We start from the raw sequence: 133,655 nt of genomic DNA on the forward strand, positions 1-133,655 counted from the left end.
GGATCGCGCCCTGGGCCAAAGGCAGGCGCCAAACCGCTGCGCCACCCAGGGATCCCGAGGCAGACCTTTTTTATGGTGTGTGATCCACCCTAGTCCAACCCGCCTAGCAGGATGACTTCCGAATCGGGGTCGTTTTGCTGGTGAAAAGCCTCTATCCTCACCAGAAGTTTGATTGGACATTGACAAAAATAAATTTTTGCAGTATTTAGAGCTGCTGTAGCTGTTCCTTAACACAAAATAGGATGAATCAGTAGTGTGTTAGCTGTCTTTCAGGTTGGTGGCAGTCAGAACATGTGTAAAATTCTCTACCTGGTCTGTAGCTGTAACTGTGATGTACAGGCAAAGCAAAAATTTTAAACTTATGAAAACAAATAATGCAATGATACTAGGATATACACTTTTGTATTTTTATTCTTATATAAGGTTATTTGCCGGCTGTTGTTGGCCTCTAGTTCAGTCTGTGTTATTTAAAATCTAATATATGAATTATTTGGATTGAATTCATGTTTGGGGCCACGTTGTTGTATGTATTGATGTACAGCCTTGAATGTGAATAATTATTGTAAACTATATTTTACAACTTTTTTTTCTGGCTTTATTATATAAATTTTCTATTCGGTCAATGATTTAATCATATAATTTAATGAATCTGTTTTCTTCTCTTTTTTTCAAATATTTGTGCTTTAGATGTAGTTCCTGGATGATGAATTTTCCACGTATGCTCGGTAGTCTTGTAATAAAGAGCATGTAGAGTGTAGACGCTGGCTGGCGCGGCTCTTCTTTGCCCCGGGGCGCGGGGTCGGGCGCGGCCGCCACCTGAACTCCGGGCCCGGAACCCAGCGTCCGAGCGCCGCACGTGCGGGGAGGGCGGAGGGGCGAGGCCGGCGAACCCCCGCCCAGCGCTACGCTCGGCTCCGGCCGGAAGGGGGCTCGGGCGGCCGCCTTTCCGGACCGGAACTTCCGCCTGCCGCGTGACACTAGGGCGGGCGCTTTACGAGGGCGGACCCGTGGGCGGGACGGAGCTCGGAGGACGGTATTAAAGGCCGGACGCTTCCGGTGGAGGGGAGCTGTGGCGGGGCTTGCTGGGATCATGGCGGAGAATCACTGCGAGCTGCTGCCGCCGGCCCCGGGCGGCCTCGGGGCGGGGCTGGGGGCCGGCCTGTGCCGCCGCTGCAGCGCGGGGCTCGGCGCCCTGGCCCAGCGCCCCGGCGGCGTGTCCAAGTGGGTCCGACTCAACGTCGGCGGCACCTACTTCCTCACCACCCGGCAGACGCTGTGCCGGGACCCGAAATCCTTCCTGTACCGTTTGTGCCAGGCCGACCCCGACCTGGACTCGGACAAGGTGAGGGCCGCCCGCCTGCGCGTCCCGGGCCGGGGAAGCGGCTGGCGCCCGAACTCGAGGGCGCCGTCGGGCTGAGCGCCGCGGCCGCCGACCTGGGGGCGCCGCCTCCTCCTCCTCCTCCCCCTCCTCACCCTCCTGCTCCCCGGCCCCAGGTCCGAGCGGGCTCCGCAGCCCCGGCCCCCGACCCCCCCGTGAGGGCGCCTCCTCCCCCTCCCCCCCCCCCGCGGCCCCGGGTCCTGGCGGGCTGGGCAGCCCCAGAGCCCCGGCCCCCGGCCTAGGGGCGCCGCCTCCCCCTCCCCCCCCGCCCGGGGCCCCGGGTCCTTGGGGGCCGCTCAGCCCCTGAGTCCCCGCACTTCTCGTTTGCTCGCGTTCCCCACGTCCGACCTCGCGGGGGGGGGGGGGCGACGCGGTGACCTGCGTTCCCCGGTGACTTGCATTTGGAGAGTTGGCGCCCTGTCGTGCCCGCAGGGCAGTGCTGCTGAGCAAAGGGTGCGTGTGCGAAGGGGCAGCGAGGAGCGACGAGGCGGGAGAGCTCGTTGGGGAAGCGACCCCACCGCCCTCCCGACCGGTCGGCGTGCAGGTCGCCTCTTGAGTGACTGAGTGCTCGTGACTGTGGTCGGATCCTCACGGACACGGTCTGGATTATCATCACCTTTGTAAGGCTGGCGTGGCGGAGGAGGAGCTGGTGGGGATCCGTCCGGATTGAAACTCCGGCGGGGCTCTGCTGCGAGAGTACGTGTTCCCTGTATTTATCCCAGGCAGTTCGCAACCTTCTAACTTTCCTGGGGCTTCTCAGTTGAGCGTACATAATTGCACTTGGCGATGCTCCGTTCCAGCTCAGCGCTTGCCAGGCGTGCAAGTCAGTCTTCCCAGAAAGATTCCTCTCCCTCTCCAGGTTCGGGAAGGCCACTTAGACCATCCTTGGTGTGGCATGCATGATCTTAGGATCGGGTCGCCAGAGCTCCTGAGGTGCCCCAACACCAGGGTCTCCGCTCACCCTTGAGCTCTCCACTCTTGGGGGACTGACCTCCCAGAACATGGCATCCTCTCCAGGGCAGAAGTAGGCTTTTGTTTGCCCTGATTCTCCCATTGTAGCAGACGGGTATGTTTTACTGTTGGTTTGTTTTAAAACACTGGGCCACAGTGCTTCGTTCACTTGGATTTCTACTCAGGAGATCCTGCTTTGTATGTTGAATCAGATTTTAAATTGTCCTTGTCCATTGGGTTTATTTATTTATTTATTTTGACGCAAAGTCACAAACAGTTTATTCAAAGCCAGTTACCTCTACCTTGCATGGTTAAGGCAGTTCATCCCTTTATCTAACTGCCTCAAAACGACTTAAAACTCTGCTCTACCGCAGTAACAGTCCTTTGGGGGAGGTGATTAACCCACCAGAACGCACATGTGATGGTTGCCTTTTGTCGCCGTCGTCCTGTGCTTACCCACATTTGAGTTCCAAATTGTCAGAGTGAAATTTAGAACGTGAATGTAACGCAGCAGATACAGTTTCTGTCTCGTAAGATAGTTGATAGTAAGTGTTAGGTTTTGTAACAGGCAACAGGAATTTACCAGAAATAGTAATGCGAGTTCACATGGATCATGGGAGGGGAGAATGCTTTACTTCAGATGAGAAACAGCTTGTGAGATACTGGATCCTTCTCGGTCCCCCACCACCACCACCACCACCAATTCTGATGAAAGAACATCCCAGAGGTTCACTCCTAGATAATTAGATCCTGAGTAAGAAACCGGAGGCTGAGGGTGGAGGGGAAGGGGTGTTTGGAGGAGTGGGACGCCAGTGATTACATGATGGAAGAGAAACAGGATGTTGATTCACTTGTGAAAACCTCGAAGCCCTTACTGCATAGTTAAAATGAATGAAAGCATACCTGGCAGCTGTCCCTAGGGCTGGACATCAGCACAGACCTGGTGCAGGGTTCCTGCTGGGCACTTGACCCGTGTTCATTGAGCACCTGGGCTGCAGCAAGCTGGTGCTTGGATAAGGTTTGGGTGGGGACATTCAAAGGGGAGATGGGAACCTTGCAGGAACCTGCTGGGTTGGGACTCACTGGGAGAATGCCTGGAATTTGCTCTTAAACACCACATAAACCTCTGGGAGAGGTGGAGTTGATGGGACCTTTTCTGAAGAAGGCGACAGACAGGTTGTTGGGGAGAATGGGGAGCAGGGCTGCCACTGGGCTTGAGCCTGTGACCAACTCTGGGCTCCAAATCCTTACCCTTTGGTCTCAGTGCTGACTCCGGCCCACTCCGGCCCGCTGGCAGTTCTCTATAGACTGGCCAAGTGTGAATTCTCACTTCCTCCTGGGGCTTCCTCCAGCGGGGCTGTGTCTGGGGTATTCATTTCAAGCAGCTGCCCCTCTGCTGTCTGGGTCATCTTTCTCCCAGGTTCTTGTAAAGGGCGGGCCAGGTATGATCCTCCTTCCCGGAAGTGCTTTGTGAATACTTGCTGTGTGATTCATTTGGGTTAAGTCTCTTGGTAGTCCACGCTACCTGGCCCATTAGGCATTGTTGAAAACAGGTTAGCGTTTGTTCAGAGCTGAATCAGCTCCTGTTTCAGTGTGGAGATGCTTTAGGAGTTAAAAGGGAAACAGGAAATACTGCTACTTGGTGGTTGGAAACCACTGGGATTAAGTAGGATTTGAGGTAGGTTCAGTCTCTGTCACTGGGCCAGGCCCAGAGAAAACCTGAGCTTTTGTCCTTTGACGGGGCCAGGAGGCTTCGGGTTGCAGACGCTGTGGCATCAGATGGGTCTTTGAGGGTTGGGGTGACCACAGTGTTTCTGATGACATGTCACTTGCAGCTTTTGCCTGTGCTCACTCCGGGTGTACTTGGTGTTGGCAAGAGTTTCAGGATTGGGAAGATAGTGGAAGAGATTTTACAGACAGGGCCAAGTGATGAGGGATGTGGGTGGAAGTACAAACTTTTAAGTCACTTGGCAAAAGAAGTGGGGATTCCTTAGAGTGGAAAGAGCAGATATGTTCTGTATAACTAAATTGGAGGCGAGAGGCTAACTTCCCGAATTCTTTAGAGCATCCCAGGCTCCCATGAGCGCCAGGTCGTCCCGTCTGAGGCTCTGAGTGGGCGTCCCGAGACTGGGCGCATTTCATTTCACACTTTGGTCAAGGATGTGGCTCTGAGCATGTTCCTAGCCCTGACCGCATGCCGTGGTTGGTCTGAGACCCGAGTGGAGGGAGGGGCCCCTGCCCTCCCCTGGCACAGCAGGTGCTGCTGGCTGAGCCCACGCTGCGTCTTCACAGAACACCTAACTGGACGGCCCTGGGACCTGAACCAGCCAGTGAGTCCAGGTCAGAAAGTCCTGGGAAGGGACTTGCCTTGAGTGTGAAGAACTTGCTTTGGGACGTCAGACACAGGCCCTGGGCTGTGTCCATCAGCCCCCCCCAGGCCCATCAGCCATCTGAGGGCAGCCAGAGAGGAAATGGTTGTCACTGCAAAGCACTTCCTCTTTCTGCCCACTGCATAGTGACTAGGCTTCGTTCAGAGCAGTGGTCAGAAAACTGTTGTCCGCCTGCCTGATTTTGCAAATTGGGTTTTATGGGAACCCTGAGGTGCTTGCTTGTTCCCAGGGTGTCTGGCCACTTTCACCTGTGAGGGGATGCTTGGAGGTCCTTTAAAGGAGCTGGCTCTGCACCGAGGGAGGTGTGTGCATGGCCAGGGTGCTCTCACCCGGTCTTAGTTGGGCCGCTCTCCCTGGACTGCAGAGCACCAGAGACATCCGGTCTGGCGCTGGTGTGCCATGGGTCCTGGGGAGATGGAGTGTCTCCTCTGGTGGCAGAGTTAGACTAAGACTCGGGCCTGACTTCGACCCCACTTACGTCGCTGTGCGACTTGAGGGTGAGTCGGTGTGCCGCTCCGAGCCGTAGTCACGGAGGAGCTGTGGAAGTTTCGGACCCCGTGCCCTGTGCTGGGTCCTTGCAGCAAACAGATGACTCGTGGCCGTTTCTCCTTTACTTTGTACTTTGTTTTTATTTTATTTTTATTTTTTAAGATTTTATTTATTCATGAGCAACACAGAGAGAGAGGCAGAGACACAGGCAGAGGGAGAAGCAGGCTCCATGCAGGGAGCCCGACATGGGACTCGATCCCAGGTCTCCAGGATCACTCCCCAGGCTGCCCTGTACTTTGTTTTTAAAACGAACGCTTTCTCTCCCCTTCAGAATTTGTTCTTGCTACTGTACGTTTCTGCACATAGTCTCTGAGTCACCGCAAACCCTGGTACCTGTGGGTCGCTCCTGTGCTCAGCCAGCTGGGAAGGGCGTCGTGTCTCCCCTGCTTCCCTGGCGGCCGCGCTCCACCCAGAGCTCCTGGCTGATCTCAGGACGGGGCCCAAGGGCGGCTTCCCAATTCCAGAGACTGGAGCATGTGCTTCCTGGGCAGCCACCGTGTTTTCTTATAAGAAACTTGAGGTCTTTGAGCCTGGAGAACACAGCTTCAGGATTCTGGTACCATCCGCCCACATGTTTGGAAGAGGCTCAAGGCATCCTGTGCACAAGTGTCTCTTCCCATCGTCCACATTCTGGGGGGTTCTAGTTTCCTCAGCAGTGGGGCTTCTAGAATCTTTGGTTTTGCACGTCCGGCTTGGGTGACGGCAGTTCTGCAGGTGATGAGCTGGGCCAGCTCCGGCAGATAGGCCAAAGTAGGTAAGGGAGAGGCAGGCAGCGCGAGGCGCCGGCCACGCCTAGCCACTGCAGTGGGCAGGAGGGAGGGCGGAGGTTGGGTGAGGGAGCGGAGGAGCCATGCCAGAAAGGGAGGGTAAACTCTGCACCGGATCTGCCAGCAGGGCAAGGGTTAGGAAGAGAGCAGAGGCCACCTGGGAGCCAACAGGGCGATGGCTGTGGGGACAGCTGGCAGGGAGGGTTCGAGCGCCTCACGGGAGCCGGGGGCTAAGCGTAAACCTCTGGCAAGGCGCCCCTGCTTCAGAGTGTCAGGCTGCCAGCGTGGAGTGGTTGTCGCCCTGGGGCCCGGGGACTCCAGGCTTGAGGAGACTTCCCCTCCGAGGCAGTGGAGGAGGGGCACTGCAGCCAGGGACCTTGGGTCATCCCTGTGTGGAGCTTCTGCCCCAACCGACCATGGTTCCCACCTGTTTCCGTCTCTAGTTGAGTCTTTCATGGCAGCAGTTTTATATTATTATTTTTTTTAGCAGTTTTATATTAAATACACACTCACGCCACCAAAATAAGTAATGTGACATCTGTGGAGGATTTACGTGCAGGTGTTCTGTAGCTGGAATATGTCTAGGGAGGGGAGCACCTGAGAAATCCCGGCAGATGGACGGTGCCCTGCCTTGCAACATAAATGTTCATAGCAGCTGTGAGCTGGATGGCTAGCCCTTGGGCTGGCAGGTCCGCTCAGCACCTCCCCAGGACTGTCCCTTTGCCCCAGGGTGACCCAGCACCTGCTGCGGTGTGTGCACAGTTGACGTGGTGTCTCCTCTCAGTGCCCCTGGCTCCTGCCAGACTGAATGGGTCACTCTGAACCACCCCTGTGTAGTCCTGACTCTCTGGGTCTCCACCTCATCATTTGGAATCGTTGACGTCTCATCCTCTTCTGGATGGAGGGTTTGACAAACTAGAAAACAAAACAAACGAGAATAGAGACTGAAGGTTTTGTGCAGGAATTTGAAATAGTCATTTAAAATGGGTAGCTTTAGAGTAAAAGCTAAGTATTTCTTATTAGATTCATTGCAGTTGCTTGTGTGCAAAGAATTCTGTGCATCTGCATTTAGCTTTTAACGGGGCAATTTAACAGAATTCTATCTCCCATTTAACTCAGGACACTCAGCCCTCTTCATTGGCAGTCTCCAGTGGCTGTGCTGCTTCTCCTGCACTGGAGTGGTGCGGTGTCCCATTTTCCGACATGTTCGTGGAGGCCGTGAAGGTGATGTAATGGGGCCAAGTGCAGACGCTCCATAGAGAGCTCTCACGCCAACAGAGTTCTTTTCCATTTAGAATCTTGGTGAGAGTCTGACATCCCTGATCCTCACTCCTCATCACCGTTTCCAGGACCCTGTGGTTGGGCTGAGGGAGCGGCTGGCCCTGAGGGACGAGCAGCCCCCACTTTATCCACAGTGCTTTGCTGGGCAGTGCATTCAATCCTGCCTTAAATGTGCGGGTCAGGTTTTACTTCTGGGCGCAGAGTGGGCAAGGAGAAGTCAGCCTTGGGGCTCGTTACTTGAGTGGTACAGTTATGAGTCTGCCCCTTGCAGAGCTTTACTTCCTACCCAGGGGTATGGGCTAAGGATGCTGGGTGGGCTCAGAAAGGAATGGACGGAGCGGGGCGTGGAGCTCTCTTGGTGGTTTCAAATCAGCCTCATCCACTCTGCCACCTCCGTGTCGGGGCTGCAGGTTAGGTGTCTCCTGGGAGAGCATGTGATGTGGGCTTGGCCCTCCCTTTGCCCACTGGCTCCTTTCGGAAAATGACTGTGCAATCAGGGCTCGTCGCCAGGGTGTGATCTGTGTGGTCCGGCAGCCTCCCCGCCTGGGGCCCATGGCCCAGTAGCTCAGCCAGGAAGGTGGGTCCCAGTTGGGGTGGGATCCAGGCGGCCTGGGCATCACTGGGCCGCCCTGCTCCCCGTGGGCGCACTGGCAGCTGTGGGCAGCTGGCCCCTGTTGCATACTCCAGCTTCCCTGGAGCTCCCCGGCCAGCTTCCCTGTTAAGCCCTTTAAGGTAGGTGTATATTTTTAAAGCCAGCACTTCACAAGTAGGTCAAACGCTAATTCAGTGAGAAGTGGGGAAGGTTAATAGAGGGAAATGATTTGTCGAGAAAGCAGTCTTAATTCTGGCTCTTTTACAAACAACACAACAGCAAAGCTTGCCATTCCACAAATGTAGCACACGCTTGTTCTATGAATTGAGGACAGGACAGAAAGAGGAGACAAGGGACCTGCGAGTCTTGCCACCAGTCCCCTGCTGCCTGTTGTGTGACCAGACCGGGCTCCTGCCTGCGCGTGCTGGTGCAGTGGAGCTGGCGAGGCCCGCGTGGAGAGTCAGCGGCCGTGCCCCCACCACTCCCCAATTTCCAGTGTAGGTGTTGCCAAGATGCTTTTCTCTAGGCTTTTTGCGTAAGCGAACCTAAGACTTCTATTCCGAAGTGAGGTTCCAGGGCTGCATTTCCAGAAGCATAAGAGGTTCTGAGGCCCCTCACACCTCTGTGGGCACGCCCACCACAGTGTTGAAGGTACCTATCTGCAGCCAGCCCTCAGCTGCGCTCGCCAGCGCTAGAGCATGCTGTGCACGCTCAGGTGCTCAGACACGTAGTGTTTATGGAGGTCTTGCCTACATGTGTCTAAGAGTCAGTCTGTGATCATCTAGGCAGTTGCCCAAGATAAAGCCTGGTGGAGTTTTGGGGTCTTGGTGTAGGGCCCCCACACTGCCTGTGGGAATTGAAACCCCCTCTGACGAGCCCAGTTCAGAGTACTGCGTCCTGACGCTGCTGCCTGGCCCCACCTGATCTTGGAATCCTTCTGCTCCGAACAAATCCCCAAGAAGAAACTGGTTCAGGGAGCCCTGGCGGGACTCCATGGGAGAAACCACTTTTGAGTTTCCGTAAGTGCTGCTCCTTGGTGGCAGGGCTGGGCAAGCTGGCTCGTCACTGGCAGGGGGTGGCACAGTCTCCCACGCAAGGCCACTCAGTGAACCCACCATTCTGGGTCCAGGCAGGTGGGCCTCCAGGCAGCCTCAGGAGGAGAGCTCTGTGCTTCCCTTCAGGGCGGGCATGTTGGAGGCGGCGTGAAAACGGCCTCTGGGCTGAGTGTACCACCTCATAACCTGCCCTGTACCAGGGCAGGCGCTGGAGCTCAGGTTTGTTCCGCAAGGGGGGAGCACAGTGTGATGATGGTCCCTTTGAGTTCATAGTCTGGGCCCACTGGGATAGGGAGGCCCCCTGGGATGCCCTGAAGGTGGCACAAGCCCTCTCTCCATCTGATCTTGACCTTTTGCCAGCTTGCCAGTGTCAAGGTGGCAGTGCACTGATGAGTCATTTCTGAGCCTGGTGATGTGCAAATGTCAAGCCCTGGGCTCTTTTCATACCTGGGGGTGGGGTGGGGACGGGCCCCGGACTTCATGTTGTGGCAACACCATCCCTTTCTTACCAGGCCTTGGTCCCTTCTGGCTACTTTTTGCCAGTAGAGAGACCGGTAGAGCATCCTTCCAAAAGCTGGTCCATGGGTCCTTGGCCTTGCTTGGGGAATAGTAGGGGTCCAGACGGACAGAAGGCAGGGGTCCATGGGGCAGTGTCTGACTTAGATGGTGGGTAGAACACGAGGATGAACTCGGGAGGTCTCTGTGCAGTGGGGACACCGCCTTGGGGGACAGAAGCCCACAGGGGAGCAGGCCGTGGCCTGTCCTGGCAGGAGACTGGGCTGAGTGCTCAGGTCCTGCCTGCTGAGCAGCAAGGCTCCAGGTCCCAGTGCCCTAACTGATGATGTAAGAAGAGCAGGGAGCCCTTGGAACCTCCAGGCTCTGCACCCACAGTCCAGGAGGTGATGCTCCTGGGTGAGAAGTCAGGTCCTAACGCGGGTGTTGCTTTGCCATCAGGATGCGCTCTGGCTCCCTGTGTCGGGTGTCTGTAGGCACAGCACACCCAGGAGTTTCAGATACTCCCACCACCACGCTCGCCCCACAGAGATGCTGACACCGTCCTGCGGGGTCTCAGCTGGTCATGCTCCTGCTGAGGCCCAGGAGCCCCTGCAGCCGCTTTCGGACAGGGAGGCCACATCAGCTGTTCCACTGACTTACGGGATTACCCTGTTGACTCAAAGGGAGGCCTCCCTGGGGCCACAGGGATTGGACGTGGGCTTGCCGGAGGAGCAGGATTCGCCACGGGCAGCGGCAGAGAGGGAGATGGTGGCGGGGTCCCTGGTTGCAGGGCAGCCCCGCTGGAAGGTGGCCTGGGCCAGACCCGCCCAGCAGACCCAGGGCAGACGCGCGGTGCCCCTAGTGTGGTCGGCTCCTAGACGGCCATGGCTCCCCTTCGCTGGTGGTACCCCCACTGCTGTGCGCAGGTCAGCATGTCCACGTCCTTCGGCCAAGCTGTGCTGGGAACTTGCTGGCAACTGAGCAGAGGGCCCTGACCCTCCGGGAGGAACCAGGGCCACCCAGTGTGGGTGAGGTGCCTTCTGAAGGTCTGTTTCGTAGACGCTGCCCATGGGGTGTGGCTCCTTTTGGTCAGCGATCCCTGAGGGACCCCGGGGCCACCTTGCCGTGGAGGTCAGGCCTCTCCATACAGTCGCTCTTCTGTGTGCTTCGGACGCACCACCCCCACCCCAGGATGAGAAGGCCCTGCTGCGGGGCCCGGGGAGAGAGTCTGTGTTCACTTACTCGTGTTAGTTCACGTGCATGGAGGCTAAACCGTCCCTCAGCCATGTTTGCAGCTAAGGAGAGGACCCTACACAGTCCCCTTGCTGCTGAGTAAATAAAGGGAGGTTGACTTGGCCTAGACCCGAGACTGCCAATAGCCAGAGGCCCCCAGAACCCCCTCCCTGCAGAGCCCCAGCGCAGGCTGACCATGGCTTAAGGGACACACACGACCCCTGTGCCTCCTCACCCCCTCCGTGTGGCCTCGTGTCACACGTGCAGATCCTTGCCTTCCCATTCAGGACTCACAGGGTTTTGTTCTTTGTAGGATGAAACTGGTGCCTATTTAATCGACAGAGACCCCACATACTTTGGACCTGTGCTGAACTACCTAAGACACGGGAAGCTGGTCATTAACAAAGACCTCGCAGAGGAAGGTGAGTTAGGAACGGGGGTCCCAGTGGACAGGTTGGTCACTTAAGACAACAGACCCCTCAGCCCGAGCTGGCTAAGGAGCAGGCCTTGCACATCCTCCCCTGCAGAAATCCCACGTGCCTGCGTCCCCTCACTGCTTCAAGGCTGCCTTTCACACATGCCCCCCGGGGCAGCAGGCGCTTGTCTCCAGGAGGGGAGGCTGCTGGCTGGGGTGGTCTATCAGGACTGCTGTCACCAGGGGGACAGGTCACCTGGGCTGTGAACCGCTTCAGGAGCCTAGTTAGCGAGGCTGCTGGGGCCGGGGCTCCTGCCACGGAAGGCTGCTCGCTTTCACGGCTGCTTTGGTTCAGGCAGTCTCGGACACACCTGCCAGGGGAATCTCGGTGCTCCCTGGTCTCGGTGTGCTCTCCTTCCAAGGCACCACCGTACCCTCACCTCTGAGCTCTGCCTGTTCTCAAGCCTTCCAGTGCTCAGAGCAGCCAGTAGGGAGCTCAGCAGTCAGGGAGGCCCTGGGCGGTCCAGGCGCTTCCATCCAGCGTGGGCTCTGGCTCCTGCAGGGACTGGGGTCCTATAGCAGCCACCGGGACTGAAGTGGGCTCGCTCCTTGCCACTTCCTGGTGTGCTTCTCTACTGGGCCTCCAGACCCAAGCCTGCATCTTGCAAAGGGGCCTTCTGCATGCACGTGCGCTCACATTTGGGACGGCTTCCTCCGTGCTGTTTGTGGAGCCCTTTAGTTCTAGACTAAACTTCACAGCCCGGTCCTGGGACAGCTTGCTCAGAGGCAGGTGCTTTCTGGGGACAGGCCCCTGCCACCCTGCCTCATCACCTGCCTCCTGACCAACCTCAATATCATGCTTTTGGAAGGGCCCATGGTGGCCACCAGCGCAGTGTGTGGATGGTCCTGGTGCCCACTTGCAAGGCCTCTCAGTCCCCACCCACAGGTCTGAGGCAATGGCCGACAGGATGGCACCAGGTTGGCGTTTCATCACTGACATGGCCACACGCCATCCTGAGAAGTGACATTGTAGGTACAGCTGCTCACCCCCAGGCGCCCCCTCTGACTGTGCTGCCTGGACACCTGGTTAGGGCGCAGCCCAAGCTGCTGGGGCTGCTGGCGTGGGGACACGGCATAGAGTGAGGTCTGGCCAGGGTGCCCAGCACGGCCCTTCCGGAACCCCTGGCAGGGGTCCTGGGACTGGAGAGTCCCTGAATAGGTGGAGCACACTTGGCAGCCTTGGGGAAGAAAGGCAGCCCTAAACTGGCAGGAGTCCTATAGCTGGGAGCCACGCTCTCAACCGCTCGGCTTCCAGTTGAATGGGGAAACCGAGGCACCAAATGATAGACCTGTACAAAGCTACCCACCAAGCCCAGGCCTCACGTGAGGGCAGCAGGTGGTCCGCAGGCTGTGGGGAGGTCTCCAAGTTCTGTCCAGGGGCATCCAGGGAAAAGCTGGGATAGATGCATGTGGGACTGTGTGCCCAGCCGGCCACCTGGAGTGGCACATGCCAGGAGTGTGTGCAGGAAACGTGCCTTCTGCCCTTAATCCTGGGGCACCCCACTCAGAGCCAACATGTCTGCACATGGGGCTGTGGGGTCCACGGTAGGATGCGAGCGAGACATTTATTTTTGGATCTGGTAAAAATTAGTTATTTTTCTCTATTCTAGGAGTGTTGGAGGAAGCGGAATTTTACAATATCACCTCACTAATAAAACTTGTAAAGGACAAAATTAGAGAACGAGACAGCAAAACCTCCCAGGTAAGACCAGTGACTAATAGGCCTGCCGCTTCCGAGGCCCACCACATAGGCACAGTTCGCTCCCCTCCCTTCCCGCTGACCAGAGCCAGCCTGTGCTGCTTCCCCTTCGTCCAGCTGTCCCGTCAGTGGCTAGCATGACCCAGCTGGGCAGAGCACCCATCTGAGTGCTGGGGGCAGGGGAGTCCCTCCTCAGGGCCTGGGCTGAGAGCACCAGTGTCATTCACTGTCACAAGTGAGGCTGTGACCATTACGGCATGAGCCACTGCCACCATGTCATGGTGACTCTTGTGCTATCATGGCCGCCGCTGCAGCCTGCCAGAGGAGCAGCTCTGCGAGGTCAGGCTTCTGGCGGGCAAGTCCCGAGGTGCTTTTAGCACCAGAGGCTGCGCCTGGAGCACAACTCGGTGGAGGTTGGTGGGTGGGCGCAGCAGGTGACACACCAGCTTTTCGGAAGTCATGCCGCCGTCCCCTCCTGGCTGCCTTTGCTTGCGGGCACAGTCTTCGCGTGCTCATGTCTAGCCCAGGGTGCTGTCAGGGTTTCAGGAGCATGACTCACTGAATTTTGCAATTTAGAAATAGAAACGTGTTTGGTGGCAGATGAGGAGTAGAAAATGTTTTTCCAAAGGCACCTCTTCGGCCTGTTTTGCTTTGTTGGATGATGGGCAGGGGGGTGTCACTCTGTGTGCCACGACCTGAGCCTGAGGGGTGTCATCCTCCCCTGCGTCATCTGCAGGGCTGTCCCCGGACTTGGCAGGGGGCATGCGGGGCCTGTCTCAGCTGCAGCTGTCGTCACACAGGTGCCGGTGAAGCATGTTTACCGTGTGCTGCAGTGTCAGGAGGAGGAGCTCACCCAGATGGTGTCTACCATGTCTGATGGCTGGAAGTTCGAGCAGGTGAGGCCCCACCCCTCCAGCAGGGTTGCCATGAGCCTGCTGCCTTCAGGGACTGGTAATGAGGTGTCGGAGGAGTTGTGCCCCATCCTGATTGGATTGGTCACAGATGTTGGGGGGGTGGAGTTGTGTTGGAGCCCACCCTTCTCTCTTGGTTACCCTTCCTCACCTGAGCCCGTACTTTGCGGGGACTGCTCTCTGTGCTTCCATCTGGTCTCTCCGTGTGTGTGGGATCAACAGCCTGAGCGCATCCCGGCCTGGCCCTGCCCTCCTGTCCCCTCACATCCCCTCCCATGCTGGCTGAGCAGATGGTGGCCTGGGCTCCTTTGTGCTGCAGTTGGCACAGATGCCCTTCCCAGCGGGGCTACTCTGTGGCCCCCCGGTCCCCTTCCTGCCCTCGGCTCTGGCGCAGCTGTGCCCTCCACTTTCCTGGCCTGACATGAGGATGTGGGAGTGCCCCTTCCTTTTGTGGAGCCCCTGCTCCCAGCCTGTACAGCTGCTGCCCACTGGCTGTGGGCCTGTGAGCATGTCCAGGATGCTTGCTGATTGCTAGTACCTTTTCAACAAACTTCTCACTGCTCCCAGCCCCCAGCCCCAGGTAGCACCTGCCCTGGTGGCCAGGGCCCCTCAGGCCTCTGAGTGTTGCTGGCTTCCATCCCACACAGGTTCTGGCCACGGTGAGCAGTCCTGCCCGGAGGGAGGGCGTGAAATTACAGGCTCACCCCAGGCTCCCTTCTAAAGGCCACACCTTTTCTGTGGGTCTTTTGGAACAGTGGATCACACTGTAGAGCATGCTTGGCATCCCCTTAAAATGTCACTAAGACAGCTGTGGTGTTTGCATCCTCCCTCCAATCGGGGGAGGGCAGCAGAGTGAGTGGCTGGTCCGGAGGGACGCACGTCCCGTCCCATGCCCCTCGTGTGCTCCCTCACTGTGCAGCCTGGAGAAGGGCTGGGGACACGGGAGCTGTAGGTACCAGTCGGGGTGTTGACCTGGGTCCCCCTCACTTGGAGCGAGCTTCCTCTGTAGCTCTCGCTGAGAGGGAGAATCTCCTGCGTAAGCCTCTGTCTTCCTATCTGTGCTCGGCCTGAGGCTTTGTCCTTAGCTCCTCTGGAAGATCCCAAGTCCGTCGCACAAGCCAGGTTCCTCTTGTCCCTGAGTCTTACCTGTTTTGCCTAGTTTGTCCCTGGAGGGTGTCTTCCCGGTTCTTGCCGGTGAAGCTCCAGAGCCAGTCCTGTTCGAGGAGAAATGCTCTACTTCCCAGAAGTAGGAGTTGGAACTGCTGTGGGTAAGAGCCCAGAACCCTAAGGGGTGTGGGCGCCAAGCGCAGGGCCCTCGATAAGACTCACGTGCCTTGTGAGAGAACGTCGTCTGCATGCAGACGGCCCTCTCCGTGGCTGCACACCCACAGCTCAGTCTGCACCCAGAGCCGCCCCTCTCCCGCCCGGGGTCCACAGGTGCCAGGGCACATCTCTCCAGGGATATCAGTGAACCCAGAACGACCTCCCAGAGAGGTGGGAGAACACGCCGGCCGCTGTGCTCTCCCGTCTCCGGCCACACAGGCGTGTTGCCCAGCACACTCTCCTTGCTCAGCCTTGCCTGCTGCCCCCACGCTGCCGCTCTGGTGCCCCTGCCCCTGGCGGCCTCCAGCGTGTGTGGCCAAGGAACGAGGGCCCTTCAAGGCACTTGTCAGCTCAGTAATTCTGCCCTGGGAAGCCTCACTAGTGTGAAGCTTCCTTTGGACTCATTTTGCATTTAAATGCGCATGAGCAGGCGGGTCAGCTGTGCGTGTCTGCCTGTCACATGCCTCCCACACAGCTGAGCCTGCGGAGAGTGGAAGACACAGCTCACCCGCGTCCATCTGTGAGATCCAGGCTCCCACACCCCGGCCCCTCCGGCCCCTCCGCCCCCCCCCCCACGCCAAGTGTGCCCTTCCAGGTTAATGGCCCTGCTGGGAGGAGGTCGGTCCTACCTTCCTCTCAGAAGGCCTGGTGGCTGCAGCAGGAACAGGCACAGCGTGTGGGAGCTCACCTTCCCGTGTGCCCAACCCGTGTGAAGGGATCGGCCCTACACTGAAGGCCGTGACGCCCCCCATCTGCTCTGAGCCAGCCGCCACTGCCCCCCCCCACCTCCCAGCACCAGGCCCCCACTCCTGTGGGCCCCACTGGAACCCCAAGAGAGCTGAGTGGCCCAGCCGAGATGGCCCATCGCATGCGTGGTGCACGTGTAGGGGTGGCCCGCACACGTGTGTGCCCTGTGTACACGTGTTTGGGATTTCATTTTCTGTGAGTTCATTAGAAACCTCGAGGCTGAACCCTGTTCTTTAATCTCCGCGGTGCCGGTTGGCGCTGGCGCAGGCTCGCGGGCTACAGTCCCCTGCTGGCGGGTGGGCTGGACACATGTGCAGCACTCATCCCCACGCCGTGCTCTTCTCTCCTCGCAGCTGGTCAGCATCGGCTCTTCCTACAACTACGGGAGCGAGGACCAGGCGGAGTTCCTCTGTGTGGTCTCCAAGGAGCTGCACAACTCCCCGTACGGCACGGCCAGTGAGCCCAGTGAGAAAGCCAAGGTGGGTGACCGCAGGCGGGTGGGCACTGGGCCTGCGGTGGGGCCCACGCACCTCATGCTCTTGTCTCTGGTCACAAGTTCTCGCCTGACGTATCAGAAGCAGAGCCTGGGAGGGAAGGAAGGACCTGTGGGTCCCATGGGCCCCATGGGCCGTCGGTGGGCAGAGCGCCATGGGTGATGGAGGGGTCTTTGAGCACAGGCCGCCCCTTGAGGCGAGCTTCTGGGGCTTCCGCAGCCCCCTGCCAACACCTTCAGGCAGGCAGAGCTGCTTCTGCAAGTTTGTCTTCTAAGTGATGCTTTGGTGTGCTGTTTTCCCAGGGACTGGGGACATCAGGGCTGGAGAGTGGGGGCCCCCCGCGTGGCACCTGCCTTAGCCGCATCCACCCTGGTCTTGAGAGTCTTGTTTGGTTTGTAAAAGGAGCAGATCCTGCAGATGATACGATTTTCAGACTCCTGGGAGCGTGGCCTCAGCAAGGCACCAGCACGGACTGATCCCTGTGTAAACGGCACCGGCTCCCTCTGGGTGTTGGCTCTTCCATCGCCCCAGGAGGGCAGGTGCAACCAGGGTGCGCGCAGGGACGGCCGTGCTGCTCGTTTTCGGGTTAGTCTCATGACAGAGCAGCAGCTGGCACGTCCTCTGGGGTCATTGATTCCAGATGCTTCTGCCCATGGCTGACTCCACCCGACAAGACTCCTGGGCCCTGGAGCCAGCTCTGTGGGGGTACCAAGGAAGGGGGTAGGGCTCTGTGGCGGGCACCCCGGGTGAAGGCTCAGGGCCACAGGGCACTTGAATGAGTGCAGGAAAAGACCAGAACCCAATGGATTTTAACTGATGTCATTAATTGGAGGCTCCTGATTCTTCCTCAGATTCTCAGCCCTCCCGGGTGGCCTCTAGTCAATGCCACTGGCCCAGAACTGCCCTGTGACCCTTTCAGGGCCTGTCTTAGAGGTGTCAGCTTAGGAACAGACAGCAGTGCCCCCACGTATGTTAGCCTTCCCGAGGTGGCCATCTTCACGGGGCTCATGGCAGCTTGTCCTCACAGCATGAAGGAGTCGGGTGTCTTCACGAGGGGGCGATTGTCCAGTACCCAGGATGTCCCCACCCTGGCCCGCAGCACCGTAGCTGCACACGTGGCGTTGAGGCCACTCCGCCTCCCACCTGGGTCAGGACCACATCGACAGTGCTGGGCCTGGGGATGTGCTGCCCATTGAGTCTTGGGTGACTGAGCCCCCGAGCCCCCAGCCTCATAAGGAGGCACATCTCTCTGAGCAGTTGCAGAATTCTGTAAGTTGTTCATTTTTAGAGACTTTGATGTTTGAACTTGAAAGGTTTTACTTTACCGGGGTGGCCTCCTGAGCTCACTTCCCTCCGGTGGCTTTTCTGCTGCAGAAAGGCTACGTCTGTGCTCTGAGGAAGCTCCAGGCACAACCACAAATCCCTTTGCTTTTGAAAATGTAGCCCTGTTTTTCTCTCCAAAAATACCTGGGTCTGAAGTGTGATAGCTGCTTTGGTTTCTAAATGAGGGCCATGCCGGGAGCTCCCCAGGAGGCCAAACATGGTCGGGGTCCCCGGAACACCATGGAAAACCATCAGGGCTGGATTAGGGGTTGTGACTGGGGACACCGTTTGCACCCTGGTTGTAGCAGTACTGCACCCGTGAGGGTGGCGAGTGTCAGCCTCCCGGCTCCGGACAGGCGTCATGCAGGGAGCTTAGTGATTAGTGAGGACAATGGTCCACATGAGGGTGGCTCGCTTCCACCGCCGGCCGCCAGCTCAGGGGCTTCCCAGACCCCTCTGCCCATCCGAGATTTGCTGGGAAGGCTTGCAGAACTCTCTGACTGAGGGGACCCTGGGGTGTGGTTTGTCGTCAGGAGTACAGAGAGCAAGGGCTCAGGTCCAGCAGGGCAAAGCATGGGGCGGAGGCCCGGAGACCTGTCAGGTGAGGGCTCCTCTGCGGGGTCTTGACAGGTGCTAGCACGCACAACATTGCCCACCAGGGATGTCACCCACCTCCGTGTCCAGGGATTTTACTGCTCTCGGTGACACAGACAAGATCGATTGATAACTGATCGATGACTGCCTGTTTGATCAGTTTCCTGTTCCCTGGCCAACTGACCTCACCCCTGTCACGTTCTTAGACTGTCCACTGTGGCCCGGAGGTCACTGCCTCTCTGGAGCCAGCAGTAAAGGCCACACCTCTTATTGGAGCAAGGTTCAGTTCCTCACTAGAAAGAGGGAGGGCAGAGTAGAACCCTGGGAGTGCCAGGCTCAGGAACGATTGGGTGCTTTTCTCTGTGGCATGTCTGCACGTGTGGGTTCAGGATCCAGGACCCCCGACACGAGGTTGGTCCGCCTGTGCAGAGGGCAGAGGGCGTTCCTGCCCCCGAGCACCCACACTTGCCACCACCTTGGGGAAACGGCCTCTGTGGGTGGGCTCCCCAGCCGCCACCCTGTCCCAGCCTGCACTGACAGTGCCCTCTCTTCTTCTCCCTTGCCGCATGCTGCGTGCCGAGCCAGAGTGACGACGAGGAGACGGGTCATGATGGGGATGACTCAGATTAAGTGTAAATGTCATGGTGAGCTCTGTCACCCTTGCATTCACCACTCACCTTAGCCTCCTTGACCCCAGCCCTTCCTCCGCTGCACTTTCCCATACCTGTAGTGGACAGAGAACCTTCTGCACTAGAAGCTGACTGTAGATCTCTGGTGGAGCCAGCTGTCTCGGGTGGGGCTATCGTCTGTTTCCTTTAGGATGTCCATGTGGGTGGCCTTGGGACCCAGGCTGGGGTGCACAAGAACCCCATGTGTCAGTCGCTGAAAGGACCTCATCGCTGTGGATGTCAGTGGGCAAGGACACAGGCCTACCCATCCTGTCACAATGCCACGGACTCAGGGCCACAGAGCCAGGGCTGTGCCTTAGGGGGGGACCTCAGTCCTGACACCAAAGCCTCAGGAGTGGGATGCTGATAGAGAGGAGTCTCTGACGATCTTCTTTCTGTTTGCCCTTCTTTCTGTTTGCCCTGTGATGAGGGGCTCCGCGAACACATCCTGGTCCCCAGCTGCTGTTCACATCCCTGCTGTGTCCCGTCCCTCTTCCCACTGTCCAGGTCCAGAGCCCGGCTGTGCTCACCATTAGCAAGGGCCACCTGTTCTGTGCCCTCATCTTGCACACGGGGAGTCGAGGCCCAGAGAGGACAGGTTGTAGGTGGGCAAGCCACACATCATCCATGGTGCTCCCCTGCTCCCTCCAGAGTCCTCCCTCCCTACCCCTGTCATGGACCAAGCCGTGCAGATTGGGGGCTCCTCAGCCTCTGCTCTGGGAGCTCAGGAAAGGCATGTGGCCAGCCAAGCCCTGAAAGGTTGACCATCCCGCTGTGAGAGGTCTGGACTGGAGATTGCAAAATAAGAGTGGCATTTACGTTTTCAGTTATCTTTTTGATGATTTATACAACGTTCTCAGTCTTGCCTCTTGATCCACCCGTCTTCAAGTATTTGTCACCTGGTTCTCCAGGAGTTTACCAAGCTTTGGTCTGGATGAGCACAGGCCAGGAGATAGGCAGAATGAGTCCCATCTGTTGCTTCAAACTTCCTAGTAGCCACGTTGAGAAAGTCAAAAGAAACTTGAATATAAGCTAACAGTATTGATTCAGTACATGGAGAACCTCCAAAATCATGGGGGTGTTTTGCTTTCGTCATTCAAGACTCCAACCCGGTATGTAGTTTGTGTCTGTGGCCCAGCTCTGCTGGGAGTGGTCACTCCTCGGGCTCAGCAGCCTCGTGCGCAGCAGGCACCAACCTGGCCCGGCTGGAAAGTGAGTGGTGCTAGCAGCCTGTGGTCAGAGCCCGGCTGCACCCTGGGGGAACCCGTGTGAGCACAGGGGAACCAACTTATGCAGAAGCCACATTGGTGGCCCCAACTCACTGGGCTGTGGGAGGGGAGGTGTGGGCTGGTCGTGGAGCAGCCCTGGGGCGGGCCCTGCCTTCGCACGATGACACGGTGCACCTGCCTGGGCATGTCAGGCTGTGCTACTCAAGGGACACAGCTGGTCCCTGTGGTCGGCTCAGGCCCCGCCTTGGGAGGCAGCCCGGGGAAGAGGCTTTCCCCGGCAGATGGGGTTGTGGCTGACACAGGCCCTAGGGGTGGTGTTCCATCCTCGTCAGGAGGTAGTTATTGGGGCTCACTCTGGTGGGCGGCATTCCAGTTGCTTGGGCTTCATCCTCTCCACTGTGGACTCAGAAACTCTCCTCAGCACGGTTTCCAGCTTGCCTTGCAAACAGCAGAGATGATGGGACTGGGGCCAGCACCGCAGGAACAGTGGGGACCTGCGAGGGCCGATGCAGTGCATGTGACCCTCCTGCATCAGCTCCCCTAGACCACATCCTTCTGACAGGGGTCTCCTGGACTTTTCCCTAAACCTAGGGGCCTGAGGAGGGATGTTCAATCTGGGGCGCTGCTTCTCCATCACAGATGAGGCTGCACCTTACAGGGAGTGAAGCGGGGTCCCAGGAGATGGGCGCAGTGGGCAGGAGAGCATGTCAGGCAGCTGTCCCGGAGCCCTCGGAGCCTTGGCGGGCACATCCAGGGGCTGGCAGGGGCGTGTAGGGCACCAGGGCGCAGGCTGGAGTGACCCTCAACAACCTGTGCCTTCCTGAGTGGTTCAGAACAAGTGCTTCATGGATATGAGTGCCCGGGGCCTCTGCTCCTGTGACCACGGTGTCCTGGGCAGCCACCCTGGCCTGGGAGCAGGAGGGCGAGGCCTCACTGGGAGGCAGGGAGTCTCTTTCTGGCCAGAGTGTCTCTGTGGACCTGGTCCTGGTGTGAGCAGCCTGGTACCTCCCAGGGCACAGTCCCACGCTGTGCGCATGTTGTTCAGAAACGGTGTCCCTAGAGCCCCATCTCTCTCAGCTCTGGCATTCAGGCAGAAGATGCCCCCTGGAGGCTCGCTTTCACATTGCCTCATACAGCACTGGCCTTGGCTGGGTTGAGCCAAGATGGGACTCGGGCCATTTCTCGTGGTTACCTAGTGCTTCGTAGCCATACTGCACATGTGGATTGAAACAGCAAGAGATGTGCGGACTCTAAAGCCCCCACCTGGGGACACAGTGGTCCCTTCCCCTCCACCTGGGCTGCGTGGGGTTCAGCTCTCTAGGGTTTGGCCAGTGCTCAGACCTCTAGAAGCCCCCAGCCTGGTTTGGGGGTGGACAGGATACACAGATTCTGGGGCTGAAGGAGGTTGGGGGCTCTGCTCTGTCCCTGAGATGCCGAGGGGGAGGGAGAAGGACAGGGCAGGCATGGTGGCCAAGAGGCCATGGACTCTGCAGGGGCTGGTGCCCTTGAGGCAGGGAGGCCAGCGCACCGAGGAGCACGATGTGAGCCCTGCAGGCTGAACCGGCGGGTGTGGAGGTGATGGGGTAGTTCTGGGAGCTCAAGTCTGTGGGTTGTGGGGCTTAGGCCGGGTCTGTGACGGGTGTGAAGAGGAACGGGTTGAGGTGGGGACCGCTGGTGCCCTGAGGGCGCTGGCTGTACACACGTCTGCAGCCCAGATCTATGTAGGCTGGAGCCTCGGGGGTGGTTGCCTCTCAGGTGAGCTGTTGAACCCCCAGGTGGGCTCTGTCACCCACAGAAGGCAAGCAAGGGCGGCCATCAGGGGAGCCGGCTGCCAGGGACCTCTGGGCGCTAAATAAGGAGCCATGACCCCCACCCGTGTCTCAGGCTGGCTGCTGTGGTGGGAGGTCTTGGGCTGGGATGGAGAGCTCAAGGGCAGGCTCCGCAGCAAGGGTCTGCGCCTGCTGGCTGGGCCGACTTCCAGCCTGTGCTTGGCCCCCTGAGCCACCTGCAGGCAGACTTAAGGTCTTGGGCCCTGCTTCCGGAGCAGGTGCTTTGCTTCAGGGCCTCGTGGCTCCCAGCTGGCCACAAGGTGCAGCCCCGTGCAGCACCCAGGTCCTCATTGTCTGTGTTTGGCATTTTCAGATTTTGCAAGAACGGGGTTCAAGGATGTGAGAAGCACAGTGTTGACAGCTGAAGAAACATTTTATCTTGTCCTAAGTTGCAACGATCTGCCATGTGGAGGAAGCTTGGCCGTGAGAAGAAACCTGCGTTTGACAATTTCTCTATAGAGATCTGGGTGTGGATCCTTTTTTGCCTCTGAGGTGGGCGGTGCAAGACGGGACCACCTGTCTGGGACCGGGCGTCCCCACTCGGAGCAGGCGTGCTGGCCAGGTGGGTGTCCCCCTGGGGGCCTCCGCTCGGTGTTCCCCATGCTGCATGGGCCCGAGGCGGGAAGCTTCCAGCCAACCCCTGTAATCACCGAAGATCATTTAAAGGACAGCGCTCTTGGTGCTAACATAACATAAACAGTCTGTGACGGAGCCTGGGCCTTGCTGGTAGGAAGTGGCTGCAGCGCCGTGGCCACAGGCTCTGGGTGCCCACTGGTCACCCACGTGCACCAGGCCCTGGTCCTCGGGTCAGGTAGTCCACTCTGCCTTCCCGGTGGAAGAGGTTGGCAGTTTCTTGCAGCCCCAGCGGGTGCCTCCTGAGAGAGGCGGCCCCCGCATGTTCACTACTTCCCGGGCCTCAGCCCCGAGGCCCGGCCTCCTTCAGAGCCAGGCTCCCCCTGCCTGACCATGTCGGGAACAGTCGAGGCTTCTCCACTTACATTTTACAGGCAAGAGAACTTTGCATCCCTTCTTCCCCAGTGTGGACAGACGACCCAGCGTTTGTACTTTTTAGAGATGCCTGAAAGTGTTGCTGCATTTTGGACTGATGCGTTAAGTCATTGAAGGGGAGGTAGATGCTTGTTGGGTTTGGCCCAGCCTCGGGCCTGGGGGGGAGCTGTTGCCCGTCAGTGCCTTTGTCTCGCCTGGGATGGAGGTCCTGGGATGGAGGTCGGGGCGGAGGCCTGTCCACCTGGCTCCCGGAGCTGAGACTCCCGGTCACCCTGAAAACCGGATGTTTACAATGCATCACAAATCTCTCCCTCTCGCCGGCTCGCTCGTCTTCTTTGTCTAACTATGCAGTTCTCTCTGGGGTTTGGGGTGTTTGAGACTCACACGACCTGCACGGGCTCTGCCCACAGGACATGATGTTGGACCTACTAGAATCCCTGTAAAAAGCGCTGCTCGCATGCTTTGAGGACAGACCTTTCCTAGCTGTCAGGGGGCTGCAGGCGGGCAGCTCTCCGCTTCCTTGCGGGGTCCACCGGGCGCTCTGACCGCCGCCGAGCGGGGCGGAGGCTCGGGCGTGCCTAGTTTCCAGGGCTTCCGGAGGCTTCTCGCCTGTGTCCTCTTCTTTGCCAATAACCTGATTAACCAAGTTCTCCGGCACCTGGGACTTACCTCCTCCTTCCTGTGAGGTCTATTGTCTCTTGTTAAATGTTTGGCTTCACATTCATCGCAGTCTTTCTGGAGGACACATTTGGGCCCGGCAACCATTCCCCCGGGGTGCCCGGGGTGGGGGCAGCCCCGCGTTGGCCTTGGGGTGAACCTGTGTGTGCTGTTGGCCACGTGGCGTCGTTTGATTTGTGATCTTGACATAATAGATAGGCTTGTGGTTTTTTAATTTAAAGATATTAAGACTTAATTCACTAAAATTTATTCTGAGGGGTATTTATACTTTTATACTTTTTTAGGTATCCGTATTTTATCAGCTTACAGTTTAATGCCTAAGTTTCCCCTGAAAATAGCAAATAAAATTGTGTATTTATGAATGAGAACAACTGTTAGTGTCTCAAAGCGCACAGAGAAGCCGCTGCTGCAGAAGCGCTGACGTGGGCTCGTGGTGGCCGTCCGCCTGCCTGTCTGGCGGCCATCTGCATGTCGGGCGCCCACGAGGGCCCGGGGAGCGCCAGGGCTGGCACAGCAGAGCGGCACACGCCCATCTCCCACCTCGGCCGTGCCAGCACCACCACCTCACCTACCTCTTTTGCTGGCATCCTGCCCCATCCCTGGGGACAAAGGAGATCGTCTTCTAGTGACATTGTGAGGCACTCATGGCTCGTCATGGCAAGGGTGCACACCTGTCTGTCCCACTCTGCTCCCCATGCTGGCTGCTCTTGGTGATCCTAAGGTGCAGGGCGCCACCCAAACCCCTAGTCTTCTCTGGTGACCATCCTGTTTGCCAGGGTCTCGGGCATTTGCCTTGCTGGCCCAGGCTGGGAGTGGGCTGCGGGGACGCTGAGCTCGTGCTCAGTGTACAGTCGGGGGCATGGGGAGAGGACTCCAAATTCTGCTTCAGACAGTTTGCTCTCTGCACAGACAGCAGTTGGCACCTTCTGGCTCTGCTCCCAACAGCAGATCTGAACCTGTCTCCTGTCCACGTGCAGGGCTGGATGGGAGCTGGCCACCCAGCCCAGGTCCCAAGACTGAGGGCCCTTCCTCTGGGTCTGCCGGGCGGGGAGGCCTCCAGCCGGCCTGCTGCAGGGGGGTGGGGAGGGCACAGCTCCCTGAGGGCAGGACAGAGGGAGGCGGGCACGTGGAGTGTGCAGGGCACACTTACAGGGCACCGCACAGGGACCAGCAGTCCCCCTGCTTCTCCCCCACCCCCCATGTTCACTTGTGTCCACCCAGCAGGTCTCTCTGGCCTCGTCCAGCCTCCCCAGAACTGGAGGCTATGGCCGGCAGGTGCGCCAGCGCCCGTCAGTCCACCCTGTGTTGTGGCTGTTTGTCTGTCCGCGGCAGCCTATGCCCTCCGGTGCTCAGAGCTCGCATGGTCTCTGGCTTGGCCGGGAGCAGACGCAGCAGCTCACTCCAGCCCCTGGTTGGGAGGAGGTCGGTCTTTGACTTTGGGGGCGTTCACCAGCACACACACCCCTTCCTCTCCTGCGTGTGTCCTGTCTGCCCTGCCTTCTGAGCACCTGACCTATGGGCGGCTGCATCAGGTGGGGGGCAGGAGGGTCCTTTGGCCTCAGACTCTGGCCTCCTGCACAGATGCTCCAGGGCCAGTCCTGTGACTCAGAGCCACGGCTAACCCCAGGAGGCACCTGGGCTGCTGGGCCCCAGGTGTGGGCTTCCCTGCTCAGCTGCAGCCCCTGGAAAGGTCGCCCCCTCCTCTTGATTCACCTGTGGGCTGCTATGCTTGTCCCCCTCCAGGTGGGCTTTGCATCGTGGGCCCCCAGCCTAGGTCGGTGGACAGTGTCCCAGTCTGTGTGCTATCTGAGGCGCAGCTTGGCAGCAATGTGTCCCCCCCAGCCAGGGTGGGAGAAGGGACTGTGACAGCAGGGCAGTTTCTCTCCTCAGCCCTTGTCCCAGCACACATTACTTCCTGTGTCAACTCCATGAAATAAACCTGCTCTCCTTTTAAATCCCTAGTCTCTGTGAGAGTGTTTTCTCCTCCACTCTCTTGAATATCTGCCCTGGGTCTGGGTGGGCCCGAGTTTGGGGAGCCCAGGGGATGGAAACTGTGCCTAGAGTCACATGCTGGCCACCGTCCCACACAGGAGCTCCCAGCCTAGCTCAGTGGGGTGTCCTGGCATCTGTGCCCGGAAGGACTCTGACCAGACCCCTGCCCTGTAGCAGAGGCAAGAGGATGGGGGTGGTGGGAGTCCTCGGCACCAGAAGGCTGGGACAGCTGATGAGAGGAGGCGGAGGTCGGGGGGGTGGCAAGTCCTCCTCCAAGGAAGCCTGGTCTTTGTCCAGTTCCCACAGTGGGTTTCATTTTGGCCTCTCAACACAGAGGCGGCAGGGGGTCTCCCTCTAGAGACCAGTTAATCTTGAAGCACCCCCCACCCCAGCCTGGGGCCTGAGGCTTTTTAACCCCCCAGAGGAGGGTGGGGGGTTCCACCCAGGCCAGCCCGTGTTCACAGAACTCGTCGTAGGGCTGCCTTCAGGACCCCTGCAGCCTAGTCCTTCTCCCACCCCCACCCCCACCTGCAGAGCTAGGGGCTGCTGATGGGTTCTAGCTCATTTCTGCGTTCTCGCCAGTCCTTGCACAAACCACTGAATACTCTGGCTAGTGTGTCCTGGACCCAAAACCCTGTGGAAGGAGGAGGGAAGTGGGTCCTGGCCTTGGCCTGGGCAGGGGGACCCTATCCTGCTGACCTCCACGGCCTAGGCTGGGGACTCGTGCTGGTGCCTGCTTCCCCAAAATTTCGGGGGTTCTGGCCTCCTGGGGTGTTGGGGCCGGTGGCCCAGTAGAGCTGTCCCTGGGCTGCTGCAGGGGGGGTCTGGAGCCTGGGAGGGAGGCGCGTGCAGGGGACCCTGGGGCAGGGTCCATGTCTCTGCCTGTCCCTGCCCTGCCCTTCGGTGAGTTCACCACCACCCAGTCACCCCTGGGAGGCAGGAGGGCCCAGTGCCTCCAGTTCCCCACAGTTCTGGACTCCCCCCTGGGAAGTCGAGACTGAGGGAGGGGGCGGAGGAAAAGATGCTGGGGACGGTGGGGGGACCCCAAGGCAGCGGGAACAGCCCTTGCTCCTCCCCTGGTGGTGGGACAGCACAGCCATGATGTTAGAGAAGTCTTGGGCTGAATCAGACACAGGCAGGGGTGGCCATGGTCTCCACTGGGCCCCCATTTTTCCCACTGGCATCTGGTGCTGCCCCCAGGGTGATACTCCTGATGAAGACCATGTTGGCAAAGATCCTGAGACAGGGAGGGGAGCAGGGAAGCCCCTGTGAGTGGATCTGGGGATGGGTGTCCAGTGCACCTGCTGCAGCTCCCTTCCCGCCCGGGAGCCTCAGCCCCCACCCAGCACCGCAGCAGCCCCCCCGCCCCGACCTCGTGTGCCTCCCCCCACCTCCCTGAGGCACCACAGGGCAGCCAGCTCTGAGGTCAGGTTTTTATTGGAGCATAAACATAAATAAAAAAACAACTGGGCATTTGACCAGAGAGGACGAGAGCGCTATTTACAAATGTACACCATGGGTCCCGGGGCTCAGAGGAGAGCCAGCAGGGCCGCGAGGACTGAGAGGAGCATGTGGGCCGCCAGGCAGGGCACAGAGTCCAGGAGGTGCTGCTGGACCCGGTGCCCCCGCTTCTGGCCACCCGACTCGGCCTGTTGGAATTGTAGGTTTGGGATGATGCGATGGATCCAGTCACGGTGGGAGGTGACCCGGATATAGACACCTGGGCGGTTCCGGCGGGCACAGCCCTCGCCCCAGCTGATGACTCCTGCCTGCAACCACAACTGGCCCACCAGGCATACCAGGGGTCCCCCCGAGTCGCCCTGTGGGAGAAGCAGGGGTGCGGTCAGAGCCCCCAGGCCTGGGAGCCAGCCGCTGCAGCACACGGGTATGCGCACACTCTGGTCCCCGGCCCTCCCCTCAGCTCCTCCGGGAAGGTCCCTGTCCAGGACCCTGAGCCTGGCACCTGCTGGCTGGTCCTTCCTTCTCTGGCGGGGGGAGCCCATTTCCCGGCACCCCCAGAACTGCCTGCCCTGATTCACCTTGGAGGGGCTTGTTCAAAGTTTCTGGCCACACTGGACCCCTGAACCGACTATCCAGCCTGGGTGGGGCCCAGGAGTCTGATTCCCAACTGCTGGAATGCTGGGCTCTGATGCGGCCCACGGCCCCGCCTGCAGGGGCCTTGTGGTCCCAGCCGGGCTGGCTCCCCCTCCACCTGGGCCCGGCCTGAACGTCAGGAGCCGGGCTCGGCCTCCCACGCCAGCCCCTACCTTGCAGGCGTCCTTCTTGCCCTCGGCAAAGCCGGCACACAGCATGTCATCCTTGATGGCTTTGGGCTGGAGGCCGGCCTCGGCGTCCTTGCTGTAGAGCAGGTTACACTTGGGCGTGTCGATGATGGGCACTGCGAGCTTCTGCAGGACCCGCGGGCTGGGCAGGCAGTCTGGGGGCGAGAGTCTGCAGCTCAGCGCTGTCTCAGGGAGGGCCACCGCTCTGCGGCCCACGCCTTGCCGTCCCCCGTCTGCTGCTTTCCCACCCACTCCACCCACGAGGAGAGATCCACGTGCACCAGTATCAGCAGAAAGCGCTGGTTTGGAGCAGCCCCCCCCACAGACAGTCCAAAGCCTTCTCCAGACCTGTCCCCCACTCTCTCATGGCGCCACCTCATTACCTTCCTCACTGGGGCTGCCCCAGCCGGTGACCCAGCAGCTCATGCCCGCCTCAAAGGCCACCGAAGGGTCAGGCACACACACGGGGAGAATGTAGTTGCTGAAGGTCACAGGCGCCTCCAGCTCCACCAGCGCCACGTCGGCGCTGGAAGCCATGCCCCGGTACAGGGGGTTGCTCTCCACCCGCTTCACGTGGGCGTACACGGCGTGTGGCCCTGGTCTCACCAGCTGCCGCGCCCCAAGCAGGACCTGGTACAGGGAGGTTTCGGAGGTGCTGGCGGGAAAGAGCAGAGCTGCTGTGAGACCGCCCCTCTCGGTGGGGGCCCAGCAGAGATCTGGGAGACGGAGGGGCGGGGGGTGTTTCTCTGCTACAGTGCCTGGGCGCTCTGCACACTATCTTCAAAACAGTAACGTCCAGGGGGAGAAGCTGAAGCCACTCCCCCTCCTGCCCGACACCCAGCTCTACGCTCTGCCAGCCAGGTGGTCTTGGGCAAGTCACCCCGCAAGTTCTCCATGACCCAGTGTCCTCCTCTGTCAAATGGGTGGGGCCAGTAACAGTCTCTAACTGAAGGGGTTGTAAGAGGGGCCACCCACAGGGTGCAGTCGGGGGCCAGCCCACCAGCCCTGGGCAAGTGACCCCCCCCCTCGGAGCCCACACTTCTGAATTTAAGACTGGAAGTCCTAAAAAATTGCAGCGCTGGGGGGAGGTGAGATCCGCACTCGAGAAGCCCTGAGGGTCCGAGGCCAGCCAGCTCCTGGTTCTGGAGCCTGGGGGCCTGGGTGACCTCAGACGGGGCCAAGAGGAGGAAGGGACATTCCGCGCCAGCCCAAAAGCTCCTCTGGAAGCGGAGGCCCAGGCAGAAGGGGCACGTCCTGGGCCCGAGGTGTGGAGGGGGCAAGGGAGAGGGCAGGCACCCCCCGAGGGGGCCCCCCCAGGGCCGGTGGCGCTGTCCGAGGTGCTGGGGGCCCGTGGGAGGAGGGGTGACTCACTTGGAGAAGCAGTGCGCTGCCGTGAGGACCCATCGCTCTGTGAGGAGGCTGCCCCCGCAGAAGTGGCTTCCGTTGCGCTGGATGCTGACCTGCCAGGGCCACTCACCCTCCAGGGCGTCCCGGCCGCCCACCATCCGGTTCAGCATCCTCGGGCGCCCGCACACTAGGGCCGAGGCCAGGAGGCGCTCACTCGGGGCCCTTGCGGCTCCCAACCCCGCACTCTAGCGTCTGGTTTCTCCCCAACCCTGGGTCCTCCCTATCCTTGACCAGCGCTGAGCCCTCGGGCAGGTCAGGGCTGCGGGTGCTGGGTCACAGGCACACCCCTCCGGCCTTGGGAACGTGCCCCTGCCCTTCACCTCTGACCCAGCGACGTCAGACCCGCCTGTCGGTCACGAGACACAGAGAGGGTGCCAGGGAGGCACGTCAGGGAGTTATCCCGGAGCCCGGCAAGCAGGCTCCCGGAGGGGCCCCTGCACGCAGGTGACCCCAAGGGGTCTGCACTGTTACAGCAGAATGGTCTCCAGTTGTCCTGAGCCTCCTGCAGCCACCACCCCCTGCCTCGTGGGGCTCCCGTGCCATCTGCACTGCGGGGCAGACTTCCCTCCGTCCCCCGTCTTGGCTCTAATGCTGCTGAGCCACAGCCGTTCCCTGTACCCCACCTCTGGCTTCTGGGTCTCACTCCGGGGGATGGTGAGCCTCTGGCCCGTCTTGCAGCCCTCAGACCAGCCCCCGCCTCTGTCCCCCCATCCAAGGGCCCTGGGTGCTTACCGTGTGATACCTCGGCTCCCTGAGCCCCTGGAGGTGAGAAAAAAAGGTGGTCAGCCAGCTTTGCCGAAGCCTGCCCACCGCTGGCCAGTGTAGGCCTTCCTCTGCTCCGCTCCCAGCCTCCTGAGGACACAAGGACGGTCCCCACAGGGACCCGGCAGGGAGGGCCTGGGGTGCATCTGCAGGGGAAGACTGCCCGCCGCACGGGAGCCCACTGTGGCCTGCCTCGGGGGCAGGACAGCTTCTCACCCCCCACCCCGTGCTCGTCTGGAAGCTCTGGGCCTGTTTGGGCGCTGTCCCCCAACCCTGGAACACGCTGGAGCTGGGATCCGGGAAGAGGCCCCAGAGCTGCTCACACATAGTCTGTTCTCCCTGGAGTCTCACGTAGGTGTCTGTGGTCCTGGGGTCGTGGGGAGAAGCCACCTCCCCCAGCTGAGGGGACAGGCAGCAGGGTCAGAGTAGGGCCCGTCACCCCGGGATCCATCTCGATGCAGACACAGGGCCTGCTCTTGGGCCTCACGAGAACCTCCGCCCCAGCCTCGACACCCCAGCCCAGGGCCAGCAGCACCTGCCGGTCTCCCCGTGCCCCCAGCGCTGTATCTGGGTCACCGGGGGTGAATCTGATCAGAGCTGGGGCGGCTCGGGACGGCTCCTCCCCACCTCAGCCTGACCCCTTTGGAGACCAGAGGGTGTGGCAAGTTCGCTCTTGGACCCCAAGTAACCCGTCCTACAGCGGGGAGAGGCTGCAGGGCAGGAAGCGGTTGGGCTAGCCCCCGGGGGTTTTTACAAGGACCCCTTTCCTCCCTGCTGGACCATGGAGCGGAGGAGGTGGACCCTGGAGGCTGAGCAGGCACAGGCAGGACTGGGCACTCTTCACAGTAGGGGTGCCAGGCGGAAGCGTGGGGGCAGAGTGCTGTCTTCTGGACGATTCTGCACTAACGTTCCCTCGGACTCCTCCCCTCCCTGTGGAGACTTTCCAGGGTCTTCTGGTGCCCCCCGCAGCCAGCCCCCTCCCCTCACACCCAGGATCTAGCACGCACCACAGTGGCCTGGTGGGCCCCTCCCCCACCTTTAGTCTGCAGAAGTCCTCAAAGCAGCTGAGTGCAGCTCTGCTTCTCATTCAGGCCGAGCCCTCTGACCCCTGAGCGCTCACTAATGACACCCCTCTACCTGGGGGCCCTTTCTTCCTGGACTCTGCTGGCCCAAATACTGTAGGTCCTAATCCAGATCAAGGCCTAAGTGAAATGCCACTTCCTCCGAGCAGCCCTCCTTGCTTCTGCTGTCTGTCTAGGAAGCCTGGCTCCTGCTCCTGAGCTCGCCATCCTCCCGCTGGGCCACACAGAGCTCTGCCCACCTTGCCGTGGAACTGATATCATAGTCTCATCTCACCCGCGGCCCACAGGGCTCCCCCCTTCCAGGGGGCCTGAGCCCAGGGATCCTGTAGAGGGACAAAAGAGCTGTGGGGGCGGGGCGGACTGGGGCGGGCACTGTGGAGCGCTAGGCTCTGCGGAGCGGGTGCCCTGTCCGGGGCTGGGTGAGCTGCCTCGTGTGGGCCCAGGGCCCCCATGCTCCTGCAGCTGGTCAGGACTCAGCTGGTGGGGGGAGACCCGAGGTTCTAGGAGGTGGGGGTGACGATGTTCTTGAAGGAGTCCACGACCCCTGCTCCTGGCTGTGAGCCAGAAGCAGGCAGTGACCGGGATTACTCACCCCGCTGGGAGCAGTGGCAGCTTACACCCCTGCTGGAGACGGGCTCCTCCCAAAAACCTCACTATCCTTGTGCCGGGAAGCCAGGGGGCAAGGGTTGGACGGCCCTGGGGAGCCCAGGAAGACTGGAACCCCCCCCCCCACTGAAGTGCTTCCCTGGTGTCCTCAGACCCCTGGTAGGAGGTCTGGAGCCCCAGCAGAGTCCAAGCCTGGGGTGACCTGGCCCAGCCCTGGGAGGTGACTTGAGGACAGGGAAGTGAGGTGGCACCAGGCCGGCCAGGCTAGCCCAGGAATGCGGGAGGGTTTCCCTGGCAGGGAGCAGCACAGCCTGTGGGAAGGGGCCTGGCAGGTGGGGTTCCCCGGCTGCCACCTGCCCACCCTGAGCCAGGACCGGGAGAAGGGAAGGGGACACAGGCTTGCTCCTCCCCACACACCCTCCCTGTCTGGTGGGAGCAGGAACCTGCTGCACCCGCAGCTCCCCACTCCCAGGTGAGCCTCCCCTGGCCCAACAGAGGGTGACCCAAGGCTTCGGAGCCCAGGGGCCCCAAGTTCAGATCCTGTACATTGCAGCCCGTGTCTGTATCTGGGGACAGGAAGAGACTGAGGTAGGAGGAAGCAGAAGCCCCAAGCCCAGAGCTTGGCCCCTGAGCGCCAAAGATGAGGTAGGAGTCAGGGGAAGGAGAGCCCCCCATGCTTCTGCCTGAGTCCTGGATCCTGCGCCCCCAGCCCCGTCCTGCCTTCTGCGGGTCACAGCCCCAGGAGTGAACCTCAGAGCCTTCCCACCTGCTCCGCAGGGCCGTGGGGCAGGAAAGGGAGCCTGTGCGGCAGCTAAAGGCCTGTCCAGGGAGTGGGGAATTTGGCTGGAGGTCCGGGCAGGTCAGAGGGCACCCCTCTGCGCGGAGGGGGACCGGCTTTCTGCATTGTCCAGTACTCACCAAACCCCAGCAGCAGCAGGAGCAGGGCCAGGGCTGGCAGGCGCCGCATGGTCTCAGCCTGGCTGGGGCACCGGGCAGGGGGCAGTGAGCGGGAGGCCCGTGAGCACCAGCTCCAGGCACACGGCTCCATGAAGTGGGGTTTTATGCTGGAGGTGAGTGTCGGCTGGGCTATGCCACCCGACCTGTCGGCCCGGCCTGCCCAGGTCCTCTCAGCCGGAAGGAGGTGCCCCAGAACCCAAACTTCTCCGTGACCTGTCCCTGAACCCCGAGGCACCAGATCCCTCACCCCAAAATACTGACAGGTCGTGGGGCCGGCTGTGCCTGCCCCATTTGGGTGCATGTGGCCTGGGATTCCCCGAGTCCTGACCAGACATCCCCCCACCCCGCTGGCCCCAGGCCCCGCCTAAGCCGACTGCAGCCTGCCCGCCGGACCCTCCGTTTCATTCATTCGTTCACTGGTTCATTCATTGATTTATTGAGCATCCACTCCTACGCGGGCATCGGTGGACAGCTCGGTGCGCCCCGCGGCTTAGCTGCTAAGGGCAGGAAAGGTCCAGCGCCCCCTCCCGGGGCTACACCCTCCTCCCGCGCGGCGGGCGGGGGGCTTCCCGGCATCCGCGGGCCGGGCCGGCGGGCGGGGCGGAAGCGGGTTCTGGGAAGGCCGGGCCGGGAGGAGCGTCCGGGGCGCCCCTGCCTTGGGCGCGGCCGGCCGGGCTCCTGGACGTGCGGCCGCGGCGGAAGCGGCTCCGGAGGAAGTTATTTGGGGCACGGGGCTGACGTCAGAGCCGGGCTCGGGGCGGGGTGCGGTGGGCGCCGGGCGGCAGGCCGCGTCTGCCTCAGTTTCCCCGCCTGCGGTGCGGGGGGCGGTGCGCGGACCGGGAGCGGGTGCGGGGAGCGCTGGGTGTGCTGCGGCCCCGCCCCCACCCCCCAGGCCCCGGCCCGTCCGCGGGGCGCCGCTGGTCGGCGCGGGCCTGCCCCCTGGTGGCCGCGGGCTGCGGGGCGCATGGTCTCTCCCCGGGACCCCCCCCTCCCCGCGGAGGGTGCGGGCCGTCGCCCCCCTGCTCATCCCCCCACCCCCCCGGCGCTCGGCTTCCTGAGTACACGCGGTGCCCACACTTCCAGCCGCAGCCCCCGGCGTGGAGGCGGCCACGAGGCACACTTTAAAGGGAAAAACGGGATCCCTGGGTGGCTCAGCGGTTCAGCGCCTGCCTTTGGCCCAGGGTGTGATCCTGGGGACCCGGGATCGAGTCCCATGTCGGGCTCCCTGCGTGGAGCCTGCTTCTCCCTCCGCCTGTGTCTCTGCCTCTCTCTCTCTCTTTCATGAATAAACAAAATCTTTTAAAAAAATAAAGGGAAAAACGTCTAAAGTGTGGAAAGTGTTTCCAAATGAGAACCAATCTGACTAATAGGCTTTGCTGAGAAGTAGATGCAAATATAAGCCGCGGCGGGAGGGGCCAGAGCTCGCTCGGGGTCAGCAGGTGGAGCAGGAATGCGGTCTGGCGGGCGCAGCTCCTCCTCCCGGTGGCGGGCGGGCTGCCGGCGGCGGGCGGCGGGGCTCAGCGGGGCTCGGCTTCTTCGGCTCTTCCCCGACTCCGTGACTTCACTGTGGCCAGGATGTTCCAAGAGGAAAATCCGAAATACAGGAGAAGCATTAAAGTGTTAATGGGCCACGTTACATGTATAGTTGCAAACACAAGAAACCAAACAAAATAAAAACTGGTCTGGCAAGGAGAATTCAGTAGTACGATAATGATGAAAACGTTTTAACTTTTGTAACAACAGCAGCAGCCACATCCTCCAACTCCCAAAAGAAAAGGCAGCAGAATGTTCAGCAGCGACAAGCTGGGCGCGTGTCTGTCATTAGGTGGATTTCCTTCAAAAGCAGGCGGATGGGAAACCGGCCTCGATTCATGGAACAGGAGGGATGTTCAGAGGACCTTTGGTGAGCTGATGGGACCCAGTCCATGGGAGCTTTCTGTGATGCTCCAGTTGAAGGAAGAGAGGCAGGACCCAAGGTGGTGCTGACGGTGGTCCTGCTCATGCCCAGGACGCTCTGCCTCTCCCAGCAGTGCCGCCACCTTCCCAAGTCCCCAGGATGAGTCGCCCGCTCCAGGACTGTGGCCGCCAGCTAGAATCTCTCCCCTAAGGAACCTGGTGGGAGGGCCAGAGCTCCTTTTCTGCCCCATTCAGATAAACCGTCCCAGGAGAGGACATAAAGTGGCCCGTGTGTCCTGGCCCTGGGATGGGTCCAGGCAGGTCAGCTGGCCTCCACGTGGCCACAGGATAGAGTTTGTTAACAGAAAGGAGGAAGAGGGAAAGATGTTGATGAGTAAGAAGCACACTCTCAGTAAGCGGGAGACATTAAAATAAAGACATTTTCGGGGAAAAAAAAAAAAAGACATTTTCAGGCACATCTCGGTAGCCCCCACACACTGTTCTTGGGAAGCCCGGACGAAGGATGTGCCCTGCGGGAGGAGTGCACCAAGCAGTGGGGAAATGTGGGCCGAGGAACACAGAGCCGAATCGCAGAAGAGTGGTGAGGGGAACCTCTAGGATGCCGGGGAAGGGGTGTGCCGGGGTGACCACTGTACCCCACGCAGAGGGCAGGCAGGCCTCATGGGGACACCGAGACACAAGCAACAGGCAGGCCGACATCGTTACCATCGTGCCCTCTGTCACTGCAGTCTTTTCACGCTGATGAGCCTACCGGAGGATGTGCTCCACCAAAACAAATTGGAAACGGAGGCAGAGGAAGACATGGGACCCGGGCAGGGCGTACAAGCCGGGAGAAAGGCAAACGGAATTCCAAGGATGACAGTGAAGGGATGTCCCAGACAGGAGAAAGACGAGCGTCCCAAGGAGGGATGCAGCCAACAAGGAGAAATGGGAACTTAGTCCCTAATGGGATTGACCTTGCGGGGCTTTGGAAAGCGAGGGTAGGTGCAAACAAAAATGAACACCCCCGACAAAAGCAGTCATTAACTTCAGGGGGCGGGGGTCAAGTTAAGAGAGGAAGCAAACCCAGGAAGTAGGCTGCGAGGCCCACCCAGGGCCCCCAAAGCCTCATCCCATGCTGCCATCAGCCCACCTCGAGCTCCAGGATCTTGTCAACTAAACCAAATTCAGGTGCGGTGGAGCCTTCAGGGATGTGGCTGCTCCCACTCTGAGGACCTGCGAACCCGAGTTCACCTGGCCCACCCAACACCCCTGGCGAGCCAGGGGCAGCACAACCGTCATCCACCAGCACACATAGCAGTCGCTGGTCGACTTCTGAAATCCAGCGGGCATGTGCTGCTCCTTTCTCCGCCAGGGAGCAGGGAGTGTGGCTTGTCCGGAGTCCCTGGCAGTGGTGCTCCGTGACCCTCCATGCCACCCTCCAGGCCGTGGGCTCCAGTTTCCAAATCATCCGTCCTCCATAGGAATGGTCCCTGTCCATAGTGGAATAGCTTCCTCTGCTAACCTTTCTTACCTGTAGAAAGTGAGGAATCGGGGCACCTGGGTGGCCGCATCAGTTGGGCGTTTGTGCATCTGCCTTCAGCTCAGGTCATGATCCGTGAGTCCTGGGATGGAGCCGCGTGTTGGGCTCCCTGCTCAGCGGGGAAGACTGCTTCTCTGTCTCCCTCTACCTGCCCCCCTGCTTGTGCGCTCTTTTTCTCTAAAATAAATACATAAAATCTTTTTTTTTAAACTGTGCACCAAAAAAAAAAACTGTACCTGTAATTTATCTCTCACCCAAATAAGAGTTAAAACCAACAATTAGTTTATTTTTCTTTTAAAGTATATTTATTTATTTTTGAGAGAGCATGGGAGAGGGGCAGAAGGAGAAGCAGACTCCCCCGTTGAGCCCGGAGCCAGACATGGGGCTCGATCCCAGGACCCCTGGATCATGACCTGAGCTGAAGGCAGATGCTTACCAGACTGAGCCACCTGGGCACCCCAACCGTTAGTTTTTAAAAGCCACTTGAGGACATTGGCCAGTCTGACCTTTGGCATTTGTTGACCTTGTTAGATCTTGGTTGACTGAAACACCGAATACAAAATACGCTCCGTTTGTCTCTCACAATGCTTGGGATTGTTCTCAGGCCATTCTGCCCTTCTGCACTCTGATACGTGGTGCTCAGATGCCGCCATAGAACCGTTATTCTGAGCAGGCATCCAACGAATCACAGCATGTCAACAAAAGACCAAAGCCTCAATGGTCAAATGTGGTCTTTTAAGAGCTTGTGGGATTTTCTTCGGGAGGCGGGGTGGTGTTGAGAAAGTCTAATAAGGGAAATGGCGCACAACTGGGTGAGCAGAAAAGTTGCTGTCAGGACGAGGCCAGACATCCTGTGACCTGTCATCTGTGTCCACCACGTGATTGTCAGGATTTTCTCAGAATCCATAAACAAGGGCATTGTTTTCTTTGTTATCTCTACAAAACCTACTCAGGGACAGAACGACCAGACCTGCTGATCTGCTAATGAATTTACCTCGAAAAATGTGTAAAATAGATTCACCTTTGCTAGACCGTATCATCTGTTTATCCTTTCTCTTTTTCTCTCTTATAAATATTTATTTATCTACTTATTTATTCATCCAGCTTCATTGAAGTATAATTAGCAAATAAAAATTGCATATATTTACAATGTAAAACGTGGCTTCGTATATGTATACATTGTGACATGATTACCACAATTAAGCTAATTAACACATCCATCACCACCTGTAGTAACTTTGTGTGTTGTGAGAACACTTGAGGTGTAATCTCTTAGCAAACTTCAAGTACACAATGCACTATTATTAACTACAGTGAAGGAGCTCTATATTAGATCCCTAGAACTTATTCATCTTATAACCAGAAGCTTGTACTCTTTGACCAATGTCTCCCCATTTCCCCCACCCCATAGCCCCAGCAACTACCACTATGCTCCTGTGACCTTTTCAGATTTCACATATAAGTGAGGTCATACAGTCTTTCTGTATCTGTGATCTTTCTGTATATAGTGTGTATATCCTAACAAATACACACAAATGTATCTTATGTCAATGCCACTTCAAATCAGTGGGGAATGAAATGATTATCCCGTAAACACCATTGAAAAAAAATCAGCAAATATACAATATCTCTGTACTTTCCATCATTCGCAAAAATGGTTTTAAAACCCTAAACTATAAATACATTGGAAAAAATATAGAAGTGTTTAGAACCCTGGAATGCACAAACCAAATGCCAATGCCATAAATATGAAAATATTTAAATGTAGGGGATCCTGGGTGGCTCAGCGTTTTAGTGCCTGCCTTCAGCCCAGGGCGTGATCCTGGAGTCCCAGGACTGAGTCCCGCATCAGGCTCCCTCCAAGGAGCCTGCCTCTCCCTCTGCCTGTGTGTGTGTGTGTGTGTGTGTGTGTGTGTCTCATGAATAAATAAATAAAATATTTAAAAAAATAATATTTAAATGTAAATGCTATTCAAAGACAGTTTTATTTTTTGAATTTGTCCTATGGAATGATATTGAGTCATACATTCAACTAGACAACAAATTTGGGTAAAATTTTTTTAAAAAGTGTGTAAATGAGAGAGAGTATCTGTGTGTTTGACGAGAGTTTGGGGCATAAGGGGGGGGGCGGGTCCCAGATAAGGAGTCAGGAGCCTTCAGCCATACTGTGTGCAGTCTTCCTTTCTGGTAGGAGCACAGAAGGAAGGTGGGAGATACATCTGAAAAGTTGAGTGTCACTGCAGACGCGGAGTTCATGTCTGGAGAATAATGGGGAACACATCCTGACCCCTCTCTGTCGGGACTGGCTGCTTGACCCCATAGCCCACGTTCCTACTCAGCCTCAGCAGCCATCGTCCACACCCACGCCCACCCCCAGCCCCACCAGGCCCAGCCTCTCTGTTCTAGCCCAGTCTCCTAGGCCCTCTACAAACACTGGCCTCTGCCAGGGCGAGTTTGTCAGCCCAGGAGCTCCACCCTCTTCCTTCTTTTGACAACTTCCCTCTGCCTACAAGCCCCACTTGTCCGGGCTGGGTGACAGCTTCCTTACCTCCTCCAGAAAGAATGAGTCACCCCTTGGCACTTTGATCTGCGTTTTTCAATGCACTTATCACACTCATAGTAATTGTCTGTTTATTATTTCTTGCCCCATTAGTGAACTCCCTGGGGTCATGCATTGTGGCTCACCCTCATCTCTGCAGCCCTATACCTCCTCAGGTCCACCACAGTGAGTACTGAATAAAGTCCTGAATGCACAGGCAGGTCTCCTGGTGTCTGTTCATTTCCTCTCCTCAGCATGTCCTCCGTATGGGCCTGATTCTCATCCAAAAGCAAAGTTTGCATTATATCACCCCAATTCAAAATCCTTTCCTGGCTGACATTCACCAGGGAAACTCCTTCGAGTGTTGGCATTCAAGGCCTTGCCCATGTGCAGTGAAGGCTGTTAGGACAGTTAGAGAAAGGTCAGGTGAGAGTCACAGTCAGGGTCAGGGTTAGGCAAGCTGACCTTAAGTAAACTGACAGCCCAGGGTAGCACATAATTTCCTCCCTCCCTTCTTCAAACATACACTGAGCACCATGGTCAGGACCTGCATTGGGCCTTAATAAAGATGAGGCTGATTCCGTTCCTATGCTGGTCCCAAAGAAGCCCGGAGCCTTATTTTCTTGAATGTCCACCCTGGTCACTGTCTAACCCAAGTGATGTGCTGGGGACTGCTTAAGCAGCAGCTCTGGGGAGTGGGGTGGGGGTGTGGTGATTGCCAGAATCCACCAATTTTTATAATGAAAATTGATAAGGGCCCCTGGATGGCTCAGTCAGTTAAGTGTCGGTCTTCGGCTCAGGTCATGATCTCTGGGATCCTGGGATCGAACCCCGCATCGGGCTTCCTGCTCAGCGAGGGGTCTGCTTCTCCTTCTGCCTCCTCTCCCACTCATGCTCACTCTCTCAAACAAATAAATAAAATCTTAAGGGGATCCCTGGGTGGCGCAGCGGTTTAGCGCCTGCCTTTGGCCCAGGGCGCGATCCTGGAGACCCGGGATCGAATCCCACATCGGGCTCCGGTGCATGGAGCCTGCTTCTCCCTCTGCCTATGTCTCTGCCTCTCTCTCTGTGTGTGTGACTATCATAAATAAATTTTTAAAAAATTAAAAATAATAAAAAATAAATATAAATAAATAAATAAATAAACAAACAAAATCTTAAAAAAAAAAAGTTGATAAAAAGGAAACCACCTTTAGAATGCAGTCAGGACGCCAGCAGGAGGCGCTCTCAGCCCCGTTTCTCCGGAAGAGCCGCCCCAGCAGGGAGAGTCACACCTGGCAGGTGGACGCTCCTTTACTACCGCAGCGGGAGGAAGCTTTCCTCCTGCCCTGGCAACGGCACAGCCAATGGGAGACTGCCACAGCCCAGCCAATGAGAAGCCCCCATACTTAGACCTCCTGGCTTCCTCCAATGGCCTGAGAGTTTACAACAAGCAGGGTGCTCGCGGCCCCGCTCACGGCCTAACCTGGTGGCGTGAGCGGTGGGAACCTTCCCGTCCTCGCTGCGGTCCAGCTGCCACCACGGCCACTGACTGTGGGGTCGGAAGTCAGGTCCCCAGGCCCGCGGTGCGGACGCGACACGCACGGAAACGTCAACAACAGGTCGCAGTGAAGGCAGCGCAAGGCTTAGGAAGAGCGGTTTTGTTCGCTGTTTTTAAAGTGCTCAATCCCGAGAGGACGGAAGTGTTTTCAGTTACGGCTTTTAAAGACCCTGAACAGGGGGCGGCCAGCTCGGCGGACGCTGCGTGTCCCGGGGACCGCGCCCTCCTCCGCCCGCCGCCCCACGCGTGGCGGCGCCGCGCGCACACCCCCGCCCGGCAGCTTCTGCGGCCGGAAGTCGGCCGGCGCCTTCCCGGCACGCCCCGCGCGGTGGGTGCACTTCCGCCGGCAGCGTCCCGAGTCCCGCTGCGTCAGTGCGGAGGGCCGGGCGGGCGGAGGGGCCGCCTTCTCGCCCCGTGGCCGACCGCGCTGGGTATGGCCGCCGCTGGGCCGCGCTTTCTGCCGCTTTTCTTCCTTGCTGGCGGGTGGTGCTCCCCGCCGCCGGCCGCGTCCGCCTGCCGCTTGTCTCGCCCCGGGAGAGCCCGGTCTTGGAAGAGTTGAGGCGGGAGGAGGTGGGGTGCGGGCGGAGGGTGGGGGTTCGGGGCCCGTGTGAGAGGGCTTCCGGATGCGGGCTTTATTAGGATTGGGGAGGCTCGGCTACACAGCTGAGGATTGTTAGGGACGTGTTTCGGGATCTGCGGTCCCGGTAAGGTGACGGTCTTGGCCTTGGAGCTGCAGTTGGAGCTTAATGCTACCTGTTGAAAGTTGTGCAGTTGGGGTTTTTTGGTTTTTTTTTTAAAGATTATTTATTTGAGAGGGAACACGAGCGGGGGGGGGGGTGGCAGAAGCAGGTCCCCCGTTGAGCAGGGAGCCCGACATGGGGCTCGATCCCAGGACCCAGAGATCATGACCCCAGCCAAAAGCAGATGCTTAATCCACTGAGCCACCCGGGCGCCCCGAGACTTGTGCAATTTTTTTTTTTTTTTGACTTGTGCGATTTTTAAATGGATTTTTGTGAAGTCAAGAGAGTCCGGTTGTTTGCAGCTTTTGTTTCCCTGGGCAGGTGTTCCTGGCATGATCAAGCCCCAAAATACAGTCACGTTACTTGCTTCACCCGTGTGAGTCACCAGTCACCGTCCTTGGTTAATTGTCCTCAAAGGAATCCTGTAAAGGGTTTGCTTCTGTGTAGGATGGGGGTCATATTTCGGGGTGGGGGGGAGGGGGAGTAGTGGGCTTGCCCCGAGAAGGCCACCTTTTCAGCTCGGGTTAGCCTTCCAGAATTACAGCACCGCGGAGCTCATAAAAAGGACTGAGTCCTGAAAAACACTTCTTATTCTCACATAGGAAGAAGGAGCTGCCAAATTGAAACGAATAGATGCTTATTAATACCTCAGAAGTATTACTGCTCCCCAGCCAGCTGCAACCCACAGCATATTTAGGGGCCCATTGCATTTACTCTGGAGAGAGGTGTGTGCCTGTGATCCATGCCCTGTGGTCAATGCTTCGGAAGTGAGAATGCTCCAGGCTTATCGAGATCTTGCAATGGCCCTGGGGCATCTGACTCCTGGCCTCGTGCTTCCCCGCTGCCCCCGTCTGAGCTCATTTCCTCATCTGTACAGTGGGGAGGATGATGCTTTGAGCAGAATAAGGAGGAAGCGAGGCCACGTGTTGAGTATGGCAGCCAGCCATTGTTGGAACCAAAGTCTGCACGGTCCTGGAGCTGCGACAGGCGTCACCGGCCGTGGCTGCTCTGCGTATTAGCATCTAGAACAGATGGAGGGCCCAGAGTTAGCAAGTTAGGGAGGACTTGGAGGGTTAACCAGGTTGGGAGCCCGCTGGAGAAGTGGACAGGATATTAACCCCTTCAGCTCAGTCTCCCTTCCTCCCTTTGCCACACTGCTCCCCACCCCTGCCCCCCAGGACAGGTGCAGCAGCAACATGAAAGAAACTCAACCGGTTTTAAACAGATTTAAACAACCAGAACAGGCTCAGGAGGCTTAGAGGCGCCTGCCTCAACAGGCAGTAACTTTTTTTTTTTTTTTTTTTTTTTTTAAGATTTCTTTGAGAGAGAGGACAGAGGGAAAGAGAGTCCTCACGCCAGGGAGCCTGACATGGGGTTCATCCCAGGACCTGAGCCAAAATCAGGAGTTGGCTGTACAACTGGCTGAGCCACCTAGACACCTCCAGGCATGAATTTTTCCATTGTTTGAGTTTGGGACGGTCTCAGGGAGGGCTGGAGCACCTGGGCATTTGGGGCAATTGGGGGCCTTAGGGATGTGGCTATTTACCAATCCATAGTGGACATCCAGTTTGGGCCCTGTCAGAGCATCCCGGCTGAAAATCTGCCTGCTTAGGTAGCATGGGGCTTCAGTCCAGGCCCTGGCATGTGAACGACAGGGTCTCCTGGTGAAAGCTGGGGTCTCCCAGTGAAGCCTCGGCTTCAAGGGGCCCCTGGACATTTGAGTGGCACCCGTATGGAACTTTGCTAGGTGTGCAGGTCTGCCCATCTTAGACTTGGAGAAATCTTTCCCCTTCCCTGTTCCTAGCTGACACATTTCCTGTCTGCTCGCTCTCCACACCAGTGCTCCCCTCTTTCACAACACCTTGCTGGCAAATTCAGCCCTGACACCGCATCATTAGGAACTGGGGAGCTAGTGCTTCATTCCTTAAGGGCAAGGAAGACAACCTTCAAACTGCCAGGACACGAGGAAAAATATTTGTATTCTCTATTTTTCCATGGTAAAGAAAGGGAAAAAATAGAAATCACTAGTTTGACAATACATATCAAGTAAGTTTATAGCCTAGTGATTTCCCTACTAGGGATATAACTTGAGGAACTAATCAGAGATTTTTTTTAGGGGCACCTAGGTGGCTCAGTGGTTGAGCCATCAGGAAACTGCCCAATATGTTACATTTTAAAAGCAGATTGAGGGCAGCCTGGGTAGCTCAGTGGTTTAGCGTCTGCCTTCGGCCCAGAGATTGAGTCCCACATTGGGCTCCCTGTGTGGGGCCTGCTTCTCCCTCTGCTTCTCTCTCTCTCTCTCTCTCTCTCTCTGTAATAAATAAATAAAATCTTAAAAATAACAAAAGCAGATTGAAATAATATAAAAGGGAAAAAATAGAATTTGTAGCTTTATTAAATATAAATTTGTAAACTGTTTCTTTAATCAGTTGATTCCATAAAATTGCCATTACGTGCCAGGCACTGAGGGGTATACTAGTAAGATCTTAAAAATGTAATTTTCAAGGGGTCCTTGGCTGGCTCAGTCCATAGAGCATCCGACTATTGATCTCAGGGCTGTGGGTTCAAGCCCCACACTGGGTAGAGAGATTATTTTTTTAATTATTCTTTTTTTTTAATTTTTTAAAAACGTAATTTTCAAAAAGGTAAAGGCATGACTTCCAAATAAATATAAAATGGGGATGTGTCAAAAATTTTAACTCATTAATGAATGAGGAAACCAAGAGGTTGTCAGAAGTGGTTTAAAGGGGAATCTGAAGGGCATCCCGGGTGGCTCAGCGGTTTAGCGCCGCCTTCAGCCCGGAGCCTGATCCTGGGGACCCGGGATCTAGTCCCACGTTGGGCTCCCTGCATGGAACCTGCTTCTCCCTCTGCCTGTGTCTCTGCCTCTCTCTCTCTCTCTCTCTCTGTCTCTCATGAATAAATAAATAAAATCTTAAAAAAAGAAAAAATAAAGGGGAATCCGAAGAAAAGACATCTATAGGAAGTCAGGAGTGTGCTAATTGGATGCAAAACTGGTCAGTATGCTACAGAGCAAGAAAACTGTAATGTTCAGAATCCTCTTTTTCACAGGATGGAGGGGGCAGGCGGGGTAAAACAGCCTAGTTGAAAGCCATCATACAGAGACCCTCCTAGAATCAATGCCTCCGGAGGACCTGCTCTCTGAGCTCCGCTCCGCCGGAAGCATGGCCATCACCGTTGCATGTCTCAAAGTCTTTTGCGGTTTTTCCCAACAAACGAGAGAAGTTCCTGGCTGGTGGAACTATCCTTCAATCTAGTTAATAAACATACAATAAATTTTTTGAGATTTATTTATTTATTTATTGAGAGAGAGAGAGAGAGAGAGAGAGGCAGGCAGAGGGAAAAGCAGGCCCCACGCAGGGAGCCCGACATGGGACTCGATCCCGGGTCTCCAGGATCACGCCCTGGGTTGAAGGCGGTGCTAAACTGCTGCGCCACCAGTGCTGCCCAACATACAGTAACTTTAATAAATGTATAAGCTGACAGTTTTTTCACCAAAAGGTAAAATGACTTTTCTGAGGTCATCTCAGATTTTATTTATCAGTTAAGGAGGGACCCAGTAAGATTTTACATATAACCTGTTCTTTTTTTTTTTTTTTTAAGATTTTATTTATTTATTCATGAGAGACACAGGCAGAGGGAGAAGCAGGCGCCCCGCAAGGAGCCGGAGGCGGAACTAGATCCCGGGATCACGCTCTGAACCGAAGGCAGACGGTCAACCGCTGAGCCACTCAGGTGCCCCCATACAACCTGTTCAAAAGAGAGTGCAAAGCACCACACATTTATACTCAGGCAAGGATTGCTGGATGAATTTGTCAACTGATGGAAACCAGCAGAGCTGTCAAGACACCGGGAACAACTGGTTGCATTGGTGGGACGTAACTTATTTTTCTAGAGACAAGAAATATTTGCACTGGGGGACATCTGGGTGGCTCAGTGGTTGAGCGTCTGCCTTCAGCCCAGGGCGTGACCCCAGGGTCCTGGGATAGAGTCCCACATCAGGCTCCCGGCATGAAGCCTGCTTCTCCCTCAGCCTGTGTCTCTGCCTCTCTCTCTCTCACATAAATAAATAAATAAAAATCTTAAAAAAAAATTATTTGCATTACTGTCATTTTTCTGCCAATTAAGTTTTGTCCCTACAGAGCTGTAAATAGCCTAATCAGACAGGCACACACCCCATGGGATCCGATCATCTCTGGGGACACCAGCGCTGCCACCAGGGACCTCTTGTTACTGTGTTTGCCCAGAGCACATCTGTACTTGTGCCCACGGTGCTGAGTAGAAGAGTCACGGACGGGAAGCTGTAGAAGGTGCTGCCTATGAAGATGGGGTTAGGGCCTTCCAGGTGGAGGAGCACGTGCGGAGGTCCCGGAGGGCAGAGGGCTTCCCGGAGGGCAGAGGGCTTCAAGAACAGGGGTGGGGGGTTGGGGGGGCACGCATCCTCCTGTGCTTGGACCCTGGAGCAGCCGAGCCAGGAATGGGCGGCAGGGAATGTGGGGCCTGAGAGGAGTCGAGTCCCTTCCAAACACACTACCCCCCCCCCCCCGTACAGTGTCACAGGAGGAAGCGTCCTGATGGAACTTGGTCGAACCCCCCTGGTTGCCGTTGGCTGGTCCCCCGGCACAGCTGATGAGCTGAGAGCCCAGGAGAAGGACTTGGAGGCCCCGCTCGTGGCTGGAGCCCCGCTCCCTGCTGAAGGATCCTGTTGCCAGTACTGCGGGGGGCGGGGGGTGCCCGGGGCACTTGCCTGCGCCCCAGTGGCAGGCCCCACAGATCCGTGGCTGCTCAGGCCCTTGTGGTTCCTGTGACTGATGACAAGATGCACCCCAGCAACAGCCATCAGGAAACTGCAAAAACAACCCTGATTTTATTACAAGTGCTGTAGGGGACACGGTACGCCCAAGGGCCACCCAGTGAGGTCGCAAGGAGGCGGGAGGAGTGCCGACCTGGGCTCTGCCTCTATTAGGGTCCAGGGAAGGCTGGGCTCTCCTAGCCTCACTCTTTACTGGTGAGTTTAAGCAGCGGGAATTAGGGCACGGGAAGGGGGGAGTAGGGTCCTTGGAGGGTCCAAGTCTCTAGCTCAGCCACGGCTTTCGGCAAGGGACCAGCCTGGCCCCTTGTCCAGTTGTTAACTAGTAGCTTGTCGAGCGGCTGGCGGTTATGTTTATTACAGAAGGACGTCTTTGACGTGGACTCCTCTGATCTGTGATCCAAAGCTCGGTGTCAGGACTCCTGCTACCCCCTGCCTGACTCAGCTTCTAAATCCTCTGGAATTTCCCGGGGGGCAGGGGTGTCTTGTTTGAGGAGGCAACTCTAGGACAGCTCCAGGACAGAGGCCGGTCACCAGCAAGACCAAGCCTCCAGGGGACGGGAAGGGGCTGGAATTCATCATCATCATGCCCACAGGATGAGGCCTCCATGGAAATCCCTGAAGTATGGGGTTCAGGGAGCTTCCAGATTGGTGCTGGGAACACGGCACATCCCAACTCCACGACACGATAGCTCCTGCGTTTGGGTCCTCCCTGACCTTGCCCGTGTGCCCCTTCATCCAGCTCTTCACCTGTACCCTTTATTATAAAATAAATTGATAAACATCAGCGTGCCTTGAGTTCCGTGAGCCATTCTATTCTAACAAATAATTGAACCTGAGGAGGGGGTCCTGGGAACCCCGGACTTGTAGCCAAGTCAGAAGTCTGGGTGACCTGAGAACCCACTCTCTGGGATTGGCACCTGAAGTTGGTGGGGGGGATCCTATGAGGCTGAGCCTTCACCCTGTGGGGTCTGTGCCAAGTACTGTTGGCGTCCACAGAAAATTGGAGAACTGCTCGGTGAGCAAAATCCCATACGTGTGGTGTCAAAAGTATTGTGTACACACAGAAGTGTTTCCTTTGCAGTTGGGTATGGGTGAGGAGACCCGATGAGTCAGGGGTGACTCGCCTTAGGCCTGGAGCACTTGGGTAGATGGAAATGCCATTTTCTGAGATGGGGGGTTGGAGGTGTCAGAGTTCGAGGGGATGTCAAGGTCCCCTAGTTGAAGATGCCCGTCTGGCGTCCAAGTTCTCAGCACCTAGATGGGCTGTGATCGTGGAAGTGGGCGCCTCCCCCGACTCCAGCACGGACGGGTGCCCCAGAACCGTCTGTCCCAGCTGGAGAAACCCCGCTGACTTCACCCAGAAGCCATCCGTGAGCAGCAACCAGCAGTGACCCGGTGCCCTGCAGGGGTGAGGGGGAGGAGGAACGTGGTTGGAGGTGGCTCTCCACCCTGCAGAGGAGGTTGGGGCTGGTTTTCCACGCTCCCCCTCGCAGGCATGACTACGCAGGTCACTGGGGGGCTAGGTCACGTCTCAGGAGGGTGCCCTGAAGGAAGGCGGGGGCCTGCAGCTCCCAGCTCTGAGGGCTCCCCGCGGGCGCTGGACCGGGGCCCTCGTTGTACACCTGCCCGCAGGCAGGCTGCTCCCATGCGACGTTCACTTCCCTGCCATGAGCCCTTGGCTGACTTCTGACCTCAAGACTGAGGTCCTTCCCGCTCTCCTGGCTCTGTGAGTCAGCGGCATGTCACCAAGCCGGCGCTGGGTCCCCAGCGAGTCGGCACGGCCAGCTTGTCCGTTGCCCTCTGCCCTTGTTCCCCACTGGCTCCTCTGGACCCGGCCCTGTCGGGCCTAGGGCTCCCCCCTCCTGGTCGTGGACAAGCGATTTTATGTATTTATTCATGAGAGACCGAGACAGAGGCAGAGACACAGGCAGACAGAGAAGCAGGCTCCCTGCGGGGAGCCCAATGTGAGACTAGATCCCAGGACCCCGGGATCACGACCTGAACCAAGGCAGATGCTCAACTGCTGAGCCCCCCAGGTGCCCCCAAGAGTCACATAATTAATACCTGGACCCTGGAAGTCCCACATTCTAAGAGGCAGCTGGGGTTGCCACTTAGACAACCGGGACCGGGAACCCCAAAACCAGACAAAGGAAGGCCGAGCATTGGGGGTGCTCAGCCCTCATCTCATGCGGGTGTCACAAGGACCGGCAATAAGGTCAGGAAATCTTTGTTCCCCAGAAATTTAGGCGTGGGGGGGGCGGAGCGGGGCTGGAGAGCCGGAAGATGGGGAAGGGGTTGGGGTAGCCCCGGGCACCCCAGCACTGCGCTGCGTGGAAGGGGGCAGCACAGAGCTCTGCGGCCGGTCGGGGGTGGGGGCCCTGAGCGGGACCTGGGACGGGCTGGGGCTGCATGGACTCTAGTCTCCAAACGGCAGGAGGCCCCGGGTGACAGGTGAGTTCCCAGGAGCGTGGCTCCACCAGGGGAGGTCATCCCTGCAGGCGAGAGCCGCGGGCGGTGTCCCCGGGGCCACCCGCCGGGACCATCGCCCCCGCAGGACGTTGCCCACGGATGGGGCGGCCCCGCGTTGCTCAGTCGGTGGGCCGCTCCAGCCCAGGACACGCAGGCGGGGACCAGCCCTCCTCATAGCTGGGTAAACTGAGGCCCGGCCTGGAGGAAGACGCTCTGCCCACCCGCCCCGGAGCGTCGGAGCTTCACAGTCACGAGGGGGCGCGTCTGGTTTTTCTCCCCGTTGTTTCTGTTGCAGTAAAACAAACATGATTTACCATGTTAAGCGCCACTGGTGCACACACTGCGCCCTCGGCTCCCCAGGACGTGCCCCGCGCCCGCCCTTGGGTCCTGCCTCCGGCCCGCCCCCGTGGCTTGGCGACTCCAGCGACTTGGGGCCCTCTTGGGCTGCAACTCCGCGCGGCCGCGGTGTCCTCAGGCTCCCCCGCCCGGTGCCCCCCCTTTGCACGGCCGGCTGCTCCAGGTGGCTTGCTCTGCGGCCGCGCCCTAGGCCACCTGGTCACCTGCGCATGGTGGCGCTTCGTAGTTGGGTGGACGGAGCGGACCGCCCCGCATGTCCCCACCCCGAGTGGCGCGGCGCTGGGAGCCACTGCTCGGCCAGCAGCCCCAGCAGCCCGCACACCTCGCTGCAGTCACGGAGGTCCTGAGACAGCTCCAGGGCCACGCGGCCGCGGGGGTGGCCAGGTGGGCAGCCATCCATCCGTCTGTCTGTGCGGCGCCCAGGCTGCCAGCTGCCGTCACCCCACAATCTGCTGTTGACGGATGCGGAATCTGCGGGGTCCCCGCTCTGGAAGCCGAGGACCAGCGCCACCGTCTTCACTGGCTTTTCAGGACTTCTTGGCACCTGCCAGGTCCTGCCCCTTGCGGCCGCCTGCCGGGCCACCCCATCTTGGGGACAGCGACGTCTCTGCACACATGCCCACCCCTCGGGGCATCCAGGCAGCGACCCTGGGTCACGGCAGTCGGGGCCGCTCCTCGCAGCCTCTAGGCTCTGCCTGGTGGACTTGCCCATTCAGCAGAGCCCGCTGACCCCAGGGCACTGGGCACCCACCTGCATGCCCAGCCTCCGGGCTTCCTACACTGTCCCTCCCCGCGGGGGGCCGCAGCTCGGCCCCCAGGGTCTCTGCCCTCCTCCCAGGCTTCCCCATGCACCCTCCTCCCGTGACGCGTCACCACCATCACCCACCCGCCTCCCAGCCCCTGGGAGACGCGTGCCACCCCAGGATGGGACCTCTGTCCTACCCTCCCCCTGGCCCGGTGCCCGGCGTCCGGCCTGCCACACAGCAGTTGCCCAACAAAAGCTTATCGAGTGAGCTGGGGCGGCCAACCACCTTAGCTGCAGGAAGGGAGTGGGTTGGGGGCGCCTGAGGTGAGCCGCGGAGCCCAGAGGTGCCCCAGGATCCCAAGCGGTGGGGGAAGCACCCGTGGAAGCCAGCCCTCGCCTAGGCCTGGAGGGTGTGCTCCCCGGCCGGGGAATGGCGCCAGTGGGAGGTGTTCGGGGCTCCCGCACCCTCACATTGGCTTGTCTTGGGGTGTGATGGGGGCTCACCCTCAAGGCCTGATGCCAAGGCCTGGTTCTGGCTGCGGCTTAACCCCGCATTGTCCCCTGCCCTTCCGACTGACGCGGGGGCCAGTAAAACGCACCAGCAGTCCTCCCTGTACCGGCATCCCAGCCTCCCAGGCCAACCTCCCTGCCTCCCCGCCTCCCAGCCTTCCAGGCTCCCAGCCTCCCACCCTCCCAGCCTCTCAGGCTCCCAGCCTCCCAGCCTCCCCAGTCTCGGGAAGGTGACTCTGTAGACTCCTGCCGCCTGCCTGCAGACCCTGCAGCCCGGAGCCAGGCCCCCAAACAGGCTGTGTGCAGAGCATGTTGACCACGCTGGGGAGCTGCCTAGTGGGGTGCCCTGAGGGTCTGCCTGGAGGCCCCCAGCCCCATGCCCCCTCTCTCCTGCCCCCCTTGCTCCAGCCTCTGCAGCTCCCCCTCCACTTGCCCTCTGGGCCTCTGTGTCCAGGTCCTGCTTTTCTAGGCCAGAGTCAGGTGCCTCCTTGGGCCCCTGAGGCCCCCAGCCCCCCGACACCTGGGACCTTGAGCGAAAACCATCCACCCCTGGACCCAGATCCCTCAGGGTCTACTGAGTCCCATCCAGTCACCTGCCTCCAGATTGGGGTTCAAATCCAGGCTCTGCCCCTCCCCCCAGCCCCCCCCCCCCCCCCGCCAGCTCCACCCCTCCCCCAGGTCTTTTCCAGCTCCACCCCTTAGCCCTGACCCCCTTTCCTCAGCAGCAGAATGGGAACAGGAGGGAGCCTGAGGCTGGGATGTCCGGATGTGGGCACAAGGGACACTGCAAGTTGCTCTGTTGGTTTCTGGCCCCTTCCCAGCAGGAGGTTTGTTGCTCAAATGAACAAAAGCACAGAGATAAACCATATACCCCCAGTAGGATTGGTAGAGTCCGGTCTGTAGGGTTGGGTCCGGAGAAGAATTAGCCTGCTCTCCTGCAGGGGGGTAGGGGGCGTCATGAGAGCAGGGGTCTGAGTCAGGGAATAACCCGTGGGGACCCCGGGTCACAAGGTTTCATCCCGCGCGCCCACACCACCCACCCCAGCTCCCTGCTGCAGCAGAGCCCCACTGCCCTCTGACCCTCTGGTGGGCAGGGGCAGGGGCGGGGGGGGGGAGATTGGAGGGGTAGGAGGGGGTGGGGGGGCTGGGAGGGGGTGGGGCCCAGCCCCCAGCCCTTCCCAGGCAGCCATGTCAGGGGCCACCTGGGCACCTGGCTGGCCCCGCCTGGGCTTCCCCGCAGTGCAGGTGAGGGGTGAGTTGTTCACCAAGTGACAGGACCCACAGGACAGGTGCCGCTGGGGGCCTGATTCACAGCTTTCTGGGAAGTGGGTTAACGGGATCCCAGAGCCCGGGGCTTGGTCAGGTGTCCAGGCTGAGTCACGGTGGCCCCCGGACAAGGGAGCCGTTACTGAGCCTCTGGGCAGCCCCTGTGCCCCCAAGGCCCTGGGTCTGCACACAGACCCCAGACCCTGGCCTTCAGCTGGGGCAGACCCAGGCCCGGGCCTTCCCCTCCCCCCCCAAACTGGGACCTTTCCAGTTGAGTCCCGGTCCTGCTTCTCCAGAGGATGGAACCTGGGCCCCAGTTTAGCCCTGAGTCCACTGCTCCAGGGCAGAGGTGGGGGTCCTGGCTGGAGCCCTCAGTCCCCTTAGCGGCTCACTTCCTCCCGCAGTCCCACCCCTCCTGTGACCTACAGCCCCGGGTGGCAGGGACTGAGCCACTCACTCACTTGGGGGACTGGTCCAACGGCATTCCACCTCCAGGATAAAACCTGGGGGACCCAGGGAACTCTGCACACTCCCTCTTGGGCAGGCCTGCTCTCCCAGCTGTGCCTGCACCCCCGCTGGCCATGGTGGTTTCCAGAGGCCCCCCAGCCCCAGGTGGGGGCTGTCTCAGGATCGTCACCCCCTTGCTGCTTCTGGCTTCTTCAGGTGAGTCCTGACGACCCGCGGCCTGTCCCCGTCCATACCCAGGGCCTTCCCTTGGCCACCCGCACCTGCCTGCCCCCAGCCCTCAGCCCTGTCCCCTCCGGCCCTGTCCCCTCCGGCCCTGTCCCCTTCCCTTCTGCGCTGGCTCGCTCCTCTCTGCCATGTCCAGTGGCTGCCAGCAGGGGACGACTCTGGGTAGAGGCCTGACCTTGTCCTCGTCCCTCCCAACTCTTGAGTCCGCAGGCTTCCAGGCCTTGGGCGTGGGATTGAGAGGGTCTCCCGGGCCAGGGCCTCAGGTCTGGGGGGAGTGTCCCAGAGGGTCGGGGTGGGCTCCCCGCCCCTGCCCTCCATGCCAGGCACCCAGGAGCCAGTTCCTCCTCCAGCAGGCAGGTGGCACGGAGCGCGGGCACAGGCTGGACAGGAAGCTGGCGGGAGGGGAGGCCACAGCTTCCAGCCTGACGTTTCCATCGCCCAGCCTGGGCTCCAGGAAATGCCCCACCCTGGACCTGGGGACCTGCCCCGGGCCCCAGGGGGCTCCCCTCCACCGCCTGACCCTTCTTTCTCTCGCCCCCAGCCGCCCTCCGTGCTGCGGAGATAGCCGGTGAGTGGGGTCCTGCGCGGTGGGAGGGGGCTCCTGTGTCCTCTGTCGGGGGAGCAGGTCACAAGGGCTCCGAGCAGGCAGCGGCGAGGCCTGCAGGGCAGAGCAGGGACTGGGCGAGGGCCCGGGGCAGGGCAGCAGGGGGCGGAGGGCGCGGGAAGGCAGTGGGGGAGGGCAGAGGCCGGAGGCCGGGAGGACACGGGGCGCCGGCAGGGCCGGAGGGCCCCGGGTGACAGAAATGGGTCCCTCCTCCGCCAGCACCCCCAGCCTGCGGGAAGCCCCAGCAGCTGAACCGGATCGTAGGTGGCGAGGACAGCACCGACGCCCAGTGGCCCTGGGTCGTGAGCATCCAGAAGAACGGCACCCACCACTGTGCGGGCTCCCTGCTCAGCAGCCGCTGGGTGGTCACGGCTGCCCACTGCTTCAAGGGGTATGCTCGGCCTGACCCAGACCCCCCCCCGCCCCCCCCCCCGGCCCAGGTCCTGGCTGACCCCCTTCCTCTTCCTGACAGCAATCTGAACAAACCATCTGAGTACTCTGTGCTGCTGGGGACCTGGCAGCTGGGGAACCCTGGCCCCAGGTCCCAGGAGGTGGGGATCGCCTGGGTGCTGTCCCACCCTGTGTACTCCTGGAGAGAGGGCTCCCGCGCCGACATCGCCCTGGTGCGCCTGGAGCACTCCGTTCGCTTCTCCGAGCGAATCCTGCCCATCTGCCTGCCCGACTCCTCCGTCCACCTCCTTCCCAACACGCGCTGCTGGATTGCGGGCTGGGGGAGCGTCCGCGATGGGGGTACAGCCTCTCCCCTCCCGGGTGCCTGGGGGTGGCTGGGGACGGAGGGTGGCCGACTCCCCGGGACACGGACACGGTGAGCAGCCAAGGGTAGCAGCCAGAGGCCTGGCACAAGGGAAACGGCTGTCTTTGATGATAGAGACAAAAGGAAAATGAGCCGCAGAGCAGAGGCGTGAGGTCACTGAGCCCCGCCGCACAGCCGTAGGCCCTTCCTAGTCGAGAGGGGTCCGTGGTGACGGTCTGGGGAGCCGCGGCCAGACCAACCCGCTGTTCAGTGATGTAGGGAGCACATGTGGGGCCAGGCCGACTCGGAATAGGAAGACAGCCCTGGGACTCCCAAGTGGGAACAGGCACCTGCTGGTGGCGGCGTGCCGTGATTGCAGGCGAAATTTCCAGAAGGAACCGAGTCTCCATAACTGGAAAATACAATTGTCAGACCAAGTCTGGAGGTTTGGAAAACACCGTGTATAGATACATGTCAGATAAAGTAAGAGGCAGGGCAGCAGAGCAGGTAGATAAGGGGCCGCGCTAAGAGGGAAAAGGATAAGAAAAATGGGACTTGAACCAGATTGTCCAAAAGAATGAAGAGAAATGACATCAGGTACCTGGGGGCTCACTGAGTCCGAGGGTGCAGGCAGCCTCCCCATAGTCATCCCGCGGGGCTCCTTCGAGAACTGGAATTGCAGGCTGGGGAGGGTGCACCGACCAGCCCCAGGGGCTGCCACCTGCTGGGTGCGGGGCCTCCTCAGCCCTGGTCACGCCAACGCAGGTGATCAACTGAGCCCTGTTCCAGGCCCGTGTGGGACAAAGTGGTCCCTAAGGCAGGACAAGCCGGGCCCAGTGGTTCGAACCATTTTTTGGGCCTCAGAAATCTCATTAAAGGTTCGGGGTCTTGGGGCGCACGCTCCTGTCTGGATTCAGTAGGTCCGGAGGTGGAATCTTGGAATTTGGGGGGTTTCCACCGGTCTAGGAGAGCCGGACAGAGGTCCCTCCGCCTTTGGGAACTGCCCCTGCGGGGAGTGGATGGTTCCGTGAGGACAATAAGGAGAGGGCATCCCAAGTCCGACCCTCTGCTCCTGCCCCCAGTGCCCCTGGCCCATCCCCAGACCCTGCAGAAGCTGGAGGTCCCCATCATCGACTCGGAAATCTGCAGCCGCCTGTACTGGCGAGGAGCCGGCCAGGAAGCCATCACCGAGGACATGCTGTGCGCTGGCTACCTGGAGGGGCAGCGAGATGCCTGTCTGGTGAGCACCCCACCTTCTTCCCACATTCGTCCCCCTGAGCTCCACCGCTGCCCACCCCCCCAAATCAACTGGGACCTGCAAGCCCCCCTAGATGCCTCCACGTGGCTCGGCCGTCCATCCGTTGGGCCACACACCAAACATCCACTGAGCATCCTGGGTGTACCAGACCCCCTCTCTGGGCCTTCTCTTGAGGGGGCTCCTCGTCCTGGTCCCCAGCACCAGCTCCAGCACTGCGGTGGCGGACAGCAGGCGGGTGTAAGGTTAGCTCCTGGGCTTGGACGCTGTAGGTCCTGCTCACAATTCCTATCTGCTGCCCACGGGCGCTGGGCCAGGGGCTGTGAGCGAGGAGGTCCCCCACGGAGAGCTCCTCGCCAGGGGGTACCCCCAAGGCCTGTCCGGCCCAGGCCCCCAGGGGCCTGCTGGAGTTCCAGCACCTCTTCCTCCAGGAGAGAAATGCACCCGCCCGCCTGCCCCCCAGGGAGCCGCCTGCCACCTGCCCTGTCCGTCTGGGCACTGTCCAGCCCTGGCCCACGTGGGCCCCTGACCTCCCCTCCTCCCCGCAGGGTGACTCCGGGGGCCCCCTCATGTGCCAGGTAGAGGGCACCTGGCTGCTGGCCGGCATCATCAGCTGGGGTGAGGGCTGTGCGGAGCGCGACCGGCCCGGCGTCTACATCAGCCTGGCGGCCCACCGCTCCTGGGTGACGAGGGTCGCACAGGGGGTGCAGCTCCGCGGGCACTCGCAGGGCAGGGGGTCCGCTGGTGGCGCCGCGCCCTAGGGACCTGGGGAGACTGGCGGCCCTTCCGGACGTACGCCCCCTGCCTCCGGGGGGCGCCCGTGTGCCGCCGCGGCCGCCTCTGCTGCGAGGTCCCGGCCCCCATCCCGCCTGCGGGAGCGCCTGTGTGTGTGTGTGTGTGTGTGTATACGTGCTAATGATTTTTACTGTTATTTGTACCCCCGCCCGCATATCTTATTTATTCCTCCAATTTCAATAAATTATTTATTCCCCCTTCCTGTTTCTCCAGGTTAGGGACACTGGGACTCGGGGGCACACTTGAAGTTAAAACGGGGGCGAATGGGTATGAGTTTGTCTGGTGGCCCCGCCGGCGAGGTGTCCTGTGCACCTGCGGTTCAGCATTCCGCCCTGGCCCTGGCACTTCCTTCCTAGCCGCCCCCCCAACCGGGAGGCCACCTAGAGGAGGCGGCAGGTGCAGCGGCCTGGGAGACCCGGCCTTGCCGGGGCGGGGGCGGGGAGGGGGGGCGGGGGGGCGGGGCGGGCTGCAGGGCGGGTCCAGGCCCCAGAACCGGGCTAGCAAGGAGAAACCCGCCCCCACGAGAGCGCGGCGCTCCCTCCCTCCGCCCCCCCCCCCCCAAGCAGGTGTCCTGATTGGGCCTGGGGCAGCCGGGGCCTCTGCTCGGGGATGTGACTCAGGCTCCCTGCTGACTCTGAGTCGTCCTGTCCTGCCAAGGACGGGCGACGCCGCACGTGGGGATGGAGTCACCTGGCCTGCGTCCACAGCAGGTGGGAGCCCTGCCGGCTAACAGCCCCCTCCCCAGGACTGCCCTGCCCTCCCTGCGGACCTGCTCCACACAGCCCCCTATATATCCCAGCCCCCCCACGTCTGGGCCCCTCCTAGCCCCCCATATCTGGGCTCCCTCCCAGCCCCCCCACGTCTGGGCCCCCTCCCAGCCCCGCTCGGGCTCCCTGCACGCGGCGGGCTGGGGCGCAGAGGGCGGCTGTGGTCTCCGCAGGAGTCCGCGGAGCTGCGGGAGGCTCCCGGGAGAGCCTGGCTCTGAAGGAAAGTCCGCGAAGCCGCCGGGCGGTCACGCCAAGCGCCGCTTGCAAATGTCCAGGAGAAATTGTCCGTGAAGTGAGTTTCCGAGAAGGCAGGAGGGACGGGCCCGGGGCCGCCGCGCCCCCCGGTGCCCCACGTCCGGGAGGTCCGCTCGCGAGGCTCGCACGCCCTCGTGTTCCGGCCGCATCAGCCCGCAGGCCCGGGGCGGTTTTACCAAAACACAAACAGCAAACTGGCCTCGGGCTCGCGGGGCACCAGCCCCGGCCCCGCCCCGACCCAGGGCAGGCCCCGCCCCCGGCCCGGGCCCCGACCCCGACCCCGACCCCGACCCCGACCCCGCCCCGGCCCGACCCGACCCGACCCGCCTCCTCCCTCTGCCCTCCAGGCTCAGCCGGGGTTCTGCCCCTGCTTCTAACCTTCACCCCTCCTCCTCCCCCTCCTCTCTTCTGTTTCTCCCCTGCAGTAAACGGAGGATCCCCCTCCCACGTCATCCCCACGGAGGCCCCTGAGGGAGCACTATCCTACAAACGTTGGCCGTCTGCTGCGGGGTCAGAAATCGCCCCACAAGCGGCAGGACACTCGGGGAGGGCAGGGCGGGTTCTCTCAGCCCTGTAGTCAGCCTCCAGCACCCCCCCAGCACCCACCCCCCCCCCCCCGCCCCGCGCACCCTCCTCCAGGGAGCATCTCCTCCAGGAAGCACACATCCCCACACACAGCGCACCCTTCTCCAGGACCCCCCCCCCTGCAGCGCACCCTCCTCCAGGACCCCCCCCCCCCCCCCCCGCAGCGCACCCTCCTCCAGGAGCCCGAAGGCAGCCTGGACCCTGGAGTGGGAAAGCAGCGCCTGCCCCGCCCCAGCGCCTGTGCAATGTCCCTCCCTAATCAGGGGCTGGGGGTGCGGGAGGTGCAAATGCAGGCAGCCTAGCCATGGGACAGAGAAGCCCCTTAGCAGGCAGTTGGAGCTGGGCCCCAGAAATCACCCCAAATCTGGACCACTCCAGGCAGGGGGACCCACAGCTTTGCTCCACCGACACCACCTGCCTCCGAGGGCCAGAGAGCCCTGAGACCCGAGGGCTGTGCCCCCCCGGGGATGTCCTGGGGCCCCCGTGGCAAGGTGCATCCCCCAGCTGCACCCTCCCACCTGGACCGGCCCTTGGCGGAGCTCTCCTGATCTCCCCAAGGTCGGAGTGGGGTGGGGGCCGTCTGGCCACAGTGACAAATGTCATTCTGGCGGGAGCTGCCTCAGCTGCAGGCTGCAAGGCCCACCAGCTCCTCCACCTGCTCCCTCCTCGGACCTTTAACCCTCAAGGAACCTCCCACCCACCCGGGGCCCTGCATCTGCAACCTGGGCGTGAGCCCCCATGCACACACAGCCCAGCCCTCCTGCGGTGGCCTGTGGCTGTGCGAGTGGTGGCCGCCTGCGCTCCCTCGGGTGTCCATGCCCCTGCCTGGCTTCCCCCACCTTAGAGACTGGAAAAGTGAAACTCCCTTCCAGTCTCCAGCCAAGTCCCAGGAGCCTGTGGGGCCGAGTGTTGGCCAAGGAGAGGAAAGCAGTTGTCTGTTGGTGGTTTCTTGGGAAGACTGCTTTTTCCTGAGAAAAGGGACATATTTAGCTGGCATTCTTCCCCTCCTCTCCCTCCTCCCAGTCTTGGATGTAGACATGATGCTTAAACATCAGCAGCCACCTTCTCACCATGAAGTGACAAGTTGCTGGGCCAAATGAGTGAACTCCAGAAGCTGTGGGTGTGAGGACGTGGTGGGCCCACCGCCCCTTCCCTGCCAGCTGCCTCCATCCACGCTTCCGTGGGCTTCTGAGCTGCTGTTGGTTGGATCTTCTTTTACTTGCAGCTAAATCCACTCCTGGTACACTGGTTTCAGCTTTTTTACAGAAAACTTTTTGTTATGAAAACGGTAATAGATTTTGTCAATCACATCACATTTTTTTTACGATTTTTTTAAAGATTTTATTTATTTGAGAGAGATCGAGCCTTATTAACAAGACAGTAACAAGACCCCAAATATATCCTAATGATCCCTCTGAAACATGCATCACTGTCAGAATTTCCCATCCCAGCAAAAGGCAGGGGTCCATCCTTCCAACTGCGCAGTTTGAAAAGCTCCGAGTAGGGACAACAGCAAGTGCATGGAGGCCTCGGGGTGCTGGTGGACACGCGGCCTCCGCTCAAATCGGAGGCTGAACTCGCGGCCATCGCCCCTAAAATGTACCCAAGAGGAAAGAAAACATAGACAAACCGGCACGCACGTGTCCATAGCAGCTTTATTCAGAATCGGCAAACGCCAGAAACCCAAATGCCCGTCGGGAAAACAAACCGTAAGGCACTGATGGGCAGACTCTGGGCAGCAGGGGCGGAGCCGCTGCCCGGAGCAGGCCGTGTAGACAGCACTGTGGAAACCACACGGGGGGCTAGAGTGTGGCGGGAGCTCGTGGCCCGTGTGCGGCCGCGGAGGTGCGGCCACCAGAACTCGTGGGCTTGTCGCGCTGAAAATGGTGAATTTTACCGCGTGTAATCACACGTACCTCTGTCAGCAGGATTTAAAAACAACACAAAAATGGGGACAAATGGAGGGCTCAGCGGTTAAAAGTCTGCCTTCGGCTCAGGTTGTGACCCCGGGGTCCTGGGATTGAGTCCCACATCGGGCTCCCCGCATGGAGTCTGCTTCTCCCTCCTCCTGTGTCTCTGCCTCTCTCTGTGCGTCTCGTGAATAAATAAAACTTAAAGAAAAAAAGCACAAAAATGTGGAGGCCTCCTTGGCTCCTCTCTTCCATTGTCTGCCTTCAAGCTGTGGGCAGATCCTGTCGGTTTTACTCTGTCTCTGAAATATGTCCAGATGTGCTGGCTCCTCATTTCACTCAGAGGAAATGATGTCATCCCTCTGTCCACCCCCCCCACCCTCCGTGAGCTGCAGCCACGGGGCTCCCAGCTGTGCTCCCAGCTGTGGTCGGGAACACCACAGGCATGGTCCTGCCTCATGGCCTTGGCACCTGTGCTCTCCTCCTGCCCCCACTTCCTACAGATCTATGCTCAGATGCCACCCTGTCCCCATCCTGTTTACGGGAGGAATGCTCTGTCCCTCGATTCTTGCTTCTTTCTTTGTTCTCGCTCTCTTTATTTTTACCCAGGACGGTGTATTATTGTTTAGCAGACCGTGGTGCAGGGCGATTCGGTAACCCCCAAATCCTCCCTGTGTCCCACCTTCCGCTCCCTGGGTGACCACCGATCTGCCTTCTGTCCTTCCAAGAATTTTAGGTAAACAGAATGACCCCGGCTCCTTCTGCCCAGCGGGACACTTGCGGGAGCCGCGTGGCTGCAGCGTGGCTTCTTTGCCCCTGGTGTCCCCCCCTGCACCCCACCAGAGGACGCAGCGCCTTCACCCATATTCCCGTGTCGATGGGCATTTGGGTTGCTTCTGGGTTGGGCTAGTACCGATAAAGCTGCTCTGAACAGTTGTGGGCTTTCATGTGGACACGTTTTCATTTCTGTTGAGCCAACAGCCAGAGGTGGAATGGCCGGGTCATACACGGCGTGTATGTTTAAATCATTTTTTGTTTTAAGATTTTATTCATTTATTTGAGAGAGCGAGAGTGAGAGAGCACCAGCAGGGACGGCAGAGGCAGAGGGAGGAGCCTGACGCGGGGCTCTATCCCAGGACCCCAGGACCTGAGCCAAAGGCAGAGGCTCAACGGCTGAGCCACACAGGCGCCCCCGTTTGTGTTCAACTTGTAAAGAAACCACCAACTCCTTTCCAAAGTGATGTGTCATCTGACGTGCCCACCAAGCAGCTGCTGAGGGTGGGGGTCCCAGGGTCTCCATCGCCTCCCCGACACCTGCTCTCGCCTGTCCCGGGGGGGGGGGGCTGCCTTGGTGTCTTGGGAGCTCTCACTTTGCAGTGATCTGATGACCCGCGGCACGGAGCACCTGCTCCCGGGCACACGTGCCTCGTCCCTCTTGCGATTTGCCTCTTCAGTCTTCTGCCCAATTAGACCATTTGGGCCTGGGTATCGAGGGGTAGGTTCCATGATTCTGGCTGTGGGTCTTTTGCCAGAGCAATTACGTATTGTAGATTCTCTTTTTATTTTTATAAAACACGTAGGTATGCGTTTTATGTGTCTTCCCCCATCCTATGTTTTATTCATTTGTACTGTGGTTTACAGAAATAGCGGCTAATGGTCTTTTCAAGGTTCCCAGGGCACGTCCCAGCGTGGGGGGGTGGGGTTCTCCAGTTAGCACGGGGTGCCCCCGCGATCGGGCTTGGCTGTGCCAGCGCTGGCCCCACGGGTGAGGGGCTCACCCCCGTGGGCTCCTCGGGCGGCTGGAGGGCTCCAGACGTCAGGGACACAGGTCGGCGGCTTGGGGGGGTTCGAGCATGAGCACAGGCCACCTGCCCTCTGCCCCCTGGTGTCCGCAGCCAGTGGGACTGCCCACAGGGCCTGAGTGGGCCGTAGGCCACCGCGTGGGACCACAGGGCCGGGACCAGGAGGTCCTTTACCCCAGTGGCTCGAGGAGCGTTTCCGATGCACCTGCTCACTAGCGCTCACTGCGGCCCGCTTGCTTGGGCCGGTGTCAGGGACCACGGGGCCACTGTGATTGCTGCTGAAACCACAGGCCCCAGAAGGTGTCCCCTCAGCCAGGTCCCCCCGCCCCGGACTTGAACACCTGACCCATGCGCCCTTCCAGCCTCTCCGGGAAACACGATCTGCGGCGGTGGGTGGGGGACAGCCTGGCCAGCGCCAAGGAGCTCGTGTGCCCCACAAGCCTGGCCATCCGCCGAGGAAGCTGTGGTCACCCACCTAGGACCCCGTCCGCACCCCGAGGGAAAGCAGCCTGGGGCCACCCTCTCTTTACTTTCATGTTAGCTCCTTGCTCAGCCCCCTTCTTGTAAAAAAATATATATATATATCTCCGTTTTGCAAACTCGGAGCTCCCACTGCCAGACCCTGCATCGCCCCGGATGCCAACCCAATCTTCAAATTTACTCCATGGGGTCTCGTTTCTTAGTACGACCAGTGTCTTCAGAAGTGTCCCAAGAGCTGGCTGGTTCCCCCAGCAGTGCCTCCCAGACCGAGGGCCTGGCCCCCCACGTGCCTGGTTCCAGTCTCGGCCCTGCACCCCGCGGCCCTGGGCCCTGCAGTCTGTCCCTCCTGGCCGCGTGCTCTCGCTCATCACGTCCCTGTGCTCTCGGCTCAATCCTCCAGCTCCATTTGTTCCATTCCTTGTTAGTGAGGACCCTTCTAGAAAGCTGCCAGTAGAGGACGGGAAAGATTGCAAGGAAACCAAGCCCCTCACTTCCTGGGCCTTTGCTTCAGGATTGATATGGCAGGTTCCCAGCGGAAGCCCAATGCCCCAGGGCCGGGGTCCCATCTCCCCGGTGGCCCCCCAGCCGCCCAGGGCCTCCCACCCTGTGTCCGCCACGGCCGCATGCTCGTGTGCACGTGTGTCTGTCCACATGTGCTCCCGGAGCCCAAAGCCTGGGGCAGAGGCAGTGAGACTCAGCTCCTGCCCCCAGGCCCCCCAGCCCCCTCCCGCCCCCGGGCTCTCACCTCTCTGAGGCCGGAGAGAGGGAAGGAGCCGGAACCAGAGGCAAACCCAGGGAAGGCCTCCCCCAAGTCCGCGACTACAGCACAGACCTAGGCCCTGGTGTCTCCTCTCCCTCTGGCCCGTCAGAGGTGGGGGGCAGATTTTGAAGACTGACCTTTCTGATTATAACATCCCACCTCTGACCCCACTGACTGCAGCCGACAAAGGAGGTTCTCTTGTACCTGGTTGGGGGTTGGGTGTGGGTCCTGGTGCCTGGTGGGGGGAGATGTGAGGGTTCTGGAGCCTGGTGGGGGGGTCCTGGTGCCTGGGGAGGGGAGGTGTGGGGGGACCTGGTGCCTGGTGAGGGGGGAGTTGTGGGGGTTCTGGTGCCTGGGGAGGGGAGGTGTGGGGGTCCTGGTGCCTGGTGAGGGGGGAGGTGTGGGGGTCCTGGTGCCTGGGGAGGAGAGGTGTGTAGGAGTGGGTCCTGGCCCAGGTGATGGGGGTGGGTGTCTTGGTGCCTGGGGGGTGGGGGAGAGGTGTGTGCCCTAGGCCCGAGGAGGTAGGGTGGGAGGACAGGCATGGACGGGCACTCCCTGTGTCCCGAGCCCCTAGTCGCCTGCCCATCCGAATGTCTCTTGAGCCCCCCCACCCCCACGCTGTGACCGATGAGTCCACGCACCTGGTGGGCCTCCAGCAGGCCCTGGGACTGGTGACACCTCCCAGAGACCAATCAGGGCCAGGAGCCACACCGTTCAGTGTTGTATAAGATGGAACAGTTCGCGGCCAACACACACGTCTGTCTGGAGTTGAGCCAGCACACGGATAAGGAAGGAGTTAGAATTTTCTCAGTTGTTCCTGAAGGCTGACTGACTTCTGCCCAAAGGCCAGAACGATAGCTTAGCCAACGATGAAAAGCAGGATAAACCAACAGTCCCTCCTTCAGCCAGGGTCCTGGGCTCAGGCCTGGCACGCACCTTGTCTCGGATGGTGCCGTGAGTCACTGAGAGGGAATCCACAGCGATAAGCAGCTGCGCCGCAGCCTGGGACACACCCCAGAGCCCCAAACCGTGGAGGGCTGAAGCCCCGGGCACCGGGCCGCGGAGACATCCAGGAACATGAGCAAGGATCGCCCGCCCCGCAGGTGTGTGCCAGGACTGAGGGCAGTAGCACTTATGCAAGCACCTGGCATCAGGCCCGGCCCCAGGCAGGTGCATGATGGACGCTAAGTGTTCCTCGGTGCATCCATCCATCCCGTGGTTCCGGGAAAAAGATCCAAACCCCAGGACACGCCCTGATACATGTACCCACGCCACGGGAGCCGTGACCACAAGCAGCGCTTGGGGACCAATGCCCGTCACCACAGAGTTCCTCATGTCCGTGGACACCTGTGTGCCCTGCCCCTGCCCAGACCCTGGCCCCTCAGCTCACACACGAGCCTCTGCAGACACTGGGGCACCTGCTTGTCTCTCCTGCCCTATTTCAAGTCGTCCCTGGCAACCTTTCCCTCTGTTCACCTCTTGTCCTCAGAGAGCTGCTCTCCTCCCTAAAGCCAGCCTCTATAGCTGGCTGTCCTATTTATCAAACTTGACCCTTTTATAGGCCTAAATGCATTAATTTTTTTTTAATTTTGTAGTGATCTCTATGCCCAACACAGGGCTCAAAGCCCTGACCCCGAGATCAAGCATCACACACTCCTCCAGGTGCTCCTGCCCAGGTGCATTTTAAAACACCAGAAGTAGATACACGGGAATAGCAGCAATGAGCACCTCTGGGTAATGGGACTTCTTTTTTTTTTAATTTATTTATTTATTCATTCAGAGAGAGGCAGAGACACAGGCAGAGGGAGAAGCAGGCTCCACGCAGGACGCCCGACGTGGGACTCGATCCCAGGTCTCCAGGACCACACCCCGGGCTGCAGGCAGCGCTAAACCACTGCACCACCAGGGCTGCCCGTAACGGGACTTCTTTCCAGTTGAGCACATTCCCGAATTCCTGCAGCGCACACGTATGACTTTTGTAGCAGGAAAAAGGACCCTGTAGATGGCATCTCATGGGATCGTCGATGGCCGTCTCCATTCCACCTCCACACCGGCTGCCAGAACTCCTTTTCCTATTTTTTCCCAGTTTGGGAACATCTGAAATGTCTTCAGTCTGTTCATCGAAGGATCTTTGCATCACAGCAGCAGGGACACTTGGAAGCCCTGGTGAGAAAGTTAAGGCCTCAGAGAATCTCCTGCGCAGGACAGGCTGGCTCTCGCCTGCGAGGCCGCGGGTGAGCCCAGGCCGGAGCCTCTTCTGATGAGCTGTCGCCGAGTCGCTAGATCCCCCAAGATCACAGCCAGGAGGAAAAGGGGTTCAATAGAAAAGAGCAAACTCTGGGCAGAGGTTTGGCTGGAGCCATTGGGAGGAAGGTGTGGGTGGGCACCGGGCACGCAGGGAGGGGCTCCGCGGGGGGGGGGGAGCAGGGACCCAGGACGCCCAGTGCGCCTGGGGCTGCAGGACCCGAGCGCTGGCAGCGGGAGTGCGGAGTGGCCTCGGGCCCTCAGACGGCCTCTTCTTACAGGCCCGCACCCATGCTCACCGGGAGCCCGCGACTGCCTGGCTGGGCGCTCAGAAGCATTTACGTCACAAAGACTCATGCACACATGTTCCAGAAGCTCTCTTCGAAATAGCCCAGACAAACCTCTCAATGATCGTGGGCTGGTGCACGGATGGATAGCCCCTGCTCGGGACAGGAGGGCCCTGCCGGCATGAGGCGCAGGTCAGCAGAGATGAGCCTGCGAGCCGGGCGTAGGCGGAGGAAGCGACACAGACGAGCCCATGCTGCATGATTTCATTTATTTGAAATCTTAGGAAATCTAGTGACAAAAGGACCAGCGATTCTCCAGAGCTGAGTTTGGGAGGAGACGGGGTGTCATAGACCCAGCCCCGGCGGGGGTGACACTGTCTACATTTTGCGCGCCATGGGGAGGTGCACGAGTGCATGCATCTGTCAAAATTTTAAACTTCACTGTGAACATAGGTGCGTTTTATCGTGTGGATGTTGAACCTCCATAAGGCCAAGCGGGAAGACGAAACAGGAAAACTCAAAGAAGATGCAGCTAAACATCATGCTGTACAGGGCCCGTGACCCGACTAGAGAGTGACTGTGTAATGGCTGTGGGGTCCGGGGCTTCCGGGGGGCAGTGAAAATCTTCTGGAGCTAGAGGATGGTGACCCGCACAGCACCGTGCACGCACTGGAGGTCACTGCCCCGCACAGTTTGAACTGGCTGAAATGGCAAATTCTATCTTCTGTGTATTTTACCACAATAAAAATATCCGCCAGCCTCGTACGGCCTGTGGACTGATGTGGGAGACATCACAGACACCTCCTTTGCTGGAGAGCCCCAGAGAGGTGGGAACCAGGGTCAGGGGGTGGGAGCACAGAGAAGATGACGCTCCAGGCCCAAAGGCACGCCGGTGGGGTGCTCAGACCTCCAGCTCTGAGGGTTGGTAGCTCCGGGGAAACAGACCCCACTCTGGATCCCCTCCAGATTCACGTGGGGTGAAAGGGAGAGGTGCACCCCTTGGGAAGCGAGAAGCAACTAGCCCGAGGGTCTCAACCTTGGCCTGCTACAGTTTGGGGCCAGAGAGCTATCTTGCGTGTGCACATGGGGTCCGTGCGGTGCATTGTAGGGTATCCACCAACGTCTCGGCCTCTGTCCCTTCAAGGTCTGTAACATTCACCCAGTTGTGACAGCCCAAAATGTCTCCTGACCCGGCCAAAGGTCCCGAGGAAGCACCACCAGCCCCAGCTGGAACCACAGCTCTAAACCAAGGGAGTTAGTCCTAGTCTTGGGAAAATGGGAGACCCTCTCAATGAAACTGAGCTGCCCCTCATGCCTGCGGAGACTCCCCCCAGGGTCAGGGGCCAGCTCTGCGCCCTCCCTGCCTGGCTTGCATAAAGCTCCTTACCAAATCACCCTTCCGCGACAGAGAAACCCCTGGGGTCAGCTGTTCTCTTGGACGGGTCTCTGCAGCCTCTGAATGGATGCGAAGCCCTGGAAACCGGGAGCGAGCCCCTGGCGGAGGCCTCTGGCCGGTAGGGACCAGCTGCCCATGTGGGTTTCTGCCTTCTTCATCTATGAGCATGGGTTCCGGGCTCTGCTCAGGCCTGGCCGCATGTTGGCCCCCGGGGGTCCCTGCTCCGCCACAGGTACGGCCCAACCCGTTGACTTCTCCTCCTGGGGTCCCAGCCGGCTCACCCCGAAAATGGGGCAGACATCGCTTACTCAGTAGGACCAGACAAGATGGGCCCCAGCCCTCTGCTCGGTGACTGGCACATGGTAACGATGAAGGACGCTGGGGCCCCTGGACCCGCCCGCCCTTCCTCCCTCCCTCCCTCCAGGAAGCTGCCTCGAGGACCTGAAAGGGCAGCCAAACCCACAAAGGGGATTCCAGCCTGGGGCTCAGTCTGTGGAACCACAGGCCCTTTGTCTGCCTCCTCTGTGTGCCCTTTCCTCGCTGAGGGCTTAGCTGGCAGCTCTGGAGGCCCGGCCTCCGCCGCCTGCCCTGGCACCCCAGCAGCCCATCACCCCTGCAGCCTCCGGGGCTGGCCGCCCCTTCCCCTCTGCTCCCAGTGCATCCCATGGGGTGAATGGGTGGCGGCCCTGGGCAGGCCTGTAGGATGGAGCTAGCTGTGCCCTGGGTGCTGGCTGGGAGCCAGTGGGGACACCAGAGCCAGGGAAAGGAGAGAAGCTGAGGGGCGAGGGTGACGAGGAGCCCCGGGGGCACCCGGGACCGGTGGCAGGTGTCCCTCCTCTGGCATCTCTGTGGGGGCGGAGGCGGGGGCAGTGGGTCCTGCCCAGGACTCCTCTCTGGGAATGAGTTTGGCCTTGGCCCCTCACTCCTTCGGTGACCTGGGGCAAGGCACTAAACGCAACCGAAGCTGATTCTTGGTTGGAAGATGTGATCTCCTGAGGCCTGGGCAGCAGGGTTTGTGGGGGTCCTTGGGCGCTGCAGCGGGGGCGGGATGCTTCTTGGAACCTAGGAAGAGCTTCGGCAAGCCCACCGAGAGGCGGAAACCCGGTGGCCCGGCGCTACCCCCTGCGCCTGGCGGGTGCTTCCGTGTCCTGTTGAAGGGCCCTTCGCAGGATGCGTCTACTTTCCTCCTCCCCGCCTGTCCGGGCTGCTGCTGCTCGGAGCGAACACGAGAGCGCCCACTTTGGACTTTGGGCCATCAGTCCCCTCTGGTGGTTGACGTTGCAGCGGGTGACTGTCCCCGCCTACCCCGCCTACCTGCCCGGCTCCCCCCGCCCCCCGCTGTGCGTGGGCACGGCCTGGGCTGCAGGGCTCCAGTGGGGCTGTGGGCTGGGGCACACGCAGAGCAGCTGCGCTCTTCGGGACGCCCGCGGGAGAGCCCCGAGTTCCTGCAAGAGTCCAGGCCAGCCGGAGGTCTGTGGGCTGCAGGCTGCCTGGGTCGGTGGGCGGGCGGGCGAGGGGCGCAGACCACCTCCTGGGGGCTGGCGGGACCCTGCAAGGCATTGGGGTGCTGGGCGGACGGGGAAGAGGAGGCCCGCCCTCAGGGCCCAGTGCACGATGAAGACGCAGGGCCCCTCTCTCGCCCTCCACGGCCCGGGACGCTGGACGGAGAAGGGAATGACATCGGTGCGGCCGGCGCTGCTGAGAGCCTGACGCCCAGGAAAGCCAGGACACATGTGGCAGGAAGGGAGCGTCTGAAGGTCCCTGGTCGGCACCTTCCCTGGCGGCAGACACCCGCTCAGGCGAGTGCACGCTGCAGATGCCTCCCGCATCTGCTCTCATGTTACCTGCAGTTCTGTCCCAGAAAGGCCGCTGTGCCCGATGTCCCAATCCTGACCGCTCCTGCAGCACCCAACGTGCTTCATGTTAGGGTTGCCAAATCCAGCAAATATAAAGATGGTACGCCCAGTTAAATCTGAATTTCAGATAAACAAGGAAAAAAATGTTTAGCCTAAGTGCGTCCCATACTGTGTTTGGGATATACTTATACTTGGGAGGGGGAAAATATTTAGGACATAGTTATACTTATAAAAATGCAATGTTGAGGGATCCCTGGGTGGCGCAACAGTTTGGCGCCTGCCTTTGGCCCAGGGCGTGATCCTGGAGACCCGGGATCGAGTCCCACGTCGGGCTCCCGGTGCATGGAGCCTGCTTCTCCGCCTGTGTCTCTGCCTCTCTCTCTCTCTGTGTGACTATCGTAAATAAATTTAAAAAAAAATTTAAAAAAATGCAATGTTGATATTTACTTCAGTAAAAAACATTTTTATCTGAAATCCTGAAATTTATCTGGCAACCATCCTTGAGAGATAGATGTCTTGCTATGAAAGAGCAGGAGCGAGCTGGGGTTCGGGGTGGCCTAGAGCTCAGCTGGAAGACCATCAGGGCCACCTCTCTGTTTCTATTCTGTTGTCCTTTATCCATCATCTTCCTCTCCCACTCGAGAGAGGGCTGAGCGCCTCACTGCACATGGCTGCCCCCAGCTCCTGGTCACACATGACGACACTGGGCACGTGCTCCCCTGACAGTGGCCTGTGGCTCTCACTGTGGCTGCCACGGCCACAGCTCAGGTGCGCTGGGTGGGGAGGTGGGGTCCACAGGGGGGAGCAGTAAGCGGGGCAGACACTGCAGGAGACACTGGCCCAGGAGGAAGATGTGGTGGGAAAGCTGTCCCCACTCCCAATTAGAGTCTTGCTCGCCAGGCCAGCAAGAGGTCACTGCCTGGAGTATTGTAGACCTCTGTCCTGGCCGCGGGCCCTGGGCCCACCTGGACCCATTAGGACACACGGGAGCAGAGGCGGCCCTGGGTCTCTGAGGGGGCAGGAGCCTTCCTGAGCTCAGGTATGAGGACAGGTGAGCAGGTGTTCCGATGGGGAGGAGCCCCAGCAGTAGGGGGTTGGTCCACATAGGGAAGAACTGGTCACTTGCGAGGGACGACGCGGGCTGACAATGAAGCTCAGAAGCTGGGTGGACGGCAGGAAGGACTTCCGAGGGCCATTGCAGCTGGGAGTGCTGAGGCCAGACAGGACAGGCGTCGAGGACAGGACAGGCGTCGAGGAGAGATGGTCTGGAAAGCCAGTCTCCTTCCTGGCATCCAGCAGAGGTTTGGGGCTCTCCGTATCCTGCAGGACAAGGCGTTAGTGCCATGGACAGGCAAGTGTGTCACTGCGGGGGCCACCAGTCACCTCCCCCACGGGCACCTCCACTGGAGCACCCCCAGGGCACCCGCCTCACCCCAGGGCGCAGGAGCCACACACCCTACTGCTGAGCGCCCCGCAGGCTCTCCCGCCTCTCGGAACTGGATTCAAGAGGGGGCAGTCCTTGTAGGAGTTGTGACCCCAGGGGCCCACCCCAGTGACCCGTGTGGGGAAGGCCACTCCATGAGGCCACCTGCTGGGTTCTGATGGGGGCCTGGGTCCCCTGGCCCAGAGATCAGGTGACCTCAGGCCAGAGTGCATAGTCCTTGTCACTAAGGGAAGCAGGCCTGTGTGCCCCCAAGCTCCCTCGCCCCCCTTCTGGGCCCCTGCAGTGCACTCTGCAGGCCTTGCACCATGGTGGCTATGAGGGAGCAGGGGTGGTGGGTCCAAAGGGCCTGTTCGTGGGCCCCCCAGGCAGGCACCATGAGGGACAGGTTCACGGGGAGGGGGGGGAACCACACAGGGTTTCCTGACAGCTGCTGGCAGATCCAGATTGTCTGCGCCACAGCTGCTGCGCTGAGCTGGCCCCCTGGCATGCCCCTCCTGCTCCCCCTCCTCCCGCTCCCCCTCCTCCTCCCCCTCCAGCTCCCACCCTGTCCTCGTCCTTCCTTCTGATCCTGGTCACAAGGCCGTGACTCCAACGCAGATCAGTGCTTGCCCTCTTCAAGCCCACATGTTTTCATTTCTGACTGTCCTGGTTGCCGTACAGGGCACATGGGGACGTAGGGTCCCACCCCACCCCCCCAAGCTGCCAGCCCCAAGAACCGCCCCTGTGAGAGTGGTCAGGAGTCTCTCTCACATTGAAAACAGATTTTCCTGGGGATCCCTGGGTGGCTCAGTGGTTTCGCGTCTGCCTTTGGCCCAGGGCGTGATCCTGGAGTCCCGGGATCGAGTCACGGGATCAAGTCCCACGTCAGGCTCCCAGCATGGGCCTGCTTATCCCTCCTCCTGTGTCTCTGCCTCTCTCTCTCTCTCTCTATGTCTATCATGAATAAATAAATCTTTAAAAAAAAAAAGAAAACAGATTTTCCTTTTAGCCACCTGCAGGGCAAGGAATTAATCACCCAACGGAAGTGGCCCTGGGGTACCACGGCCCTACTGCAGTGGGGGGGGGGAGCCCCCAGCCACCACGCAGGAGGAAAACCGTGTCCTGCAAAGTCAGCACAGACGCATCTGTCACAATGTGCCCCTCCGTGTGTTCTCCAAATACCTTTTACCACCCGCAGATCAAGTGGCAAGTCTAAAAACACCCATGGTGTGCAAGCTGTGAGGAGTGTGAATTTCAGGATGAACTTTGACAAAGGTAAGTGACACGCCAAGATCACGAATGCTGCGGAGGAGCCGGCTGAGGTCACACTCACACTTGAAGAAAACCCGAAATTTCCAGTAGGAAACAATGAAAATAAACAGGAGTTTTGTTTTCTTCTCCCCAGCCTAGGTCGAGGATTGTCGGAAACTGGCCCTGGGACCCCGGGGGAGCAGCACCCGATGGCCCCCAGCCAGCATTTTAAGGACAAGGAGCAGGACGGCATAAAACGTTGGCCTGTTTCTGGGGCTCCAGGCCACGCGAACCCCAACCTGGAGGCTTGCTGCTGTGTGACCCAGGCCAACCCTGGGGGGCTGTCTCTAGGACGCAGGTGGCAGCAAGCTCCCGTGTGGGACTCCAAGCTTGGGACGGGCAGGGTGTGGAGTCTGCATTAGCGCCCTAGGCTGCTGTCACAAATCACACGTCGAAGAGCCCTGTCCCCAGCCACCTCTGGTCCCATCCTCTGCCCCTGCGGGTCCCTCGGCCCGGGATGCCCTCCTCCTCCTGTCTCTACGGGGCCAGCTCCCACTCCCCCTCCAGCTTCCTCTGTTGCCTCCTCCAGGAAGGCTTCCCTGGAGCACTCCCCCATCACCCTGCCTGTACGCCGGTGCCTACTCACAATGCCCTGCGTATGTCCCCATCAATGCAGATGCCACCACCCACTTCTACAGGGCACCCTTTGGCTGGACACCTGGCCTCTTCTAACCCTGAGTGGCCAGGGGAGCCCAGGCCCCGGCAAGTGTGTGCTGAGTGGGCGAATAAGTGAACGGCTGGCTGCCCTAAGGCCCCAGAGAAGATGGGGACTGAGCCTGGGCCATCAGAGGCCAGCTGGACGGCTTGGGGTAGGGACGGGGTCGGGAGCATCCTCAGAGCCCAGACTCCTCAAGACTGAAGGTCTTTGAGGCCTGAAGCCTGCACTTGTTGTTGCGGGCCCTTGTCGTTGGCGGAATCCCCGAGGCCTGGGGCGCCGGACCCCCTCCTCCCTCCTCCTGCACCTTCTCCCCGGGCCTCATCCCCCACCGGCTGGGAAGGCTTCGGTCACACCCCGGACCCAAGGACCACACCCGGAGGCACCGTTCATGCAGAAGCTTTATTTATCGGTAGATTCCAGCCTGAGGTCCAGACTCGGCTCCTCTCGGCCCCCTTGGCTCATGGGAAGGCATACACCTCTGTGATGTTGGTTGGAGGATAGCTCCAGTTAAAGCAGAGGCCCGAGATGCCTAAGAGCTTGTGCTGGCCACAGATGCCTGTGAGCACCTGCCCCTCCTCATCGGGGTAGGCCATGAAGCTGAAGTCACTTTCCTTGCCGAATAAGCCGTAGCGACCCATATGTGTGTATATGACCAGGGAGTGCATGTACAACTTGTAGGAGCCAGAGATCATAGTGATGTACTCTCCCGGCTGCAGGATGAATTCCTGGGTGTTCCCCCCGGAGGTGCCATACACTGTGCTCCAGGACGACCCGCATCTCACCTGGATACTGGGAGACGGGGGAAGAGTTGCCAGACTGCCTCCCCGCTCCCCAGGTGCTCTGTCCCCTTGCACGGACAACAACCCTGTCATACAGGTGGACCTCCAAAGCACGTGGATTTGAGGTCCTGGCACAGGGGTGCTGCTCTCAGACTCCTGCTCTGATGCTTTCGGGCCCTGTGATATTGGGCTTGTCACCCAGCCTCTCTGGGCCTGTTTCCTTACCTGAAGAGTGGGAGTGCGTTGGGGGGGGGGGCATCAATGACATCATTCATAAGGGGAGCTTGGCACAGTCGCCACAACCCTCAGGCACCAGCTGCTGTCGCTGCTCACGGTGGGGAACTGTCCCCAGGCCCAGCGTTGGAGCTTCTGAGCCCCAGTTATGGACTAGACCCGGTCACAGGCCCTAGAGGCAGGTGACTCCCACACTGGCCTAGCTGTGCTAATCGGGGCTTCCGTCCACCTGGCCCTGCCGGCGCTCTGTCCCCGGTGGTGCCAGCCGCTCCCCGCAGGACCCTGTGAGAGCAGAGCACAGATCCCCCGCCAGGCCCGGAGCCCGGCACTCGGCCTCTGCACACTTCTGGCGACTTGCGTCCTGCCAGTGGTCCTTTCTGACCATCACTTTCCTCTGACCCTCCCCTGGACAGACCGTCCCCTGGGTTCCCCATCAGGCATCTCTGACTGACAGGCTGTTTGGGGTTCAAAGGAGAAAGGAGGGAGAAGCATCATCTACCCCTCCTTTCACATCAGCCCAGGAAGCCGCTCAGGACTTGCAGACAGAACCAGAGGGGCCAGTGTGCAGGGGGTGAGGAGCCTGAGGACAGGAATGAAGGGACAGGCCGTGGCTCCAGGACTCCCAGGGTCCTCGGGAGCCCAGCGAAGGTACAGGGGAAGGGGGTAAAGCCCCTCCCCCGGCTCCCAAGGTCCTGCTCCTCTCACCTCTTCATCAGGCCAAAGATACTCGTGGCCACCCGGATCCCGGTGATTTCGCAGTCGCTAGAGGTGCTGAAGTATTTGCCTTGCCCAATCCCGTACATCTCTAGGTGATGAGGGGACCGGGCGGGAGGAACGGACGCTCAGACGGAGGTATGGCGCGTCCCTGACCGGAACTGGGCTCGGCCCTCCCTGCCAGGCAGCCCGCGGGCTCCTGAGATTGGAGTCGGTCTGCACGAGGGCTCTGCCCAGGGCCCGGTGGGCAGAGGGTGGCCGCGCAGGGGGACGGGCTTGGGGGGGCACACCCAGCAGACTTACGCCCTGCCCAGCAGGTGGTGCTCCCCAGGAGGGCGAGGGTCAGCCAAAGCAGCATGGCCTCTGGATGGGGAGTCCCAAGGCTCCTGGAGGGAAGAGGCAGGCCACCGAGTCTGACAGGGGCCCCGTCCCACCTCACCGGGCCTGTGGGGGAAGGGGCGCTGCCCTACCTGGCCAGGAGAGTCCTGTCGCCCAGTCCTGGTGGCGCAGAGTCTTGTGCCTGGTGCTCTCTGCCGGCCCTTTATACCCACCGCGGCCCTGTGGGCCCCTATCCAGAAGGAAGGAGTGAGGGCCGCGGGGGGAACAGGAAGGAACGGGCGGTGGGAGCTCTTCCTGGGGGAGTCCCAAGCCATCCTGGGGGAGGCTCCCGGACACGCTGTGTTTATTGTCTTGGCCCCATGGCCTACACAAACAAAACGGGACGGTGACAACCGTTGTCCTGCAGCCTCCGGGCCTCTCCACTCCACACCTGGACCAGAGCTGCACCCAGATGTGAGGGGGTTGCTGGGAGCCCTCCCCAGCTTGGCCAGAAGGTCTCCACCCCATGGGGGGCTCCAGGCCATGTGCCCCCTAGAAGCTCCCGCCTTGTGCAGAACCTGGCCCAGGACCTCATTCGGGCCTGTGCGGAGCTCGGTGTCCCGTGGGCTTCCAGCAGCTGAGGCTGAGGTCCCCGCCGACCCTCGGGGAGCGCAGTGTGTGCCTGGGGCCAGCTGGAAGAGACCCCCCCCCCAGAGGGCGCTGGCCCTCCATGCTGTATCATTTGGAAGACGGTGACGATCTTTGCTCTGTGCGTGGACCAGACGTTGCTGGGATGGGCTGACCTCCATGGGCCTTGGGGTGACTGCACAGCCGAGGTGCCTGACATGGGCACAGAGGATCAGGGACAGGACGATTCCCTAGGCCAGTGCTGAGAGCTCCTGGGGTCAGGCCTCGGGGTCAGACTCACTGGGCAGGTGACAGGGTACTTCTAGAAGGCTGCAGGTCTGTGGTCCCTGCCGGTGCTACTGCTGAAGCCAGATTGGGGCCAAATCTTGGCTTCCCTGCCTACGAGGTGTGTGCCTTCTGGGGGGCTCCCGTCCCCTGAGTGCTGCGACTGGGTCATCGGTTGTACGCAGGAGGCCGCCTCGTCGCGGACGTTAGGAGAATCCGGTGATCCTTCTCCGTGCAAGGGCCCGAACACCAGACCCTCACGAGAGCCGCCGGCATGCAGGTCGTTCTTGGCCGTGTCCTTCAGAATTGCAAAAGATCAGAAACGACACACTTGTCCTTTGGTGACCAGTCGTATAAGTGCCAGTGGTGACCAGTCACATAAGTGCCAGAGGCTGGCTCTCCATACTGGTTGCACTGGGACGGCAGTGTCGGGGGCCTGGGCATGGGGGGAGGCCCTGTCCTGCTGGAGCCTCCACCCCTACACGAGGCACCCAGGCCCGGGGACACACTCTCCTCTCCCGCCCCCCACCCAGGCCAAATCGAGCCCCCCTACCCCGCCTGTTGCAGCACAGCCCGTGAGCTAAGAACACTCCTTACATTTTGTCAATGGTTAGAAACAATGCAAGAGAAGCGCAGAGCTTAGCGACTCGTGAAAGTTCTATGGAATTCCAATGCCGTTGCCCGTGGGTAGTGCTGCGGGCACACAGACCGGCCCTCTCGTGTGCATACCCTCTGGGGCGTCCGTCACCCCCCAGGGCTGTGCAGTCGGATGACACAGACTCTGTGACCCAGACACCCGACCACGTGTATCCTCTGGCCCTTGCCTGGGGGCTCCCCGGCCCCCACCCTGCAGGGGAGGCAGCCCGCAGCAGTGGACTCGGCCCTTCCCTCAGGGCCCACACTGTCTCCCTGGGGGCCCTGAGGCCCAGGCCCCCCCAAGCCAGGCCTCCCAGGGCTCCTCACCCCCTCCCACAGGCCCTGGGGCCCACAGAGGCCGCTGTGGAGGAAGAGCCAGAGCTGCACAAAGGGGCTCTGTTCTGGCCCTGCTCCCCGCCAGCGCAGGTGCCCGCTCTCCAGTGCCAGACCGGCCGGGCTCGGCGCCCAGAGGAGACTCCGCATGACCCGGAAACCCGGGGGGCAGTCCCTGGGGGGTGGAGGCAGAGTGGGTGCTCCTGGATGACGGGGGTGCTGGGGGGTGCCCGGACGTGCCCCAGAGCGCACAGGATGTGCACTCTCAAAGCGCAGGAGCATGGTTACAGCAGATGCACATGCACACGTGCGCTCACACGGCTGCAGCAAACACGCACGGGCTTGCACGCGACCTGCACACACCCGTGCCCATGCACACCTGCAAAGGGGCCCTTTTCCAGAGGGGCGCCCTGCACCCTCATCCCCGCTGGCCCAGGGCTGGCCCTGGGGAGAGTCCACACAGGCGCTTTGTCCCTTGGGAGGAGGGCTCCCCACCAGGGGATTTGCAAGGCCTTAATCCCTCTGTGGGCGGCCCAGCCCTCCCTCTGCTGGGAGCTGGAACAATGCGGTCTGCTCCCAGCAGAGGTCAGGGCTTTGGTCGCCCTCTGGGTGTGGGCTTGGGGAGACCCCTCTGCACTCTGTGGCTTGCAGCACAGAACGCAAGAAGGCCTTAAACTGATGCCACGCTCTAAGCCGAGCATTTTTTTCCACTTTTCCCCCCGGAGAAATGCAACATTTACTTTGGAAAACCAGGACGCCCAACCACATTTTATCTAATCTTTTATGTAATTAAAATCCCACGGGCGCCTGGGTGGCTCAGTCGGTGCTGACTGCGGCTTAGGTCCTGATCCTGGGTCCTGGGATCCAGCCCCGCATGGAGCCCCACGTGTGTTCCACACTCAGCACGGGGTCTGCTTGTCCGTCGCCCTCTCCCTCTGCTCCACCCTCCGCCTGTGCTCCATCTCCCCCTCAAATAAACAAGTAAAACCTTTACTCAGCCCAGGTCTCTGAAGGAGAACATTTCCTTCTTCCAGTGTCTGGTGGCTGCCAGTGGGCCCGGGGCGGAGAGGGTGCGAGGGGCTTCTCGGCTCATAGCTGCACCCCTGCAGCCTCTCCCCTGCCCTCACCTGCTCTGCTGGCCTGTGGCTTCCCTTTTCCTGTCTTCTGTAAAGACGCCTGTTGTTGTATTTACGGCCCATCCTATCCAGGAGAAACTCAGGATCTCTACCTTATTTACATCTGCTAAGACCCTTATTCCACATAAGGTCACCTCAGAGGTTCCGAGTGCACATATCCTTTTGAGGGGTGCCACAGTCTAACCCACCACAGGGCATTACCCAGCCAGCCTGGGGCTCTGCTGGGAGCCTCTCCTGAGCCCCAAGCCCTGCATCCCACCTCCAAGTGGCCGGAACCCCGGCCCCGCCCCCATCATCTCAACCCCACACGCCTCTCTCTCTCTCTCTCCCTCTCTCTTTCGGGCCCGGCCACAGGGCTGGGGTCCAACACACTTAGAGAATGATTCCCTCTGTAAACATCTTGTAGTTCCCCTGGACTGCGGGGTGTCTAGGAGAAGCAGGAACCTGGGTCTAGGCCCCCACTCTGGCCCACCCCTCCCCATCCTTCCACCTGCCCGTCCTTGAACAATGTTCAAACAAAACTTCGGTTACTTCCACTTGATGGGATTTAGGATATTTTTCTATTCTTCCCCTGTCCTCCTTTGTATTGCTTTGATTTTTCTTTTCTTTCTTTCTTCTTTCTTTCTTTCTTTCTTTCTTTCTTTCTTTTTCTTTTTTTGTAAGACTGTACCACTTTTACAAACATAAAGTGATTACTCTTAAAAATTGAAACGGGGGATCCCTGGGTGGCGCAGCGGTTTAGCGCCTGTCTTTGGCCCAGGGCGTGATCCTGGAGACCCGGGATCGAATCCCACGTCGGGCTCCCGGTGCATGGAGCCAGCTTCTCCCTCTGCCTGTGTCTCTGCCTCTCTCTCACTGTGTGCCTATCATAAATAAATAAAAAAATTAAAAAAAAAAAAACTGAAACGTGTGGGACACGTAGGTGGCTCAGTCAGTTGGGAGTCTGCCTTCAGCTCAGGTCGTGATCCTGGGGTCCCCGCTCGATGGGGAGTCAGCTTCTCCTCCTGCCATTCCTCCCAGTGCATGTTCTCTCTCTCAAATAAATAAATAAAACCTTAAAAAAAAACCACACACAAAAAACTGAGAGGTGTTTCTTAACCTATATGTTTACAAAGGATATGAAAGTAGAAGCCTTCAGTGTCAAACAGGGTGGGAAGTGGGTCCATCTTCCTTCGTGGGAGGAGTGCACGGGAGCCATTCTCGTGGTTTAAAACCCTTTGAAGACATGAAGTGCATTTGACTAAAGCATTGCACCCATAGGAAAGCTAGCTTCAGAAATGATTAGGAATAGTGGCCGAGATTTATAAATATTTACATGCAAGTGTCATGGGTTTTCTGTTTTTAAGTGGGCTCCATGCCCAGTGCAGAGCCCAATGTGGAGCTTGAACTCACAACCTAAGATCAAGACCTGAGCTGAGATCAAGATTTTTTTTAAGCATAGTTTTTATAGGGCAGCCCGGGGGGCTCAGCAGTTTAGCGCTGCCTTCGGCCCAGGGCCCGATCCTGGAGACCCGGGATCGAGTCCCACGTCGGGCTCCCTGCAAGGAGCCTGCTTCTCCCTCTGCCTGTGTCTGCCTCTCTCTCTGTGTCTCTCATGAATAAATAAAATTTTAAAAAGCATAGTTTTTATAGAATAAATGTTGGTTTATTAGACTTGTGATCATTTTTCACTTATGTTGTGGGTGGTACCACCAATGGATCTTTTTTTTCTTTTTCTTATTCTCCAAAAAAGTTGTAGAAAGCCAAAGGGGATATTTTATTTTTACTTTTTTTTCAAAGCAGATATTTTAGATATCACTAAGATTTTTACTTCCCTTATGCAAACAAGAATAATTATGGAGAAACTGAAGTATTTCTAGTGGGTTCTAAACATAACCACAATCCAGGGCTTCGTGTATCTCGTAGCCTACGGTATGTTGGATGCGCCTAGGGACACACTAGAGCATCAACCCTTGTCGCCCCGGGTGACGGTCTAGGCGATTACCATCAGTTTTAACCTTCTTACACATTTTCTTTGCTACCCTTTTCCTATCATGTTGTAATCAGAAAACAAAATTAATAAGTGTATTTTTTTAATTTTAAAAAATATTTTATTTATTTATCTGACAGAGAGAGAGCATGAGCAGAGGGAGCATCAGAGGGAATGGGAGAAGCAGGCTCCTCACTGTGCAGGGAGCCTGACGCGGCACTCGATCCCAGGACCCCAGGATCACGACCTGAGCTGAAAGCAGACGCTCAACTGACTGAGCCCCCCAGGCACCACGCAGCCCCCGCCCCCACATAAGTGTATTTATTTATTTATTTTAAAGATTTTATTTATTTATTCATGAGAGACACAGAGAGAGAGAAAGGCAGAGACACAGGCAGAGGGAGAAGCAGGCTCCATGCAGGGATCCCGATGTGGGACTCAATCCGGGTTCTCCGGGATCCCACCCTGGGCCTAAGGCAGGAGCTAAACCTCTGAGCCACCCAGGCGTCTCCACATAAGTATATTTAAAAACCAAACAAGGACCCAGTTGGTGGGGTGTGTGGACAAGTGACATTTTCTCAGGCTTATGGAAAAAGCTCTGTAGATGCAGATTCAAGGCACCTGCCTGCCACCAGACTGCTGCTGTGTCACTTCCAAGGACAAATGCCAGGGCTGCCACTATTAGTGACAGCAGAATGCTACCAAGATTTCGGAATAGGATCCCAGAAGGTGGTGCTGCAGGGTCTTCCAAGAGCTGAAAAAAAAGCTATTTTGTTTTTTGGATTCTAGACCTGCTAATAACCAGTCAAGGTGGAGGGCAACACGATGTCATTGTCAGGCAGGAAGGCTTAGGAAGGGGAGTCCCCGCCTGCCCTTCCCCAGGGAGGTCGCTGCAGGAGGCAAAAGAACAGAGCCCCAGGACGGCGGCGCCCTAATCTCTGGAGACTGAGCACGTCACTCTATGCCGCCCGTGTGGTGGAGCCAACAGCGTGACATGGGGACATTATCCTGGGTTGCCCAGGTGGGACCCGTGTCATCACAGGGGTCCTTCGAACTGGAAGGGGTCAGAGGTCTGAGCGATGCCACCTGACAAGGCCGCCCAAGGGAACGGATGCAGGAAAGAGGAAATGAGAGAGCCACACGGTAGAACCAAGGCGTCGGAGCCACGTTTCTACTCCTGGAAAGCCAAGAAGTCGGTCAGGAGTGCTGGGGGGAGGGCAACGAGCCCGAGGCCCGAAAGTCGCCAGCAACCCCCGCCCCCTGGGGCTGCACGGTGGCCTGGGAGGCAGCAGGTGTCCCGCTGAACCCGGCCGGGGGCATGAGGCAGCCCTTGCCATCCCTGTCTACACAGGGGTGCTGACACTGCCCGCTGCTGGGGGAACCAGATGAGCCAACATGTGAGGGGATTAGAACGAAGCCCAAAGCCCGGCACTGGCTGTCGTTGGCAGCCCAGGCCACCGGCCACCCTGCTCATCCCCATCGTCATCATCACCATCTGAGCCCAGCGGGCAGAAGAGAGAACCAGGCAGAGCCAGGGCTGTGGGGCTCCTCCTCTGCCTCCCCCTCACCCCCAGGTGGCCCAGGGCCCCCCCTCGCCCCCTGCATCCCCTCAGCTGTGGCTCCCATGTGTACTCCACGGGGTATTATTTCCTCACAGTATTAGACTTTATTTGTAAAGGGACTGTGTGATCCCAGACTTTGGGGAAAGTTAAACTGGTCTTGGTCGCAGGACCTTTCAGGCTTTGATATGCTGAGATGCATTAAAAATCTCCAAGGGGAGGGATCCCGAGTGGCTCAGCAGTTGAGCGCCTGCCTTCACCCCAGGACGTGATCCTGGAGACCCAGGATCGAGTCCCATGTCGGGCTCCCTGTGTGGAGCCTGCTTCTCCCTCTGCTTGTGTGTCTGCCTCAATCTCTCTCTCTCTCTGTGTCTCTCTCTGTCTCTCTCTGTGTCTGTCATGAATAAATAAATAAAATCTTTAAAAAAAATTCTCCAAGGGGACCTACAGTGGGTAGCATTCCCCAGAGTGATCCTGGAGCCCTCCCTTTGGGGGAATTTCACAAGAGACCTGTGAGCCAGCCGCTGCCCCCCAGGACCTGGCAGTTCTCCGGGTCCCTGCCTCTCGCAGGAGCCCCTCATCTCACACCCACCCTACACCTTCTGGGGCAGATTTTTCTTCCATCAAATCTCAGAGCTTTCGGCACCTGTCTGCCATGTGCCCCCTCTGACACAAGGGGGCACTGCTGAGCTGCGGGCTCCCGCCCCAGCGGCCCAGGGGCTCCTCTAGAGGGACGCAAGGGCACGGGGCTGAACCAGCAGGCACCTGAACACGCAGGAGACTTAAGGGGCCTGAAACTATGTTTATTTCCCCCACTTACTCACACTTGTTGGGAACCCCGGCCCCCCCCCGCCTCTGTGGCCGCAGCCCCATTCTGTGTCTCTCCACCCAGGAGGCCTCTCCCTTACGGAACCGGAGCCGAGGATCCGCATCCACGTGTGGGCCTGTGCACAGAGCAGACTGGCCTCCTCTGCACGTGGGAAGCGGGCGGTTGCTGGAAGTTTGCACACACGTAGCCTGGGGCGGCTCATTCCCAGCCCGACAAACTCTGCTGCCCCCAGACAGCAATTTAAGATAACGGGGGAAACGGGTGTCATTGCGCGGCCAGACTTGTTTGTAAAGTACAAATAGCTTTACGGTGATTCTAAAAAGCATGCATTCTCCTTAGAAAATAAAAGTCAACGAAAGGAGCAAGAAGAAGAAATGGTTAAGGATCACCAGAACCACACTTTAATGCAATCTCATAATATTGGACATTTAGGTTGCTGGCAGATGGCATTCAAAACAACACCTTTGGGGCACCTGGGCAGCTCTGCGGGTTGAGGGTCTGACTCTTGATCTCAGCTCAGGCCTTGAGCTCAGGGTCAGGAGTTCAAGCCCCCAGGTGGGCTCTGCACTGGGCGTGGAGTCTCCAAGACAAATCTTGACTCCAGGCTAAAGGTGTCCTGGAAAATGAAAGTTCTGGGTTTAACTCTCCGCGAATTCGATCACAAGGGAAGGCCGCCCTCTGTTGGGCCCCAGGATGCTGGTCCCTTACTGCCCCCCCACCCCCAGCTTCCAGCTTCCTCCCCAGATGGGGCCTCCCTGGCCCGCCAGCATGTGGTCCCCCGGGGCAGGGCCCTCAGCTGTGAACCAGCGGCCACGGCAGCGGCGGGAGGCCGAGCAGGTGCCCTGGTCATTGTGGGGTCCCGGCGCGGCCTGCGCCTCCAGGAGGGTGGCGGGCACCCACTCCGGCGGGCGGGCAGCGGCTCCAGCAACAAGGGCACGTGGCTGCGTGGTCCCTGCTGGCCCTTCGGGACCCCTCGGGTCCGGAGGGGGGGGCAGTAGGCAGGGCAAGGCCAGCTGGTGGGAGGGCTGTGAGGGGCGAGGGGCTCAGGCCGGGAGGGGGAACGTCCTCCACCAAGGGAACAGCACCTGCAAGGACCTCAGGTCCGACAAGAGCTGGCCACACAGGGGCCATGGGACGGCATGCATGGAGCCTTGCAAGGGTGAGGGGCCCAGCCGGGCCAGGAGCCCCGGAGCCCCAAGAAGCCAAGGCAGGGTTCAGTGCCCTTGCCTGCTGGGGGACGGGAGCCCCTCCAGCGCAGGGGGAGCGCAGGAAGGAGCAGAAACAGGGTGCCCACACGGGGCCCCTGAATTGGTGAGACAGTGAGCGCCCTGCGGGGGCCTCTCTGCCTGGAGGGGAGAACTTTGGTCTTGTTTGTGGTGACACCGGCGACTGACCATTCTCCCCATTCGAGGAAGCAGAGCCCCTCTTCTGGCCTTCCCCCCCCATCACAGGTGCCCAGGTTGGTTTGCCCCAGGGATGCAGAGGCAACCCCTGTGATTTCCCACGGGCTTAGGCGGGACTGTGCCTCCCTTGCCCGCAGCGGGAACCTCCTCACTGGGGCTTCTTGCTATCACCCCCCAAATAAACTTCCCGCACCCCGGTCCTGGCCCCAGGCCGGCCTCTGGGAGACAGAGCTCAGACCTGAGTGGCTGGCATGTGTGGTGGGGCCCACCGGCTAGAGAAAGGGGGAGGTTAGGATATTTCCTCCTGGCACCCCCGCTCCAGTCCTCCTGGGAGCCCAGGGGCTACTAATGTCTTCCCATAAAGTTAGTTAGTTAGTTAGTTAGTTTTCTTTCTTTTTCTTTCTTTCTTTCTTTCTTTCTTCTTTCTTTTTTTTTTTTTAAAGATTTTATTTATTTGAGAGAGACAGAGCAAGAGCAAATGGAAGAGGCAGAGGGAGGAGGAGAAGCAGGCTCCCAGCTGAGCAGGGAGCCTGACTCGGGGCTCAATCCCAGGTCCCTGAGATCATGACCTGAGCCGAAGGCAGACACTTCACCAACTAAGCCCCATAAGTTATCTTTCTGTCTGAACTAACTGGAGAGGGTTCTGGGGTATGCAACCCAGACCTGCATGGTGCAGACAGCTGGAGCAAGGGTTGCCAGTCAGGGAGTGGTCCTGGGGTGACTGGGAGGGTGTACAGGGAGCCACCTGGGGCCACAGAAGGCTCTGCAAAGCATAGACTTCAACATGCAACCCTGTTTATTTAAAAAGGAACAGTTGGGGGAACCGGGCCTGGCTCAGCAGATGGCCCCAACTCTCAGGGGCTCTGCTGGGCTCAGGCCAGCTGCAGGAGGGAGGCAAGCCAGAGCAGAGGGAGGAGCAGCTGCAGGCAGGGGGCTGGCCTCTGAATGCTGTTGCGGGCCATGAGCATCCTGATCCACTTGAAGTGCCTACTGACGTTGGTGTAGACACCAGGCCGGTTGGGCCTACCACAGCCAGATCCCCAGCTCACGATTCCAACCTGAATCCACAGCCCTCTCTTCTCACAGGCCAAGGGTCCGCCTGAGTCACCCTGGGGAGCAGTGCAGATGAGCCAGGCCTGGGGTGGGGCCGGAGGGGCCAGTGGAGAGGTGGGGCCAGTAGGAGGGACTGTGGAGCTGGGCAGACTGGGTGCAAACCCTCCCTGCAAGGAGACAGGTCACTCTCAGGCCTGGGGCTGGGGTGGTAGGAGGCCAGACCCCCAAAACCCCTAGTTGGGGCAGGGAGGAGGACTCACAAAGCAGGCATCCTGGCCACCGAGGGGGTTGCCAGCACAAACCATGTCACCCCAGATGTCACGGCGGAAAGTCGGCTGTGCATAGAGGTAGTTACAGATGGCAGTGTTTATGATGCCGACCTGCACTTCCTGGAGGACGTAGGGGGATGGCAGTGCTGCCGGGGGTGGAGGGGACAGAGAAAGATGGCACCCTGAGCCTCTCCTCTGCCATCTGGTTGGGAGGAATGGCACAGGCCATGGGATGCAGGAAAGGGTCCCTGGGGCCAGCAGCCAGCATCTGTGGGGTCGGCACGCTGCCAGAGCCCCTTCCTGAGAGCCGGCCTCCCTGTCTGCAGCAAGCGCAGGGCAGCCCTCCCGAGCCAGCACCCTCGGGGGAGGCCCCAGGAGGCCCCGGGGGCCGCGTTGGGGCAGTGCGGGGCCTACACAGGTGGAACAGCCCAGGAGCCTTCCTCTCCTCACACAGGAAGTGCTTCCAGAGCCACAGGCCAGCGCGTTAGGATGTGCTCTCAGGGCTCCCAGGGCCGCCTAGGATGCAGCACCATCATCACCCACTTCCAGGTAAGGGAAGATTCAGGGGGAGTTCAGCCCTGGCCGCCCCCCCGCGGAGCACCACAGAAGTGCCAGAGCCTCTTGGCTCACACCCATTCAGCCCTTTCGGCAGGGGAGGTCTGCATGGGGGGTGGGGTGGGGTGGGGGGGTGCACGGTAGGGTAGCCAGCCCCTTGCAGGGACAGGACCCTAATTCTAGAGGAAGGCAGGGCTAGCGCTGATTCCTCTAGCACCTGCTGCCCCCTGCTGCCAATTTCAGATTGTGACCTTAAGGACACCCACCCAGGGAGCCCTGGCTTCCCCACTGACTCTCTGGGGCCCTGGGGCAATTTCCATGCCTCTCTCACTTTCCTCATTTATGAAGCAGATACAAAAATGTTCCCAGCCTCATCCATAGGTAAGGCCCAGAAGGAAAAGAGACCTCACGCTGCTCCTTCCTCGGCCTTGAGAGCCTGGAACAGTGCCAGGCACGCAGCACGCATGCCAGGAGCTTCATCTGTCGTGACTGCTGTGTGAAGGGGCTGCAGGAACAGGCTGGGCCAGGGAGTAGTGGATGGGGCAGCTCCAGACCCAGGGCATCTCTGGGGAGGCTGTGCCCAGCAGTTTCACGGAGTTCATGGGGAGATACGCAGGTGGCCCTTCATGCTGGCCCAAGGCCCCCTGGAGTGGGATGGGGAACTGAGGATCATGAATGGCTGGAGATTGCAAGGATAGAGGAATCGGCAAGGAGTTAGCGCAGGCAGATGAAGAAGGGACGGGAAAGCCAGGGTCAGGGTGCTGGGGGCCGAGTGCACACCCTGGCCGAGGTGGAAAGAATGCTTGGCTAAATCAATCAACACCGAGGTCTTCTGAGGCCATGCCACAACCCCAACAGTCCTGCAGCCTGGGGAGTGCAGCCCCGTCCAGCTGGCCTCCCTCTCACTGGGGCTTCTGGCTCACAGTGTCTGGATGGGAGAAGGAACTGGGTGCAGGGACAGGAAGTCCTGTCCTTTCAGGGGGAGCAGCATCAGACAGCAGGGGAGCAGACAGTGCTGAGCTGCCCCCAGGAGGGACCCAGCTGCGCACAGACCCAGGTGGGGGCTGCCGAAGCTGGTGTGGGTGGAACAGATGGTGGAACATAAGGCCCCCCTGTGTACCCCCCCACTTGCCCCCAGCCTCACCCTGATTTTCCTGGATGTCCCCCCAGCCAGTCACCCAGCAGTCAGTCCGGTTCTGGAACTCGGAGGAGGAGATCATAACACAGATGGGCTGGACAAACTTATTGTAGGTGACAGAGGAGGACAGCTTTAGCAGGGCGATGTCATAGGATGAAGCCCCCAGGTACATGGGGCTCAAAAAGATCTCCTGCACACTGTACCGGTTGTAGTAAGCCTGAAGATTCCAGATAGATGGAGCGGAAGACAGCTCGCCAAACTGGACTGACCACTCAAAGGGATCATTGTACCTGACCAGGAAAGAGAGAGCAGTCAGGGAGCTTTAGAGAAGGCAGGGTCCCTGAGCATACCTGATGTCTTAGGGACTGGGGGCAGCCGGGTGCCTCCCCTGGGGCCTGATGTGGCCCCTCAACCAGCCTGTCACGTCCCACCACCGTCCTAAAAAGAATGAACAGATGCACAGGACCAAAGCTGGTGGCATCCAAATAGCTGCCTCCCCCTGGGGCCACTGGCCAGGCTCTGTGCCCAGCACTTATCCGCCTCCTTCCACCTCCTGGTACACCTCGGTGGGGAGGTAGGATGAGGAAGGGGACGGCTGGCGCTGCTACTTGGGAAGAAAAGCCAGAAAAGCATGACACAAAAGTGTGTGTGAATGTTCTGAAAAACATTCTAGAAACGGAGAACAGGGTTTTCCTCATGTGGCTGCAGCCGGGCCTGGGGCAGAGGGGCACCCGAGGGTCGCATCTGCACCCGAAGGGCACACAGGCCCCCGCCCGCCCATCAGCCGCCCCCCCCCCCCACTCACTTGTCGAAGCAGTGCGCGGCCGTGAGCACCCAGCGGCGGTTGAGCAGGCTCGCCCCACAGTGGTGGGAGCCCCACAGGCGCAGGCTGCCCTGCCAGGGCCAGCGCCCCAGCTGGGAGTCCTTTCCACCCACCACGCGCGTTGAAACAGTTCGTTGGCCACAGGGCCCTGCGACGGACAGACGGACAGATGGATGGACAGACAGACGGACGGACAGGCGGCCGAGCCCGCGGGCGCGAAGGGCAGGGGCTCCCGGGACGGCGGGCGTCGGGGGTCGCGCGGCGGGGGCCTCCCGGGGCCTGGGGACCCTCCCCGCGTGGTCCGCGCCCGCCCCGCCCCCCGGGGCCCGGCAGTTACACGTGAGCAACGACGAGTTCTCGAAACCTGGGGGGGGCGGGGGGAGAGGAGACGGTGAGGCGCCCCCGCGCTCGGTGGTCGGGGGTCGGGGCCCCGCGGGCAGCTCGTCCCACGTCCTGGCGCCTTACCTGCGAACAGCTGGTCGCGGTCCTGAAACTCTGGGGGGGCGGGGGGCGGGTGAGCTCAGCCCCGCCTGCACGCCCTCCACCTGCAGGGCCCCCGCCCGCCCCCGCGGGGCTCACCCTGCCTCCCGAGCTCCGCTCGCACCAGCAGCGCCGCCAGCGCCAGCAGCAGCGCCCCGACGTGCGCGCCCATGGCCTCCTCTCCAGCCTCCTGCGCCGCCTCGGCTTCTGCCCGCTGGGGGGGCCGGGGCGGCCCCTGGGGGAGAGGGAGCGCCCGCCACGCCGCCCGCGCCTGCCCCCAGCCGGACCTCTGGGGGTGCCGGGGTGCGGGGGTGCGCGGTGTCGGGGAGCGTCCGGCCTCCCGGTGCCGGCTTGGCTCTTCCTTCCCCTCGGGCCGGCGCCCCCAGCCACAGCGCGCGCCCCAACGGTCCTGCCTGCGGCGACCCCGGGGTCCTGGCGGCCCCCGCCCACCCCCTCCTGCGGGAAGGGCCAGGCTGGCCCACAGCCGGGTTCCCGGGACTCCCGTGGAAACACAGGGACAGCAGTTGCATGGCTCAGCAGTTGAGCATCTGCCTTCAGCCGAGGTTGGGGTCCCAGGATAGAGTCCCACATCGGGCTCCCTGCAGGGAGCCTGTTTCTCCCTCTGCCTGTCTCTCTCTGTGTCTCGTGAATAAATTTCAAAAATCTTAAAAACAAAACAAAACACAGGGACAAGTCCTGTAGGTGCACTTGGGGCCGGGCCTATGGGGCTCCTGCTGAAGCAAGGGTCCCCCACGGGAGCCAGAGGAGGATGGCCTGGTTTTGACCACCTGGAGGGCACCTACCCCCTGCAGGCCTGCGGCTCCCAGCTGGAGCCGCCCACCTGCACAGGGCCGGCAGGCGGGCAGCCAGCTTTCCTCTTCAGTGGAGCCAGTTGCAGGGCACAAAGTCACCAAGTTGGCTCTTCAGTGACAGGTGTGAATGGGACAACTGAACTGGGGTCTCCAGGACACCCACAGAGTCACGATTCACCAGAACCCACAGAACTCTTGGAAGCTGTTCTACTCAGGGTTGTAGCTCACTACAGTGGTACAGGGAGCATCAGCAAATGACAAAGGTACAGGGGATAGGTCCAGGAGAGCCAGGTGGAAGCTTCTAGCTTCCCCTTCACCATGGAGTCAGATGGGTGGAGCTCAGTTCTCCCAGCAATGATGTGTGTCAACACTCATGAAGTACGGCCAGCCAGGGAAGCTCCCGTGAGCCCAGGGGCTTGGCGGTGCTATTATGGGGCTTCCATCATGCAGGCACTGACAGCCCACATGGCTAACCTTAGTTCACAGACGTGAGCCCCTCCAGAGGCCCTGAGGATGCAGGTGGCCCCAGGTGGTATTCGCACTAACTCTCTGGAGGCACACACAGCTCCAGGTCTACAGAGACACAGTTTTCAAGCAAGACATTCCAAAGGCTCAGGGGTGATTCCCTAGGAGCTGGTCAAGGGCCAGCCCCTTCTTCAGACCGTGCAGTGTGGGAACATGCTAGGCCTGTTCAGCGAGCCTGTTATGAACCCACAGCAACCAAGACAAAGCAACGCTTGAGGAAAGTCTGTACACGCACCAGAACCATCTATTCGAATAAAATGAGCTGTCTTCAAAGAAAACCGAGACATTCCATTGAATAGCGGACGACTTGGAAAATCCCAGCTGGTACGTCCTCAGAAAGCTCCTTGAGGGTATTTGTAAACACCACACAAGAATTCCTACCCAGGAAAGGAGCCATCAGAGAACTACAGGGCAGACACTAGACGCTGCTTAGAGAAATCCTTGGAGGCAAGGGCTGAATACTAAAATGGAGGTAACTAGAGGATGAACTGGCAAATTTGTTTTTTTTTTTTAAGATTTTATTTATTTATGAGAGACACACAGATAGAAGGAGGCAGAGACACAGGCAGAGATACAAGCAGACTTCCTGCAGAGAGCCGGACGCGGGACTTGATTCCAGGACCTCAGGATCAAGACCTGAGCCAGAGGCAGACGCTCAACCAGTGAGCCAGCCAGGCGTCCCTACAAGAAGTTTTTTAAGTAAAATAAAATCAAGGGTTGAGAGAAGACAAGACGAGGCCGAGCTCTAGACCACCCGTCAGGTGAGCCGACCGGCAGACCTGCAGGTGTATGCCTCATGTCGCAGCTAGACGCTCCAGGTGTGTCTGCAGCAGCGTGCACTGGCTGGCCCGCCGAATGTGCGGGCAGGTGGTCTCCCCTCCGCACCCTAGGTCTCTAACACAAGCTCAGCAGTAACAAGGGATGGGGTGAGCCCGCATGGAGGAAGAGCAACGTGACGTCACCTCTGAGTCGAATGCTTTGCTGGGTGACCTTGTCCGCTCAGGCCGCTATGACAAAATGCCATAAAGTAGGTGCGTGGCCCATAAACAGCACCTTGTGTTTCTTGTGGTTCCTGGGTTGGAAGTCTGAGGTCAAGGTTTCGGGTGAGCCTGCTTCCTGGTTCACAACTGGGCACATAGCAGAAGGGGTGAGTGAGCTCTCTGGGTCTCCGAGGGCACTGATCCCACTCACGAGGACTCCACCCTCCTGACCTCATCACCCCCTGAGGCTCCACCTCTGAACACATCACCCTGGGCTTCAACAGATGGATTTTGACAGATGAACGTGGCAGCGGGGTGGGCATTCTGATCACAGCACAAGCCTGTGCATATCTTTTTCTTTTTTAAGATTTTATTTATTTATTTGACAGCACAAGCAGGAGAGCTGCAGAGAGAGAGGAAGAAGCAGACTCCCAGATGAGCAGGGAGCCCAATGTGGGGCTCAATCCCACAAACCCCCGAGATTACCACTTGAGCCAAAATCAGGAGTCAGACGCTTAGTTTGCCTTCGACCCAGGGTGTGATCCTAGAGTCCTGGGATCGAGTCCCGCATCAGGCTCCCTGCATGGAGCCTGCTTCTCCCTCTGCCTGTGTCTCTGCCTCTCTCTCTCTCTCTCTCTCTCTCTCTCTCTCTCATAAATAAATAAAATATATATATTTTAAAAAGTCAGGCGCTTAACCAATGGAGCCACCCAGGCACCCCAGGGCTAGGAGTCTTAAGAATGAAATACAGGAAAACTTCACATTGACCCAAGTTATAAGCCACCAAAAAGCTATGAGGCCTTTATAGCACTGACAACAGAGCTTTGAAATAGATAAAGGAAAAAAAAAAGTTCTAAACACTCAAGATATAAATAAATTCACATTCTTCTCAGAAATCAAGAGATCTGGTAAGTGGAAAAAGCAGTAACACCAGAGTATCCGCTGAAGGTGATTTTGGCCTAACTCAAGGATGTGAGGCTCCTCCAAGATCCACACACCCTCCAGGGGAGTGAGCGCTCTGGAGGGGAGGCTGCCCCTGGGCTAGGTTGATGGGACACCAGAAAGAATGGGTACTTCTTGAGAAACGGAGAAAGCGGGAATCAGGGAAGATCTCCCGCACCCCTCCATCCCCCCGTGCCCGGGGCTGGGCAGCTCTGCTTTCTGGGCCACAGGCTTTCCAGACGCAAGGCCAGGCCAGGCCAGGGCGTCCAGGTGCTTGCTATTTGTGGTCAGGCAAAGACACCAGGATGTCTGCTCCACCTCCTTGAATAATGGGTCCCCTCTCACTTCCTGGGCATCCTGGCCCCACCTTAGGACCTTCAGAGCCCCGGGGCGGAAATGAACTGCTTAGGCAGCAGAGTAGAGTGTGTCCTAGTGCCAGTTCCAGCCCCTCTGCCCCTGGGCCCCCCGCACTGTGGCACAAAGTAGAATTTCTGGCTTTGTCACCTGTTGGGCCTTGGGCAAATCGTTCAACCACAGGAGTCTGGCTTCCTGTGCTGTAAGATGGGGGTCATACTAGCTCCTGGAGAATCAGTTGGGAGGTACACGGCCTGGCTGATGTGGGGCCGCTACACGTGGCCGTCAGTGGTGTGGGAGGCTGGTGCTAGGAGGCCAGGGCCAGGGAGGGAGGGTCCCCAGGGTCTTGCCTAAGATGTGGAGGAGACCCAGGATCCTGTGCCCAGGAGGACTGGGAGCCAGGCGAGGCGTGGAGGCATCAGCCCCGCCCTGAGGCAAGCCCCGCTCCTGGGCTGGACTGCAATCATCTCCTGCTCCTCAGTCTGAGGACTCTGGCCCCGGAAGTGGTGGCGGGAGCACACCATGGAGCTGGCCCTCACTGCCGTCCTGCTCTCCCTCCTCCCCGTGGCCCTCCAGGAGAGCACCCCCGCTCTCCCATCCGGCCGCTCCCTGATGAATGACAACAAGATAGACCTGGATGCAGGTAGGACAAATACCGGGGTGGGGAGACGGTGAGAGCCTGAGGTTTGCGGGCAGATAAAGAGGAGGAGATCCTCCCAGCCCCATCCCTTATGGCCTGAACTCAGGCAGGTGAGCTAAGGGGCCCAGGCTCTCAATCAGACACTCCCAGGCCGCCGCACCTGCACCGCCTCCACCAGGCAGGTGCAGACGACGTGGCACACAGAGTGCTACAGACCCTCCCGGGAGCCCGGGGCCAGCGGCCCACCACCTCCCTGTTCCCGCCGCACCTGGAAAGCCCATCCAGGACCCCAACTCCCACTTCCCTCAGCTCAGCTGCCCTGTACCCCCACCCCGGGTCACCAAGCCCTGCCCTCCATCAGGAATTCTTACAAAGAATTCCACCTCGTGGAGCCCAAGAAGAAGAGACCAGATGCCAACCCATGAGTGCCAGGGATAAATGAGGCCGGGTCTGCAGGGCCCGAGGAGCCCAGAGGGGACCACGTATAACCGGCCCATGGACTCCCCCTGCAGTGTGTGGACGCCCACGTGTGACAGGCCGCATCGTGTCAGGGCAGGATGCCCAGCTGGGCCAGTGGCCATGGCAGGTCAGCCTGAGGGAGAATGGAGAGCATGTGTGTGGGGGCTCCCTGATTGCTGAGGACTGGGTGCTGACTGCGGCCCACTGCTTCCACCAGTGAGTATCTTCTGGGAGGGCACAAGTATGAGCCCCGGGGGGAGCCAGGACCCTCCCTTCCCCCCCAGCACCCTTCCTTCCCCATTTGAACCACAGCCTTCCACCCATCTGGAATTAGGTGGCAGAAATATCCTCCTGGGGGGTCACTTATCCACCCAGGATGGCCTCTGCCCTCAAACCTGTCTCACACTCACCAAATAGAGGAGGTGGTCGCATCTTTGCAGGGGTGTCTTGAGGAATAAACGGGGTACTCTTCGTTTCTGGTGTGCACTAAGCTTGTAAAGTTGTCTGTCTATAAAAAAACAAGTTGTCTGTCTGTAATGTTAGGACCCTCAAATCAAGATGGTCCCTGGCGCCCACCCGGGTGACCCTGGCACAGCCTCTGTGACCCCCTGGACTTCCCCACCTCCAGGAACCAGCCCCTGTCTTCCTACGTTGTGCTGCTGGGCTCCATCTCCTCCTACCCCCAGGCCAACGAGCCCCAGGAGCTCCAAGCCGTGGCCCAGTTCATCATCTACCCAGATTATTCGGAGAAGCTCGGCACTGGGGACATCGCCCTGGTGCAGCTGGCCTCACCGGTCAACTTCACTGACCTCATCCTTCCTGTCTGCCTCCCCAAACCTGGAGACCCCCTGGGTAATGGCACCTGGTGCTGGGTCACTGGCTGGGGGAACATCGCCATGAATCAGCGTAAGGACACGGGGGAGCATGGTGGGGGGTGAGGGGTGGGGACCAGTGTGGGCGGGGCCTCCCTGGCCAGCAGCACCGGCCACCACACTCACACAGGATGGACCCGGAGCCTGCACACTGGGATGCGCGGAGCACAGGGGAGCCGGTGAAATACCGGGACCTCCCTCGGATAAACAGCCTGCCGCCCCAGACCCCCTCTCGGGGGGCTCCCCAGCCGCCCTCCCAGCACACAGTAACCCAGGGATTGACGGCAGGCCCAGCAGAGGGCTCTGGAATGCTGCCCCAGCCTAGGCCCTGGACCTCCACCCCCATGACAAGCACACCAGTGACCAGCACCAACCCCGCTGGGGTGACGTGAGGGTAACACGCAATGATGCGTCCGTTTCAGGCTCTTCCAACGGGGTAGGGAGTGAGTTCTCGGTACACAGCGTGTCGTTCTCAGCATCATGCTGCACTGTCACCTGGTGTCAGCATCCTGGGCTGCCTGACAAATGAGCACAGACCGGAGGCTTAAAACCTCAGAAACGTAATCTCTCACAGTTTGGGACAGTGCGGGTCTGAAGTCAAGGCGCTGGCAGGGCCGGGCTCCCCGAGGGCTCCAGCAGAGGATCCTCCAGGCTCCTTCCAGCTTCTGCTGGCTCCTGGCAATGCTTGGTGTCCCTGGGCTGGTGGCTCCAGCCTGCCCCCATCTTCACCCGGCCTCTCCCCTGGGGGTCTGCGTGTCCTCTGCTTTTCTGTCTTGCCTGGATCCAGGATGACTTCACCTTGACTAGTTAAATTGCGAAGGCCCTCTTCCCACAAAAGGTCACCTTCTGAGGTGTGGGTGCATATGAGTCTTTGAGAGGCACTCTTCAGGCCATTTCTGGCCAAAGCCTGGGAGGGCCGAGAAGAGTAGGGTCATCTGCTGAAAGTGACTTGCCCTGGGTCTTGGTTCGTGCCCCTTGGTCCCCTGTGTGTCCAGCTCGCCCCACCGCCTGGTCACCGGGAGGGCAGCGCCACACCTCGGAGCAGGACCTGAGCCAAAGGCAGACGCTTAACCACTGAGCCACCCAGGCGTACCTCCCTTTCCCTTTCCGCGTGGGCTCACCGCTCTACCTCAGCCTTGTGTCAGGGCTTCCTGAACACCAATGCGGGACCCTGTTCGTTGAGCAGCAGAGGAGGGCGTGCAAAATGGCAAGAAATGGCTTCTTGTCATTAGTTCATCAGAGTGTGTGCGAGAGAGTAGGGACCAGCCAGCTGAGAGCCAGGGGATGGTGCCGTCCCATCTGAGTGCCACTCTGCTCCCCACCCAGCACTCCCTCCACCCTTCACCCTGAAGGAGGTGAATGTGCCCCTCATTGACACCCAGACCTGTGATGCCTACTACCAGGAGAACTCTAACACCCCCAGCCAGGAGCCCATCATCTTCAAGGACATGCTCTGTGCCGGCTTCGAGAGTGGCCAGAAAGACGCCTGCGGGGTGAGCAAGCAGCCCTGATGGGGGCCAGGGTCTCCCAGTGCCCATTACCCCCTGGGGACCCCCCAGGGCAGACCCGCTCCCTGTCACCCCCCAGGGACCCTCCAGGGCGGACCCACTCCCTGTCACCCAGTGACACCCCCCTCCAAAGACCCCCCTTCCCGGGCAGAGGAGGACAACGTTGTTTTATTTTTTTTTAATTTATTTATGATAGAGAGAGAGAGAGAGAGAGAGAGAGAGAGAGAGGCAGAGACACAGGCAGAGGGAGAAGCAGGCTCCATGCACCGGGAGCCCGATGTGGGATTCGATCCCGGGTCTCCAGGATCGCACCCTGGGCCAAAGGCAGGCGCCAAACTGCTGCGCCACCCAGGGATCCCGACAACGTTGTTTTAAATACAAGAGTCAATTCAAATAGAAAAACAATCCCTTTAAATACATCATACCAACATGATTAGAACATGAAATATTTCAAAAGTGCTTAAGCAAACTGTGACCATATCCCTTATTCCTAAAGCTTTTATTTTGGGGCCAGAAATGTATTTTTTTTCTTTCCCAAAAATAACACTCAGGGCCTCTGAGCAAATTATCCTGAGGAGCAGGTCACTTCTAGGCTGCATTGGTTTTGTCTTTGACTGCTCTTCATCACATGCCCTCTTAGTCTTGTTTAATCACAGAATTTTTTCATCAAAACCAAAGCAAACAGCATGAGTAGCAACACAGAAGTGTTCCTCAGAGCCCCTACTCTGAAATGCACGGTTTTATTTAAAGAATGCGGTATTCCCATCCCACAGCTTGTCCCATGTGTCAGGGATTTTGCCCCAAATTCCCAGGCCTCTGCTGCCTTCCAGAAACATCCAACTCACCAATCCTCCATCCACTAGACCTAGCCAACAGGCCTGAAGAGAGGTTGGTGGGCGTGGGGAGGCCCTCATGGAAGGAGGGAGGACGAAGCAGGTGGCCCTACACTCCTGGACTCCTTTGTCCCTAGGGTGACTCCGGAGGCCCCCTGGTCTGCGACGTTGGAGTCTGGACCCAGGCAGGCATAGTGAGCTGGGGATATGACTGCGGCCTCCCTAAAAGGCCAGGGGTGTACATCAACGTCAGCGTCTACACCACATGGATTACTAGCCAGATCCAGAGCTCAACCCAAGGCGTCAGAGCCTTCTTCCCCGCCACGCTGTTGGTTCTGATCCCGCTGGGGGCCGCCCTGGCCGCCCTGGGGCTTGCCTAACCGGGCAGCGGGCCCTGCGGCCTCAGCCTCTGCGTTGTAGACCCTCCGCTGCTGGCCCACGTCCGGCAAGAAACCCCTCCCCAGACCCTCCATGGCTGGCTGCCTTCCGCCAGCCTCCCCGGCCCCTGCCTGCCCCCCATCCCCCCACTTCAGACCCCACGACCTGGGACCCATAGGCCTCAAGGTGCCCTCAGCCTCCCTGCCAACTTGGGAACCCCTGGGGACAGAGCCTGGTTGTCCTGCCCCTCACTCACCATCCAAGTCTGATTCCCAGGTACACCCACACTCGGGGACTCCTCTGGGGGCTTGGGGGACCCTTGGAACTGGGCTTTCAAGTCCCCAGTGCTGGGCTGGTGCCTTTGCGGGCCTGTCTACCTGAGAGGCAATAAACGCAAGCTGGCAGGCAGAAGGGCATCGCTTCCTCGCGCCTCCGGACCCCAGAGGCTGTCCGCGAAAGCATCTCCCATTCCCGGTTTTTCAGACGGGGAGACTGAGGGCTTCAAGCTCCAGGGCTTGCCCGAGTCCAGTCGCATGGCAGCCCTGTCCCTAGGCTCAGTGGGTGGCACAGCAAAACCCTGGGGGCGCGGCAGGGCTGGCGGTGAATCCGTCCACCTCAGGTGTGAACCTGGAAGGCTCAGAGCCGGGCTGAGGTCGCTGGCCATCTTCTCCCTCTTTCCCCAGCTTGGCTCTCCAGGAGCCTGGAACCTGCTGGAGATGTGTGAGCCAGCAGGCAGCGGGAGGAGGGAGCCCAGGCTGGGTCCTCGGGCGACGGTTTCCATCGGATGGGACATGGGAGGGGCAGGCGGCAGGCTGAGCCCCTTCTGGGACAGGCGCCACCCCGCCTATGCCTGGCTCTCCCACCCACAGGTGAGCCTAGTGGTCACATCCTCAGCGGCCCCCTCGGCCCCCAGGCAGCAGGCTGAGAACCCTTCATCCTCTGAGCCCCCCCCACTGCCCCTCCAGCGCCTTCTCCAGTGGGCTGTCCCTGTCCCTCCAGTGTCCCTGCAGCCGAGCCCACCCAAACCCCACACCCCTCCCTCTCTGGAGGCTTCTCTGGATGCACAGGGCCTGGGTGTCCCCGTCAGGGCTGTCTCCTGGTGGCCAGGTAGCCGAGGAGGTACCCCAGCCCCAGCCCCGGGCCTCTCTGGATGGTGGGGAGCAGCTGTGCAGGCAGGATGGGGGCGGTGGCTAAGGATGGCCACGAGCCTGGAGCCCCAAGTGTTAGAACGTGAGCCCCACACCGCAGCCCACCCTGCAGGAGACGAGCATGTGCAGGATCTCCGGGGTCATCCGGCACTCAGACCACAGCTACGGGCTGACACCAGGGTCATCGCTGCTGTCACCACACCCCCCAGGCCCCAGATGCTGCTCGTATCCAACATGTGCCAGCCAGAGCAGCGCGATGGGTAGCCAGCCGGGCACACCAGGGGGAGGGTGAGGACAAGTAAGCACAGACGTGAGCTCCAGCTGCTGCCGTCCACCGTCTGTGGGCACCTCGAGTGGTGGCAGCCGAGTGTGGCGGCACAGATGAGGGAGACGAGGACATGCTACCTCCTCGCCCTCCTGGAGGGGTCTCAGTTACCTCCCTGAGCCTTGCACACCCTGTCTGAGGATCCCCAAAAGCTGACGTCCCCTAAGGAGCTTGGAGGGGCCACCGCCTGCCCCCCCCGCCCCCCCCTGTGCTCCTCCACACTGCTCCTCCTGGGCCAGGATACCTGGAGGGCCCTCTGGGATGGCAGCGACGGGGCCCGCCAGGGCCAGAGCCCCCCACCCTGGGAGATGCTCTGCCTCCCTCCTTCTCTTCTACCTTTTCTCCTTCCCCCTCCCTTCCTTGCCTCTCCGTCCACCCTTAATTCCACATAGCTTGTCATGTGGGGGCAGCCCACAGTCAGGTGCACATGTGACCGAATGAGATCATTTTGGATATGGCTGACTTCTTGGGGGGGGCCGGGGGCATGGAGCTTGCTGGAGATGGGAGGAGGGCTGGGCCAGCTTTGCTGAAGGGTCACCTTAGCACAAGACGGGACACTGTGGAGCAGCCTCCGAAGAAGAGTCCGCAGGGAGAGCCCACCCCCCGCTGGAGCAAGCTTGGAGTTCACGAGGAAGAGAAAAAGACAGCTTGGGGGGGGCGGTGCTGGGGGGTGCTGGGGGACGAGGGAGAGGTGGTCAGAGGGGCTGTTGTGGGCTGCGGGAGCCTGGACCCTTTGTGGCAGGACCTCGGCTTGAGTGACCCTCCGGGCCGCAGCTCCCCAAACAGCATCAGGATGCGGTGGCTGGCGCGGTGTCGCGGGCAACCAATGTGCCACGCTTGGCCCAGACCGCAGGAGCTCACAGGACACTGGCCGGTTACAAGTGCTGTGGTGCCAAAGGCCACACGGGGGGACCACTTTAGGGAAAAATCTTGCCCCCTTGCCATGCCTGGGGACCCAGTCCCTACCCAGCCATGGCCTCCCACAGGCCCCATCTGTCCCGAGTCCACCTGCCTGAGCCCCTCACTCTGCAGGTGATGGGGGTGAGCACTCCAGTGTGTGAAGCCAAGGGGGCCAGCTTCATGGTCTGAAGAAGGTTCCGTGGTCACCAAGCACTGAGTGCCTCTCACAGGCATCTCCTTCAAGGTGCCCTAGGTCAAGGACACCCTGAGGACCTCTCTCGCCTGCTCCTCCAGGTAGGGACCGCGCTCTGGCTGCTGCTGCCTCTAGCACCTGATTCACCCCAGGGGCGTTGTGGGGCAGGGCCCCGGGCTCCCACGGAGTGCACACCGAGGGACACTCCCGCAAGCCCACACTGGCTCTCCTCTGGCTGGGCGGACCTCAGAAGGCAATCGCTTTGCAAATCCTCCCCCGTCCGCGCTAATGCTCAGGACACCAAGAGGGCCACCGAGAGGGCACAACTCCCAACACCCCAAGGAGCACTGGGGGAGTCACTGGGATGGAGGACCTCATGCTGTCCGTAAAACCGCCTTGAGGTTTCAACTTCCAAAATTTACCTCGGAGGAAGAGGAAGAGGAAGAGGAGGGGGGCTGGGGCCGCCGCCAGGGGGCATCCTGGGTTGGGCGGGAGCAGCCGGGCGTGGGCTCAGGGAGGGGCTACACCTGACGCCATCATCTCCCCCAACAAAGAAAGGGATCTTCTTTTCCTGGCTCGGCCCCATACCGCCGGGCCGAGCGCGCCCTCAGGAGGACTTGTTCCTGTGTTCCCACGGGAGTCCCGGGGACCCCGCTGTGGGCCAGCCTGGCCCTTCCCGCAGGAGGGGGTGGGCGGGGGCCGCCAGGACCCCGGGGTCGCCGCAGGCAGGACCGTTGGGGCGCGCGCTGTGGCTGGGGGCGCCGGCCCGAGGGGAAGGAAGAGCCAAGCCGGCACCGGGAGGCCGGACGCTCCCCGACACCGCGCACCCCCGCACCCCGGCACCCCCAGAGGTCCGGCTGGGGGCAGGCGCGGGCGGCGTGGCGGGCGCTCCCTCTCCCCCAGGGGCCGCCCCGGCCCCCCCAGCGGGCAGAAGCCGAGGCGGCGCAGGAGGCTGGAGAGGAGGCCATGGGCGCGCACGTCGGGGCGCTGCTGCTGGCGCTGGCGGCGCTGCTGGTGCGAGCGGAGCTCGGGAGGCAGGGTGAGCCCCGCGGGGGCGGGCGGGGGGCGGGGGCCCTGCAGGTGGAGGGCGTGCAGGCGGGGCTGAGCTCACCCGCCCCCCGCCCCCCCAGAGTTTCAGGACCGCGACCAGCTGTTCGCAGGTAAGGCGCCGGGACGTGGGACGTGGGACGTGGGACGTGGGACGTGGGACAAGCTGCCCGCGGGCCCCGACCCCCGACCGCCGAGCGCGGGGGCGCCTCACCGTCTCCTCTCCCCCCGCCCCCCCCAGGTTTCGAGAACTCGTCGTTGCTCACGTGTAACTGCCGGGCCCCGGGGGGGGGGGGGGGGGGGCGGGCGCGGACCACGCGGGGAGGGTCCCCAGGCCCCGGGAGGCCCCCCGCCGCGCGACCCCCGACGCCCGCCGTCCCGGGAGCCCCTGCCCTTCGCGCCCGCGGGCTCGGCCGCCTGTTCGCCTGTCCGTCTGTCCGCCTGTCCGTCTGTCCGCCTGTCCGTCGCAGGGCCCTGCGGCTTCCACAAAATCCAGCCGCGCGTGGTGGGCGGAAAGGACTCAGAGCCGGGGTGCTGGCCCTGGCAGGGCAGCCTGCTCCGGGGGAGGCACCAGCACTGCGGGGCGAGCCTGCTCAGCGCCAGGTGCTCACGGCCACGCACTGCTTCCTCAAGTGAGTCGGGGGTGGGGGGCCCGGGTTCCGCCCCCTTGGGTGCCCCTCAGCCCCAGGCCCGGCTGCAGCCACGTGAGGAAAACCCTGTTCTCCATCTTCTAGAATGTTCTTCAGAACACTCACACACACTTTTGTACCATGCTTTTCTGGCTTTTCTCCCCAAGTAGCAGCGCCGCCATCCTCTTCCTCATCCCACCTTCCCACGGAGGTGTACCAGGAGGTGGAAGGAGGTGGGTAAGTGCTGGGCACAGAGACTGGCCTGTGGCCCCAGGTAGAGGCAGCTACTTGAATGCCACCAGCTTTGGTCCTGTGTATCCGTTCATTGTTTTTTAGGACGGCGGTGGGAGGTGACAGGCTGGTTGAGGGGCCACATCAGGCCCCAGGGGAGGCACCCGGCTGCCTCACCTCCATGTCCCCAAAGGCCTCAGATTCTAGGACTTTGGACTATCTTCTCTGGGCCGTCATCATTTCTACACTGGACACTTCGGGCCATGAAAGGAACTCTGTTGTTGTTGTCCAGGGTGCACCCTAGTAGCACCTGAAGCAGTCTCCCCTCAGGAAGTGGGCCCCAGGTGTGCTCAGGTGGCCCTCCGTTCTCTAAGGACTCATAACTGCTCTTTCCTCCCTTGCCAGGCACAGTGATCCCTCAAAATGGACGGCCCATATTGGTGAGCTGTCTTCTAGGCCACATTACTGGAAACTGTGGACCTTCTACCATCGTTACAGGGTGAAGGATATTATCATATACCCCCAATTTGAGGGGACTTCACTCAACGACATCGCCCTGCTGAAGCTGTCCTCTTCTGTCACCTACAATAAGTATATCCAGCCCATCTGTATTATGATCTCCTCCTCCAAGTTCCAGAACCAGACCAACTGCTGGGTGACTGGCTGGGGGGACATCCAGGAAAACCAGGGTGAGGCTGGGGGCAAGTGAGAGGTGCACAGGGGGTCTTATGTTCCACCATCTGTTCCACCCACACCAGCTTCAGCAGCCCCCACCTGGGTCTGTGCGCAGCTGGGTCCCTCCTGGGGGCAGCTCAGCATTGTCTGCTCCCCTGCTGTCTGCTGCTGCTCCCCCTGAAAGGACCAGACTTCCTGTCCCTGCACCCGGTTCCCTCTCCCATCCAGACACTGTGAGCCAGAAGCCTCAGTGAGAGGGAGGCCAGCTGGACCGGGGCTACACTCCCCAGGCTGCAGGGGCTTGGTAATTTTGGGGGTGGGCTTGTCAGAAAGGTCTCAGGTGTTTTGGTTTTTTTTTTAATTTCAGATTTAACTCACAACACATAAAATTCACCATTTAAAAATGTGCAACTGTGGCATTTAATACATTCATGGTGTATAACCATCAACGTTGTCAAGTCTCACAACATTTCCATCGCTCCCCAAGGAGATCTGACAATCACTGAGCAGTGACCGTGCCTTACCCTTTCTTTCCGGCCTTTGGCAGCCACTAACAAGCTTTTTGTCCTTATGGATTTATCTATTCTGGCTATTTCATGTAAATGGATTCATACACTCCGTGGCCCTTTGGTTACTTTCATTTAATGCAGTGTTTTCAAAATTTGTCCATGTTATAGTACGTGTCAGAATTTCGTTCCTTTTTTTTTTTTTTTTTAAGATTTTCTTTATTTGGGATCCCTGGGTGGCGCAGCGGTTTGGCGCCTGCCTTTGGCCCAGGGCATGATCCTGGAGACCCAGGATCGGATCCCACATCGGGCTCCCGGTGCATGGAGCCTGCTTCTCCCTCTGCCTGTGTCTCTGCCTCTCTCTCTCGCTCTCTGTGTGTGACTATCATAAATAAATAAAAATTTAAAAAAAAAGATTTTCTTTATTTGTTCTTGAGACACACAGACAGAGAGAGGCGGAGACACAGGCAGAGGGAGAAGCAGACTCCATGCAGGGAGCCTGATGTGGGACTTGATCCCAGGATTCCAGGATCACTCTCTGAGCTGAAAGCAGATACTCAACCACTGAGCCACCCAGGCGTCCCTAAATACCTCTTTTATTTTCTTTTGTGTATATACCTAGGAGTACAACTGCTGAATCATGTGGTAATTCCATATTTAACTTTTTGAGGAACCAAGAAGCAGCATTCCACAATAGCCGCACCATTTTACATTGCTATCAACAATGAATGAGGGTTAGAATTTCTCTTCTTCTCAATACTTGTTATTTCTATTTTTTTCCATACTAATGGATGTGAAGTGGTACCTCATTGTGGGTTTGATTTGCATTTCCCTAATGTGACCAGTAATACTGAGCATCTTTTCATGTGCTTTTTGGCTATATGTAGATCTTTCCTAGAGAAATGCCTATTCAAGGCCTTTACTTATTTTTACTTAAAGATTTTATTTATTTATTTGACAGAAAGAGAGAGAGCACAGATAGGCTGAAAAACAGGCAGAGGGAGAGATAGAGGCAGGCCCCCCACTGAGCAGGGAGCCTGATGCAGGGCTCCATCCCATGGCCCTGGGATCATGACCTGAGCTAAAGGCAGATGCTTAACCAGTTGAGCTACCCAGGCATCCCTACCCTCATCTTTTGATAGTTTGATGAAAATATATCTCAGTGTGGATTCCTTGTGTTTATCCTATTTGGAGATTGTTCAGCTTCTTCTGGATATAGATTCATATCTTTTAACAAATCCATGGCATTTTCAAGCTGGATGTTGCAGGTGTAGTATGTTAATCCTAAACTGTCTCAGTGTGTTTGTACCCCACCCCCTGCAGCCCTGTGCATGCTGTGGCTAAGGGACCTCCCCAGTGGTTCAGGTGGGGGCTGTCATCTCCCTTCTACAGAGAGGGAAACCGAGTGTCAGCTGTCCATCCATTGGCTCCTTCTGCGATGTTACTCATCACCCACCATGAGCAGGGTGCTGGGCTGGCACAGAAGAGTCCTCGAGAGTGATGTCCCCAGCTCTGTGGGTGCCCCAGGGACCTCACCCCTGTCCCAGATGGCAGAGGAAGGGCTAAAGTCATTGTCTCTCTCTCTCTGTCACCCCCAACCCTTGGCAGCTCTACTGCCTCCTTAGAATTTCCAGGAAGTGCAGGTCTCTATCATAAACAACTCCAGGTGTGACTACCTGTTCCAACAGCCCAGCATCCTCAGTTACAACCTCAATGACATGATTTGTGCTGGCTCCGAGGATGGTAGCCGTGATGCCTGTAGAGTGAGTGCTCCAGCCCCAACAGTGCCTTGCTGGAACCAGGCACCACCCCTCCGGACCTGGAGCCTGGGAGCAACCACTGTGATGCTCATCAACCCCTCTTAGCATGTATTTGTGAGAAAAAACAGAAGGCCTTAGTTATCCAGGCTGGAAGACAAGCATTGTTTTTCATTAATTGTACCTCCTTTTATCCTCACCTGAAAATGGGGGGGGGGCAAATAGAGACTATTGCCCCACTTTGCAGACGTAGAAACTGAGGCTTGTTCACTTCCGGGGTGGGGGGTAGGGTTTGCACCCAGTCTGCCCAGCTCCACAGTCCCTCCTACTGGCCCCACTTCTCCACTGGCCCCTCCGGCCTCACCCCAGGCCTGGCTCATCTGCACTGCTCCCCCGGGTGACTCAGGCGGACCCTTGGCCTGTGAGAAGAGAGGGCTGTGGATTCAGGTTGGAATCGTGAGCTGGGGATCCGGCTGTGGTAGGCCCAACCGGCCTGGCGTCTACACCAACATCAGTGCGTATTTCAACTGGATCAGGATGCTCATGGCCCACAGCAGCATTCAGAGGCCGGCCCCCTGCCTGCAGCTGCTCCTCCCTCTACTCTGGCTTGCCTCCCTCCTGTAGGTGGCCTGAGTCCAGCAGAGCCCCTGAGAGTTGGGGCCATCTGCTGAGCCAGGCCCGGTTCCCCCAACTGTCCCTTTTTAACCCTTTTTTAATAAACAGGTTTGCATGTTGGAGTCTATGCTTTGCAGAGCCTTCTGTGGCCCTGGGTGGCTCCCTGGGCACCCTCCCAGTCACCCCAGGACCACTTCCTGACTGGCAACCCTTGCTCCAGCTGTCTGCACCATGCAGGTCTGGGTTGTAAACCCCAGAGCCCTCTCCAGTTAATTCAGCCAGAAAGATAACTTATGAGAGGACATGAGAGCTGGCCAGCTCCCCTCTCAGGTTTGGCCCATGCCCCCAGAGATGGCGGTGTGTCCCCAGGGTCTCTTGTCACCATCCCACCAGCCCCTCCAGCTGCCCCAAGGGGAACACCTGTGGCCCCACTGCCACCAAGCCCTCCGAGGCCATAAAGGTCAGGAGCTGTGGGAGGACAGGAGGCTGCTGCTTTCATTCTTGTAGCACTTTTTTACGTGTTTGCATCAGCTAGGCTCCACAGCAAGCTGGGCCTGGGCTGCCCCAGCTCATCTTCACAACAGCCTTTTACAGAAGAGCAACCTGCCCGCACGGTGTCAGGCCTGGAGACGGAGCGTGCCACAGCCTAACGGCAGACACCTAGGGCTGGAGCATGGACAGCAGGGTCATGCCTTCCATCCGCTGCAGGTGAAAAGCTGGTGCCAGGATGCCGCCAGGTCGCCTCTCCTGTGGCCCTCGCCCTCACCCCCAGCCTGCCACCCTGCTCGGCCCGTTGACTCGCACACAGTGCCTGCTCTGCGCTGGGCTCGACCCTGGCCATGGAGGACTGTTAGGGACTGGATGTGCGGGTCCCCCCCCAAACGTTCACATATTGAAGCCCAACCTCCAGTGCCTATATTTAGAGATCAGGCCTGTATGGAAAGAGTCAAGGTTAAGATGGTTCCTGAGAGTGGGCTCTGATCCCGCAGGCCCCTCTTCTTGTAAGAAGAGTGCTCAGAGAGTGCGCCCTGCGTCCAGCACCTGCCCCCCACCAGGCGGAGAGGGGACCGCAGCCCACGCAGAAGGAACAGAGGTCTCGGAACAGGACCCACCTCCCCAGCACCTGGTTTATGGGCCTGGCAGCTTCCAGAACGTGAGAGATGTTCGTCCCAGTGGCTCAGTCTGGCATTGGGTTCTGGCAGCCTGAGCAGCGACAGACACCCAGACCCCACTTCACAGAGAGGAGCCGGACAGATGTGACTCAGGCCCCCTCCCTCACCGGGAAGGGCGACACTGGCAGGAGGGCTGGGTTGGAGGGACCTGGAGGGAACGTTGCGGGATGCGGAGTCCACCAGGTAAAAGGGCGCTCCCGAGCCTGCCTTCTGGGTGGTGGACACGGCCCAGGCCCCACCCTCCACCAAGCCTTGTCCCCAGCATCTGCCGGCATCCCCGGGGCCAGCAGCCTCACGTCCTGGCCACACCCAATTCAAGAGTGGACTGTGCCCCAAGGTCAAGTCTGCGTCTGCTTCCGGTCACGCAAGGAGTGCTGGCGGCTTAAAATTAGGGCAGAGCGCGGGTCTGGGTGGGCTCCTTGGGGCAGGTGGGGTCGCGGCTGCGCTGGGGTTTCGGGACAGAGCAGTAGTGTTGCCAGCGCCGACGACCCGCAGGGACAGCCGGGGACCTGCAGGGACAGCCACGAGTGAGGCTCAGGCTCAGTATTATCCGGAGCTGCCTGGCCGCGGGGGGGCCCCCCCCGCCCCCGCCCCCCGGGCCCAGCTCCCACCCCAGCTCGGCCCCTTGGCCCAAGCCGCATCCTTTGACAAACCCAGGTGTCCCTTTCCTTTCGCCTGGAAAGTGCTGCTCAAAACATCTTTGTTTGAGGCTGCTGGTGAAGCCGCAGCCCCGCCCTGGCTCCTTAATCGCCCCGGGCAGGGCCCCCACCCCCTCTGGCCCTTTAAGACCCCAGGGCCTCCCCTGCCCAGTCAGCAGGGAGTGCACCAGCCGAGTGGGTGAGAGCAGGGCTGGGGGCTGCCAGGAGCAGGCGCCCACCTGGAAGTAGGGGCCGGGCGGGCTCCAGGGCTCCTGCGGACGCAAGGGAGCTCACATCTTGCAGGGGTTGGGGGGACAGCCAGAGCCCCTAGGGTGTGGGCAGAGGGATGTGCATAGAACCTGTGCCCCGGGGAGACGCCCAGGACCTGGGTGGGGGGGTGCTGAAGGAAGGCAGAGGGTCTCTGGGGTCTGGGGCTAGGACCCTCCTCTCCTGTCCTTGCAGGCTCAGACCAGAGTCCAGACCCTGAGGGGTGCCGCCCTTCCCGGGCCCAGCCCCGAAGACAGAATGACCAGAATGACGGGGACTGCCTGCCTCCAGGCCTTGCTCCTGCTGCTGGGTGAGTGGGGCACAGGGGCTCGGGGTGTTCCCGGGTGTCCCGTCTCATCTCTCTCTGGCCTGGTGCCCCTAGAGTACTTCAGGGCACCCCGATCTGGGCTTCATGGGTTCCCATTCTCTCCCAGCTCAGGCCCATGTGTGTACCGGGTGAGACCCCACCTGCCAGTGCCCCGGGGAGGGTTAAATCAGGTAACCAGGCCAGCCTGCTGATTGCACAAAAGCCTGGCACCAGCTCTGAGCGACCAGTACGGTCCACCCTCCTTCCTAATCTGTGACCTCCCTCCCGCTCACCCCGTTATCTGACACCAAATTCATAATCCTGTCCCTTCTCTGCTTCCTCCTCCAGGAGCCGCTGGGACAGGGACGCTGGAATCCGCAGGTAAGGAAGCCGTGGAGTCCCTGGGCCAGCCCCTCCCTGACCAGGGCCCTGTGTCTCCTGGGCCCCAGCTCCCTCCCGCCCTCGATCCCCCTTGTCCCCTGCAGCCTGCGGGCAGCCCCAGGTGTCCAGTCGCATCGTGGGGGGCCGGGACGCCCGGGATGGACAGTGGCCGTGGCAGGCGAGCATCCAGCACCGCGGGGCGCACGTGTGCGGGGGCTCGCTCATCGCCCCCCAGTGGGTGCTGACAGCGGCGCACTGCTTCCTGAGGTCAGGGGGGTGCGGTGGCGGGGGGGGGGGGGGGGGGGGCAGGGGGAGGCAGGCGGGGGCGGCCGGCGCCCTCAGATGCCCCCCACCCGTTGCACAGGCCGACACTGCCATCCGAGTACCGCGTGCGGCTCGGGGCGCTGCACCTGGGCCCCGCGTCTCCCCGCGGGCTCTGGGCGCAGGTGCGCAGGGTGCTGCTGCCCCCGGACCACAGCGAGGAGCGCGCCCGCGGCGACCTGGCTCTGCTGCAGCTGCGCCGGCCTGTGCCCCTCAGCGCCCGCGTGCAGCCCGTCTGCCTGCCCGAAGCCTGCCCACCCCCCGGCACGCTGTGCTGGGTCACCGGCTGGGGCAGCCTCCACCCTGGAGGTGCGGTAAGGGGCCGGGAGGGGGGGGGTGGGCGGGGGGGGGGGAGGTGGCCCCGGGCGGGGAGGGGGGATCCCAGCCCCTGCGCTGTCCCAGTCGGGCACCACCTCTGACCTCCCTCCGGGGACCCAAAACTCCCTCCTAGCTCCTAGCTGGACGGCAGAGTCCACCCCCGCCTGGCGGGTCACGCTGTGAGCCCCTGCCTCTCCCAGTTCTCAGAAGCTCCCCTTCCTCCCTCCAGAGCCCCTTCCGGACTGGCGACCTCTGCAGGGAGTCAGGGTGCCCCTGCTGGACTCACGCACCTGTGACCGCCTCTACCACATGGGCACCAACCTGCCCCGCGGGGAGCACATAGTGCTGCCAGGGAGTGTGTGTGCCGGCTACGTCCAGGGCCACAGAGACGCCTGTCAGGTGTGGGAAGCTGCCTGGAAGCCCTGGGGTCTAGCTCCCAAGCCCAGCACCCTGCCTCCCTAGAACCCAACACCCAGGGCTGCCTGTCCTGGCCCCCAGCCAGGAGGCACCACCTCGGAGACTGGAGCCCCGGGACTGCCATGCCAAGTCGCCAGACGGCCCAGACCTAGGCTTGTCTTCCTCCTGCAGGGTGACTCTGGGGGACCTCTGACCTGTGTGAAGTCTGGGCGCTGGGTGCTGGTGGGTGTGGTGAGCTGGGGCAAGGGCTGTGCCCTGCCCAACCGTCCGGGCGTCTATACTAACGTGGCCACCTACAGCCCCTGGATTCGGGCTCACCTTAGCCTCTAGTGCAGTAACACTGACCTGGAGCTAGAGGCTGGGGGTCCCTCCGACGACCTGCACGTCTCCCCCACCTTGCCCCCTCCTCCTTGAGGCTTACAGGTGTCATCCATCTGTTCACCCCCTGCCTCCCTGGGGCTCACCAAGCCCAGCCGCCAGCCATCCTGCAGGAGCCTCCCATGTGTCCTGGTCTCATGATCCCTCTCTCCCCTTCTGTTCATATTTACCCTTTCCAGCTCCAACCAGGGGCTGGGCCTGCGTCCCCAGAGACAGACAAGCCAGGTGGTGCCCGGCCCGGCCTCTGTGCCCCTTTTTTTTGCAGGAAGTCAAGGAGATTCAGGGACCCAGTTCCTCCCCGCAGCCTCCAGATGAGAGCCCCCCAGGCCAAGCCTGAACCCGGCGGAGCCCACCCAGACTTCTGGCCCACAGAGCTGTGATTTAATAAACTTGGGTTGTTTCAGGCTGCTATGTTGGTAATTGTTGACTACAGAGCAATAGCAAACGAACATAGACCTCGCCTCACTGCCGTGGAGGTACCCCCAGGGGTCTAGAAGGCTCAGGAGCCTGGGGCACCTGGCATCATGCCCTCTACCCAAGAGGAGCTGGGAGCCCCAGGCAGGCCTGGCCAGAGCTTCTGCTGTGCCTGTTGTTTGTGTGGCTACAGCCATCCTCCCAGGGGGAGTCTGGGGCTGTGTCCCAGCCATGGCAAGGCCCACAGACCCGGGCCACTCCCCTACCCCCACCCCTTGCCCCCTGCATCTGAAAACTGGCCTAGGCCCCTTGCAGCTCCCTGCCCACCCTTGTGGGCCTGGGACCCGGTTCCTGTTCCCCCCTGCCATCTGCTTATCCCCAGGCAGAAGACCATCCAGCCCAATAGATACAGCTCAGTGTCTAGAACTACAGAGGGAATAGGAAACACCACCACCTGGAAACCCCAAAGCCTAAAGGGGGCAGTGGGGGAGGGCACGGAGGCCTGCCTCAGAGCTGCAGCCGCTGGGGAGGGCCTGAGGCTTGCTGGCTCCCTGTCCCCGCCCTGGGGAAGAGGGTAGCTGCAGCAGGCTGGTGCTGCTGGGCCAGGCCCCGTGGGCAGGGTGGGTGCACAGACTGGGCGGGGGGAGTGGGGGACTCCAGACTGCTCTCTCCCTGCGGCCGGGGCCCATCCATCTGGGGAAGCGCTTCACGGTCCTTGGGGGACGGTTATCAGGGAGCAGGGTGTCCAGGACGGGGTATGGCTGTGGGCGCGTCAGCAAAGGGACCCTGGTGGTCCCTGCTGGGTGATGCTGGCCACCCCTGCTCCCTCCCTCGGCCTGGGGCCTTCCCAGGGACGCCACCTGTGGCATTAATATGGGAACAAGCCAGGGGCTGGGAGCCTGTGGGCCGCAGCCTTGGACCTGCTGTGATTTGAGTAGCGGTCCCTCCCTGCCCCCTTCAGAGAGCCCCGTTTCTGAAGTATAGCCTGGGAGCTAAACAAGGGGGTCCGGAGCTGGAGGGACAGAGGCTGGCCCTGGAAGGGAAGGGTCAGCGGGTGAGAAGAAATGAGCTGCTCCGCATTGAGCCCTTACCAGATGCCACGCGATGGCTTGGCGGCACCAGCTGCTGGGATCCTCACCTGACACCCAGGTGTCACACGGGGAAGCCAAGGCCCGGGCTCTGCTGCAGCTGGTAGATGGTAGGCTGGGATTCTGGGATTCCCGCCCAGGGTCTGCTTCTGGAGGCAGCTGGGGATGGCAGAGGGGGTCATAATCCCCTCTCCTCTCTCCACTTCCCAGCAGTGCAGGCTCCCAGCTCCCCTCTTCTCAGCCCCTTCCTGATGTGTAAGTTGCCTCTCTTCGCCCAGCAGGCTCAGTGGCATAACACCCTGTGCTGGCGCATCCCGCCTGCCAGCGAGGTCAGCAGGGGTGGGGGGACTGCATCAGCCACAGCTGCTTACTGCCCCTGGCCTCACTGCACCTGCCTGACCTTCGAGGCGACAGGCTAGGAGGCTGTGCGGCCAGGAGGGGAGCACCAGGGCGGCAGGGCTGGTCCTGGGAAGTCCCGGGCATCCCATGGGGCATGCTGGGCTCCCACCTCAGGCCACCATTTGCTAGCTGCCCACCTGCTCTGGCAGGTGATGCTGCAACAGGATGGCCTCGCCTCCTCCAAGAGTACTGACTTGACCTCAGTATCCCCTCCTGTCATCTGAATGGATGCCACCCACCCTGCCGTAGCTGCTGGGAAGGCTAAGGAAATGGCTAAAGCGCTCACCCTTCTGCCCACTGGGCACGAATGCCGCACCTGGCATGAGCACGTTCTTGGCGGCTCCAAGAACACCTCGTGGGTGTTTTCAATTTCACCGATGGGCAGACAGGCCCAGAGAGGTTAGGGGGCGTGCCCTAAGGCCCATAGCAGGTGAGGCAGAACCGGTCAGAGCTGGGAACCGGGTCAGAGCTGGGCAGCTGACTCAAATTCCATACTGAGCTGTAAATCTTCCCTTGTGGAGATGAAAGTAGTTGTAAAACACTCTACAAAAGAGAGGCACCCCCAAGAACTACCAGTCATGATAATTATATGTTAATCAATGCTTTTAAAAAAAGGAGAGGAAGGCCCACTAGGCTGCTGCCCTCTCCTTGGCACACCGTTTCCCTGTCCCGTGCTCTCCTTCCTCAGCAGTACAGGATCTAAGGCCTCCAAACCTCTGTAGCAAAGATGCTGAGATTAAGATGGAAATCTTGGGCCTGAGCCAAGGACTAGCCAAGCTGTTACTCGCCCACTGCCACTGCCGCTGCCGCTGCTCGCAGGCCATGACACCGACGTGGAGGTCAGCCCCGGGCTAGGGAACCAGGGGAAGCCAGGCCGCCCAGGCCCAGGGAGGGAAGAGTGACAGGAGGGGCGAGGACTGTGCCCCCCCCCCAGGAGGCAGGGGCTAGAAGTAAAAAATGAGGAGTAGGGTTGCAGTTGTAGAAACACCTACTGAATACTGATTTTTTTTTTTTTAAGATTTTATTTGAGAGAGAGGCAGAAAGAAGTGGGTGGGGGGACAGTGGAAAGAGAGGGACAAGCAGACTCCCCACTGAGCATGGAACCCCATGCGGAACTCCATCCCAGGACCCCAGGATCCCACCCTGAGCCACCCAGGTGCCCCCTGAACACCATTTTTTTTTAAGATTTATTTATTTATTCATGAGAGACACACACAGAGAGAGAAGCAGAGACAGAGGGAGAAGCAGGCTCCACGCAGGGAGCCCGATGCGGGACTCGGTCCGGATCCCGGGGTCACGCCCTGAGCCAGAGGCAGACGCTCAACCGCGAGCCCCCCGGGCGCCCCCGAATACCAATTCTTGATGAAAATCTGCAAACTTTACAAACAACTGTTCTATCGTCTTAAAGAAGACGAAACTGGACTCTAACTGCCGAAAGCTGCCCGGGGGGACAGGTGGGGGCCAGGATTTGGATCCCTGGTGGTCCGCGCGCGGAGCCTGCCCTCCCCACTCGCCCCCCGCGATTAGTAGAAGGAAACCGCGCTCGGGGTGCAGGCGGGAGGCCGGCAGGGGGCACTCGGCCTCCCCGCCCGGCCGCCGCAGCCCCGCGGGACTAGCCGCCCGCGAGGGCGGGGAAGCCGCTCCATTCCAGGGGACATGCTGGGGGTGAAAGCCGCCCGCATGGCCCCTTCCCTGCGGTCTCTTCCTTGTCCTGCCGCGCAATTCTCTGCCGTCCCCCCTGAAGCCCAGTTTTGCTGGCAAAGCAACTGGCAGTTTCCGTTTCTTCGGGTGAGTCGCAGTCAGCCACCGGCTGGACTCAGGCCCCGCCGGCGGCATCTCCGGGTCCCGCCCGCTCGCAACTGTCAAATGCAGCCCCCCCGAGGGGCGGAGCCGGCGGCGGGGGCCTCCCGCGGCTCCTGGGGCCCCCGCCAGGACCCGGCTGAGGCTCGCGCCCTCCCGGGGCTGGCTGCGTCCCAAGGGGAGCTGCGACCGCGGGCGCGCGGCGGCCCCGCCCCCCCGGGGGCCGAGCGAGTTCCCCTGACCACCCCTGACCCCGACGGCCGCTTCCCGGGGTCCCAACAGGTCACCAAGCCCCGCTACGGCTGGTCGTGGAGATGGGGACGGCCAACCACGGGGGCGGCCGGAAGACCCAGAACCTCACCCCCGTGGCGGCCAGGGAGCCCCTCAATTATGAACAGACCCTCCTCCACCCCGACACACGCAGCAGCCAAGGGATCGCTGCGGCGCGAAAGTTGTGCCGCCCCGATGACCAGGATGCACAGCGGTCACACAGCCCTCCCTGGCCCGGGGGTACTCAGCACTCGCCGGGTCAGCCCCCCTCGTTCCCCACGGAGCGCCGAGGCTGCGCCCACACCTCCTGACGGCACGCGGTGGGGGGGCGGGGGCCTTCCGCTCTGCCACTCCCAACATGGCGCCGCCACCTGCCGCGCCGGACCCCGTCCCACGCCCACCACGCCACGGCGCCAAGATGGCCGCCCGCCGCGCGGTCCGGCCGAGCCGGGGGCGCATCACTTAAAATGGCGGCCGCGGGGCGGGGCCACCGGGCGCGAGGCACGCTGGGGCGGGGCGCGCGGCCTGCCGGGAACGGGGCGGAGCGCGGCCGCGCCGGCGCGTCGAGGGGGGACAGGCAGCCGCCGCGATGGTGAGCGGGTGCGGGGGGAGGGGCGGCGGGCCGGGGCCGGCTGGGGGTGGCGGAGGGCGTCGGGCCGCGCGGGGCTGGGGGGGTGGCGGCCGGCGGGGGCGCGGGGGGTCCGGGCTCCGTGCTCACGCCGGCCCGCCGCCCCCAGGACGTGTTCCTCATGATCCGGCGCCACAAGACCACCATCTTCACGGACGCCAAGGAGTCGAGCACTGTGTTCGAGCTGAAGCGCATCGTCGAGGGCATCCTCAAGCGGCCGCCCGACGAGCAGCGGCTGTACAAGGTGCGGCGTGGGCGGGAGGGCGGGCGGGGGCGGCGGCGCTGCGCGGCGGCCGCGTCGTTGGTGTAAACAGTGGCCGGAACTCCCCCGCGTGGAGGCGAGGCGGCCGGCTGGGGAAACTGAGGCTGGGCGAGGCGGCCTCGCAGCCCAAGGTCAGCAGCGGCCGAGCGCGGGATTGAAGCCCCGGCCCCCGGCCCCCGCGGGCCGGTCGGGAGAGCCCCCAGCCCTGATGGGCGGCAGCCGAGCGGCCCAGCCCAGCGGGCTTCCCTGCCCCTCCCCCGAGCTCCTGCGGGGCTCTGCAAGCCCGTCCCGCCCTCACTGGTCAGCCGCAGCCGTGCGGCGAGGGCGGCTTGGGCCGCTGGGTCTTCACGGGGGAGGCCGGTCGTCGCCTTGGCCCGACGCAGGGGTCTAGGGGCAGGGGCCCCGCTAGGTGCGCTGGCCTGATCCTCGCCGGAAGTCATTCCCGACCGAGCTGGCCGCGGTCAGTCTCTGGGCTTCCCCGCTGCGTGTGCCCCTTCTGGGCCCGGTGCTCTCTGCTTTCCGGGTCGGCTGCCCTCGGCAAAGCCCCTGGCTGCCCAAAACGGTGCGAAAATTCTGGTAATTCCCATCTTACAGATGAGAAAACGAAAACCATACCTTCCAAGAGACCCACCACTTTGTCCAAGGTGGCGGAGCTGGGATTTAAAGCAAGTCTGCCACTGGACACACTGGGTCACTGAGTCTTAAAATTAGGATCACTTGGAGTTTGGTGGGGAAAGGAGATTGAGGAGCCCCAGTCTGGGAGGTTCTGGTTTTGGAAGTAATGCGCGTAGCCCTGGAAGTCATGTTTGGTATGCTCTGGGGGTGGTTCTCGGCCCTCCTGGGGGCCATCTATCTTCCCTCTTCTGACTTTCAGGGTACTTGCTGACCAGGGAAGTCCTTGGGACTCACCCCTCCTGGGGCCTCTCCCAACACCCTGCCTGCCTCTCTCCTCAGGATGACCAGCTTCTGGATGACGGCAAGACACTGGGAGAGTGTGGCTTCACCAGTCAGACGGCGAGGCCGCAGGCCCCAGCCACTGTAGGGCTGGCCTTCCGAGCAGGTGAGCGGGGGCAGCCAAAGAAAGGGGTCACAGGGAGCCTGCTGCTGTTCCTCCCAGCCTCTAGGGCAGTGTCTTATGACAGTGTTTCCTTACAAAGGGGGGGGGGGAGGGCAAAAGAGATGCTTGTCAAAATTGAAGCCTAGGGACTAGGGGACGCCTGGGTGGTTTGGGTGGTTTAGCGCCTGCCTTCGGCCCGGGCGTGATCCCAGAGTCCCGGGATCGAGTCCCACATTGGGCTCCCTGCGTGGAGCCTGCTTCTCCCTCTACATGTGTCTCTGCCTCTTTCTCTGTGTGTCTCATGAATAAATAGATAAAATCTTCAAAAAAGAAAAATTGAAGCCTATTTCACAAGGGATTGAAGTATTCCTAATCACAATACCAGCTTTGTTTTTAAAGAGGTCTTAGTGAGTCCTGGGCCTTGTATTTTATATCCATTGTCCTATTTAATACTCCGCAGCGTGAGAGGGAAGCACTGCTGTCCCCACTTTGGAGACATGGACGCTGAGGCTTGCTGGCAGTCACGGGGGAGAGCTGTGGTTCAGATGCAGACAGGCTGGACCTTGCCTGAGCTGGGCACCATACCAAGCAGTCTTTGCCAGGCATCGCTTAATCCCCCGGCATCTCTGTGCATTCCAGACTGGTATTGTGCCCATTTTAAGAATGAGTAGCTGAGCCTGAGGAAATTAGGTCACTTGCTGGGACTGCCAGGCCTGGAATTGATGTTCAGCCCCTGCCCTAGTATTTAAAAATCCAAGGGATACCTGGGAGTGGTTCACTGCTTTCCGTATATGTCCTTCCTATAAGAAAAAGGCTTCAATTTTGGACTGGACTGGCTGTTGTTTGCTCCTCCCACAGGTTACTTTTGTTGCAAAATGTAAGGGGGGGGGTCCTTATAGAGTTCTAACACAGGACTCTTCCCACCCTAAACTGGCTGCTCAGTCAAATCAAGTGTTAAATAGCATTTTTCCTAGACTATTAACCAAAAATGAGAGGCGATGAAAGAGAGAGTGGTCATTGCAGATCTGTAGCTTGGAAGATGAAGCCATTATTAAGCTGGGCCAGGGGGGTCTTTCTTTCAGTTCACTGTTGACATCTAGGTTGGAAAATCATGTGAGGGGTCTTGTGCCCTGCAGGATGTTTACCATCTCTGGCCATTACTATGGAGGGCTATACACCCGCTCTGCCAATTGCTTCAAAACCCTGCACCAGGAAGAGATAAAATCTCCCTGTTGGAAAAAAGTGCAGGAGAAAAGTGAGGAAGCAGGGCTCATTTGCTCTGTGCTGAGGTGACAGGAACAAGAAGGGCCCATTTGGAACTGGTGGTAATGGGGGAAGCAGCTGGTCAAAAGAAACCTCCATTTTGGCCAGCGGTAGGTAAATACTCTTGTAGCAACGCACAGGCATTGAAATGCACCGAGTTGGTGTTTTTGATAATTTTGCCAGCAAGAGTGAGGAGCAGAGTGGAGAGGCAGAGACGGACTTCCAGCTAAGCAGGGGGAGCTAGGAATCAAGACCTGAGCAGAAAGCAGATGCTTAAGCTTAAAGGACTGAGCCACTGCTGCGGTGCAACGGCTATATAGAATGGCTATATAGAATGGCGGGGGAGGGCTTCTCTGAGGTGACTTGGGGTTGACACTCAGCCTGCCCCCAACCAGCCACTCGCAGTGGGAATTCTCAGGACCATCAAATACAAAGGCCCTGAGGCAGGAAAGAGCTTAATGGGTAAACTGTGGGAGCGCAGGAGACAGGTAGACCAAGGTATGGATGCGTAGACTTGAAATTTTATTCAGAGTGTTGGGGAAGCTATCGGGAGGTTTCAGGTAAGGGAAGAACAGTCTGGTTTGAACTCAAAATTGTGTGGTAGAGAAAAAGTGTGAATGGAACAGATGGTGGAGATTCTGGGTGAGAGGAGACAAGTGGGTAGGGGTCAGTACATGGGCACACAGGTAGGTGCAAAAGGTTGAGGAGGGGCAGGGATGTTGGAGATGGGCAATCTGGGTGGGAGGAGACTCCCTCTACAGAGGTGGGAATTTGCCCAGAGGACCCCAGAAGCTAGAGGTGGCTGCTCTCTCCAGCTTTCCCCACTCCCCCCTGTCCACCAGATGAAGCTTTCGAGGCCCTGCGCATCGAACCCTTCTCCAGCCCACCTGAGCTGCCAGATGTGATGAAGCCGCAGGACTCAGGAAGCAGCGCCAATGAACAAGCGGTGCAGTGAGAGGGCCCTAGGCCCGCCCCCAGTGCCCCCCAATAAAAGAGATTTGGGTGTCTGCCTGGTTGCTGCCTTTTTTGCGCACCCTCTTCTGACTCAGGCATTACCCTTTCCCTGGGATGGGGTCTGCCCCCCTGCAAGACTCCTTGGGCCCTTGCTTGCTAGGCCAGCAGGAGAGACCCCAAGCTCTGTGGGCCCAACCGTCCACCCCCACCTGCCCGAGGCCACTGGCAGAGGACTGGGAGTAACCTGGAGCCCCAGAAGATAGCTTTCTACTCAGCCTGGGGATTAAGGTTTGAGGCTTTGTTCCTTTAGAGACTTCCTCCCAGCAGACAGGCTCCCACTGCCCCCCAAGCTCCTGAGCTGAGGAAAAGCAAGCTGGAGCCAGGGTGTAGGCTTTAGACTGGGATCCCTGGAGGACCTGCAGCCTGAGATCCTCTGAGGCCCGAGGGGCGGTGGGGGCCGCGTCAGAGGACAGCTCTTGTCTCCACCCCTAATAAACAATCTATAGACCCAATTCCTGCATTTCTCATTTTTATTTGACAGAAAAAGTTGCTCTTGCTGTACAGATTTTAAAAAACCAAAATGCCTTTAAGAAACGTGAAGAAAAGTTGGGGGAGGGGCCACAACCTCACTGGGGGGCAGTAGGGGCCAACTAATTTCCACTCCTGCCCCTTCCCTCTGGGAACACCTCACACAAGTTCCCAAGTTCCAAACCACCGCCCCCCAGGAACTTAGGGGTAAAAGGGGGGCATCATGGCCTCCCAGACCCTAACTCAAGACCAGGGTGTCCCCAACTGTATCCTCCCCTCCCACAACTCCCATTCTCATTCCCACCCACCCCAAACCCCCCAAAACGTGAACCAGGAAAAACTCACAGAGATTAACATTTCACAGGAACAAAGAAAAAAAGGGGGGGGGAGAGCCCGCCCCAAGATGCTGCCAGGGTTCAAAGGGGGGCAGACAAGGACCCCTCCCACAGTTCTGCTGGGGAAAGGGGACACTCCCTGCAGCTCCGGAACTTGGGGTATGATAGAATGACCCCCAGAAAGATTCAAGGAGACCTGCAACAGAAAGGGACAGTCAGGGAAGTGGCCCACCAAGCCCGCACACTCACAAGGACACTAGCACCTGAGTGCCAGGATGACGCACCTGGAGGATCGGTGCCGCACAGGCCGGGGGCTGGGTGTCTCCCTCCTGCGCTTGTGGCCTGGGGAGCGGCTGTCCCCACGCTGGCCTCTGCGGGAACCCCGCTCACTGCTGCTGCAACAACACCGAGAAAAGATCAGATCACACACAAGGCAACATCAAACTGGCCCCTTTGGGCCTCAGAACTTCTCAGAGCAATGCTGGCTAGACTGGGCTTACAGACAGGAGGCCCTACCTCTGCTGGTCCCGTGGCGAGGGCTGGGGCGAGGGGCGGCGGCGCTCCGCAGGCGAGTAGCTGAGAGACCGAGAGTCTCGGAGAGAGTCTATTGGCTTCCGGGGGCTACGGGACCTGAGGAGCAGAGCAAGCCCCCATAGCACCATGCACTTCCAAAGCCGCCAGCCGGCACTCAGGACCACCCCCCAGGTCCTGACCACCAAACCTCATACCACACAGGGCCAGCCTCAGACCCACCTTTGTCTGCTCACTCACCCATCCGCCCGCACACCATCCACCGAGTGCCCCAAGGGGCAGGGCACGGGGTGCAGCGGGGGATGCAAAGATAAAGACAATCCCTGCCCTTGGAGGGGCTCAGTCTGGTGGTGAAGGCAGGCCAAGGGAGGCCCACCTGGCCCCATGTATGGGAAGAAGCCCCACAAGGACCGATGTACGTGGGTCTGGGGACCCCGGGGGAGGGGATGTGGGGCAGGGAAGGGGCAGGGTAGTCTTCTCGTAGGTGCTGTTTGAGCGGAGTCTTGCAGAACGAGGAGTTCACCAGGCGGACAAGGGAATTCCAGGCAGAAGGAACAGCATGTCCAAAGGCATGGGGTTCTCCTTAGACTGCAAGGCGCTGGGTGTGGCTGGAGCACAGGGCATGTGTGGGGGCGGGCAGGAGAGGAGAACACAGGGCAGGCAAGGCCAGTTGGTGAAGAGCCTCACACGCCATTCCCGCAGAGGTGGGGCTTTATCCTGCAGGCCACAGGGCGTCCCGGAAGGATTTGTGGAGTGGAGGGAAGTAACCAGATGTGCGTTTTAGAAAGATCCCTCTGGCTACGTGTGGAAGAGAATGGCGTGGAGGCAGGGAGACAGGGAAGAGGCTGTGGACAGAGTCGGGAGAAGATGACGGTGGCCAGACCAAAGCCCTGGCAAGTAGCAACAGGGAGATTTAAAAGCTAGAATCCCTGGGACCTGGGAGCAGGGAACAGGATGCATGTCAGGAGCAGGGAGAGGAAGGAACCTAGGACTACTCCACAATTCTGACTGGAGCACCCACTCGGATGGTGCAGCCCTTCGCCACAACGGGACACAACCAAGGTGGTAGGGAGAGGAGAGCCCGACTCCTCCCACATAACCAGACACCACAGTCCACCTGAGATTCCCAGCAGGGATCTCATGGGATCTCACACCCAGGGTCTCACCCCACCCCTTCCATCTCAAGCAAGGCAGCACTCACCTCCGCTCGCCAGGGGGCGGCTTCTTAGGGCTTGCAGGTTTGGGCAAGGCCTGAGGGCCAGGCTTAGCAGGGGAGGGGGAGGAAGAAGTAGAAGAGGAAGAAGAGGAAGAGGAGGAAGAGGAGGAGGAAGAGGAGGAGGACGAGGAAGAGGACGAGGAGGAAGAGGAGGAAGAAGAAGAGCTGGAACTGGAGCTACTAGAGCGCCTCTTCCGCTTGGCTGGGGTAGGCTCCTGAGGACGTCCCTCTCGAACAGCCTCCTTTGGGGCTGGGGTGGGGCTGGGTACCCTGTGGGAGAGGCAAGGTGTCACAAGGAGACGAGCTGCCCCAGCCCCAACCCTACCTTCCTTGGCCTGGAGGAATGGCAGTGGGGGAGTGGTGCTGCAGAAAGGCTGTGGGTGCTCTTGAGGCTGAGAGCTCAGAGAGCCAGTGAGCGCGTTCTCTGGAGAGCAGTGGCCCCGAGCTGACCCAACCTCTGCTAACACAAGCAACAGGCTGGGGCCCGCAGCACAAGGGTTCAAGGCTAAACCTCAAGAATGTCCCTGATGGAATAAGGCTCCTGGGCTCAGGTGTGGAAGGTGAGCTGGGTGGTCTCCTTCCACGGAGAGCCACAGTTTGGGGAGGCCCCTATGAGTGCGGGTTGGCTGGGGGAGGGGCCGTCCTGCCTGGAGGCAGGGAGAGGGATGGGATGACCTCTGAAGATCCTTCCAGCCCAGGGAGTTCCTCTTGAGGTCTAACTGCCATCCCTCCTGCTGTAAAATTAAGTCCATTTCCTCTAGTTCTGTCCTCTGTAGAGACGGAAAACTCATCATTATCCTCTAGAGAATTAACCTTTGGAGACTTTTATCTGACCCATTCCTCCCCCCCGTTGCCCCCACCCCAGCATTCTCTTCTACCCCCAGCTTAAGGGTCAAGGTCCCCATACCTCCATCAAAGAGCAGAGAACCTCTGGACAGGGCTTCTCCCTCCCCACCACCAACCATCCCCAAAACCTGCCCCATAGAAACAGTCCTAAAAGTCAAGCCCCTCACCTCTTCAGTGCTACCTCAGGTTGAGTAGGAAGGCTAGAGCCCTCTGAGTCGCTAGAACTGGAACCGGAAGAGGAGGAGGAGGAAGAGGACGATGATGACGACGATGAGGAAGAGGAGCTGGAGGAGGAGGAGGAGGAGGAACTCCGCCGCTCCTTTGTCGGCTGCAGGGCGGCCAATGCAGAAGGCTGCTGGGCCCCCGTGGAGACAGGTGGTTCCCCACCCTCAGGATGGGACATGCCAGGGGCAGGGCCAGAGAGCATGCCATTGTGGTCACCAGCAGAAGACGTGGTCTTGGCCACTGTCCCAGAGGAAAGGGACTGAGACCCTGCTGCAGGGGTGGTCTGGGCAAGCAAAGCTCGGGACTGGTCAGAAAAAGCAGATGGCACAGGGGACCTAGGTCTATCCTGAGCTGGAGGAAGAACACACTGTGAGGAAGCCTGAACCATTCTAGAGCCAGGAGAAGGAGCCCGCTCAGAGGTCATTCTAGACTGGCTCAGGGCAGATGGTGGGGTTCTGGAACCTGGCCCTCCTGGTGGGGTTCTGGATCTGGCTCGGTCAAGAAGCGGTGGTGAGGTTCTACCACTAACGCGCTCATAAGCAGAGAGGGGCACCCTGGGGCTGGTAAGGTTTGCGCCAGACAAGGCTGGAGCCATTCTAGCACTGCTGAGGCTTGCAGGTGCCAAGGCAGGAGGGGTTCTTGAGCTGGCAATATTCACAGGAGCTGTGGCATGTGCAGATCTAGGACCCACCAGGTTTGCAGGCGCTGCAGCCTGGGGTGTTCTGGAGCTGGAAGGATAGTTTGCAGCAGTTGGGGGTGTGCCAGAGCCGGTGAGACTCAAAGCTGCCAGAGCAGCTGGGGTTCTGGCTCCTGCTAGGTTCACAGCTGGAGCTGTAGGGGTGCGAGGGTCAGCAAGGTTCACGGCAGAGGGTGCCACTGCTGTTCTGGGGCTGGCCAAGTTCATGGCTGCTGCAGCAGCTGGTGTTCTTGAATCAGCCAGGTTCACTGCTGTTGGTATGGCAGGTGTCCTGGCACTGGCCAGGTTCATGGCTGCTGCAGAGGCTGCAGGAATCCTGCTGGCAAGGCTGGCAGCTGGGGCCGTTCTGAGACTCATGAGAGGCACTGGAGCTGGAACTTGGGACATTCTTGCAGCAAGGCCAGCAGCAGACATGGATGGAGGTGGCCGTGCAGTGCCAAGACTGATGGCTGTCAGGGCAAGTGCAATTCTTGACTGTGCATGATTTTCTGGCACAGATGTTCTTGGGTGATCAGGAATTCGGGGACCTGGACCATCCATCATGGAGCCACCAGCTTGCTGCAGGACAGACATGGGTGTTCTAGAACTGCCAAGGGGTTCGAGCATTCCAGGTGATCTACAGCGGTCCAGAGGTGTTGGTGACATGCTAGGACGACTGAAGCAGCTCATTCTAGAGCTATTGAGTGCTACTGGAGGTGTCCGAGAACCAGAATGATTCCTTGTTGCTGGAGGACTAGCAGACCGTGAGCGATCGGAACTGCTTCCAGATGCAGAACGCCTTCGGATGGCAGGAGGAGATCTTGTTAAGGACCGCTTGCCCCGAGTTGTTCGCGGAGTACGGGATCTAGAACGGCGGCGGATAGCAAGTGGAGAGCGACTTCGAGACCGTTTGCGTGGCAACAGTGGGGTCCGAGACCTGGAGCGGCGCCGAATAGCTGGAGGTGTTCGGGACCGTGATCGGCGGCGTGTGACTGGAGAGGTTCGAGAGCGGGACCTCCTTCGAGTTACTGGAGATGTGCGAGATCGAGATCTCCTACGGGTGACTGGAGATGTCCTGGATCTTGATCTTCTGCGAGTGATAGAAGTTCTGCTTCGAGATCTCCTCCTGGTTACTGGTGGAGTCCTAGATCTAGACCTTCTTCGGGTCACTGGCGGAGTTCTAGAACGGGAGCGGCGGCGTGTTGGTGTTCTGGACCTTGAACGACGGCGGGTTACTGGTGGTGTTCTAGACCTGGATCGCCTTCGACTTACTGGGGATGCTCTGGATCGAGATCTTCGTCGAGTTACTGATGTCCTGGACCTTGATCGTCTCCGACTGACTGGTGAAGTTCGAGACCTCGACCTACGGCGGCTAACCAGCGGTGTTCTGGACCGGGATCGCCTGTGAGTGGCGGGAGAGGCCCGAGACCTTGACCGTTTCCACGGGGCTGGTGAGGTGCGTGAGCGGGACCGCTTCCGACTGGTTGGGGGTGTCCGAGAACGACCTCTTCGGCGTCGGGAAGAAGTTCGGGAACTCTCCTGCCGGGCAGGAGACCTCGAATGGTAACCAGAGCCTCCCCTCCGCCGCCGAGTGACCCGAGACCTTGACCGGCTCCGCTGTCTTCTCCGAGAGGTTGACTGAGAAGATCCAGACCTATCTCGACGTCGAGTCGTTCTGGTTTTCTCCCTCCTTGAGCGGGAACGGGACCTCTGGAGCCCGCGAGGCTTTGGTGAAGGAGAACGGCCCCTCCTTGAAGTTGTCTTAGCACGTGGGGATGAAGCTGAGCGCCGACGGCGTGAGGATCTGGACTTTTCAGCTGGCTCTGGAGAAGACACTGAAGGACTTCTTCTGCGTCTTGGTGGAGTTCTAGAACGGGTCTCTGGTGAGGATGATGCAGAGCGGCTTCTACGAGAGAGTCTGGCCTTCCTAGTCAGCTCAGGAGATGATCGAGAACTGCGACGGCGAGGAGGAGTACGGGATTTGGTCTTGGGCTCTGGTGATGACCTAGAGCTTCTTCTAGCAGTTCTAGTTTTGGGTGGGTGTTCTGGAGAGGACTCTGAACTGCTGCTTCCTTCAGGAGAAGGGCCTCTGCCTTTACTTGATGACCCCGATCTGCTTCGTCTGGGAAGAGCTCGAAGGGCAGGAGCCTTGGGTTCAGGAGAGGAATCAGAACCACTCTGTGCCCTGGGTGCTGCTCTTGGCTTATCTTTAACTTCAGGAGATGAGCCAGATCTACTGCGCCGAGGAGAAGGTCGAGATTTGCTCTCGACCTCTGGAGATGATCCAGAGCGACTCCTTTCTCTAAGCGATACTCGTGTCTTAGCTTTAGAATCTGGAGAAGAGTCTGACTCACTTCTCTCTTGAGGGGATGCACTCGGTTTCCCATCAAGTTCTTGAGAAGATCCAGATCGACTTCTCTGCCCAAGAGGAGTCCTAGCCACAGTCTTCTGTTCAACTGAAGATTCTGACCCACTTCTTTCTCTCTGGGGGGTAAGACCCTTGTTGTTGAGCTCCGGGGATGATGGTGAACGACTTCTTGGTCTAGGAGTCTGAGGCAAAGCTTTTGGTTCTGGAGAAGAATCACATTCACTTCTCCCCCTGGATGGTGTTCTAGGTGTATCTTTCATTCCAGGAGAGGACCCAGATAAGCTGTGTCTTGAGGGAGTCCCAGACCCATCTCTAAGTCCTGGAGAAGACCCAGACCTACTTCTCCTTGAAGGGGTTCTGGGTAAACCATCTTTCAGCTCAGGAGATGCAGAGCTACTTCTTTCCCTTGATGGTGTTCTGGGTACTGCATCAAGTACTGGTGAAGAAACACTCTGATTTGAAGACATTCCAGCTTTTTCTACTGCATCTGGGGATAACTCTGAACTGCTGCGTCTAGAGGACCTTGTTGATTGTTCTTTCAGATCTATATACGGATCTGTCTCCAGCTGATTAGGAAAAGAGCCATTCAAATCTTCTTTAACTTCAGGAGAAAATCCAGTATTCATTTCTGCAACAGGGCCTGAGTTTCTAAATTCTAAAGGTGACCCAAAGCTATTCTCCCGTGGAGGAGAGTTAGACAGTTCTTTATGTTCTGGAGAAAAATGTGGCCCACTCCAAGTTGAGGCCACTGCAGGGACTTCTGCTTCCAAAGAAGTCTGTGACTGACTTTGGTCAACAATCAAACACACAGTGGGTCTTTCTTCTATTTCAGGAGATGATTCAAAGTTACTTCCAGCCACTTCTTTAAGTTCCGGAGACAAATGGGAGAGAACCCGGTTTGAGGATTCTTCAGATTTCTCTACCACTTCCATTAATTCCTCATCTTGGCTTGGCTTAGCTAACACACTTTGGTCTTTTGTATCTGGAGATGATCCAACACCACCTCTTTCCCTTGACGGGGTTTTAGGTGTTTCTCTGAGTACTGGTGAGGAATCAGGCTTATCCTGCACTGGAAGAGGACTCAATTTGTCTCTTGGTATGGAAGATGATGCAGTAAAATCCTCCTGAAGGAGTAAGACTGATTTCTCTTTCAATTCAGAAGGCTCCAATCTACTCTGCCCCAGAAAAGATTTAGAGTCCATTGCAGGATATGGGGAAGAGTCAGATTGGGACTTGCTTTGCTCAGGAGACAGTCCAGATTTTAGCCTAGGACTTGACAATTCGCTTCTTTCTGGTCTTGCTGGAGATTTGGGTGCCAGCTCAGTGACTGGAGAGGAGGACCTGGACCGGCCACCCATAAGAGGTGTCTGAGATTTGCTCTGCAGAGATGGAGACTCAGAATTACTCTGTTTCATTTCTGGACTTGAAGTATCAGATCTAGGATCTGGTGAAGTTTGAGATTGTCCTTTCTGTTGCAAAGAGGAGGCTGCAAAATACAGCTCTCCTGGTGGTGTGCTAGACTTTATTCCCGGACAGAGAGAGAAGGATCCTGAACTTTGTGCTGGTGAGTCTTTAGACTTCTCTTGGGAACATGGTGATTTCGATTCACTAAGACTGTGCCCTGATGGAGTTTGGGGCTTTACTTTAGGGCATGGCGAAGTAGACCCTGAGTGACTTTGTCTTGGTGGTGTTCCAGGTTTCACTTTGGTATCTGGTGAGGAGGACCTAGAACGGCTCTGTCTTTGCAACAATCTAGATTCCATCTTGAAGGAAGGAGACTCTGATCTGCTTTGCCTTGGCGGTGTTTTAGATGTCACCCTACTAGGACTAGGAGAAGAGGAGCCAGAATGGCTTTGGACTGGTGATGTTATTGCCTTGACTTTGGGTTGTGGAGAGGATGACCCAGATCGGCTCCGTCTCGGAGGTGTGCTAGATTTTACTCTAGGAGGAGAGGACCCAGAGCAGCTATGTCTTGAAGGGGTTGCAGATTTCACCTCAGGGTCAGGTGATGATTCTGAACGACTCTGTATTTGTGGTGTTGCAGATTGTTCATTTGCCTGGGGACTTGTTACAGACCCTTGCCTTGGTGGTGTTCCAGACTTCACTTTAGGTTGAGGAGATGAACTGGAACAACCCTGTCTTGATGGTGTCTTAGATTTTTGATTAGAAGGTGAAGAATCAGACCGACTTCGCCTTGGTGGTGTTCTGGACTTAGCTTTTGGTTGGGATGATCCAGAGCGACTGCGCCTTGGTGGTGTCCTAGACTTTTGTTTAGGACATGGAGATGATCCTGAAAGGCTTCGCCTCAAAGACAAGCGAGATTTTGCTTTGGACCGTGGTGAAGAAAGAGACCTGCTCCGCCTTGAAGAAATACGAGACTTTTTCATTTCTGGGCTTGAGTTGGACCTGCTCCTTCTCTGTGACGTCCTGGATTTGTTCTTCCGTTCTGATGAACCAGATCTACCTCTTCTTTGTGGTGTTCTAGAGTGAGATCTTCCTCGTCTAACTACACTTCTACTACGTGATCTTCGTCTTGCAGGTGTCCTAGACCGAGATCGTCCTCGTCTTGCGGGCGTCCTAGACCGAGATCGTCCTCGTCTTGCAGGTGTTCTAGACCGAGATCTCCCTCTTCTGGCTGGGGTTCTAGAGCGTGACCGACCCCGTCTGGCAGGGGTTCTAGAGCGTGACCTGCCACTTCTCCTGGCTGGTGATCTACTACGAGACCTCCGTCGTACTGGCGACCGGGTCCTAGATCTGCGCCTAGCAGGTGTTCTAGAGCGAGACCTACCCCGCCGGGCTGGTGTTCTAGAGCGAGACCTACGTCTGGCAGGTGTTCTGGATCGTGACCTCCGCCTGGCAGGTGTTCTAGAGCGTGACCTGGCCCGGCGGGCTGGCGTTCTAGAACGTGATCTGCCCCTAGTGGCTGGGGATCTAGAGTGTGACCTGCCTCGCCTTGCTGATCTAGACCTGCCTCTTCTCTGGGTATTTCTGCTTCTAGACCAGCCTGGTCTCTGAGGAGACCTAGAGCGGCCACGTCGCTGGGGACTTCTGGAACGTCCCCACCTCTGTGCAGACCGGGACCTACGCCACTGAGGGGACCGGGACCGAGAATGACCCCTCTTGGTAGGGGTTCGAGACCGAGATCGCCCCCTCTTGGTAGTAGTAGGGCTACGGGACCTCCCCACTCTTCGAGAAGGGGTATGAGAATGTGACTTATCCCGCTTTCCCCGGCCATGTGAGCGACTCTTGGATGCGGGAGAAGAAGAAATCTCTCGGCGGGACCCAGGAGCCGGTGCAGGTTTAGGACTTTCAGGGGAAGAGCTGGCATGTCGAGAAACTTTGGTAGGTTGAGGGGATGGTGGGCAGCTCTCCGAAGAAGACTGGGGAGGTTTCTCAGGAGACTTAGGTAGTGAACGGCCCCTGGTTGGGGAACCCTCAGATGGGGGGTTCACTGGCTCCTGACTTAAGGTGGCTGTTGCAAGGGGTTGTGGGGAGCCGCCATGTTGCTCAGCAAGGAGCGGAGTGGGAGCAGGTGGTTCTGGGCCTGTGCTGCTCCTTTCCGGAGAGGGGCTAGGTCGAATTCCAGATTTCTAAGAGTGGAAAAGAAAGTATGGATAGGAACATAAGCACCAGAACTTCGTATTACCTAAAAGACCCCAAACACCCTTTCCAATGAAATTTTTCCTCTTACACACCCCATCACACCAACTGGTCCTTTTTCTCACCACAGGCAGTCATTCATTAATGAAAGACCGTATAAAAAGACAGTGGGGAAAACATGAAAATATGGACAGGCTATCACTTTAAAAGTCTTATTATCTAGAAAAAACACAATGTAAACAACTAACATATGACATTTTCTAACAACCGTAACAAACTGCCATGGCAACATAAAAAAAGGGCACTTTTATTCAATTGAGAAACAAAGCAATTTCCTAAAATGGGAGGCATCTAATTTCACCCTTGAAAAAGAATATTGAAATAAAAAACAAAGGCAAAGGTTCGAGGACATGACTTATGTAAATAAGACTACTGTTGGTGTAGTTATAAGAGCTTTAAATATAAAAAAAAAAAAAACATTAAATTTTTGAAGTGATCCATCCTGTAGTTAGAAAACTTGATGACATGAAAAAAACAAAAAAAGCTAAGAATTTAGCAAAAAACTATTTATGGAATTTATGAAGAAAACATTGTGAATAAGGCTCAATCAGAATACCCATAAAACGACACATACTTAAAACACAGATATAGTAGCGTGTTCAAATTGCAGGCAGCAACCCAGTGGATTGGAAACGAGCGTTTAAGGAAATAAAAAAGCCTAGGTATCACAGATAGTAAAGCTAAACATAATTTAGAAAAAATAAACTTTTACCCCAGACTGTATATAAACAGATTAAAGGACAATGACATAAAACCTACTAATAGCCAGCACAGTCTGAAAACCAGAATTCTGAAGAATTTGTAAATACAAAAGAGAACTTGATCAAAAAGAACCAAATTCACTTCTTTCCTTCTCTTTAAACATCCATCCTAACCCTGCAACCCAATAAACATCCATTAACTCAGAAACGTACCTCCTTCTCTTTATCTTTGCTTTCACGAGGACTGCTAGGCTGCTTTGTAGAGGGCTCTGGGCTGCTAGGCTGCCCTGTGTTGGTGGTACCTGGTTCTTTAGAAGGCGCATCTCCCTCCCCTCGACGCCCTGAAACGGGGGAAGGACTTCGCCCAGTCAAGGCAGTTGTATGGGTTTTTGCTGCCGTACTTCGAGACCTGAGGAAGGTAATTGAGGGCAGGGAAGAGGAAGGAAATCAGCTCAGGGAAGAACAGAGAACCCCCTCCCCAACTCCCAACCACCTTTACTGACTGTACAAACCCTCTTCCAAAAAGCCTTCTGTTACACACAAGACTCAACTCCACTCATATGGAAATTCAAGTCCAATTCACTTTGGTCATTTTCTTCCCAACACAGTTCCCAGAAATGTTCTCCCTCTACCCCTTTATTCACCTCCCCCAACCTCCCCAAACCCTCCACCCTGCCCATTCCCTACCCACTTCATTCACAACTCACCTCTGAGCCCACCTCCTTCAGGAAGCCTTCCCCGATTAAGGAAGCCAGGGTAAGGATTCCTTCCTCCCCCAGACACCACGAACAAACCACCACCCCCCCTATTCTGGCAGTCCATATACATCAGAACAAAACAAAAAAAATAACAAAATAAACAAAAACAAAAACAAAAAAAAAAAAGAGAAGGGGAAATGTATATGTCTGTCCATCCTGTTGCTTTAGCCTGTCAGCTCCTAGAGGGCAGGGACCGTGTCTTCCGAATGGTCTGTGCAGCGCCTAGCACACCGTGGGCGCTCAATAAATATTAAATTGATTAACCCACAAGTCCCTCTCCCTCCCTTCCTCCTGGACCACCCCTTACCGACTGCGAGAAGTATCAGAAGAGGAAGCAGAGTCAGCAGACGTTGAACGGTGGGCCCGGCGGCTCTTGGGGGCTGGTGTTGTACTTCGAGACCTGAAGAAAAGCCACAACTCAGAGGGCTGTCTCACTTGTACTGAATTCTCCTCATCCATCTCTCAACCCTTTACCATTAGTCAAGAACATAACTAAATCTCCTCATCCCCCACTCTGTAGCCTTCACCTACTTCCTAAGCAAATTACCCTTAAATCCACACAAATTCACTTACCGCTTCCGCTTCTTGTCCTTAGATTTACGTTTGCTCTTTGGAGTGGGAGACCTGCCAAATAAAAGATTATTAAAAATAATCATTTTAAAAATTAATAAAACCAAGAATGAAATGAAAAGAATCAAATTATTAACAGTCCAAGATCGAGGAATTGAGCTATACTGCAAGAAGCTCTCTAGAGAACAGGTAAGGCCAAACTGGCTCACCTTTCCATGTGCCACTATGCCCCTTATGCCCCAAAAAGCTCTTACCTATGCTTTCGTTTTTTGGATTCAGACTCTGACCTGTTGGGATGGAGGAGGGGAGGGGGAGAAAAAAAAGAACATGAACCAATACCTATGCCTGGAACAATCAAGCCTCTCCAATCACCCCACATACTCCCATCTCATACCTGTGCTTCTTCTTCTTAGAGCTCTTCTTCCTTTCTCGTCGAGGAGAGCTGCTCTCTGACCTGCTAAACATGGGTTCAAAAAGTCATCCTGCTTTGCTCCTTCCATGACTTACAATCCATCCCCACAAAGGCTTCTAAATAATAATAAAGAAAAACTAACAGCACCATGGTCTTACACCTAAGCCCAGAACTTATTTACTCTCCAAGAAGTTTAAGTTCCTCTGCTATGAAGCAATAAATCTCAAAATGAAAAAGAAAATCCAATTTAAGATATTGCTAGCTAGTTCTCAGTTGCCAAAACTGCAGAATGAACCCTTTCCCACTCAAGAAACATACATATTCTTCCTCCAACTGAAATCTGAATGGTAACTCCCAGGACGCCTGGTTGGCTCAGCCTTTGGCTCAGGGCATGATCCCGGGGTCCGGGATAGAGTCCCACATTAGGCTCCTTGCAGGGAGCCCGCTTCTCCCTCTGCCTGTGTCTCTGTGTCTCTCTCATGAATAAATAAAATCTTAAAAATAAATAAAGAATAGTAACTCCCTCTTCCTTATCTGACAATTCTTACCTCCTTCCTAAAAGCAAGAACTCCTTATTTCCAGAAAGAAAAATAGAATTTGTTCAATAGCTATTGAGTAACTTTCCAACTAACTTACCGTCCTCTATCTTTCTTCTTTTTTTTCTTCTTTTGCTTTGGGGTTGGTGAGCGAGAACTGCTGGATTCCCGAACAAGGCTGGAGAAATATAAAGAGTAGTAAAGACTAAGACAGATCTTAGACATTTTAGCTTCAAAACAACAAAATCTGAACAGCTTGATTAAAAAAACAAAACCAAAACCCAACAAAGAAACCCCCACAGAAACAAAAAACAAAGCTTAGAATCAAGAAAAGCAGCTGATGTGGGTTCCTTGGCTTGGAGTACCTATAAGGTTTGGGAGGTTCTGGAGCTGGTTGTTTAGCTTCTCGAGCACGACGCTGAGGATCAAAAGAGCTGCCATCCACATACGAATCACTGATGCCAAAGGCAGCACGGAGTCGCTCATTTTTCTTCTCATTCAGTTCTGCCAACTGGTGAGTCTCAGTTACCCTAAGGGGAAAAAAGGCAAAGCTCAGAAAGAGTTAGCAAAGAACAGAGTCATAATCACATAACTGTAGGCAGCCAAATGAGACTGGGAAAAGAACATGAGAGCAGGCAGAGAGTACAAGGTAAAAGACGACAACAGAAGCAGCTATTTAGGGTTCTGAGGAAACAAGTGACAATTAAAACACTCACGCTGGCCTCTGTCCTGGGGTCTCTTCCTTGCCCCCAGGGTTCACATCCTTCTCCAGCAACATGAGTCGAAAAGTAGCCACTTTTTCCTGAATTTGCTGTTCCTCGTACCTAAAGAACAAATCCCTTCAAGGTTAAAGCTTGACTAGGCACTTTCCCCAGTCCCAAGTTTATAGTTTCCTCATTCCCAGGAGGATCCCTTTCCTTTCCATGCACACATAAAACTTCACTCACTGTTACCCAAAAGGCCTTTCTCTTAAATCTTGCTATTATCTTTCTTCTCTCTGCTTACTGAAGCCTCTAGAACAGTGGATTTTAAACATGCTACACTCGAGGGGCCAAAAGAGTAAAGTTAAGCAGAATTCCAGGTGTTCCTCCCCAACTTCAACAGGCTATTTCCTGAGATTCCAAGGTAAGGTACTCTGTATAAGAAGGGTGCCACTGCTGAAGTTTGAAAACCACTGCTCTAAAAGGTTTTCTGCCTGATTGTGCTCCAAAATTTCACTTCCCTACCCATCATCCCCTTATCCAGGTATTATTCCAGTTCTTCTTTTCCTGCCTTCGATATTTTCCAAGGCCTCAATCCTTTATATCCATTTACTTTCCTCTTCTCTACCAATGGCAACACCTGTCAGCTTATACCTTAGCTCTTCTCTTGCCTGACACCTGCTTTCCCACCTCTCCCCTTAAAGCACATTTTTGTTTCTCAATGGCTCCCCCCTTTCCCCAAGTACCTTCACCTAAATAATTCAGACTCCCTCAGGCTTCCTCTTGTCGCAGTTACCTCATCTCCCACTTTGAGCTGTCCCTTAACTCCTTTCCACTTGCTAGCTCCTTAACCTCCTCCCCTCCTACAACTCCTCTCCAAGTCTCTTCAACCAGCCCTAAGCGCTCTACATCCCACCTAATTCCCCCAGCTCTGCACTCAGTGCTTGGCTCTCCCCCAGCCCTCCCCTCACCCCTGCTCTTCCATCATCTCCTCCAGCTCGAGGCATCGCAGCTCCACGCGCCGCTTGCGCTCGTGGTCCAGGATGTCAGGATTAGGCCGCTTCACCAGGGCAGCCTCCAGGCGCCGCAGTTCCTCCTCTCCCTTGTAGTCAGGCCGCTCACCCCGGCGGCCCCGCACCAGGGACAGGTTGCGCTGGACGTAGCCGTTGGTGCCGCTGCCCCGGGGCGTCGGCAGCCCGATCCCGTTGTACATGGCCCCGTGCCCGGGGGGAGGGGGGGCACCACCGCTCCTGAAGGGGAGCGGGGAAACACGGGTCAGGGCCCTGACCCCAAACTAACCACCACCCAAATCCCTGTTCTCCTTCATCCCTATTTCAACATGAATCTCCACATTACACCTCCTTTAGCTGCATAATCCTCCTGGTCTCCTAACAAAAACCCTTCCTTACCTTTCCTATACTTTCCATTGAATGACATCTACGCTTACAGCCCTTTCCCCCCAAAATGCAAGAACTATTTCCATTTGTTTTCACCTAAATGTTCTTTTCCACCCTAAAACAAAAAAACAAGAAACCTATTTCTCCCAAATTTCTCCACACTACCTCTTTATTCTCCTTTGGCCCCAATAAGCACAAGTGACATGTCCACCAACCAATCTAATTCCAAACATCTGTTAACTGACTAGGATCTCCCAACACGGCACAACCACCACCATGGATCTGTGTCACCTAAAGGCCCACAGTCCAAGTTCAAAGGTTCTTCTAAAAACGACCTGAAAACTTCAGACTACCCGATACAAAAACAAAACCTACATATTTGAACTGTGGACTAATTGGTTCCGACATAAACGAAGTGTCCTGTGCAGCCTCACACTCAAGAATAAAAGCCAGCACGTCTATCATAAACACATGAATCCTGAATACAGAATCCTCTTCTTCTTTACCTCCCAAAAGAGACCATTTCCTTGATTCCAAATATTATAAGCTCCTATTACCTACCCCACCTAATAACGTATTCCTTTAATTTCCTTCCCAATAGGATTTCTTACATGATCTGCAGCTCACCCAAGTCTCGTTAGCTTTTACACATCATCTGTTTTCAACTCAATGCTCTGAACACATCAAATCAGCCTCCTCTGCTCCAACTACCCTGTACTCTCTACATCCCTTCTCCTCAACTTATTCAGAAGCCCCCTCACTTTATACCCATCTTCACTAACCTCAAACTGTCAGCTTTCCCTGGCAATCCTCTGTATCTCACTTCCTAGAGTTTCTCCTCCAGCCCTGTCTTATCCCTTTCATGTTATCTCCATGCCGCCTACCAAGTCCTATTTTCTCAACCTGTTCCAAAGAACCCTCAAACCCCCATTCTTCTGGTTAGATCGCTTAGTTACGCATACTCTATTTATTTTCCCTACTATGTATACTTTATTTCTTCCCTCATCTTACCCTGTCGAAGACAGCTTCGCAGAGCATAAATGAGGGAAAATTACCCCAAGAATAAAACCCAAAAAATAAGTAAAATTAGTTAAAGAGATAAAAATGGATAAAAAACTTATTTTTAAAATTCTAAAAATTTTTTAAGAAGTATACAAACACCTGGAAAAATATACTAAAACAAACAAAAACATAAGTATGGGGAGACAGTGAATGGAAGAAAAATTGCCGAATTCCAGAACTGCTTGTACCTCTAACCCCAAACTCTAAAGGCTGGATCCCTGTCCAATCCCATTAGCAGACTCAAGAAAGCTTGGGGGAAAAAAAAAAAAAAAAAAAACTTGAAAAAAAAAAGGTCTTACTAAAGTTAAAGGAGATACAAAGCTAAATCTAGGAAAGGCAAGTAAATATGCACAAAAAATTGAAAAATCTAATCACTTTCTCTACCTTCCAATCCTCACTTCATTTTCTCAAATCCCAATCCTCCCTACTCTAAACCTAGGTCTCTTTCTCTAAACCCCACCTAATTTCTGCCTCTCCTAAAGAACGCTTCTGACATGCAATTAATTCTTCAGCTTAACCATTCACCCACACTTCCATACCACCTCACACAAAAATCCTCCCACTCCATTAGGAGAAAAAACCAGTAGCTGCTGAGAAAAGAGTATTAAAACACAACGAATTGTAGAACTTTTAGAGAACAAGCCCCCCCCCCCCAATCCCACAGCTTCAGAGGCAGTCCTCAAAACACTAAAAGGAAGAACCTAAGGGGAACATCAACACAGAAAAACAACCAAAAAAAGTAACTTTATAATAAAACAGGCATTCTTAACTGGGGTCCACAGACTGGGAGAGCACAAGTTACTCAAGCTAAAGTCAGAGTAAAAATAAGCTGCAAAGCAAGACAACAGAGAATTTCTTTTGTTGGGAAATTTATCACAATGCCAAACTAACAAAGCGTTAGAAAGCAACCTGGAAATTCAATACTAAGATACTGAAGACAACGCACCAAAAACAAGGAGGTAGACGTGCAGGAAAATGGACATAGGTAAGCGCGGAGAGGGGGCATTTCGGTGGCTCGGAGGACACTATGGAACCCAGAAAGTTTGAAATATTAGTTCAAGAAGAAAACCTAATGGCACACACTTAAAACACAACACTGTCTCCGAATTTCTGGTCCAGACGACATCTTAGATAAGCGTTTCAGTGGAAACGAAGCCTCCGAGAGTTGGGTGCCAAATAATGCCTGAAACGGCGCCCAGCGATTCCTTCCCAAGGAAGGGCTCCAACGGCCTCCTCGGCTTTAACACAACTTTTGAGAAGACGATTAGAGAGTGGAAAAATGAAAAAAAGAATTAAGAGAGACCCAGTCTGCCTTTACGTACCTGGGCTGAACACGTCTTAAAAAAAAAAAAAAAGTCGGGGGAGCAAGGTTTGCAGCGCCTCTCTGCCTAGCGCTTCGGGGCCCGACGCGCGGGCACCTCGTCCCGGGCCTCCCAGCAGCGTCCGGGCTGCCGAGGCCTATTTTCGGCCTTGAGGCATGGGGGAGGAGGCTGCGCGGCGCCCGGGAGTCTGGGCGACTCTGCGCCGGACCGCAGGCCCGCAGGAGGGCCCGGAGGCCGGAGGGGCTCGGGGGAAGCGATCGGGGAACTGGCCCCCGCCGCCGCCTCCCCACCGACAAAATGTCGGAAGGGGCAGCCGCGGGAGGGCCTCCTCGGCCGCACGCGTGGGGGAGGCGAGAAGCCGAGGCGCGCGCTCCCCACCTCCCTGCCGCGAGCGCGCGCGAACCCGAGAGCAGTCAGCGGCGCGAGCCGTTGCCATGGGGGAGGGGAGGGCAGTAAAAGCCCGCGCGCGACGGGAAACGAACGCAGCCGAGGGGGGGAGGGGAGGCAGGCGAGCGAGAGCGTCCGCGTGAGCTAGGAGCGGCGAGCGCGCGTGCGCGCGGCGGCCTGGACCGTTCTCCGCGCGCTTTGGCCTCGCGCCGGGGGCCGCCGCCCCTCCCCCACCCGGCTCGCGCGCTCCCTCACCCTCTCACCCGCCGCCGCCGCCTCCGCCCGCCGCCTCCGAGGGGGAAAGGTGCTGCCGCTGCTTAAGCTCCCGAGTCCCTCGGGGCCTGGAACTGCTGCCTCGCCTCGCCTCGCCGGCCCGCCCGCCTCAGCCGAGACCGACGCCTCCTTGCTTCCTCAGGGGCCGCAGCGGGCTCCGACTGCGCCACTCGCACCCCGCCTGGGCCGCACTGCACGTCAGCACGACCAACTAAGCGCGTCAGCACGCACCCGCGCGCGCGGCGCAGGGCCCGTCGGGAACCGTAGTACGCCCTGCGGCATTGTGCGCAGGCGCCGAAGCCACACCGGGAACTGTA

At 58.7% G+C, this 133,655-nt stretch overlaps 11 protein-coding genes and 1 long non-coding RNA gene across 30 annotated transcripts; 7 read left to right on the forward strand and 5 right to left on the reverse strand.

The window, feature by feature from the left end:
* The first annotated feature begins 1,082 nt into the window (after positions 1-1,082).
* On the forward strand, positions 1,083-23,306 carry KCTD5 (potassium channel tetramerization domain containing 5). Its single transcript, XM_055340861.1, has 6 exons — positions 1,083-1,342; positions 11,005-11,113; positions 12,777-12,868; positions 13,666-13,761; positions 16,200-16,325; positions 22,297-23,306. Exons 1-6 carry the CDS (start codon positions 1,091-1,093, stop codon positions 22,324-22,326), a joined length of 705 nt encoding a protein of 234 aa, XP_055196836.1. The 5' UTR covers positions 1,083-1,090; the 3' UTR covers positions 22,327-23,306.
* A 3,774-nt stretch (positions 23,307-27,080) lies between these two features.
* PRSS27 (serine protease 27) lies at positions 27,081-33,378 on the reverse strand. The gene is made up of 6 exons (XM_055339317.1): positions 32,719-33,378; positions 30,083-30,109; positions 29,315-29,477; positions 28,327-28,598; positions 27,929-28,098; positions 27,081-27,481 (listed from the first exon to the last, which is right to left on the reverse strand). The coding sequence occupies exons 1-6, from the start codon at positions 33,056-33,058 to the stop codon at positions 27,191-27,193; spliced, it is 1,263 nt and encodes a 420-aa protein (XP_055195292.1). The 5' UTR covers positions 33,059-33,378; the 3' UTR covers positions 27,081-27,190.
* Positions 33,379-38,226: 4,848 nt separating this feature from the next.
* LOC129520242 (uncharacterized) lies at positions 38,227-40,331 on the reverse strand. Of its 2 annotated transcripts, none has more exons than XR_008666538.1 (3): positions 40,201-40,331; positions 38,882-39,134; positions 38,227-38,454 (listed from the first exon to the last, which is right to left on the reverse strand). It is a non-coding gene; the product is annotated as an uncharacterized LOC129520242 (long non-coding RNA). The 2 variants fall into 2 exon arrangements; XR_008666537.1 differs by lacking the exon at positions 40,201-40,331 and adding an exon at positions 39,926-39,986.
* LOC129520241 (uncharacterized) lies at positions 40,082-44,627 on the forward strand. 5 transcript variants are annotated; one of them, XR_008666535.1, is made up of 4 exons: positions 40,721-40,845; positions 41,337-41,391; positions 41,618-41,740; positions 42,329-44,627. XR_008666535.1 is itself a non-coding variant. In XM_055341304.1 (3 exons), exons 1-3 carry the CDS (start codon positions 40,082-40,084, stop codon positions 41,637-41,639), a joined length of 702 nt encoding a protein of 233 aa, XP_055197279.1. In that variant the 3' UTR covers positions 41,640-42,314. The 5 variants fall into 5 exon arrangements, 1 of the variants encoding a protein (XP_055197279.1); XM_055341304.1 differs by lacking the exons at positions 40,721-40,845; positions 42,329-44,627 and adding an exon at positions 40,082-40,706 and having other exon boundaries at positions 41,618-42,314; XR_008666533.1 differs by lacking the exon at positions 40,721-40,845 and having other exon boundaries at positions 40,884-41,391.
* A 7,104-nt stretch (positions 44,628-51,731) lies between these two features.
* Positions 51,732-55,726, forward strand: LOC129519674 (brain-specific serine protease 4-like). 3 transcript variants are annotated; one of them, XM_055340445.1, is made up of 6 exons: positions 51,732-51,859; positions 52,431-52,457; positions 52,713-52,884; positions 52,966-53,243; positions 54,330-54,487; positions 55,511-55,726. In XM_055340445.1, exons 1-6 carry the CDS (start codon positions 51,778-51,780, stop codon positions 55,541-55,543), a joined length of 750 nt encoding a protein of 249 aa, XP_055196420.1. In that variant the 5' UTR covers positions 51,732-51,777; the 3' UTR covers positions 55,544-55,726. The 3 variants fall into 3 exon arrangements, with proteins under 3 accessions (XP_055196420.1, XP_055196419.1, XP_055196418.1); XM_055340444.1 differs by lacking the exon at positions 55,511-55,726 and adding an exon at positions 55,051-55,502; XM_055340443.1 differs by lacking the exon at positions 55,511-55,726 and having other exon boundaries at positions 54,330-55,160.
* Positions 55,727-71,489: 15,763 nt separating this feature from the next.
* On the reverse strand, positions 71,490-73,116 carry ZG16B (zymogen granule protein 16B). The gene is made up of 3 exons (XM_055340666.1): positions 73,062-73,116; positions 72,750-72,849; positions 71,490-71,820 (listed from the first exon to the last, which is right to left on the reverse strand). Exons 1-3 carry the CDS (start codon positions 73,114-73,116, stop codon positions 71,490-71,492), a joined length of 486 nt encoding a protein of 161 aa, XP_055196641.1.
* Positions 73,117-82,725: 9,609 nt separating this feature from the next.
* LOC129519832 (testisin-like) lies at positions 82,726-86,343 on the reverse strand. Its single transcript, XM_055340667.1, has 6 exons — positions 86,271-86,343; positions 86,157-86,186; positions 85,674-86,055; positions 84,875-85,158; positions 83,167-83,321; positions 82,726-82,962 (listed from the first exon to the last, which is right to left on the reverse strand). The coding sequence occupies exons 1-6, from the start codon at positions 86,341-86,343 to the stop codon at positions 82,726-82,728; spliced, it is 1,161 nt and encodes a 386-aa protein (XP_055196642.1).
* Positions 86,344-90,306: 3,963 nt separating this feature from the next.
* On the forward strand, positions 90,307-94,810 carry LOC129519833 (serine protease 33-like). Its single transcript, XM_055340669.1, has 5 exons — positions 90,307-90,427; positions 90,937-91,099; positions 91,512-91,789; positions 93,082-93,248; positions 94,234-94,810. Exons 1-5 carry the CDS (start codon positions 90,307-90,309, stop codon positions 94,474-94,476), a joined length of 972 nt encoding a protein of 323 aa, XP_055196644.1. The 3' UTR covers positions 94,477-94,810.
* Positions 94,811-98,006: 3,196 nt separating this feature from the next.
* Positions 98,007-103,150, forward strand: LOC129519834 (transmembrane protease serine 9-like). Its single transcript, XM_055340670.1, is given in 9 exon segments — positions 98,007-98,079; positions 98,171-98,200; positions 98,329-98,719; positions 98,822-98,953; positions 99,353-99,636; positions 101,737-101,891; positions 102,255-102,505; positions 102,894-102,960; positions 103,085-103,150. Coding segments are annotated over 9 exon segments (1,449 nt in total).
* Positions 103,151-104,844: 1,694 nt separating this feature from the next.
* On the forward strand, positions 104,845-106,651 carry LOC129519835 (serine protease 33-like). Its single transcript, XM_055340671.1, has 6 exons — positions 104,845-104,887; positions 105,233-105,265; positions 105,370-105,532; positions 105,630-105,895; positions 106,134-106,303; positions 106,493-106,651. The coding sequence occupies exons 1-6, from the start codon at positions 104,845-104,847 to the stop codon at positions 106,649-106,651; spliced, it is 834 nt and encodes a 277-aa protein (XP_055196646.1).
* A 3,582-nt stretch (positions 106,652-110,233) lies between these two features.
* ELOB (elongin B) lies at positions 110,234-114,887 on the forward strand. The gene is made up of 4 exons (XM_055339409.1): positions 110,234-110,388; positions 111,408-111,542; positions 112,515-112,620; positions 114,723-114,887. Exons 1-4 carry the CDS (start codon positions 110,257-110,259, stop codon positions 114,833-114,835), a joined length of 486 nt encoding a protein of 161 aa, XP_055195384.1. The 5' UTR covers positions 110,234-110,256; the 3' UTR covers positions 114,836-114,887.
* A 463-nt stretch (positions 114,888-115,350) lies between these two features.
* SRRM2 (serine/arginine repetitive matrix 2) lies at positions 115,351-133,543 on the reverse strand. Of its 12 annotated transcripts, none has more exons than XM_055339399.1 (15): positions 133,329-133,542; positions 129,869-130,147; positions 128,913-129,020; positions 128,562-128,726; positions 128,297-128,374; positions 127,643-127,702; positions 127,503-127,535; positions 127,252-127,302; positions 126,986-127,078; positions 126,134-126,329; positions 118,458-125,149; positions 117,430-117,714; positions 116,214-116,327; positions 115,982-116,092; positions 115,351-115,893 (listed from the first exon to the last, which is right to left on the reverse strand). In XM_055339399.1, the coding sequence occupies exons 2-15, from the start codon at positions 130,108-130,110 to the stop codon at positions 115,884-115,886; spliced, it is 8,238 nt and encodes a 2,745-aa protein (XP_055195374.1). In that variant the 5' UTR covers positions 130,111-130,147; positions 133,329-133,542; the 3' UTR covers positions 115,351-115,883. The 12 variants fall into 12 exon arrangements, with proteins under 12 accessions (XP_055195374.1, XP_055195373.1, XP_055195371.1 ...); XM_055339398.1 differs by having other exon boundaries at positions 115,982-116,089; positions 127,643-127,705; XM_055339396.1 differs by having other exon boundaries at positions 127,643-127,705.
* Between the last annotated feature and the right edge of the window lie 112 nt (positions 133,544-133,655).

This window comes from Nyctereutes procyonoides, unplaced genomic scaffold, assembly GCF_905146905.1.
Source record: "Nyctereutes procyonoides isolate TBG_1078 unplaced genomic scaffold, NYPRO_anot_genome, whole genome shotgun sequence".
In the NCBI taxonomy this organism is placed as follows: domain Eukaryota; kingdom Metazoa; phylum Chordata; class Mammalia; order Carnivora; family Canidae; genus Nyctereutes; species Nyctereutes procyonoides.

Coding starts and splice junctions, on each gene's coding strand:
- ZG16B (XM_055340666.1), bottom strand. CDS start 73,116: ATGCTGCTTTGGCTGACCCTCGCCCTCCTGGGGAGCACCACCTGCTGG. Junction 72,850..73,061: donor CACCACCTGCTGGGCAGGGC/GTAAGTCTGCTG, acceptor CTCATCACCTAG/AGATGTACGGGATTGGGCAA. Junction 71,821..72,749: donor ATCTTTGGCCTGATGAAGAG/GTGAGAGGAGCA, acceptor CCCGTCTCCCAG/TATCCAGGTGAGATGCGGGT.
- ELOB (XM_055339409.1), top strand. CDS start 110,257: ATGCTGGGGGTGAAAGCCGCCCGCATGGCCCCTTCCCTGCGGTCTCTT. Junction 110,389..111,407: donor GGCAGTTTCCGTTTCTTCGG/GTGAGTCGCAGT, acceptor CGCCGCCCCCAG/GACGTGTTCCTCATGATCCG. Junction 111,543..112,514: donor ACGAGCAGCGGCTGTACAAG/GTGCGGCGTGGG, acceptor CTCTCTCCTCAG/GATGACCAGCTTCTGGATGA.
- LOC129519835 (XM_055340671.1), top strand. CDS start 104,845: ATGACGGGGACTGCCTGCCTCCAGGCCTTGCTCCTGCTGCTGG. Junction 104,888..105,232: donor GGCCTTGCTCCTGCTGCTGG/GTGAGTGGGGCA, acceptor TTCCTCCTCCAG/GAGCCGCTGGGACAGGGACG. Junction 105,266..105,369: donor AGGGACGCTGGAATCCGCAG/GTAAGGAAGCCG, acceptor TGTCCCCTGCAG/CCTGCGGGCAGCCCCAGGTG.
- LOC129519674 (XM_055340443.1), top strand. CDS start 51,778: ATGGTGGTTTCCAGAGGCCCCCCAGCCCCAGGTGGGGGCTGTCTCAGG. Junction 52,458..52,712: donor CCGTGCTGCGGAGATAGCCG/GTGAGTGGGGTC, acceptor CTCCTCCGCCAG/CACCCCCAGCCTGCGGGAAG. Junction 53,244..54,329: donor GGGGAGCGTCCGCGATGGGG/GTACAGCCTCTC, acceptor TCCTGCCCCCAG/TGCCCCTGGCCCATCCCCAG.
- SRRM2 (XM_055339396.1), bottom strand. CDS start 130,110: ATGTACAACGGGATCGGGCTGCCGACGCCCCGGGGCAGCGGCACCAAC. Junction 125,150..126,133: donor GCAAAGATAAAGAGAAGGAG/GTACGTTTCTGA, acceptor TTCCACTCTTAG/AAATCTGGAATTCGACCTAG. Junction 116,093..116,213: donor TCGCCACGGGACCAGCAGAG/GTAGGGCCTCCT, acceptor GTGTTGTTGCAG/CAGCAGTGAGCGGGGTTCCC.
- LOC129520241 (XM_055341304.1), top strand. CDS start 40,082: ATGGGAGACTGCCACAGCCCAGCCAATGAGAAGCCCCCATACTTAGAC. Junction 40,707..41,336: donor CCCGTGGCCGACCGCGCTGG/GTATGGCCGCCG, acceptor TTCCCTGGGCAG/GTGTTCCTGGCATGATCAAG. Junction 41,392..41,617: donor ACGTTACTTGCTTCACCCGT/GTGAGTCACCAG, acceptor ATTCTCACATAG/GAAGAAGGAGCTGCCAAATT.
- LOC129519833 (XM_055340669.1), top strand. CDS start 90,307: ATGGAGCTGGCCCTCACTGCCGTCCTGCTCTCCCTCCTCCCCGTGGCC. Junction 90,428..90,936: donor CAAGATAGACCTGGATGCAG/GTAGGACAAATA, acceptor CTCCCCCTGCAG/TGTGTGGACGCCCACGTGTG. Junction 93,249..94,233: donor GCCAGAAAGACGCCTGCGGG/GTGAGCAAGCAG, acceptor CTTTGTCCCTAG/GGTGACTCCGGAGGCCCCCT.
- PRSS27 (XM_055339317.1), bottom strand. CDS start 33,058: ATGCACCCAAATGGGGCAGGCACAGCCGGCCCCACGACCTGTCAGTAT. Junction 29,478..30,082: donor GGGAGCCGAGGTATCACACG/GTAAGCACCCAG, acceptor CCTCGGCCCTAG/TGTGCGGGCGCCCGAGGATG. Junction 28,099..28,326: donor GGGCAGCCCCAGTGAGGAAG/GTAATGAGGTGG, acceptor TCTCGCCCCCAG/ACTGCCTGCCCAGCCCGCGG.
- LOC129519832 (XM_055340667.1), bottom strand. CDS start 86,343: ATGGGCGCGCACGTCGGGGCGCTGCTGCTGGCGCTGGCGGCGCTGCTG. Junction 85,159..85,673: donor GCCGCGCACTGCTTCGACAA/GTGAGTGGGGGG, acceptor TTTCCTGGTCAG/GTACAATGATCCCTTTGAGT. Junction 83,322..84,874: donor GGACATCCAGGAAAATCAGG/GTGAGGCTGGGG, acceptor CACCCCCGGCAG/CACTGCCATCCCCCTACGTC.
- KCTD5 (XM_055340861.1), top strand. CDS start 1,091: ATGGCGGAGAATCACTGCGAGCTGCTGCCGCCGGCCCCGGGCGGCCTC. Junction 12,869..13,665: donor GAGACAGCAAAACCTCCCAG/GTAAGACCAGTG, acceptor GTCGTCACACAG/GTGCCGGTGAAGCATGTTTA. Junction 13,762..16,199: donor ATGGCTGGAAGTTCGAGCAG/GTGAGGCCCCAC, acceptor CTCTCCTCGCAG/CTGGTCAGCATCGGCTCTTC.